This window comes from Trifolium pratense, linkage group LG2, assembly GCF_020283565.1.
Source record: "Trifolium pratense cultivar HEN17-A07 linkage group LG2, ARS_RC_1.1, whole genome shotgun sequence".
Taxonomy (NCBI): Eukaryota; Viridiplantae; Streptophyta; class Magnoliopsida; order Fabales; family Fabaceae; genus Trifolium; species Trifolium pratense.
This window is the reverse complement of record NC_060060.1, coordinates 15888989-16030441: the sequence shown is the minus strand read 5'-3', so window position 1 is coordinate 16030441 and position 141453 is coordinate 15888989. Positions and strand designations below refer to the sequence as shown.

The 141453-nt window shown below is 35.0% G+C and overlaps 18 protein-coding genes and 2 long non-coding RNA genes across 28 annotated transcripts in view; 8 read left to right on the top strand and 12 right to left on the bottom strand.

Annotated features, from left to right (window-relative positions):
• Positions 1 to 27133: 27133 nt before the first annotated feature.
• LOC123907594 lies at positions 27134 to 30236 on the bottom strand. Of its 2 annotated transcripts, none has more exons than XM_045957913.1 (4): positions 30156 to 30236; positions 28909 to 29095; positions 28518 to 28808; positions 27134 to 28010 (listed from the first exon to the last, which is right to left on the bottom strand). In XM_045957913.1, the coding sequence occupies exons 2-4, from the start codon at positions 29047 to 29049 to the stop codon at positions 27366 to 27368; spliced, it is 1077 nt and encodes a 358-aa protein (XP_045813869.1). In that variant the 5' UTR covers positions 29050 to 29095; positions 30156 to 30236; the 3' UTR covers positions 27134 to 27365. The 2 variants fall into 2 exon arrangements, with proteins under 2 accessions (XP_045813869.1, XP_045813870.1); XM_045957914.1 differs by having other exon boundaries at positions 29212 to 30203.
• A 2371-nt stretch (positions 30237 to 32607) lies between these two features.
• Positions 32608 to 36367, bottom strand: LOC123907592 (replication protein A 70 kDa DNA-binding subunit E-like). Its single transcript, XM_045957910.1, has 2 exons — positions 35774 to 36367; positions 32608 to 35308 (listed from the first exon to the last, which is right to left on the bottom strand). The coding sequence occupies exons 1-2, from the start codon at positions 36043 to 36045 to the stop codon at positions 32854 to 32856; spliced, it is 2727 nt and encodes a 908-aa protein (XP_045813866.1). The 5' UTR covers positions 36046 to 36367; the 3' UTR covers positions 32608 to 32853.
• A 5019-nt stretch (positions 36368 to 41386) lies between these two features.
• LOC123907591 lies at positions 41387 to 46612 on the top strand. The gene is made up of 5 exons (XM_045957909.1): positions 41387 to 41761; positions 42619 to 42749; positions 43523 to 43648; positions 45325 to 45452; positions 45974 to 46612. The coding sequence occupies exons 1-5, from the start codon at positions 41395 to 41397 to the stop codon at positions 46287 to 46289; spliced, it is 1068 nt and encodes a 355-aa protein (XP_045813865.1). The 5' UTR covers positions 41387 to 41394; the 3' UTR covers positions 46290 to 46612.
• Positions 46613 to 48944: 2332 nt separating this feature from the next.
• LOC123907590 (protein CYCLOPS) lies at positions 48945 to 52231 on the bottom strand. Its single transcript, XM_045957907.1, has 11 exons — positions 51745 to 52231; positions 51622 to 51668; positions 51239 to 51376; positions 51096 to 51144; positions 50957 to 51009; positions 50140 to 50819; positions 49814 to 49857; positions 49652 to 49697; positions 49531 to 49579; positions 49308 to 49436; positions 48945 to 49223 (listed from the first exon to the last, which is right to left on the bottom strand). Exons 1-11 carry the CDS (start codon positions 51931 to 51933, stop codon positions 49100 to 49102), a joined length of 1548 nt encoding a protein of 515 aa, XP_045813863.1. The 5' UTR covers positions 51934 to 52231; the 3' UTR covers positions 48945 to 49099.
• Positions 52232 to 56416: 4185 nt separating this feature from the next.
• LOC123907589 (ATP-dependent Clp protease proteolytic subunit 4, chloroplastic) lies at positions 56417 to 60659 on the bottom strand. The gene is made up of 2 exons (XM_045957906.1): positions 60142 to 60659; positions 56417 to 57104 (listed from the first exon to the last, which is right to left on the bottom strand). The coding sequence occupies exons 1-2, from the start codon at positions 60597 to 60599 to the stop codon at positions 56633 to 56635; spliced, it is 930 nt and encodes a 309-aa protein (XP_045813862.1). The 5' UTR covers positions 60600 to 60659; the 3' UTR covers positions 56417 to 56632.
• A 4323-nt stretch (positions 60660 to 64982) lies between these two features.
• LOC123907588 (protein NPG1-like) lies at positions 64983 to 69775 on the top strand. The gene is made up of 6 exons (XM_045957905.1): positions 64983 to 65279; positions 65818 to 65988; positions 66616 to 66868; positions 67230 to 68440; positions 68596 to 68743; positions 69051 to 69775. Exons 2-6 carry the CDS (start codon positions 65836 to 65838, stop codon positions 69368 to 69370), a joined length of 2085 nt encoding a protein of 694 aa, XP_045813861.1. The 5' UTR covers positions 64983 to 65279; positions 65818 to 65835; the 3' UTR covers positions 69371 to 69775.
• Positions 69776 to 73804: 4029 nt separating this feature from the next.
• Positions 73805 to 75916, bottom strand: LOC123907586 (putative ankyrin repeat protein RF_0381). The gene is made up of 2 exons (XM_045957904.1): positions 75646 to 75916; positions 73805 to 74653 (listed from the first exon to the last, which is right to left on the bottom strand). The coding sequence occupies exons 1-2, from the start codon at positions 75786 to 75788 to the stop codon at positions 74020 to 74022; spliced, it is 777 nt and encodes a 258-aa protein (XP_045813860.1). The 5' UTR covers positions 75789 to 75916; the 3' UTR covers positions 73805 to 74019.
• Positions 75917 to 79206: 3290 nt separating this feature from the next.
• LOC123907585 lies at positions 79207 to 81921 on the bottom strand. Its single transcript, XM_045957903.1, has 5 exons — positions 81543 to 81921; positions 81120 to 81215; positions 80990 to 81038; positions 80285 to 80410; positions 79207 to 79427 (listed from the first exon to the last, which is right to left on the bottom strand). Exons 1-4 carry the CDS (start codon positions 81867 to 81869, stop codon positions 80322 to 80324), a joined length of 561 nt encoding a protein of 186 aa, XP_045813859.1. The 5' UTR covers positions 81870 to 81921; the 3' UTR covers positions 79207 to 79427; positions 80285 to 80321.
• A 1699-nt stretch (positions 81922 to 83620) lies between these two features.
• LOC123907584 (probable polyamine transporter At1g31830) lies at positions 83621 to 86346 on the bottom strand. Of its 2 annotated transcripts, none has more exons than XM_045957902.1 (2): positions 86111 to 86346; positions 83621 to 85584 (listed from the first exon to the last, which is right to left on the bottom strand). In XM_045957902.1, exon 2 carries the CDS (start codon positions 85527 to 85529, stop codon positions 84105 to 84107), a length of 1425 nt encoding a protein of 474 aa, XP_045813858.1. In that variant the 5' UTR covers positions 85530 to 85584; positions 86111 to 86346; the 3' UTR covers positions 83621 to 84104. The 2 variants fall into 2 exon arrangements, with proteins under 2 accessions (XP_045813858.1, XP_045813857.1); XM_045957901.1 differs by having other exon boundaries at positions 83621 to 85574.
• Positions 86347 to 95039: 8693 nt separating this feature from the next.
• On the top strand, positions 95040 to 97561 carry LOC123907583 (60S ribosomal protein L13-1-like). The gene is made up of 5 exons (XM_045957900.1): positions 95040 to 95165; positions 95379 to 95494; positions 95697 to 95830; positions 96870 to 97028; positions 97151 to 97561. The coding sequence occupies exons 2-5, from the start codon at positions 95386 to 95388 to the stop codon at positions 97370 to 97372; spliced, it is 624 nt and encodes a 207-aa protein (XP_045813856.1). The 5' UTR covers positions 95040 to 95165; positions 95379 to 95385; the 3' UTR covers positions 97373 to 97561.
• A 3323-nt stretch (positions 97562 to 100884) lies between these two features.
• Positions 100885 to 103184, top strand: LOC123907581 (acyl-CoA-binding protein). The gene is made up of 4 exons (XM_045957898.1): positions 100885 to 101041; positions 102107 to 102224; positions 102598 to 102660; positions 102979 to 103184. Exons 1-4 carry the CDS (start codon positions 101030 to 101032, stop codon positions 103056 to 103058), a joined length of 273 nt encoding a protein of 90 aa, XP_045813854.1. The 5' UTR covers positions 100885 to 101029; the 3' UTR covers positions 103059 to 103184.
• A 1664-nt stretch (positions 103185 to 104848) lies between these two features.
• On the bottom strand, positions 104849 to 105358 carry LOC123907582 (RING-H2 finger protein ATL52-like). The gene is given in 1 exon segment (XM_045957899.1): positions 104849 to 105358. A coding segment is annotated over 1 exon segment (510 nt).
• Positions 105359 to 106238: 880 nt separating this feature from the next.
• LOC123907580 (RING-H2 finger protein ATL51-like) lies at positions 106239 to 106677 on the bottom strand. Its single transcript, XM_045957896.1, has one exon. The coding sequence runs from the start codon at positions 106665 to 106667 to the stop codon at positions 106239 to 106241; it is 429 nt and encodes a 142-aa protein (XP_045813852.1). The 5' UTR covers positions 106668 to 106677.
• An 801-nt stretch (positions 106678 to 107478) lies between these two features.
• On the bottom strand, positions 107479 to 108024 carry LOC123904269 (RING-H2 finger protein ATL1-like). Its single transcript, XM_045953954.1, has one exon. It carries the CDS (start codon positions 108022 to 108024, stop codon positions 107479 to 107481), a length of 546 nt encoding a protein of 181 aa, XP_045809910.1.
• A 1445-nt stretch (positions 108025 to 109469) lies between these two features.
• On the bottom strand, positions 109470 to 110094 carry LOC123907579 (RING-H2 finger protein ATL52-like). The gene has a single exon (XM_045957895.1). It carries the CDS (start codon positions 110090 to 110092, stop codon positions 109574 to 109576), a length of 519 nt encoding a protein of 172 aa, XP_045813851.1. The 5' UTR covers positions 110093 to 110094; the 3' UTR covers positions 109470 to 109573.
• Positions 110095 to 111856: 1762 nt separating this feature from the next.
• Positions 111857 to 115623, bottom strand: LOC123907577. Of its 2 annotated transcripts, none has more exons than XM_045957893.1 (4): positions 114817 to 115623; positions 112849 to 112904; positions 112565 to 112757; positions 111857 to 112379 (listed from the first exon to the last, which is right to left on the bottom strand). In XM_045957893.1, exons 1-4 carry the CDS (start codon positions 115423 to 115425, stop codon positions 112029 to 112031), a joined length of 1209 nt encoding a protein of 402 aa, XP_045813849.1. In that variant the 5' UTR covers positions 115426 to 115623; the 3' UTR covers positions 111857 to 112028. The 2 variants fall into 2 exon arrangements, with proteins under 2 accessions (XP_045813849.1, XP_045813850.1); XM_045957894.1 differs by having other exon boundaries at positions 112565 to 112754.
• Positions 115624 to 121818: 6195 nt separating this feature from the next.
• LOC123907576 lies at positions 121819 to 123020 on the top strand. The gene is made up of 3 exons (XR_006809274.1): positions 121819 to 122465; positions 122625 to 122683; positions 122825 to 123020. It is a non-coding gene; the product is annotated as an uncharacterized LOC123907576 (long non-coding RNA).
• Positions 123021 to 125056: 2036 nt separating this feature from the next.
• LOC123907575 lies at positions 125057 to 127623 on the top strand. 4 transcript variants are annotated; one of them, XR_006809272.1, is made up of 5 exons: positions 125057 to 125211; positions 125295 to 125389; positions 125593 to 125650; positions 125748 to 125809; positions 127330 to 127623. It is a non-coding gene; the product is annotated as an uncharacterized LOC123907575 (long non-coding RNA). The 4 variants fall into 4 exon arrangements; XR_006809270.1 differs by having other exon boundaries at positions 125295 to 125380; positions 127330 to 127620; XR_006809271.1 differs by lacking the exons at positions 125593 to 125650; positions 125748 to 125809; positions 127330 to 127623 and adding an exon at positions 125454 to 125581 and having other exon boundaries at positions 125295 to 125380.
• Positions 127624 to 133850: 6227 nt separating this feature from the next.
• Positions 133851 to 135556, top strand: LOC123904268. The gene is made up of 2 exons (XM_045953953.1): positions 133851 to 133947; positions 134277 to 135556. The coding sequence occupies exons 1-2, from the start codon at positions 133851 to 133853 to the stop codon at positions 135554 to 135556; spliced, it is 1377 nt and encodes a 458-aa protein (XP_045809909.1).
• Positions 135557 to 138565: 3009 nt separating this feature from the next.
• Positions 138566 to 141453, top strand: part of LOC123907574 (transcription initiation factor TFIID subunit 1) — a 17851-nt gene continuing 14963 nt past the window's right edge. The window contains exons 1-4 of one of the 3 annotated variants that reach the window (XM_045957890.1): positions 138566 to 139268; positions 140137 to 140243; positions 141070 to 141132; positions 141328 to 141373. In XM_045957890.1, the coding sequence (XP_045813846.1) occupies positions 139223 to 139268; positions 140137 to 140243; positions 141070 to 141132; positions 141328 to 141373 (262 nt within the window). In that variant the 5' untranslated portion in view covers positions 138566 to 139222. Of the gene's footprint in view, positions 139269 to 140136; positions 140244 to 141069; positions 141133 to 141327; positions 141428 to 141453 lie in introns of those variants that run through there. The other 2 variants (XM_045957891.1, XM_045957892.1) reach the window with 2 other exon arrangements.

Genomic DNA, 141453 nt, shown 5'->3' with positions numbered 1-141453 from the left:
CCTGAAGAAGAATACATTCTATAAAGTTTTCAATCTACACAACAAGACTAACCATTAGAGTTCAATAGAAATTACTAACGACATACCAATGATAATTTATCAAATGTTTCATACTCTAAGATTTCAACTTTGATTTATTGAGTTTACAAAATTAAATTGATATGCTTACCAAATACCTATGTGTCTCTAATAACAAAAGTTTATTATTTATTCCGAAGGAGGCCGTGTTCTAGGTGGTCTGGCTCAACCTTTGCACAAGACAAATACTTGGGACATAGTACCTCTTCCGCCAGGAAAACGTGCAATTGGGTCTCGTTGGGTATACAAGATTAAAACCAAGTCTGATGGGTCAGTTGAGCGTTACAAAGCTCGTCTTGTGGCTAAGGGATTCTCTCAACAATATGGTATGGATTATGAAGAAACATTTGCTCCTGTGGCCAAAATGACCACTATTCGCACTCTTATTGTTGTTGCATCTGTTCGTCAGTGGGATATTTCTCAAATGGATGTTAAAAATGTGTTTTTAAATGGTGATCTTCAGGAGGAAGTTTATATGGTACCTCCATCAGGTGTTTCTCATAATCAGGGTGAAGTATGTAAGTTAAAAAAAGCTCTATATGGTTTGAAACAAACTCCAAGAGCTTGGTATGAGAAGTTCTCTACTGTGATTAGATCTCTTGGATTCTGCTCTAGTGATCATGATTCTGCTTTATTTGTTAGGACAACTTATCATGGTCGTATTATACTCTCTTTATATGTTGATGATATGATTATTACAGGTGATGATGTTGATGGAATTAATGAGTTGAAATTACAGTTAGCTAAAAGATTTGAGATGAAAGATTTAGGCCCTCTTCGCTACTTCTTAGGGATTGAAGTTGCCTATTCTCCTAAGGGTTATCTCTTATCTCAATCTAAGTACATTGCAAACATTCTTGAGCAAGCTCGTCTCTCTGATACTCGAGCAGTAGATAGTCCTTTAGAGTTGAATGTGAAATATGTTCCCTCTGATGGGATTCCTCTACCGGATCCTACTTTGTACCGTACTTTGGTTGGAAGCTTGGTCTACCTTACTATTACCAGACCTGATATTGCTTATGCAGTGCATGTCGTTAGTCAGTTTGTTGTTTCTCCCACTACAATACATTGGGCAGCTGTGCTTCGTATTCTCCGTTATCTTCGGGGAACTCAATTTCAGAGTCTTTTGTTTCCGTCATCCTCTTCCTTAGAGTTACGTGCTTACTCTGATGCTGATTGGGCTGGTAATCCTACTGACCGTAAGTCTACCACAGGCTTTTGTATTTTTCTTGGAGATTCTCTCATCTCTTGGAAGAGTAAGAAACAAGACATCGTTTCCCGCTCTTCTACAGAAGCTGAGTATCGTGCTATGGCATCTACCACTACTGAAATAGTTTGGTTGCGTTGGTTACTTTGTGATATGGGTGTGCCTCTTTCTGAACCAACCCCTATGTACTGTGATAACAAGAGTGCTATTCAAATTGCGCACAACTCTGTATTTCATGAACGTACCAAACACATTGAGATTGATTGTCACTTCACACGTCACCATCTTCAACATGGTACCATTACTTTGCCGTTTATTTCTTCCTCCTTGCAGATTGCTGATTTGTTCACGAAGACACATTCTACTAAGCGTTTTCGTTTCTTACTTGACAAACTCTCGATGCTTCATGTTAACACATCGTGAGTTTGAGGGGAGATGTTAGATAATAATTATATTATTATTGTAAGGGTAGTTTAGTCTTTCATAATTACTAGTTTATATACTCTATTGTATCTATTGTTCTATATGACTTTTTGGTTTATTATAATGGAAAACCCTAGCCTCCTTTTTCTCTTTGAATAGTTTAACAATGTTAGATAATAATTATATTATTATTGTAAGGGTAGTTTAGTCTTTCATAATTACTAGTTTATATACTCTATTGTATCTATTGTTCTATATGACTTTTTGGTTTATTATAATGAAAAACCCTAGCCTCCTTTTTCTTTATTTTCAATGAAACCAATTGAAATATAAGGCAAACACATTCCAATCGGTGGACGAATTCAACTTGCTCTTTAAAGGAGCAAACATACAACAAATTATAATAGCAAATTCCAATCGGTGTACAACAATCCTATGAGGCAGTACTACTACTGACCGAAGCAAACTTACGACCAACAAAAGTTCAAAACACACAAACCGAAAAAGAATAACAAATACCCAAACTTTTGAGAACTCGGCAGCTGAACAACACAAACAATTTAAGAGGATCGAAACAAGCTCTGATACCATGTTAAACTATTCAAAGAGAAAAAGGAGGCTAGGATTTTCCATTATAATAAACCAAAAAGTCATATAGAACAATAGATACAATAGAGTATATAAACTAGTAATTATGAAAGACTAAACTACCCTTACAATAATAATATAATTATTATCTAACAGAACAAAGGTAATTATCAAGAAAAGAACTAGCCTAATATAATGGATCAAGCTAATCGGTAAGATGTCAATTGATTAGAAATCTGCTCGAAAGACAAATGAATTCAGGTGGTTCAAATTCGTCGGGAGACCCAATCTTGGCAATGCCACCACTAGTCCACTAGGATTTTTCAATTGTGATTTACACGCTTCATTCTTTATCTAAATAAAGATTGACTAAAGAATCTTTTTTTTAAAAAAAAAAAAAATAGACGAAAATTAAACTGGAATTCTTTTAATTGGACAATGCGGATTCATTTAATTTTCCATATTTAATTTGAGTTAAATTATTAAAATGTTATAAACAACTTCACCATTAACAATGCCGATGTTTGCGAATAATGGCCTAAACGAGGATAAAACATAACAAGGTGCCCTTCACACAGTACTCACGTTCCTACATAAGATACTATTTGATGCATAATTAATAAATTCCTGTCCCTGACGGTGGTGCTTGTTGTCATGTTAATGCTTTGTTTCTTATTCATAATGCCATACAATAATTTATGTTATGGATTCTTTAATCATTGTGATTACAGTAAAATTAAATTCCTTTCAAGTGTTGGCGCAATCATGGGGAGGTCGAGCGAGGAACATTCACTTTTGTAACATTTTTTCTTTTGAACAACACATCTTTGTGAGAGACGTACCATTTGTCCATCCAAAACCTTAAGATGATAAGTGAGTAGGTTCTCCCACTTATAAATGTTCAAGTCACCACATACCTATCCAATGTGAAACTATTTTCACAAACTCGGACTTGCTATATTCTAAACATCAAGTGTAAAATGTACTTTTTAAGGATAAAACAATTCAAGTGTTACTACAAATAATAATATTATTACACATATATAATCATGTCTTCTTGAGGTTTGTGAGGCACGCAGATGTGGATTAATTATAGTATTTCAGCTTTACATCTTGTACTTTTTGTTTGTGTTCCTTAAAACATGATGCTTCTTACTATGTAGTATTTCAGGTTCACCCAAACATTGATGTTTATATTTTAGTTTTGTACAAGTTGATAGAAAGGGAAAAATAATACAAAACCCATATTTAAGAGTGCTCCTATGAATTTTATAATTTTTTTAAATGAATATTGAATAGTGAGACCCACTCTACCATTTCATAATTTGAGTGTATTTACCCATCAACCAATAAGAACAAGCTATATAAGAGAATTTGCATGTGATACCCACAAATAACTTGTAACAAATTTTTAGATTTTCATATGGATTTGCATATTGCTTGTTTATTATTGGTTGATGGGGTAAATACCCTTAAATTATGAAAGAGTAGATTAGAAAATACCATATTAAATACTACTGCAATAGTGGAAATGGTTATTGGTGCATTTTTTTATGGTATAATGCTTATGAATAAATTGTTTTCAGTACATTCTGTTAGAAGTCTCACATTGGCTAGAGATATGACAAAGATAATTTTTATAAGTATAGTGCAAACCTCAACTCTCAAGCTAGCTTTTGTGGTTGAGTATAGGCCTCTCAAATTCTAATATGGTATCAGAGTATATCCTAGATCCATTTGTTGTTTGTTGTGGAGACCTCCCATATTTGGGTCACCCGTTGTTGTTGATTCAACGTTCCAGCTTGTTCAGTTCTAGACATAAGGGAGATATGACAAAGATAGCTTTTATAAGTGTAGTGCAAACCTCAACTCTCAAGTTAGCTTTTGTGGTTGAGTATAGACCTCTTAAATTCTAATAAAAATAATGTTTTTTTTTAAATTTGACTTTCACTTTTTATATCACCAATTAATTCCTCGAGATCTTTTTCACTAGATTATCTCGATATTCATTCTATCTCTAAACATAAGTACATATTATCTCCATACTCATTCTATCTCTAAGTCTCTAAATATAAAGAAAAATTAATTGTAATTTAAAAATGGATTTATATTGAAGACAATTCATGTCAAATGGACAATTATATTTAGAAATGCAGAGATTAATTTCCAACAAAAAAGTATTGAGTCAATATATAAATTTCCGTGAATATTGACCAATATTATCACCACTCTATGATTGCTCAAAATTCAGATCTAGTACCAAACTTTGAAACTAGAGGTCTCTTTCTCACTCACTCACTCACACTAGAAAATGTAGAAAAACCTAATAAATTATGAATACCGCGTGAAAGATACAACTATACTAAGCTAGTGTCTAATTCATCTTTTGCCAAGTGGAGAGCAATACTTCACAAGCTTGACCAAGATTTAATTAAACAAAAATTAACTAAACAATTATTGCCATAAGAACTTTAATTTTCCTTCACTTATTAAAAGATTTTGTGATGCAACTAGAGAAGTTTTCAACTAGGAAAACTATTGGACATAAGTTTTTGAGAAGATTTTGAGTGATCCGTGTAAAACATAAGTACTAGTACTGAACAATATAATATAGGATAAACTTTAAGGTATTGAATAAATTTTGTATTGTATGATATTTGATAGACACAAAGATTATTTTGATTTAGTGCGGGATAAAAATTTTAATTTTTGGCCAGTTCCTTGATCTCAGTTTGTCCAGTCTCAAGAATAATTTTAAAATCAAACATAGGATAGTTGAAAACTTGAAGTTATCATGTTCAATCCTTTATTTTTTTTCATATCAAAATGCACCCTAAATGCGGCTATTGACTTTGTAGGACAAATATGAATTTTTTGTAAGTGTTTTTTTGAGTAAAAAGTTTTTTATTTCTTTATTTTAAATTTTTTATTATTAAAGAAAAACTTGGAAAAGTTTTTTAAATTTGGACAAAACATTGAAAGGAAAACGTCAAAAGTTATCTAGCAAAAGAATCCACCACCGACTCTATCAATATTCCGGTTATTGTGATTAATTAATTTATTCCTTGCTTCAGATATTAATTAACATCTTATTTGCTACATGTCCTTTTCTTGTACTGCTTATTAAGAGGGCCAATGGCAGATCTAAGGAAATAAATTCTGAGTTGTTTGACATGCATCCATTAAATACTAAGTACTAAATTTACTATAATACACTGTAGTGTACATATGAGAAAAATTAATTAATTAATTAAAGAAAGAGAATTTATCGGAGAAATATTGTCTCCAAAAAAGTGGCTCTGAAACGATGGTTAATGAAACAAAAAATGATACTTATTTGATCTTTATTATAAGAAAAAGTCATAATTTAGTATCGATCCTAAAATTTTGAGTGCTTTGAACGAAATAATAAAATGATTTTCTTATAAGTTTTTTTACTCAAACAATTTCATGGTTTAATTCATAATAATCAATTGAAGACAATTTAAAATACTTAGAAAAATATTACAAGGTTACTCACATTTATCAGAAAGACAGAATGGAAAATTCTATCAAAGTATTAGGTACCGTTTGGCCCGACTTTTTTATGACTTTTCTTATTACTTTAAGTAGAAGTCAGGCCAAACATTAATTGAAAGAAGTACTAAAAAAATTAAGGACTTTATTTTAGTGAAGAAAAACAATATATAAGGAGCATGAAAAAAAGTCAAAAATATCAACTTAATATCAACTTGCGCCTACTTATTTTTATAGTCCACCCATCAAATCCACTCGGCACCAGTTTTTCTATTTTATTGTTGTTTTTTTCTTATAATTTGTTTAGTGTTCATGCCATTCTCGCTTAGAAAAATTAAACCACATCTGTATTATTTGTTTTGTTATTAGATTCTGTTTTTTTTTTCTTCCATTTTTTATAATTGAAACTTTCATTCAGTTTCTATTTTTTTTGACAGATTCATTCATTTAGTTTGTATTATTTTTTATTTAATTTACATATATAAATTTGTTTACAATTTATTCAATTAAATTATATTAAGTCGGTTCTCGTAAGTTTAACTTAGTCGGTAGAAATATTGTATTTTATATTCAATAAAAAAATATGAAATAGATTATCACTTTAGTAAAAACGTCATATTTTATATACTTTTAAAAATATATATATATATGGGGAGGGATCAAATTACACCGGTGTAACATTTGAGTAATGTTACACCGCTCAATAACGCTTCAACGAATACAAATTTTACAAAATCCACCGTTGGATTGAAAGTTTATATCATTTAGATCATCCATGTTCAATTTTACAAAAATCTAAAATCGTTTGATATGTTATTGAGACCGATCAAGATTAACGTTTTATATGTTTTTATTGAATACCGTTAAGCTTGATCAATGTCAATAACATATCAAATTATTTTAGATTTTTATAAAATTGAACATGAATGATCTATATGATATAAACTTTTAATCCAACGGTGGATTTTGTAAAATTTGTATTCGTTGAAGCGTTATTGAGCGGTGTAACATTACTTAAATGTTACACCGGTGTAATTTGATCCCTCCCATATATATATATATATATATATATATATAATAGATTACCACTTAAAAGTCTTCATTAAGTTGAAAAAAATAATAAATTCCAAACAACTTTAACTTTAATAATAAAGTTCTTATTTTTAACTTTAATTATTAAGTAACTTTTAGACCATAAAAAAGTCAGGCCAAAGTACCATTTGTTTTTCACTTCTTTCACTTTTGCCTTTATCCCTTCTGAATGGCCAAATTTATTATTGGTGCGTGGGTCAAGTTATTACTTGGAGCATTATTCTTTGCATAGCTTTTTCTACTCAAATCCAACTACTCCCTCCGTCCCAAAAAGAATGACCCATTTTGAATATATGCACTATTCATATATATTGTTTTGACCATATTTTTCTACTAATAAATAAAAATAAATATTAACATATAAGATATTGTTAGATTCGTCTCGATGAGTATTTTCAAAATATCAATTTTTTATAATTTTTACTATTATACAATTAAAGATATTAGTCGCCAAAGTTATGCATTGGCATGCGTGTTTCGGTCAACTGAGTCATTCTTTTTGGGACGGAGGGAGTAATTAATTAAGGTTTCTTCTTTTGACTCCGACTTTTGACCATTACACCTAAATTGAAGTTTGAATATTCACCCTACTGGAAAATTACCAAATTATAATTAATAGTAATTTATAAATATAAGTATAATTTGAATCTCTAGCTATAATAAATATATTTTAGTTTGTATGTCAATCAAATTTTTAATATAGGAGAACATTTATATAGAGACTATGGTCTATGAAAAAAAGAGTCAAAATATATCAAAAGTACTTATATATTATATTGTTCTGGACTGGGCCAAGAGCTGGCCCAATCACTTATGCCCGACATTTGGGGCATGGCCCAATAAGGGGATACTTCCCCGACACGTCAGCCAATGACGTGTCCTGCTCGACATAACAGATTAGCTCCACGCTAATCACGTGCTCGGCTATCCGTGCACGACGACTCATTCAGCCTTAGCTTAACAGCTAAGCAGCACGTTTAACACGTGCTCCATTGACCAACCATATCCGTCACGGAGTCATCCATTACCCGCCAATAGCGGAACGACTCCAAACCAGGATAGAGGCAAATAACTGCCTTCCCCTACGATACAGGGGCTATCCTGGCAGTTGGGCCTATTGGGCCGGTTATCCAGGCCCAATAGACCAACCTTTGGCCCAGCGCTGGGGGCACTATATAAGCTCTCCTATACAGGAGAGCCAGGTATTCAAAACCATTCTACACTTTCTTTCTCTCTCTTCTTTGTATCTCTTGTCCTCTTTGCTGACTTAGGCATCGGAGCACCTGCAGGTACAAACCCCCCCTTCGGTGTGGAAGCTTGCTCAACGGACCGGCCTCAACCTTTTTGATCATCAGGTTAGATCAGTGGCGCCGTCTGTGGGGACTGAGTTCCTCCCCTTCTTTAATCTTTCATAAAGAAACAAAGATCAAAACCGATTCTCTCAACAACTTTCACCATGGCTAGTTCATCACAGCAACTCAACACCGATACCGGCGACGAGAACGTGCTCAACGTTCCACCCTCTCCGCCGCCGCAGCATAATACCGTCCTATCACCGGTGCGTGACGATACCACCGTAACACGCGGTCCAGAAACCGACTCCCGCGACGGACGGGAAACCTCACTCTCTTCCGATGAAGAAGACGTCGAGAACCTAACCGATCGTCGAATGGGCAAACGCCCGCAGTTGAAACAAGAAACTCCGGCAAACAACGCCGGACAACCCGCCACCTTGGCCAACTCCGAGATCGCAGCCTTGATCGCTGCCCTGAAACAAACAACGGAGGCTATGCAGGCCCAAGGTCGTCGACTTGACGAGCAGAGCGAAAGAATCGCCGCGCTGGAGAAAAGCCGGCGTCGCAGAAAGACCAACTCTCCCCCGCGGAGACACCAGGCTACTCCTTCCCCTCCCCGACCGGCGGCCGTCAAACATCGACGCCCCGACTTAGAGAGGGTCGAAGTTACTCCTCGGAAGAGGGATCGTACTCCTCCACATCGCGAGGGTAGGCTCTCCCCGGGCAAGAAAGGAAAACACGAAGCTTCGCGCCGCCATTCACCTCAAGGATTGGCGAACATGGCCAAGCATGGCGCGTCGGGCAGCTACCGTCCTCGCAAATCTCGCAGTCCAACGCCCATGCCCGGCGACTATTCTCCCCGGTCTTCCGAGGACCATTCTCCTAACGGGAGCGACGAGGGTGATCCCCGATGCCCCCTATCCGCAGACATTCTGAGGAAGCGTGTCCCAAAGGGCTTCGAGAGACCTCCTACGCTCCCCGCGTACGATGGTTTGACCGACCCCGACGACCACATAGCTAATGTCAACGCTAACCTGGATTTCAGGAACATTAGCGGGGCCATTAGGTGCAGACTGTTCCCAACCACGCTGAGGAAGGGAGCAATGGCATGGTACCAAAGCCTGCCCCCTCAATCCATCCATTCATGGAGGGATCTTACTGAACAGTTTTGCAGACACTTCACTGCTTCCCGCAAGCACCCAAAGACTGTGCACGCCTTGGAGGCCATATACCAAGCTGAAGACGAAACTCTCCGCAACTTCGTCGAGAGATTCAACAAAGAGGCCGTGCAGGTTGAAACGACCGACGACATGAAAAAATACTTGCTGCAGAGGGGCCTTCGCCCGGGCAGCGATTTTGCTAAAGCTGTGGGCATAGAGAAATCACCCACCTGGGATGACCTCCTCCTAAAGGCTCAAAAGTACATCGAGTACGAGGAGGTCCAGGCAGCTGATGTCGCCCGCCTTGCACGACCTGGAAGCAGCCACCCTGCCCGCGAGTCCTCCCATAGGAGCGATGATAGGGGCGGCGACAGGGGCCATGATAGAGGCGGCGATCGGGGTGGTGAGAGGGGCAGAGACAGAAGGAGGAGCGAAAGACGAGAGCCTCGTGGCCCTCCAAGCACATTCGCCACCTACACCCCCCTCGTCAAATCACGGGGAGAGATATTCGCTGAAATTCACATCTCTGAGTTTGACAGAGCAAATGTGAAGCAACCAAAGCCAACCCCCCTGAAGCCCGGCCAAGACAAAAATAGGTATTGCAGATACCACAAGAGTTATGGTCACAGGACCGACGACTGCATCCAACTGAAGGATGCTATTGAAATCATGATCAGAAGCGGACAACTAAGACAGTTCGTAAAAAGAAATAATGATCCTCGACCAGAAACCGCGGAGACTCGCGCGGTCGAGGAGGTACCTCCACAGCCAGCCGGGCAGAAAAACGCCAAGCAAATAGCTATGAGCGTATCCCGGCCAGAAGATTTTGCTATCCCCAGTGATTTTGGGGACACCTATACTGCTCCTACGCTTAGCACGTGGGAATATTTCACTGACTCATTCGTCATATCCGGCGGTCATATGGACAAGCACACCGTCGGATCGATAAAAAGAAAATTCGAGGATCTCATCAACACGTCCTCGAATATGAACGCAACACTGGACAAGGCGAAGGGGCGATCAATGCCTTTAGCCTTCTATCGAGAAGAGCTGCCCGGCGGGACAGCCAATTTCCAAATTCCCCTCCTCGTCCGGGCAGACATGGCCAACATGGACGTTCGTCGGGTCCTCATCGATCCGGGGAGCTCCTGCGACATTATGTACGCCAGTTTGTTCAGGACCTTACAGTTGGACGAGACACACCTCACCCCGTACTTGGGCTCAGACCTCACAGGATTCAATGGAGCAACTACTAGGCCTTGGGGTTATGTCGACCTGATCGTCACCTTTGGCTCCGAAGAGACTGCTAAGTCGATCAGGGTGAAATTCTTGGTCGTGGACTGCCCTTGCCTCTACCAGTGCATCATCGGCAGGACGGCCATAGCAGACCTGGTTGCTGTCCCTTCTACTGCCCACCTGAAGATGAAGTACTATACTCATAAGGGGCAGGTTGCTACTCTACACGGGGACATTGAAGCTGCAAGAAGATGCTTTGACGCAGCGTCCAAAGGCAACAATTTCATTGGCAAGGCTCCTGACCCAAAGAAGCAAAAGCCTTCCTCGGAAGCACCACCAAAGCCTTCCCCGGAAGCATCATCAAGTCTGCCCGCCCCAAATGTGAGCTCTGTTGACCTCGACAGCCGCACCTCCAAGAAAGAGCACAAGGAGGAGAAAAAGCTAAAGAAGGAGGAGAAAGAGGACGACGAGGCGAGCAAAGAACATTATCGCCCCATTCCAGATGGAGACTTCGAAATAGTCCAGCTTGGCGAGGATCCAGAAAAAGGAGTCAAGATTGGCACGGGGCTCCCCGAGTTGGCGAGGAAGCAGCTGAAAGCCTGCCTTAGAGAAAATGCTGACTTGTTCGCATGGCACGCTGCCGACATGCCCGGGCTGGATCCAAACATCGCTTGTCATCAACTCACTGTCGACCCACTTGCTAGTGCCGTAGTGCAACGTAGGCGTAGGTAGTCTCCCGAAAAAGCGGAGGCTGCTGAAAAAGCTGTAAAAGACCTCCTAGAGGCAAATTTTATTTCTGAAGCCAGATACACTACCTGGTTGTCAAACGTTGTACTAGTTAAAAAATCTAATGGAAAATGGCGCATGTGTGTTGACTATACCGATCTCAATAGGGCTTGCCCTAAAGATTCCTATCCTTTACCTTGCATTGATAAATTAGTCGATAATTCTTCTGGCTTTAAATTATTGTCTTTTATGGATGCATATTCAGGATACAACCAAATCCCAATGGTTGTGGCCGACAGGGGAAAAACAGCTTTCATGACCGAGTCGGGCAACTATTACTACAACGTAATGCCCTTCGGTCTAAAAAACGCTGGTGCTACATACCAGCGGATGATGAACAAAGTATTCCGGGCAGAAATAGGCGACATGCTCGAAGTCTACATGGACGACATGATCGTAAAATCCCACGAGGAAATCGACCATACCGCCCACCTACGTAAGGTCTTCGAGCAGGCCAGAAAACACAACATGCGATTCAACCCAGAAAAGTGCACCTTCGGGGTACGAGCAGGAAAGTTCCTCGATTTTACCTAACAGAACGAGGAATCGAAGCCAACCCCGACAAATGTCGTGCCTTTACGGAACTCCCAACTCCGAGCAACAAAAAATCCATACAAACCCTGAACGGAATGCTGACCTCATTATCTCGCTTCGTAGCAAAATCTGCTCAACACGCATTACCGCTTTTCAAATTACTAAGGAAAGAAGCTGTGTTCGAATGGACGGACGAGTGCGAGCAGGCCCTCCAACATCTTAAGAAGGCCCTGTCCGAACCCCCAGTCCTCTCGCGCCCGGATGTCGAGGAAGTGTTATACATCTACCTCTCCGTCGCATCTGAGGCCGTCAGCGCAGCCCTTGTCCGTGAAACAACGCAAGGACAAAAACCAGTGTACTTTACAAGCAAGGCTCTCCAGGGGCCCGAACTCAGATACACACAAATCGAGAAGGTGGCCCTTGCCTTGATCAACGCAGCAAGAAGACTACGTCACTACTTCCTAGCACACACAATCATAGTACGAACCGACCAACCCATCAAATCATTGCTTGGTCGACCAGACATGGCGGGCAGGATGCTCAAATGGTCCCTCGAGCTTTCCGAATTCGACATTCGTTACGAAAGCAGGAAAGCGCTAAAATCACAAGTCCTAGCAGACTTTGTGGCCGAAATGATGAGTCCAGCCTCCACGACAAGCGAGGCAGACAAATGGACAATATTCGTCGACGGAGCGTCAGGCTCCACGGGAGCAGGAGCAGGAATTATCCTGGAAAACGAAAATGGGATCATCATCGAAGTATCCCTAGCACTATCCTTCCCGACATCAAATAACCAAGCAGAATACGAAGCCTTCCTAGCAGGGCTACGGTTGGCCGAGGACATGGAGGCAAAAGAAGTAAAAATTTTCACAGATTCACAACTTGTTGCCTCACAAGTATTGGGAGAATATCAAGCCAAAAATGATAATCTCTCTGAATATCTAGCATTAGTGAAGGAAAAAATCACTAAGTTCGAATCCGTGGAGGTGCAACACGTTCCACGCGAGCACAACAAACGGGCAGATATCCTGTCCAAACTGGCGAGCACAAAAAAGAAAGGCGGAAACAAATCCGTCATTCAGGAAGTACTCCCCCGACCAAGCATCGAGAAGGCGAGCAACGTCCTCGACATAAATGTCATTGGCGACCAAAATTGCTGGATGACCCCCGTATACAACTTCCTCGCGAATGGAACCCTCCCTGACGATCAGAAAGAGGCAGCAATAATTAGACGTCGAGCATGCGCATATGTCGTCCTCGACGGAAAGTTATATAGAAGAGGATTCTCAATCCCACTCCTTAAATGTGTCGACGAGGAAACAGTCGACTACATCCTGCGCGAGGTACACGAGGGGATCAACGCCCAGCACCTGGGAGGAAGATCGCTGGCCAGAAAAGCTCTCCGAGCAGGATACTACTGGCCCACCATGCAGCAAGACGCAAAGGACCATGTGAAAAAATGCGACAAATGTCAACGACATGGTGACATGCACCTAGCTCCTCCCCACGAGCTCAAATCTATGTCGTCGCCATGGCCCTTCGCTTGGTGGGGCATGGACATACTTGGCCCCTTCACAAAGGGACTTCACCAAAATAAATTTCTAATAGTCGCTGTGGACTACTTCACCAAATGGGTAGAGGCTGAACCTCTCTCCGACATAACGTCGTTCAGAATACTCCGTTTCTTCAAACGCGATGTACTCTGCCGGTTTGGGATACCACAAGCCGTCGTCACGGACAACGGGACACAATTCACGGACAAAAGATTCCAAGACTTCCTCGTTGCCCTGGGGACTAAGCAACATTTCACTTCCGTGGAACATCCCCAAACTAACGGGCAAGCCGAGGCCGCCAACAGAGTAATCCTGCGCGGCCTAAGACGAAGATTGGACCAAAATAAAAAGAAATGGGTCGAGGAGCTCGAAAGCGTCCTTTGGGCCTATCGCACAACACCACACTCCACAACCGGGGAGACTCCATTTAGAATGGTATATGGAACAGAAGCAGTCATCCCCGTGGAGGTGGGCGAGCCATCTCGCCGAACCGAGCAACCGCTCGAAGAAGAAATGAACGACGAAGCTCTTCGCGAAGAGCTAGATCTCGTCGAGGAAATTCGCACGGGGGCATCTCTTCGAGAAGCCACCCTTAAACAAAAAATAGCTGCCCGACACGATACCAAAGTCATTAAAAGAGACTTTGAAGTAGGCAGCCTCGTCTTAAGACGAAATGCTAAGGACTCCCAGGACGGTAAATTGGCGGCCAACTGGGAAGGACCATATCGCGTCATCGACAAAACAGAAAATGGCGCGTACTATCTCGAGGACCTTCGAGGAAAGAAACTTCCTCGACCTTGGAACGCCCAAAAACTAAAACAATATTACAGCTAAGTTATTGCCAAATTAAAAAAAAACATACTCTCAAAAGAGGCTGTTCGGATCCTCAAGCAACGAGCCCGACAGCAGGACAACGGAGAGCACGCGGGCACACGTGCTCGATCCAATCATTGAAAATGAGATACTTTGGCTCAGGAAGGGCAGAGCATCTCCCCGACAAGGATGACCTTTAAGACAAGCTCCTCGTCTTTCGTGCCAAGGCTTAACGCCCAGCTCGCGATGGGAAGTTCAAGCCGCGGGGACGGGCACAACAACGTGTCGGCCTCCGTATTAGCCTCAGAAAACAACTCTAGGCGCTTAGTTAGTTCCCTAAACTTTCTAAGTTAAATCCGAGGACGACCTCCTCGACGAAACGCGCTCGCAACAAAAAACTTGCAAATATAAAAAAGGTTTTGTCGAGCAGGCATACAACAATGTCGAGCAAATATACGAATATCAAAACCAAAATTTGTTAAGTTAAAAACGAGCAAGCATAAAAGACATGCACATTCCACGCAGGCATAACTTAGCAAAACAAAAGCAAAAATAATTTAAACATACTCACGAGGAGAATAAAATAGACGAGCAGGATTAAAGAACGAGCATCAATGTTATAAATTACCGGGCATAAAAACCCATTTGTCAAATATTACATAGCCGGGCACGCCGGCCCCCCAAAAATAAATTGTCATAAAAGGAAATAAAATACAAGTCATTGGCGTGCAGGCCCAAATAAAAAAAAAAAAAAAAAACCGGGGAAGATCAGGAGTTTTCATCATGACCCTCTGGGTTGCCCTCTGGTGCCTTCTCCTCCCCGACAGCCTCCTCTCCGGCTTCCTCATCCTCCTCGTCCTCTGCATCAACCGCCTCCTCATCCAACTTCTCCTCCTCGAGCTCCATTTCCCTATACTCTTCGGGAATGATGATCTGCCCGTTCTCAACCCGTTTGAGTTTGTGAATACCTTCAGTGGTCAAGCCACGCTCGGCGTTCACAACCTTAAGTTGGGCGATCGCATTCTTCCATCCATGGATCATGCTCGCCAGCATCAGACCACGCTGCCTCTTGATTTCCTTGACTAGGTCAGCCCGACTTACCATCTTAGAAATCTCAGCACCCTCATCGGCAGCAGGAGCTAGCTTGGACTGTAGGTCAGCTATCACCTCTTCCATCTGTCTCTTCTCCTCGGCACCTAGGGTCTCCACATCCTCGAGCTTTTTCTTTGTCTCTTTCAGCTCATCCCGGGTCAACCTAACATCCTCCAGCAAATTCCCATAGTTCTCCTGCTTGCCACGGAGATCAATCAACTCCCCTTCCATCTGCACAATACGCCCTTCCAGCTTGGCATTCCGAGCAGCCAACCTCTCCGCCTCATGAGTTGGTCCCCCTTCATTTAGCACCAAGGCTGTCTCCGCCAGACGGATGACAGCAGCAACATCCTCATTAAGCTGCTTCTGTCGGGCAGATGCAGAAGCGCCCAGTATAAAAGCCTTCTCTGAAGCGGGCACCTGGAGGGGATTCTTGTCGAAGTATTTTTGGTCGCTCAAACATACGGGGAGAACAAAGCCACCGTCCCCCTCCGACAGGTCGACGATAGGCGTCATCTGCTCTTCCCTCTGTCTCTTCACCCGGCCAGACCCGGTCCCAGCTGAGCTCCCCACCGGTGAAGATTGGGTGAAGCTCCCCGACGCAGCCTGCTCGGCAACCAAAACATTAGGCTTGGATTTCCTCGCCTTCTTCTTTGACTTCTCCCCCTTTTGCTCAGCAGCTATCCTCATCAGCTCGGAAGCAAGATCAGCCATTCTACCTGCAAAGTTGGAAACGTGGTCAGAAACACGGGGAGAAACGCAAAACATCAAAAGTGCTGAATATAAAACAAGTAAAAAACGGGCAGGAATTAAAATAGATACCCAACAGAGTGTCCTCGGCAGAAACAGTTTTGCACGACAGCAACAATTTGGTATTAACAAAACGAGGCTCGATCCTCGGTTTACCATGCTTATCTAATGCAGCATCTCCTAAACTGGTTATAACCCTACAAGGCTTAAAGCCATCCACGTAAACCTTCAGCTTCTCAAAGCCTGCCATTTCCGCCGGGGTCAGGTCCTCGGCAGCAGTCAGATATTCATCGGTTCGCATTACAAAATGCTCCGACGACCACGACAGCGGGAAACGAAGGACCCACTCCGTTACCTGCTCACCCTCATCGTCCAATTGAGGAGATCCGTCCTCGTGGAATACCGGTTTGTCCATATAAAGAGAGTTTAAGGCAAACTCCGTCACCGGTTTCACCACGTAATATCTCTCCTTGAAGCCCCGGGCAGACTCCACAAACATCTTGAATATCTTGCTCGACTGGTGCTTCAAAGACACCCAACCTTGCTGGTCCCTGACTTTCTGTCGTTGAATTTTGAAGATATAGAAGAATAAAGAGACGGTGGCCTCCACCTCCAGATACCGACAAAGAATCTGGTACGCCCGGATGAACGCCAACGCGTTTGGATGAAGCTGGGAGGGAGCCACCTTTAACCGGCCAAAAATCTCGGCTTCGAGGTTGTTGAAGGGCAATCGATATCCCATCTCCTTGAACGCCATTTCGTACATGGTAAATCCACCTTCAGTGTACGGCGAACAAATCCGCTCCCCTTCAGCAGGCATATGGACTTCCCAGTTGACCGCGCCAGCCTCCTCGACGATAGTAAAAAGCCGGGGATCCTGAGCGGTAATTGTCGAAGCAATGCCCCGAGGCTCGGGCGCAACCCAGGCCAGCTCCGGATCTGTTATGGTGTCGACCAGCTTATGTTTTGACGCCGCTTGGCTCCCCGTAGCCTCCTCCGTGTCTGACATTTTGAGTACCTGAAAAGCAGCGAAAATGAAGTGAATTCGACAGTCATATCAAATCCACCCTTTCACCGCAATTCAAGTGAAAGGGCGTGAAATAGGGCGAGGACGCTGTCCCCGACCAAAAGCCCTTATCAAAATGGCAAACAAAGACAAAACAGAGGAAACGATAACAAAGCCTAAAACGGGGAGAAGGTCCCCGACACAAGCTCAAAACGTTGCTCGACGCTTAGAAGCAAACTTAGTTGTGCATAAAAACCTAAAGTTAAAAACGGGGAGAAGCTCCCCGACACAGAGTTTCTACAAACTCATTTACCTACAGAAATTTCTCAGCGAAATAACGGGGAGAAGCTCCCCGACACAGAGTTTTTACAAACTCATCTATCTACACATTTCTCAAGGAAATAACGAGGAGAAAGGTCCCCGACACAGAGTTTCAGCAAACTCATTTTCTCATAGAAAAAGCGGGGAGAAGGTCCCCGACATTCATACAATTCGCAAAGACACGCAAATATTCGCGAAGGCGAAAACGGGGAGAAGCTCCCCAACATAAGGTTCAACTAACCTAGCTTTTTGCTACAATAAACGGGGAGAAGAAACAGCATTCTCTCCCCGACAAGAAACATAGAATTCCAGAAATCTATGAAATCTATGAATATGGTTCGTCATCTTCATGGTGTTCATCACCATTTCCCAGAAATTCATTGTGTTCTTCATTTTCCCAGAAGTGAAGAGCCTTTATTCATCAAAATCAAGGCACACAACGGCGTTGGTAGGGGTTCAAACGCCACCAGACGCCAAATGCGTTAAAATAATGGGCTTTGCAAAACAGAAAGCCACCAACAAATGGTGATGGTGGGTGAATCGAAACCCATAGCATGCCAATTCAAAACCCAAAACAACATGCACAAAATGGGTATACAAGTAAACAACAAAATCAATGCTAAACGTAAACATGCTTCAAAACAAATCCAAAACAAAGACAGTTGAAGAAATTACCTTAAGTAAAGCAAAGATTGAAGCTTTAAGTAAAGGAAAGAAGCACAAAAGCCTTGGAGTTTTTCTGAACTTTCAATTGAGAAATGCAGTAGCAGCAGCAACGTATGAGAGAGGGAGAGAAAAGCCCAAATGAATCTCCCCTCTCATATTTATAGACTCTCCAAGCCTTGTACCTGCATCACAAGGAGATACGTCCTTTCCAACCTCCACCGCTGATGAAATCCAACGATCACGATCAAAAGCCAACAAACGGCTCTGATTGAATCTCATAAAAAACCAAACGACACGTTAATCCAACGGTCCCAAACTCCCCTCGTAAAACGAAGCAACCATCACGCTTCCCCAAGTCATAATTACACTTTCTAGTAAAGGTAACACGTGTCAAGATCAGACGAAACGTCTGTCTTTTCACATCCCATCGAACAGACCACGCGTCTCTCGAGGGACTCATCGTCATCACCGACGCAATTATCTCCCCGACATAACAGACAAGCGCGAATTACGGGCAAGCAAAACAAACGTAACTAAACGTGCCCGCAAAAACAGGCAGCATCAACTTGATGCAATATACGCAATATCTCCTCGACAATCAGTCGAGGAAGTAAAAAGCCAATAATTCCAAAGGGCAAAATCCTCTCCCCGTAATTTCCACCACGAACATCGTGGCACGCGTTACGAGCAAAGAGAAATTTCCCCTTTGTAAAATCCTCCTCGTCGTGCCACTGAGGAATTTACGAACAACATATAAACTCTGCTCGCGCAAACGAGCAACAAACATAATCAATGAATTATGAACTCCTCCTAGGATGTAAAATCCTCCTCGACATACGGGCATGGACCTTAAGTCATTACTCCTATACCTAGGAGCAACGACTTGGGGGGCTCCTGTTCTGGACTGGGCCAAGAGCTGGCCCAATCACTTATGCCCGACATTTGGGGCATGGCCCAATAAGGGGATACTTCCCCGACACGTCAGCCAATGACGTGTCCTGCTCGACATAACAGATTAGCTCCACGCTAATCACGTGCTCGGCTATCCGTGCACGACGACTCATTCAGCCTTAGCTTAACAGCTAAGCAGCACGTTTAACACGTGCTCCATTGACCAACCATATCCGTCACGGAGTCATCCATTACCCGCCAATAGCGGAACGACTCCAAACCAGGATAGAGGCAAATAACTGCCTTCCCCTACGATACAGGGGCTATCCTGGCAGTTAGGCCTATTGGGCCGGTTATCCAGGCCCAATAGACCAACCTTTGGCCCAGCGCTGGGGGCACTATATAAGCTCTCCTATACAGGAGAGCCAGGTATTCAAAACCATTCTACACTTTCTTTCTCTCTCTTCTTTGTATCTCTTGTCCTCTTTGCTGACTTAGGCATCGGAGCACCTGCAGGTACAAACCCCCCCTTCGGTGTGGAAGCTTGCTCAACGGACCGGCCTCAACCTTTCTGATCATCAGGTTAGATCATATATATAATACATAAGATAACTATTCCTTTTCCAAGAAAAAAATATAAGATAACTACCACACCTATACTGAGTAACTAACAAACAAAATATACTTAAAAGAGCCTTTGAGAACAAGTAAATATTATTGTAAATCGTATAAGACACATTGAATTTAAGTAATCTATGGTAGTCATGTCCTTAACTATACATTTAGGGGCCCTTTGATGGTAGGATAATATAGAGATCAATTCATGGGATATACTTTTTTAGTAACATAGTGGATAGAAATTTCACCTAAAAGTAAATAAATGAAATATTAGGATTCGAACACCGGCTCCTGCATAATATATGTGATGTTCATACTAACTGATATAAACAATATAGAAATAGAATTTATCCTACGAATATTTTCAATTTTAAAAATTAAGAAAAAATACAAAAAATTAAATATCTATAGTAAGTAATAAAAGAATTATAAATATTGAAATTATTGACCACAAAGGAATCCAGTTACATGTTGACTCTTTTTAATTAAATCACACTCCACCAAATTGATTAGAAGTTCGTAAAATCCCATATTCTTAAATGCAAAACTAACTAACTTCGATCGTGACATTTAACTTCCTGTCAAAAAAAAAAAATCATGATATTTAGCTTTAATAATTTGTTAGGATTTATATCAACAAAATGGATTAGTAAAAGATTCAATAAAGAAAAGAAACAAATTAAGTTAGCTTTTGCCTAATTCATGAGATTAATAATATCCTCTTTCAATTGTGGTTCTCATATATAATTTTCTTGATGTAATAGTATAAATAATTATTACATTTCCCACCAAAAAAAAGGTAATTATAGGAGAAAAAACTTCCCGACGAAACTTACACTTCTAAATGATAATGAAAACTTCACATCAATTATATAATAACAAAAAAAAAAGAGTGAGCTTCATTTTTTTATGCCGGCACAAATATGTGAACCGGAGAACAAAATTTCGATGAGGGTAAGCTGTGTTTATTGAATAAGTGTAAATTTTGCAAAAAAATATTGTCAATCATATTTCCTCTGAGTGAAATATAAGTAAAATTTATGTTGAAATATAACTAAATTTTTAAAGATACATATCTTTTTAAATTTGCGAAATTTAGTTGAATATCTTCAAATAAGCTAGATCTACCTTTATTTGTGACTTAGGATGAGAGTCAAAATCTACCCTTATCATCATTTAAATTTGATTTGACTTAATATGTAAACGAATATTCACATATACATATGTATTTTTTTTAGGCAAATGTTAAATAGTGCCCCAGGGGCATTTGTTAAGTATTCAAATTTAGAAAGTTTTACTTGGAAATTGTGTAGTCAATACAACAAAAGTCTATATTTTGATGTTTTTCATGCACAACTTTTATTTTATTTCTTCTTTTGGTTCCTTAACTAGTGCCCCGGAGGCACCGGTTAGCAAGACCATTTTTTTATGTCTTTGACTTAGTAAGAATTTTGATCCATTTTGAACAACTTTCATGGGCCTTTACCAATTGTTTTTTTGTATTTAAAAATGGTTATAAGGGAAATGCTTTTATTTATCTATTATTTGAGTATAATTTATGAAATAGAGAAAGATATGTCGGATATATATATATATATATATATATATATATATATATATATATATATAATCTTAAAGAGTCGGTAGAACGAATAGGACGTGAGAAAAATATGTTAATTTGTACGTATGTGTTTGGACTTTGTATGCATATGTTGGATAAATAGTGAAAAAAGAAAGGAAGACAGAGATGTCGATTTCCTCAAATTGAGCCGGATCTTTTTCTTGTTTGTACCCCATTCATACAAACACAAAACATTGTGCTTATTTTGAGTTTTTTTAAGGTAAATTTTTAGGTATCCAAATACACTATTTTGTGTAACTGGTATTTACGGAAATGTTCACATTTTAAGTTTGAGATTATTTGCGTCCAACTACATGGATTAATTTTGTATTGGATAATACCATGATATTGAGCTGCAAAAAGCTTCATGAGCTGAGTTGATAATTATTAAGAATGTTATTGGAGGGGTTATGGTTTGTGTCAAATAACTAATTATCTCAAAAACTTAAGTTATTAGGATAAAACCACATATGATTTTATATTATTTCTAACACGCCCCCTTACGTAAGCGTGGATAATGCACAGGCCCACCTACCATATGCTTAAATTCCACTTTTTAATTTGAAAGTGAAGGGAGCGAAGATCGAACTCTAGTCTAGATATATAGTCATAGAGGCTCTGATATCATGTCAAATAACCGATTATCCCAAAAGCTTAAACTATTAAGATAGAGTTACATCAATGGTTTTATATTATTTCTAACTGTTTGAACTTTAAATTTTTTATTTCTTCACACTTATAATGTGAGTCTAATCACTAGATTATTACATAAAATAATATTATCAATGCTACATGTTAGAATATTTTCTAATATTTTGTGTGTTGCAATCAATTGTGAGTTTTAGTTTTAATAAAAACGAGTTGATGTTGTTGTGATCTATTTGATGATGCTCAGGCTCAATAAGTGTACGTGATCAGTAATAACGGGTTTTGAACACTAATTCTGATTTGTGTAAAAACGAAGTGTAGACCCAACCTCTGTGGTACATGATGGGTTGTATTGACTAGGATTGTTATCTTATAAATAAATAGATAAGCTATAGGTCCCCTTTGATCAAGTTGAGAAAGACCTGGTCTAACATATCGGTGATTTCGATATCGACGATTTTAGTAAACATGATTGTTGTTTCAACAAGTCGATGTATTCTAATTTCATATAATACGTCGATCTCTAATTTTAATCTTACACTACATATTCATCAAACTCAAGACATCTGATTGATTGAGCCGGAAGAAAAAAACTCTTTTATCTTCAAGTGATTGCATTGTGTCTATTTTGTGTTTGTTCTGGACATTGATTCTACTTTTTAAACTTTCTAAGGTGGTGTTTGGTAAATAAGTTAGAACAAAGCAAAATCTCATTTTATTCATGTATTTTAATTAATTAAAAATGAATATGACAAGACCTAGTGCGGGGAAAATAGCATTATCTAACTTAACCATATCATGTCCAAAAAAAATCTTCACCATATTGATGAAAATAATAAAAAACAACAAAACACAACCGACAATGTTTGCTAGTATGTCAAACATTTCCACCAAAGAATTAAAATTAGCCCTTTCTTTTATAAAAAAGTAATTTAAAATTTAAAAGAATTGACATAGATAATAAATAATTAAATAGGTTCACATGGGTTAAGCTAATTATAGAGAGAGAGTGAGGTAACATGTTATGGGACCCAAGTAACGTGTATAGATGTAACCTTTTTTGTTGGAGATTGATGTCACAACTCTTTCATTGCTTCATTTTATTTCAATCTAAAAATTCCTAACTTTTTTTCCTTTGTTTTTATTTGGAAAAATAAAAATGGTAAGACCATTTTTGCATGTGCATGCAAACGTTATATTCACACCCATGTGACAACGAAGGATCCTAATTTTGAACCAAACAAATAACCAATAGTTTACTTACCATTTATTTTATTTCCTCAACTTTATTAGGAGTAGTACATATATTAATGAACAATCGCAATTAGTTACCAATATAGTTTTTTTTTCTTTTATAAGACCGACATAGTTAAACATGTACAACTTATATATACTGAACTCGTAATTAGAAAGAAAAAAATATCGATATTTCATGCATGAAAAAAAGAGTATGAAGGGTTCTCCAAGACTCCTAATAAAGGTATAAATTGGTAAAATCGTAAGATTAACCAAACTTTTTTTTATGTGAAATTGATTCGTAATTAAATTCAACTGATAGGTTTATACAAAGTGTTACCTTGAATTAAAATTAGCAAAGAATCAAACCTAGAAACTTAGATGAAAATATATATATCAAAACCATCTCTATTTGTTAATTGATGAATTGTAACGGGTGGATTGAGATTGTGTTTGTTGTACTTTTTGATTGGTTAAAGTGTTTTCATTGAATTATTATGTTATCTTGTGAAAACTTTGAAGTTAAGTTTATTAGGAGATAAGTGAATTTGGTTGCTCATACGCTGAATAGGGCGGTCAATTCTTGGGCTGATTTCCATAGATTTGAGATTATTCCTTCTTGTATTGAACTTTTGGTGATTAATGAAATGCATTAAGTTTGTTTCGTTAAAAAAAAGTGTTTTCATCGCTTTGCCTCTCTTTATTTGATCCGACAATACCTTATACTTCTTGTTTAACGAATTGTCCGTTAATAAAATTTATCCGATTAAAAAACAATCAAAATCTTTATTAAAAATTATTTTCAAGTAAGCACGGCCAAATAAACTCGATTTCATTTCCAAGTTTACTTCATTTATTTTCCATTGAGTCAGTGAAGTAGTATGTTAGATTTTTATATTGGTTCTAATTCATCTTTATAGAACCAACTTGTAAGGTGAGAGATGTCCTTTTTTTTTGTAGAAGAGAGATGTCCTTTATTATAAACTATAGTCAGACATTATCTTTAACTAATATGAGACTTGATTTTTTCAATACACCCCCACACGCTCAGTATTATTGGGCTTGGTGGGTGGCTTGAAACAATAAGCTTTGATACCATGTTAAATTTTTATATTTAACCTAACTCATTTTTATAAAACCAATTTGTAAGGTGAGAGATGCCACTTTTTTTATAAGTATATTCAGACTTTATCTTTAATCAATGCGAGAGTAATTTTAAGATGAAAAAGCTATTTAAGATCTTTTACAGCCAAAAGAACAATATGTTAGTCTAATATCCTATGAATAACGTCTCTTCAGCTCATGATCAATGTTGCAAACCGCATCTTAAAGACACGTTTGGCTGGACCACCAATACAGGTACAAAAAGCACTTCCTCTAAGTTACAATAATGATATCCATCTAATACAAAGCCTACATTCGTAGTATATAATATACAATCAAATGTGCTAATAGTATTGTTGTGTAGTAGTAGTAGTAGTGGGATCTAGATTGGGGACATGTTCACGATGATGGTTTTATTAATTTCATGTGTACTTCAACATGAAAGCCACGTCTACCTACGTTTGCACACTACAATTTATTCCATGTCTTTGCATGGACATTGAACATGATAGATTGATTTGGCTTTTTGCTTGCTTTTTCATGTTTTTCACTTTTTTACTTGAGTTCTACTCCAGCCAAAATTATAAATTAAATTTCACTTTTTAATTTATTGAATAATTCATGTCATTGATTTTTTTTTTGTTATAGATGTGCTTGATTTATACTATAGACAAAAAAACATCAATAATTCAATGAATCTGAAACGTAAAGTTTTACAATTATAACATAATTATGACAAGAGAGGGATGTGGATTCCCTGCTGTGGGAAATGCCATAGTTTACCGCAATAATGCATAATAGCCGTTAATTTGAGATCGGACGGTCTAAATCAAACATTCAAAAAACAATCTTAACTGTTGATTATGATCTGACGGACGAAAACAGTTACTATGTAATGCAGTAAATAACTGCAGCATATTTTTATTTTTTTTTACGAAACTAACTGCCGCATATTTGTTTCTATAGGAGTATATATTTTTATCAATTTATAAATATCAACAAAAAATTATTCGGTTACACACTTACAGTATTTAGTTCAGAAATAGATGATTCAAAACTAGATTTAGAGGTATGGGTGGGGACAAATTATCATGTGTGGGTGTTGGTTAGGATGACTATGAAATAGGAAAAGATGAAAGGGGACTTCATATCATATCCCTATCATCACAGCAGCAGCCACTAGCCATGAAGAAATATGCAATTCCTTGTTAGTTGTTGAATTTGGACTTGATTAGTGAAAGTGATGGGAATTCAATTTTTTTTGTCATGGCATAAACGTTATTTATTGCATGGATGTTAACATGTTGAGGCCTTGGTGGTCCACTCAATGCAGGGAGATCTATTCTATATTCCAAATATTTTAAAATTAAAAGATCTGGATATTCTAAATGTTCAAAAATTTGAAAATTTAATATCAAAAAAAAAAAAAAGATTAGAAAATTTAGAGAAAAAAAAAAAGCATTCCAAAACTTTGGATAAAATTAATTTTTCAGAAATTTGAAAAAATTATTTTGTATTCTAAAATTTTAGCTTCCGATGAATGTCATTCATCAGAAGCTAAAAAGTGTAGCTAAAGCTTCCATACAAATGCGAAAATTTCTCAACGCACCCACCCACTTTCTCCCCCACTCCCCAAAAAATTCGGAAAACGTTTTCCGAATTTTTTATAGTGTAAATTTTACACTAAAAAACAGTTCGGAACGTATTTTCCGAATTTTTTTAGGTGCGCTAGGGAGTGGGGGAGAAATGTTGAGTTGCGTTGAGAAATTTTTTACAAATGCGTCTTGGGAAGCTGAGATTTCAAGCCCGCCGCTGCTGATCCAAACAAGCAATTATTTGGCCCAATAATAAAGAACCACCCATTTTTTTCCTTTTTATGGCCACTTTTTTTGCTACCACATTGATACACATGGGAAAAAAAGTGCCTCACTTTTGCAGCCTGTAAACTCTCTTCCAAAACACACAAAAAGAACACATTTTTTTCCCGCCCGAAAGTATACTTCCACATTAATGTGTAGCATTTTTAGAAATGTGGAGGGTGGATGAAGTTGAATATGTTAACTTGTCCAGCTGCAGAGAGCAATTTTTGCTGCCACTGATTCAGGATGATGTTGAGTATCCTGTACTGCACCCATAGAAGCATGAGTACGATCTTGAGGAAGTTATGTACCCCTCCCTAAATACAAGAATGGATCCTCGATAGCAAAGTTCTCTACTACTATTTCTGTTACACCATCCTCGGTCATTGGATTAATTCGATTAATCCAATGGTTGGGATATAAAATGGAAAGAAATCTTCAGACTAAAATTTTCATTGCATCACTGTTTTTCTTTTGCTTAATTTATCGGCTTATAGTGTCGCTCATTCACAGACAAGGACAAGGATATAACCGTTTTTCTGTGCAACAATTTTATAACAGGAACTGAAGTCCGTGTTATTAAGCTTCCCAAATGTCACACTAGCTTTCACTTGTAGTGTCAAATAGAGGGTGATTTCGGTCACCCCTTTTCCATTCTTGTTACTATTTAACAGCAGATAAATCTCAATAGTTAACATCAAAATAAACAAATGGCTGCAGTTGCGACAGAATTGCAACTTTATCCGCCGTGGATCAACCACTTAGGTGATGCCATCCAGCCAGTCTCCCTTTCTGTAAACAAACAGCCACTATGGGTCGGCCGGTTGTCGGACTTCTTATGCGGGGGCCATAAAAGAAAAGAAAAAGGAAAGATAATTTGATTTTGTATTTTTATTTGTGTTTAATATCACAGTTGTTTGATTAATCCAACTAGTGAGAATGGTGCAACAGAGTGGCTGTTGAGTTGAGGATCAGGATCCTCCCAAACACAATGGGAGAAAAGGATGGACCTAGAACATGATAATTTCTCAAACATGTAATTGTAATGGAAATCGAGCACAAGGTGCTTCAATGACAGCTCCAAAATATGGATAATTTTTTCTTTTTGTAACCAAAATATGGTATATTTTGCATGCATAGTACCTGCATGTCTTGATTCCTTTGTATACATAGACAGTACATAGATTTTCTAATTTTAATAATCCATTCTCTTATCATTTCAGTTCAGATCATCAATATTATTTAAAATCAAACTTGAATTGATTTTATACGTCAATAACATGTATTGGCAGTTGAACTCGTACCAGCATCCTTTACGGGAATTGAGTTGAGAACCATTCCTTCTGCACTACAGCGACTGGTCCTAATGTCATCAAGCTGCCTGGGACTATAGATTGGGACACTGCTTGTGGTTTCTGTTACTGTCGTCACTTTTCCCATCTCAGCTATTGCTTTCATTCGGATACGCTCAGCTCTCGAGCCAATAACCTGCCCGAGGATAGAAGCTGCGATGGTCAATACCATTGCTGCTTTAGGCATCAGTACTGATTTTCGAAGCATGGCGATAAAGGGTACAGCAGCATGCACAGCTGCAAACCAAGACAACGAGAATTTCTTGGTATGTTCCTTCCACATACCCAAAGGTACATTAAGAGCCATTCCCAACGCTGCAATAGCAAGCATTTTTGCAGGAAGTGGCTGAGGTCGCAAGTTTTTAACAAAGGCTGTACGTGCAAGGGCAGCCCTTGCCGCAACAACTGCTGCTGGGCATTTAAATTTCATGGCAGTTGGTGGCTTCAAAGCTGTCGCAACAAGGGGAAGAACACGGCCTACAGCTCTATATGACTTGGCGATTGGGCAGTTTCCCTTTGTCAACCATTCATTTCCAAGTGCTTCATGCTTTGATATATCTCCTTTCTGAAATTGAAGCATGATAGAGAAAGGGAAACAAAATCATTAGAAGCCATGTCTCAAAAGGTTTAAAATAATTTTTAGACAACAGAAAACAAACCTTTAGGCATATTGAAACCTACCCCGTGATCCACAACATTGGCAGTAAAATTATTGCTATTCATTCGGGTGTAAATCAAAATGAAGACTATAAAAAATACTGTACATGCTCTAAAGCCCATGACATTACATGTTTCCTACCAGGAATTAATTTCATACAGCCATGTTAAATTTCACAATGGATTTTTCTTTTGCCAGCGTTATCAGCCACGTTGTAGAAAATAACAGTTTGTTTAAATTTTTCGCTACGCAAGAGTGCTATAGCGCCACTATTTGACAAAATTTTGTACTAAATAACATATCATGGAACAATTGTGATTTGTTCAAACACCTACATTCTATAGCACTGCTATATTACAACATTGTATGTTTATCAAAAAATGGAAAAGCCAGAATCAAGACACTGATTTTTACCTGAGATGATGGTTCCTTTTTGTTTGATGATTCAGACTTCTTTGGTTTCTTCCATTTCTCGGAAAAATCTCCAAAATTAAATGGGCCACCTAGTCCAAAGGGTGATAGACTAATGGTAGCAGCTTTTCCAGCCAAAGGGTTAAAAATAGGCATAGAATCAGCTTCCTTGTTGGCACTATGAAAGTCAGATCTCTCAGAGAGAGGAACGACACCATCTTTCCCGTGAAATAGCTTAAAAGCCATATCAAAACTCGGACCATCTTCAAATATGGGACCCGTGGCTCCCCGCACCTGAGCAATGAGAATGAAGACAATTAGCTCAATATTTACCCGAATTCGAATTACCAAGATAGACTATAGGTGGAAAGGGAACAAAGATCAATTAACTTACGGGAATGGAGATTTTCGTCGGAGAGAAAGAGAAGTTTGTAGGTTCAGCGATATTTCTCAAAAACGGGCACCTCTGGATATCTCTCACATCAAAGGGGCAATCAGATTCATCTCTATTCATTCCCTTGAAAAAGAAGTCCATTTCCTCCTTTTGTTGAAACAATTTCTTCTAGCAACAATGAAAAAATCTACAAATCACACGAAACCAATCATATTACATAACATCTACGCTCTTTTGCAAGAAACAAACTTTACATTAATCAATAATACACGATGAAATAAAAGACGAAGATAAATAAAGCACCTAAAAGTGAATGAAGTTGAACAACAACATAATTAGCATCAACAAAGGTAGTAAAAGCTTCAAGGGGAAGAGAATGAGATAACAATAAAACATTATTTTTTCCATCCTCTTAATCACAGTGTTCTAAATTAAACAAAAAATTATAATCATCACCATCAGTCACCAGCTTGGCCAGTGTTAGAACTCTAAGGGAGAGTTTGCCACCCATTTGGGTCCCACAAGGCTCGAGGGATTAGTCACTGCAGTTGCGCGCAGAGGATACCCGATTTACACAAAAAAAAAAAAAAAGTCACCAGCTTGGCGAATCAAAATGAAGCAGTTTTTTGCTATGCAACACAAACACCGCTTGGATTAGGCATGTCCCGGTGTTGGACATGTGTTGGTGTCCAGCACGACAATACCACATATTATTACATTGAATTATCTAATTTTCTCGAGTGTCGCCATTTCTCAGTGACCGGTGTCTGCATAATTGTTTTATCCACAAAGAAGCTATAAGCTTAGAAAAAATTAACAATATAGACTTGTTAGAGGAACTTAAAAACAATAAACATTATTTACAAATTGTTTCATTTTCACATCAAATTATTACATATACAATGTCAAGGATTGGAAGCTTCTAGAGCTACAAATACACATGAATTAGTATAATAGATAATGATGATTTAATGAATAATTAAAATGAATAAGGGTAATTAATCCAGTAGCTACCAACGAATGAATATACTAAATAATTGAAAGAATCGGAAAAATCCAGAAAATGTGAGGTATGAATGTATGAATAGAAAAACCTAACGAAAAATGAATCGATTTTCTTCATTGAATAGAAAACAAATACGATTGAATTGGGAAAAGAAAATCATGCTATTGAAAAATGAAAATCGAAAGCAGAGAGAGAGAGAGAGAGAGAGAGAGAGAGAGAGAGAGAGAGAGAGAGAGAGTACCTGGAGAAGAGAATAGAAGAACTGCGAAGACGTGTGGTTGCCACATGCACGTGTGTCGGGAACGCACAGGTTTAAAGAGATGAATCAACCGCACGTGCCTCTATTTTTTGTGAGTGCCTCTATTTTATTTTTATTTTTATTTTTTTATTAAAAAAAAATTACGGTGAGGGAAAATGTCTCAATCCTATATAGGAAGACTTTGAGGTTCAAGGAATGGTTACAAAATATTTACATTACCTCTTTCTAAATGCACCAGGAACAAACATGCTTCTATTGTTTATCTATTCTTTTACATATAAAATTACTTTAAATTTTTGTATTTATTATCTTCGTGACCATAGTTTAGTTTTTTTTGACTGAGTGACCATAGTTTAGTTGATATAAACATTATATGTAAAATAAAGGAATTAAAGTTTGAATCCAATAAAGACAGAAAAAAAAATTGAATCTAATAAACTCATTCATTCATCTTAAAGGTAAAATTCTAATCAACAGTCATTAGACTACTAGACCAAATGTAACCCAAAAAAAAAGACTACTAGACCAAAAATTATTGTATTTATTATTTCATTTAATATATTTTCTATGTATTAAATATTTCCTCAAAATAATATTGTTTTTGAAATATAGCTTCAATTTATTAAGGGTATCTTTGTTTAAAATTATTTTGTAGATTTTTTGCGATAAAATGATAGAAAATTTAAGGTGTGTTTGATCTGTTAAAAGATAAGAGATTAGACAACACAACTATTGTGTTGATTTTTTTTTTATAAAGAAAAAAGTGGAAAAATAATTCCGATGTAAAAAGAAACTCACCCACTCTAATTTGGAAAAAACATTCACCTCCACTTGGTTTAACTTCGTTAACCATCATTAACATTTTCTCACCACTGCTTGGAATATGAAACTCCACCCCCCCACCCCACCCCACCCCCACCCCCCAAACCCTACACCCATATTTGTTGCTTCTTTCTTTCACATACGATATTCATTTGATGATGTACTTTTTGGGGTTTAAATTTGCTCCATATATTATTCCTTCATTTGTTGTCCATTTAGGAGAGAAATAAATACAAGTAAATTAGTGTGACTCACTTTTAATAGGCCCCACTAGATTCAATAGCAAAGACGACTGACTTTGTTTGGAAGCAGAACAAGAACCCATTTCTAGCAAATGATGCAAACTTAAATTCTATTCTTTCTCATTGACCAACAAAACCATCGATGGATTCGATACATTTGTCAATGAACTCTAGCATCTTAGTTGCCCTCCTAGATTCAGAAGTGTTTGAAATTGTCATTGTTGGATGACACTAGACAAAAAAAAAAAGTAGATTGTCATTGTTGGGAAGAGAAGATATGATTATTAGGTGTAGAGAGTGCATGTTAATATCATAGACCTTTCAATAAATTCAACCACATAAAGTAGGGGGCTTTAAAATTGCAAAATTATATAAAATAAAAAAATTGCACAATTATAAAACTTGAGGGACTAAAATTGCTCAAAAGAAATTTGGGGGACTAAAATTGCATTTAAGCCGATTGCATAGAATAGAATGTCAATAAACATGAATAATAAAGGACAGAGGCTCTAAAACGAAATAAAAACATCAGAGGCTCCAAGGACTTTAAATTTTATAGTGAACTTTGGAGAGATGAATGACACATGATGAAGGAAAACTGAAAATGGGTGAATCAGATCAAGGACCCATGATTAATCAACTATTATGCAAGAAAAGCCCAGAAATTGTGAATGAAGATGAACAAGAGACTTTGTTGCGAATGTATTGTTCCGTGAAGTAACATACGTTAGAATCAAAGGGAGGAAAGTGCTTAATCATGGAACAATTAGACTACAGAGAATCCCTAATAAGTCATCAAACAGAAGCTAACCCATATTTCTGGATGTGGAGCTCATACGTATCTGATCGAATTCTGAAATGGACATACCAATCAGTGCAAAGTGTTGTCCTCGCCACATGTGTGAATGAACTTCACATGCCAATCCCAAGAAGCCACAGTTTTGATTCTACGAACCAGCTAGTAGACTAGTCCCCTTTGCTTCGAATTAACATTCAATTAAGTTAAAACATGGTAGTCACTCAGCTAAAGCCTGCTTTGTAACCTTCCTGCAAACCTCAATTCTCAACACTCAAAATATCACACTTGTGACTTGTGTGTTTAAAGAAAGAAAAAAAAACAGCACCCACTTATCAAGCTTGCATACAAAAAATCTTCACTAAAGAAATACAGTATTTACAATCTTTTAATTTCATATTTTTATTTTTACAAAAAATATTATGAGTTTCATTTTGTTTGTATTATTCAGGTAAATATTATAAGTTCAAAATGTCTATATTGTAAAAGACCAAATAAGTACCCTTTTTTTTATCGGGAGCCAATTTTGGTGCTTACACTTAATGGTTTGAACTGATGATGAACATGCAAGCAGTTAAAATATGCATCTCTATTTAGATTAATCGTAGGAGTATCAGTTAAAAGACACAGCTGAAAATAAAAGACGCAGGTGGCATTTTGCAAAACGTCAGCATAAGAAATGCCGCATCAACACCACATAATTAAGTCATCTATATCTACATAGTTAATAGTAAAGACAACTTCTAAGACATGACTTGAAAGAAGAAAAAAAATGAAAATGAACACAAACTTGATTCAAAAAGTAGTGTTCTGCCAAATTTCAATATCGTCCTCCATACTGCTGATTTTGAGCAGTACCATATCTTCCTTGCCCTGCATTACTGTTTCCATAAGATTGAGGTGCTGCACCGTTACCAGGACAATCTCTCGCCCAATGACCAGGTTGTTGGCATTTATAGCAATCACCAGAACCACCACCTGATCCAGCAGTTGGGCGCTGCAAATACTGATCCGAAGGTGCTGCAGCGATACCAGGACAATCTCTTGCAAAATGTCCAGGTTGTTGGCATTTATAACAATTACCAGAAGCACCGCCTGATCCAGCAGATACCCTGTTAGCAAAGGCCCCTCCTCCAGCAGACTGTCCAGATTGATTTCTAATATTTAGGCATTGTGCAGAGCTATGCCCAGTGCCTCCACATGTGCTACATGACATGTACGAACCAGGAGCCCCTGACGAAGCAAAAGAACTGTTATATTGGTTTCCATACTGACCCACTTGGTTTGCTGGGGTCCCATAATCTCTACCCGTATTAGTGTTGCTCTTTATAGGATTATATATGGGTGGCATAACTTGTCCAGTTTCAAAGTTCCCCAGTCCAGTTTTATTGATCACAGAGTTAATAGTGGTACCTTCTGCTTTCTCGGACATAAGTTTATCAATCAAATCCAGACAAGATCGAGAATCAGATGCAAAGTTTACCTTCTCTGCTTTTACAATTGTTGACTTAACACGTGATTCGTCATTAAATGTCTCCTCCTTTACTTTTAACTTGAACACATATTTAGCGAAGAGAGCCTTGCGGAAGATTGTTGCTGATGCTACATCATCTGATTCTTCGTATTTCAGTAAATACAAATCGTTTGCAGGCATACCAATGATCTCCTCACCACCCTCCTGGAAAGCAGTAACCCATGTTATAGCGGTGTGATCCTGTATCTGCAGTTGCAGTAAGTACCTATAATCACAGTCATCAAAAGACTGATCACATCTGTCACAGCGCCATTTCCCATCTCCATTGTTGGTAACCTTTTTGTTACATTGCCTATCTCCTATCTTGATAGGACAAGCTGTGTAGCAAAAAGGTTCACCTTTAATGAATGCAATATTTGCACAGATAGATATCCAGTCAGGCTTCTCTTTAGTCCCTAAATTTTCATCCTTAATTTGATTTACAGTCTTCCGCACTTCACTTTGACCAAAACTAGATGATTCTCTGGAAATAGATTGACTTGGGACATTCCTCCCTTCCTTATCAAACCATTCTTTCAGTGTAAGAGCCTCTGGGAAATCAGGTTCTACAATTAATTGGCTGGTGGTTATGGTCCCAACAGACTTCCCATTGAAATCATTTACTCTGGCAGACTTTACAGACAAAATTGGAAATTCCCCCGAGTCACAAATATTTTGCAGCCTTTGTCCTTCGCTATTGCAAAAATTTCCCCATAAAGTTAATTCAACACTTCGGCCAGACATGTCTTTCAACTGGAGAGATCTCTTCTGTGTTTCAGTGCCATTTTTTCTAATGATTGAAGCTGTGGGACTGATAGAAGTAACCACAGCAATCAAATCCACAATGCTGTTGTTTTCCATACTTTCAACGTCACCAATGGAACGAAAATTAAATATCTGTTTTGGAATTGAGTTATCATCTTCAAGGCATGGCTGTATAACTGATGTCATATCAAGCGTTATCTCATATTCATTAGGAAGGGGATTAAAATTCTTCTGAGCTGGCTTCACACTTCCCCTGGAAACAAGATAGACTTTACCGACTTCAATTTCATTATAGAACTTATCTGCCACAGCATTAAAGCAAGTTGCCCGTATTACTCCACCATAAGAATCCAAAAGATCAAAAGAAAATACTTTTCCATCACCTCGGGTATTGCTATAGTGCCTAAGTTCTCCTTTAGTCGTTACTCTGGCTTTAATTGTCCAGTTATTCTGATATGGATTCAATGCAGATATTTGAAGTATCCTTGGAGGAGCATCATTTCTTCCTGTAGGGCCTCTGTTGGTGTACATTGGAGATGGCTGTCGATTCATAGGCTGAGGAGGGCGAGCAAAAGAATTTTGCACTGGATTTGAAGCCTGGTATTGTGGACTGCGGAAACTTGTATTCTGTTCACCATAAGACGCATTGACTGGTGCTGATCTATTCAAACTGACTCCAGGCTCAGGTTTAGCATAAGATGGAGGAGCATTAGATGCACCATATCTTGCAGGTTCAGAACTGTTAGAATAAACACTGCTGGCAGAAGGATTCACGTTCGAACGATCTATAGATGGCACAGCCACGTTTGGTCTAACATTAACGCCACCTGCATGGGAATTACTGTTTGAATACTGTGAATTTCCAGCATTGTTTCCTAATTGACCAGCAGCTGGTTGTACATTTCCTGCTTGACCAGCAGCATTGTTTACCGAAACAGGAGTCCCAATCAACTCACATTTTTCCAGCATAACCTCAAGATCAACAATAATAATAATCCTGTTCGTAAATTGAAAAACCACATCATCAGCTAATCACTACCACAGACACTATAAACCATTTAGCTATAACGAAAAAGTAAAACTTTCTCCTGTTATTAAATAAAACACTCAACTAGTTCAACATTATCAAAACTCAAAGAACCACCATGAAACTCAACTATTATACAATAGCCACCTCCACCAACACCAAAAATCTCCTAAAGTGTTCAAATTCAAAGTCTTAAAATGAAAAAAATATCGGGTTGGGGTGGTTAATCTTAATATCAGACCTTCGATTACTATGAAAAATTATATCAAATAATCAACTTCAATTTCAATGTAAATAAACCATTCATAATCAGCCCTACACAGATAAATTACATGGTAAAGCAACAACATTTAACAAACCATCATGCACCATCTAATGTGAAAATTAAAAAAAAAATTAAAAAATAAAAAGGGAAAATGCGAAGATGAAACTTACTTGCGATTCTGAACATCGTTACAAACGTACTGAGTGAGTCTAACAACGGAACCTTTCTGCAATATTTGATCTTGAACCAGTTTATTCTTCTGAGTAGCGAGCATTCCTTGTTGATAAAACGAACCATCAGATAGAACTAATCGGTACCTTTCAGTAGTACTATTCTGCTGCGCTTGAACAAGCTTCAAATCGATAACTTGTAAAACCGGTTGCAATTCCTCCGAAGTGAAACACATCGTCTTAATCGCACCTGGTGTCAGATTCACAGCCATTTTCGGTTTTTTTTTCTGGCGAATTTGATGAAGAAAATGATGAAAATGAACGAATGAGAAACCCTAATTGGTTTCGATTGAAGTGGTTGTGGTTTTTGTGAGTGTGATGTGATTGATTGATGAGTGAATTTGAAACCCTAAAATGATTATAAAGAAGGCGCCATAATTGGCGTTGTTTCGAGAAGAGAGGGAAGTTGAAATTTTTTGAGGAAAGGGTATTGAGATTTGGGGAAATACCGAATGTGTCCTTGGTTTGTGAAAGGCTTCTCAAGGAAGCTATACATGAGTTTCGGGATTTTCAAAAAGGTAAATGCGATCGTGCGTTGTGGAAGTTGAATGATTGGATTTATAATGCAAGACATTTATTTATTTATTGGATAAAATATGTAGTCTGTAACAAATTAAATAACATAAAATCACAATTAATTGAAGAAAACTGATTCATTAGTGAAAATTTTCAAAAAAAAAAAATTATGGTAATTAAGAAATTTAGTTAACTTAAATTAAGTTTCTTTTTTTTTTTTGGTAGATTTAAATTAATTTTCTAAAATTTTATGTAAAACACAGTTTAAATTTTTATGATTCACAAAAAAAAAATTATATACTAGTCTAGTGACTATAAATTCCACCTAATAAGTGGAGTGTTCAGGGTTCAAACTCTTACTTTAGCAAAAAAAAATAGTTAAATTTTATTAATTATTTTTTGTTGATGTTTAATAGAAAACTCTATAATTTTTCATTATTCTCAACTTTACTGTGTCATTCATTTTTTGTGGTTTGAATAAGGGGATTTTAGGCTCTATTTTTTAAGGATTTTTTGTTCTTTAAATTTCTTTTTTTTTGGTAAAATCGAGGGCTGAAGCCTAAAATATATGACATAATCATTAATCTAGGGCCGTATTTGTCCCTCCAGCATCAACAACAAATAAATTTTAAACTTGGATTAGACAAGACTCGTAAAAAAAAAAAAAAATGTTAACATGTGCATATATGGCACATGTTAAGGTAGTAAAAATAGAAATTATGTTTTAGAATTTGTGCATTTTAACTTTTCAAGCATTAAATGTCTTGTATCATTAAATGTTAAATTTCTATATTAAGATATCTTATCATGTACCTTATATGTACATGTTAACAAGACCCAAAAAAAAACCAAGGGTCCGTTTGGTAAAAATAAGCTATAAGCTAGCTGATAGCTGATAAGCTAGCTGATAGCTGAAAAGCTAGCTTATAGCTGATAGCTGAAAAGCTAGCTTATTGAAATTAAAGTGTTTGGTAAAATTAGCTTTTAAAGTGGTTATTAAATATAAAATTACATAATTGATAGTGGGTAGTTTATTTTTTAGAGTGGGTAGTTATTAAATTAAAGGGTAAAAATGGAATAAAGTGTAAAAAGCTATAAGCTATAAGCTCAAATGCTACTTGAAATAGCATCTGAAAAAAAGCTATAAGCTAGTACAAAAAGCTTGTTACCAAACACCTCTAATTTTTTGAAACAAGCTTATAAGCTCATATAATAAGCTATAAGCTAGCTTATTTGTGTTACCAAACAGAGCCCAAATCACATCATATACGTGTTAAAGCATCATCTACACATAAATTATCTTCATCTTCGTGTATAAAGTTCATCTTGCTAAGTGTACTACCTCTGCCTCTTTAGTTAACATGTTCACTACCACCTCTAAGTCAAAAATTTACGTTGCAGAATCTCAATCTCCACGCATAACTTAAGCCTTCCAAAAGTACAGGGTGTGTTTGGTAATACAAATAAATTAGCTTATAGTTTATTATATGAGCTTATAAGCTTGTTTTAAAAAATTAGAGGTGTTTGGTAACAAGCTTTTTAAACTAGCTTATAGCTTTTTTTCAGATGCTATTTCAAGTAGCGTTTGAGCTTATAGCTTATAGCTTTTTACACTTTATTCTATTTTTACCCTTCAATTTAATAACTACCCATTCTAAAAAAAAAAACTACCCACTATCAATTATGTAATTTTATATTTAATAACCATTTTAAAAGCTAATTTTACCAAACACTTTAATTTCAATAAGCTAGTTTTTCAGCTATCAGCTATAAGCTAGCTTTTCAGCTATCAGCTAGCTTATAGCTTATTTTTACCAAACAAACCCGTTATCTTAACTGAGTGGAGAATAATTTTTCAGGACTAAAGTTTAATAAGAATTACGTAATGACTAAACTCAGAAGGTTATCATCACCAAAAAGTCAAAAACATATTTAACCCAATATACATTAAGTATAATGTTCTACCCTACATTGTATTTTTTTATTTTATTTTTTGTGTTTATCCTCCAATTTTTAAGGGAGAGAGAACCTAATAAGAGTTTGATCGCCATATAATTAAAATTTGACTAAAAAATTGTTTCACAAAAAAATTGAACTTAAATTCTTTTGAATGATCTTCATTAACCCAATATTTTGGTTCACATAAAAAAAAAAGTTAAATAACATAGTATTTTGGTTTAAGCATTCCATTTAAAAAAAATTATTCAAAATATTAAATATTACAATTTTCAATACGTTGACTTTATGCATTCCGGTAAAAATTCTATAAAAAAAAAAGTTACTATTTAAGGGATTAAAGAGTGCTCCGGGACATTCGTTAGCATTTGCCTAAATAAAATTATAAAATAGTGTAACCCACTTGGGGTTGGTCTAGTCGTATTGACTTGGGTCATTGGAATATGTTCCTCTCAAGGTCTCGGGTTCGATTCTCCCTGATGCCAATTTTGGTGGGTTAAATTCATACAGAGAAAAACAAAAAAGAAATTTTTTTTTTCTACCCCAACAATCTTCACTTTACCCCAACATTTTTCTAAAAATACCCAATATACCCTATTAAAAATTAATATATTTTAAAAAAACAATTTTTGTCGTATTATACTGTTCCGGTAGAATTTTCATCCCTCACGAAAAACTGTTCCGGTAAGTATTTATCCTTACCGGTAAGTTAACTTTACCGGTACACTTTTTAAAAAGTGTTCCGGTATGTTAATATTACCGGTACACTTTTTATAACGTTTCCGGTATGTTTATGTTACCGGTACACTTTTTAAAAAGTGTTCGGGTATGTTAATGTTACCGGTACACTTTTTAAAAAGTGTACCGGTATGTTATTATATTTCGTTTATCATTATACATACCGGTACACTTTTTTAAAGTGTTCCTGTAGTTAATGTGTTCCGGTATGTAATAAGTGTACCGGTATGTTATTCTTAATTTTTTTAATTTTAATTTGTTTTTTTATTTTTAAACAGATATGGCTTATCTCGGCGATACAAGTCAAATGTTGGTAGATACTACGAATGTTTTTACAACTCATCAAAAATTTGCTACCCCAGATGATGTTGTCAAATGGGCTCGAGATGTTGGAGATGCCAATAAAGTCGGTATTATCATTACTCGGTCGGATAAAAAGAACGGAATAAGAGGAAGAAATGACAAGTTGATTTTGGGTTGTGACAAAGGTGGAAAGTATGACTCTTCAGAAAGTTTCACGACAACTGCATCGAAAAAGTGTAACTGTCCATTTAAAATTAGAGCTGCACCTTCAACAGATGGTTCAGGATGGAAAATTTAGGTTATTCATGGAGTTCACAACCACGAGCTACCTGACCAATATCATGGTCATCCTCGCAAGGCACGTTTAACCGCTGATGAAAACAAACGTGTTCAAGATTTGACAAAGCGTAAAGTAGCACCAAGAAACATTGTTTTAGATTTGAAAGATCAAAATCCAGAGTCTGTTGTTGATGCCACACTTGTATATAGGAAAAGACACATGATGCAAATACAAGAAAGAGGCTCCAGAACAGAGCTGCAACACTTGCTGCAGTTGTTAGATGATGCAAAATATGTCAGCTGGAATAGAAGAAAAGATGATGGCTCCGATGTTTTGAGTGATATTTTTGGGGCGCATCCAGATTCAATCAAGTTGTTGAACTTGTTTCCCATTGTTTTGGTTATGGACTGCACATACAAAACTAATAAATATAGACAGCCACTGCTTGAAATTACTGGCATAACGTCAACTAACATGACATTTGCTGTTGGATTTGCTTACATGGAATCTGAGAAGACGGACAATTATCATTGGGCGTTAGGTAAGCTGAAGCAATTGATTACTAAGCAAGATATATTTCCTAGAGTAATTTTGATTGATAGGGAGTTTGCTTTGATGAATGCAATTAAAGATATATTTCCACATACTACTAATATGCTTTGTATGTGGCACATAATCAAAAATGTGAATGCGAGATGCACCGTGCAAATACCTAAGGATATGCGACAAAAGGTGAAAAATTTGTGGAGAGATGTTGTTGAAAGTCCGGATGAGGTGGAGTATCAGCAGTGGTTGAATGCGTTTCAGCAAGCATATGTTAATTCAAGCAATTTTGTCGAATATGTCAATAACACCTGGTTGGCCCCTCACAAAGAACAATTTGTTGAAGCATTGACCAATCGAGTGATGCATTTAGGAAACACAACGACTAATAGGTATAATTTTTTTTATTTTAAAATTGAAATTATATTTTTCTTTTTTTGCCGTTTAATTGACTATTGTTTGCAATTTGATATTTAGAGTTGAGTCTGCACATTGGAGACTGAAGCAAATGTTGGAACAGAGCAAATGAGACTTATGCAAGTGTTTGGAATGCATGAATGACAACATAAGACTAGAAATTGACAAAATTAAGAAGTCTTTTCAAAAGAGTTTTTACTATGGAGAGAAGACACACAATAGTCCATTTTTTCAATATTTGAGAAACTTTGTCTCCAGAGCCGCTATGACACTAATTTCTGATGAGATGAAGAGAATTGACATTGTTGGAACAAATAAAAACTTGTGTGGTTGCAAACTTAGGTCAACATGTGAGTTGCCTTGTGCTTGTGAATTGAGTGGATATACAACCAGTGGTGTACCGGTATGCATATTCATACTGGTACACTTGAAAAAAAGTGTACCGGTATGAATATGCATACCGGTATACTTTTTTTCAAGTGTACCGGTGAAGAAATCAAACCGGAACACTTCGAAAAAGTGTACCGGTATGTAAAATTACACTTACTCTCTCAATTTCGGCAAACTCACACCGGAACACTTTTTTTGATTAGGGTAAATAATGATTTTTTTTTTCCGTTTTACATTATATATGAGGGTATATTTGTCATTTCAAATAGGATTGTTGGGGTAAAGTGAAGATTGTTGGGGTAGGAAAAAAAATTTTCAACAAAAAAACTCTGATCTTAAATGGGACCTCGCAAGTAGGCGGTTTGATTCATCCCCTTAATTGAGTTGAATTTTATATTTTGTTTGACCATATGACCAGATGGCGAACCAAACCCGGTTTTCTACAACCACAAACAAACATAATCATAAACCCCATTTCTCTTTCATTTCCTCATTTTCAACACCACTCCGATCACCGGATTCCGGTGACCGGCAACAATTCATAAACCCTTCCTTCATGGACTCTCACTCCCAATCCCAATCTCAATCCCAGGACCCCCTTCCCCCTAAGAACAAAACTGGAATAATCGCTTTCGTCGTTCTCCGATGGTTTATCGCAATTCTATTACCCTTCGTTTTCTTGTTCTCTGTTCCTTTTATTTTGGGTTTATTGCTTCTCATCCTCGCTGATTTCTCTGTCCCTAATCCCATTTCTCTTCCATCTCACTGCAAAATCGTCTCCACCGGTTAGTTTTCTTTTCTTGCTCAAATCAGTTAACACACTTGAATTTTTTTTTGGGAATTTGAAATTTTTAGTGCAATTGTGTTTTTATTTTTACTTGTAATTATAGTTACTTTTAGCTTGGATTAATTCATTTGAGCTTATCTACGGACATAAGACTGTAAAAAACAGCTTATTGCATTTTATATCATAAGCTTTTTTCAGCTTATTTCCATTAGTTTTCCAAGATAGTTTATACATAAGCACTTATCATGATACACACTTGTGCTATAAAGGGCCTTAGTTATTATAGTTAAAAAGTAACATACAAGTTTGATTTTGTTCAATAATCACTAGTAATTCAGTTTAGATTTAGTAAAGTAAGTTATCTCAATAGTTGATGTGGTTTTATAGGGTGAATTGCTCACTTTAGAGAAGTCGGTTAATAAATCAATATGAAATTACTTACTTTAGTTTCTAGGGTGAATTGCTAGAGAAGTCGGTTAAGTTTCTGGGAGAAAAAATCTCAAAATATATATATGATAATAATCAGAATTTTCTTTTCATTATCTAGAGAAACTATTTTGAGTGTTTTATGAAAAAAAAATGGTGCAGTGTTTTTTAATTCTTTAATCTTCATAGCAAAAAATGTGTTCATGTATTGTTTTGTTGAATTAATTTGTGAGAAAAGGAAGTAAATTATCCATGAAATTCATATCTTTCATGAGCTAATGATTGGTGTGGTTTTATAGTTTTTCAGTATGATATTCATTTGATTAGTAATAATCATTTACTTTGAAGTTGAGAACTTTTGAGAAGAATTGGAGGCATTATTGTTTGTTATAATTCGTTCTAAATTGCTCGGTATAATTTTTCTTACAGGTGTTGATATTAGATCATCTAAGATTTGTGAACTTGGATTGTTAGATTATAAAGCAAAGGATGTTTTTCGTCATTTTGAAAGAAGCAAATTTCGCTGTCGTTATGATTACTACTGGGCATCAGTATTCAAGGTTATTATATCTTCTTGACAACTTAGGTATTGTTTATTCTTATATAAAAGAAAATATATTGCTTGCTAGAAGAAAAACAAGGCACAAAGGAAGATAAGATTTCTCTATAACAATGACTATGAAAAGGAAAATAATATTAATAAACAAGTTTATTATAAAGGAGATTTCCTTAAATAAACCATTGTCAGATCACCTGATAAGGACAAAGAAACCTTGAAAATACAAGCATTGGTCTCCATGACTTGTGGTCTTATACTTTTCCCTACTTGCTCCTTACACGTTCTCTGAAACTAGTCAATGAGAACTGCTCTAGAATCAAAACATACATCCGAATTTTTTCAATAATTCTGCATAGCTTATTCCAATCAAAAGTGGTTGCAGAACAATTGGAAGAGAAGTAGACTGTAGCTTACCGATAGTATTAATCCTTTTACACATCTCTGTCTAAACCAAAACTTGACTGTTTAGGTGTTGGTTATTGTCACTGAATAATATCCTTCATGATCTTTCTTGCTCTGGATGCTTGTCCCATTTGGTTGAGAATCACACAGTTTTCTGGTCTTGTCCATGTAACATATATCAACCTATACAAAAACATGCTCACATATATCACATATGATAACTAATCTCCTCAGAAAACGAAGACGACCAATTAATTGTACATGTTTGTCCAGTTAGTTTATATATGGTTTAAACTCTGTTGGTTATGATAACTATACATCTTGGTAACTCTTTTGGGTTGTTGAAAATAGTTTATGTTAACATTGTTTCAGGTGGAATACAAAGATCACTTTTCAGGTCAGAGACAAGTTGCGTTTGCTGAGGCTCCGAGTGAAGCCCTTCCTCTTTATTGCAGGCCTAATTTTGGGGCTGCATGGTTGACACAGTACAAATTTAAGGTGGGGCCTTCAACTCGTGGTCTTTGATAGTTATTAGCATATGTGACAACCTTTTATAACAACATGATATTATTATCTTGGCATATTTTAGATTATTGATAAGATTTTTTTTGAACAAGAGATTATTGATAAGATTGGTTTCTTATCTTGGAGTATCTTAGATTATCCCTTAAGATTAGGTTTTGTTTAGAGTCCCACATCGGATGAGATAAGGATTTAACATAAGTTTATAAGTGGGGACAATCCTCACCTTACAAACTGGTTTTATAAGGATGAGTTAGTCCCTAATATAAAACTCTTAATAGGTTTCATATTTCTTAGTTATCATGATTTGTTTCCCTTTTTGATTGGGATTTGAACCCTTGTATATTATTATAATTAAGGGTTAATGCTTTGTCTTTTCTATATTAAATCATACTCATCAATCATATCAAACCTTACTCATATACCTAGGTATTTATTCATTATTTTTCTCTTTATCCAATACCAATTTTAACATGGTGCCATCCTCCATGATCTTTTCTATCACTATTCTGTTGCCAAGTTCCATAATGATTGAGAAACTACTATAATTTTATTCGAAATCCTTTTCTAACCATCGTTGTCGCTCTCCGCTCTCCGACCCTCAGGTTTTTGTTCTTATTGGTGCATGAGGTGCACACGCCACATTTGCCATGCTGTTGGTAAAGGTTTGTGCATTGTCCCTTTACGGTTCTATTGAGACCACATTCATCTTGGGTGACACTTCCACGTGATCTTCTCAGATCTATATCTGTTTCTTCGATCCAATCTACTATCGAATGTGTTTATTTGGAAACACTGATTTTGTCTTAGTTGCAGCTTGACAGTGTTGTCTCATATATGGTTTGGCACTATTTTGTATCAGTTGTGATTTGAGCCACTTGACAATTGTTTTGGCACTGTTGCTGTTTTGCACGCATTACATCAGTTGTGGTTTGGTCTCAAGTCTCAACTGTTGTTTGTTATTGTTGTTTTCCTCAGTTTGTGGTTTGATGCTGGTTTTTGTCCCAGGTGGGGATTACCCCTAGCTTTTGTTTTAGTTGCAATTCGGTCACAACTCTTGCTCCAGATGTGATCTGGCCCTACCGATTTTCAATATCAAATTATATTGTTTGGTGTTTCTTTCTTTCTTTCTTTCTTTCTTTCTTTCTTTCTTTCTTTCTTTCTTTCTTTCTTTCTTTTGAAGGGCATATTTGTAACAAACTTCAAGCGTAGTAAGTTTTAGCTCGAGGGGGAAGTGTTAAAAGATATGAAAATTTCTTATAATACGTTGATGTTATCTCAGAGTATCCTAGGTTCTCTTATAGGATTAGTTTCTTATCTTAGACCACTTGAAATCAGTTTTCATATTTCTTAGTTATTATCATGACTTATTTCCCTATATAATTAGGATTTGAAGCCTTGTACTATTATAGGTAAGGGTTTGTGCTTGGGCTTTTTTATATCAAATCATAATCATCAATCATATAAAAGCATATTAAGAATTCAAAGTCTTTATTATTCTCTCTACTCTTTTTTAAAACCCTATAACTTCAATAATGTTATCATACTAAACCTTATTCGTTATGTACAAACATCATAGATTCATAGTGAAGTTAACAATGCTTACCTTATTCGTTATGTAATTTTTATTTTCTCTTCCTCCTTTATATTAGGTCAATGAGACTTATGATTGCTGGTACACATCTGGCATTTCCAAAGTTCATTTATATCAAGAAAATCTCTTTGGTTGCCATGCTGACGAGCAGTCTGCTATTGAGAAAATTATACAATATTTTACCCAGTGAGTACTTACACTATCTGTCCAACCTACTTAATATTTGATTGGGTATTTGCTGCAATATCATAGTTTAGATTACTCAACTAAAATAGGATTGTAGTGTGAGAATTTCATTTATTCGGCTACATTACATGCTATATAAAAAGCTGGATAGTTTGCTATTTATTTTCTGTCTTGTATAAAGCAAGCAAAATTTGAGCTATATCCAAATTCTATAAATAAACTTTATTGGAAAAAAGGTTTGTTTGAATTGTTAATTTGATGTACAACATAAAAAAGAGTTCACTCCCAAGCCCCCTCATCCTGAAGATGCTGGTGCTGTTTTACAATTATGAATTATTTTCATGACTGTTGAGTATTGAAAATGTCTAAGTCCTCCAAATTTATAAATAGTTCAGTGGTTTTTGTGTCAAAATAATTATGTTGACCAGCTTGCATAGAGATCTACGTATTTATTTTTTTTTGGGAAAAATTCAATACTTTTATAATCTTATTATTTAAATTATGCATGTATCTCGTATCAGGGCCATGGAAACAATAAATTATTCGTTTTCCGATAAGGGAAGGAGGGCCAAGTATTGGAGGTGGGAAATATTAGTCGGTGTCATCTCCGGAATTGCAACATCTTTGATCACCGTAACCTTTATTATGTTCCTCAAGCTACTGCTATCTTCATTACGTCGACCTTTTGCAGCATGGATACTTTCTTGGCGTGTCAATGCTGTTCTCATCAGGCGCACTTGTTTTCTTGTTGCATACATATCTTTTGTGGCTTGGTTAGCTATTGAATATGGAAAGAAGCTTGGTCTCATGGATATTTTCAGATTCCCAAGATCATAACACTTATTTTGGTGAAGTGCCATGTCCTTTGGGAGGTTGAATCCCCATGTAATATTACAATTGGAGCAGATGACATTCTTGACCCATCTGCACCAATAAGGAAGGAAGTCATGTATAGTTCGAGCGAGAATTAAAAGTGTAATAGTTTAATTAAACAGACTAAGTATCTGTTATTACCTCAGAAAGAAAGAAAAATCAAGTTTAGTTAAAATAGTATGTTCAGCAAAAGTAGTTTACAGATTGTCTTACATCAATTGAAAATGTTGTAAAAGCCTGTTGGCGTTTGGATTGATGGAGTAATTTTAATGGAAATGTGTGGTCAATCAGAGTCTAATTAAGCTCATGTTTACTTCTACGGTTGCCCACCTCTCATCACGTGGCGGTAGATAATCTTTCTAAGGTGTAGCTTTGTGATGACGGCGCGCTGCCACCGCAGAAATGTTTATGAATGCAGATAGCTTAGATGCGATAAACTCACACTAAATTTTGCTTTAGGGGGTTTATTTTTTCTTAGTGTGTTGCGTTATAAAGAAATTGCCATCTTTCCACACACATTCTCAAAGATAGTATCTTTTCATGGTATTGAGCATTCATTAAACAATTATTAATTTTTTTTTTAGAATAAACAATTAAGTTCTTAAGACGTCTTACTCCCTCCATTTCATAAAAATAAAGTCTCATTTATAACGGAGTTATGAAATTCATTTTATCATTAAAATCAATACAATTAATCATTTTTTTAAGAACAACACACAACTCAAATGAGATAAATTTCATTTCAATGTCTTTTCTGCTCCTCTACATAATGTTTTCTCTCATTTTACTATTTTAGTTTTTCTCTCATTTATATCCTTCTCTATCCTCCTTTCCTAGTGTCCTCTAAATGCAAAAGAAGGTAGAGAACCTAAGAACCCTTATGTATAATCTCACCATCATTCTCTTCATCCTGTGCAACATTCTTCTCATCTCTATGCCAATTGATTCATCAGCATAGATGCACTTTATAGGTCTGGTGCCTCATCATGAAGGAAAAAAAAATCAAAGATTCTCTTTCCCTATCCTATACACGAGTTTGAGGAACATGATTTATCTTGCAGTGAACTTGGCAGCCATTTTATTCTCAGTTAGGTTAACTTGTCCATTTTCAGTTTATATTTGTCGAACACACCTTCAATATAAAGTGTCGTTGCTACACAGGCAATAATTAAAAAGTATAGCTAAGCAAAGCTAATATGTTGGTACAAGAGGGTATTGATTAATAGTAAGTGGTTAACAATTATGTGAACTGAGTCACTGCTTCTCATTTCCTCTTGCTCCTACATTTTGGCTTTGCTTCACTTTCTGCTAAGGGGACTCTCCCAATAAGAACTCCCTTTTGTTAAGTTTTCTACTTTTTGTTTATGCAATATGAAATAAAGGACAACTGAAAAATTGAAAAATTAGCTTCTGGTTAGATGGTGTGATTTATATAAAAATTTAGTAACTACTGCAAGTTATCTCGTTAGGCTAGAGCTATAACCTCAGTTTAAAGAATGCTATAATTCTTTTATTATTTCTGAATTATACAAAATACATTCACTTTATTTTTCTTATTTGTTACCTCTCCTGTGATAAAATGTGCGTTTCAATCTGTTTTCCCTACCTTCAAGTCCTAACAGCCTTTTTTTAGTATCTCACTCGCCTCGGAGCATAAGCTTTTAGAATGATTGATTTTGATTGAAATAACACTGAATTTTCATATGACATGCCTATAACATAATAACATGCCATTTTGTTTGCAATTCACAGGTTGGACCTATAACATGCCATCTGTGATGTCCACATGCAAATTGCTCAGGTGCATCACACTAGGTCCTTGAGGGCGGCCGGTGCAAATATTTCCTCCACAAGCAACCTGTGTCCTCAACTTCATGTCGTAATTCCTGAACTTGTTTGTCAAATTGGTTAAGGAATGTAAGACTATGGTTAATTTGTCAATATGGTTTTGGCGGCTAATCTCCCGCCTGGTGTGCCAATTTAGTTTGCCTAATTGCTTATAGAACTAGTGTGCCAACATGTATGGTAAGCTAAAAAACCAACCAGAACTCTAACATTACTAATGGCTTGATGGTTTTAAATTTGACCCAAAACTTCTAAGCCAGAAACCAAACTTTATTTATTAACGGGACAAACATGAGGCATATGCGTTGGACTTGGATTCTCTACAATCGCCTTTATGGTGCAGTTGGCAGTTGGACGTAGTGTATCCATTTTGATAGACGTTTGAGCAAACTAGCTATAAACTACAACTTCTCATGTAAACACAATTGAGATACTACAACTTCTCACATAAACACAATTGAGATGTGACAATGATAAAACTCACACCCAAGCAAACATATGCTATGATGATTCATCTAAGGATTCATTTATCGCGGTACTGGTTTGAAAATTAAAATAAATCAAGCTCCCTGGTTATCGTTGTTATCGATGATGATATGCTTAAGAATTAGCCTAATAGTCTACTAGCATTTGGACATTTTTTACAGTAAGATATTGAAGTTGGTAAGTACACCGAACGATGTTTAAATTTACCAGATTCTTTTTTATGGCTCCACCCATCATTGATGCTTCTCAAATTTTGAATAACAGTAAGATTTTAGCAGATATACAATGTCATACTAATAACTGAAAGATTCCATGCATTTATATTTTGCCATTAGTCTCTATAGGTTCATTGTTTCATCCACAAGTTACCTGTGATAAGATTTTTGGCTTGTCTAAGAACTGTTTTTTTTAGGAGTATAAGGATATAATAGGGAAATAAAACATTAAATCTTTCCAGATTCTGCTAGAATTCTTTCAATCTCTTCGAGGAGGCGCTCCTTTTCATCTGTCAAGTCTTCATTCTGCTTCTGAAGGTCCTCTATCTGCTTTGTTTGTTCAGAATCCTTCCTGAAAAATCATATTGTATGTTTATTTTACTTTCAAAAGTTTAACAGCTAAAAGATCGAAACAGATTAAGCTTATAATGATTACCTATTCATGAAGGACAGATTAAGCTTTAGTGATCGAACTTCCTTCTCAAGGTTTTCACATCGCTTCAAGACAGCTTGCATATCTGAAGGGATTGTTGGTGTCAAATTTCTTTCCTTTGCCTCAGCCATTCTGCATTTCAAGGTTATTAATTTAGAAACATGCATTCAATACAATATTAGATATGAAGAGACTTTCTTAATCTGTTTCTGATAATTTTACGTACTTTCTTGAGCGCTCCACCCTTCGCTTTTTTGTAGGGTCTAACTTGTCATCTGCATAATCATTGGTTAGAGAGGAACAAAAGATAATTTACGTCAAATTTTGTGCAATGGATACATGGCTACCTGAAACAGCTGATGTTATAGATCCATATCTTTCAAGACTTCTCTTCTGCAGAATTTAGCAAGATTAACCCCCCGAAAAGTTAATAAAAAATAGTTCAAAATTTCTAGGTAAAACAATAGTTCTAGATAATATATGTTACTATAAAAGTAGGTTGATTATACCTTTCTGTCATCTTTCAGATTATCGATTATTTGTTCTCTGACACCTGCATTTTCATAAAACCACAATTACAGTCTAGTAAATATGAATGAACATTGTTTGAAAGTTAAAATAATGAAGAAACATTTCCGTTCTCATATAAAGAGATACTACTTCATTCTTATTAGTTGTCATTGTCGGTGTAAAATTAGTTTACACTGGCAGTGCATGTCTTCTTTTCACTAAATAAAATTACCAGAAGTAATGAACATGATCCACGATTCAAAATGTACAATGAACAATAATTTAGGTAAACTAATATAAGTCCATAATCATGTATTAGTTGTACCTTTGGCTCTATTTTGAGTGCTTTCGCCCGCTTGTTTCCACGAGCTATCACAAAGTGTTTGATTCGAGTTGCTAGGACCTTCACAGGCATCTAAACCAGATGACAGTACTGGTGCAGCAGCAGATGATTCACTTTGAGAAGGTTCTCCGGAAGCTGTTCCTCCGTGTATTTGGTTCATTTGATTTGCAAAACCATCTAAGACAAAGTTTGTGGTTCCTTCAAGTGTTTGCATGACTCCAGAATCCTTAACTTGATCAGTAAAATCTCCTTGAACATTTACTAGATTTTGTTGACTCCAATTTTCATGTCCTTCGTTAAAATCAGATTCGAATAGAGGTTCTCGAATACAAAAAATTTCATTTAAGCCCTCTTCTGCAGCTTTTTCGACATGGCATTCGAGTCTCTTTCGCTGCAATGTACCTTTTAGCATACTTACACAAGATGAAACTTTATCTACATCGACCAATTGATGTGTGTTGAAGGTAGATGAAGACGAGTTTGATTGAGACATGAATGAGCCCTTTTGGTTTTGGCTTGGTAACTCACACATAGATAGGTAATCGAAACCATTGAAAGTTGCAAGTTCTTCTTTTATAGTGTTAGTATCGTGCTTAGGAGCGATGAACATCGAATCCAATCCTTGTGGGACTTGAGTATTTTGCATTTCGGTATACCTTCGCCTGCAAAAAGCCTTAGAAATTAATCCTTGTTTGGATAAACAACTTAATTAAGCGCGCTTATAGCATAAGCACTACTCATATAAGCGCTTTTTGTGAACATGATTTTGAAAAAGATATACAAGGTGCGATGATAATACCGCAATTCAGAAGACCGGCTTCTTGTCATCCTTTGATCGGTAAGAAACCAGGCCTGCATTGATAATAAAACATCTAATGAAAACGAAGATTCATTGAACTAAGGCTTCATCAAATAAAATAGTTTGATTTTTAACAAACCTTGGCTAGAAACAAGTTACTAGATTGCAATTCTCTATCAACAGGATCTCTGATGAAAATTGACAGAAAACTAAGTTACAATATTGAACAACTTTCTCAATTAAATAAATCATACTATATTTGTGAAAGACTGTATCGTTTACCGGATTGGAAAATTGAAATCATCTGAAACATCATTTGCCAAAAAGTTATTTTGTATGCATGATTTATCATTGTTTCTTCCGTCTGAAGCGACACCAACATGTTGCTGATTAGACATATTAACTATTTCAGTGGATATTCTGCAGTTACAATATAATAATGGTCAAGAATCAAGACCTACGCATCAGAAAAAACATTAAATCTTCACAAGAAAATTGAAAAAAATCGCCACATCGTGATTAATACTTAATGATGGAAACCTTATGATTAATACTTTAGATTGTGCATATATCACTTAACTACCATGGAAACCTTATGATTAATACTTTAGATTGTGCATATATCACTTAAAGAAATTGCATTTTTCATTAACATATATACTCACCTTTTCGATAATCGACTGTTAAGTCCCATGCTTGTTGAATTATATCCCTGATCATAGTCAACAAATTATTAGAGACATAAAGTTGAAGAATTTTCTGATCATATGATATCTATAGAAACTTGCCTCTTGATCAGTTGTTAGCCAGCGTTTGAAAAGCTCCTCGCTATCTGCGCGAAAGCTTTGTGAAACAGTCTTGAAGCCTATCATATCCATGGTAGGTACCGGCATACCGATAGGACTCTCCATCACTGTCTTCAAAAACAACTCTTCACTTGAATTCTTGAATAAACCAGAAAACCCTCTACCTTCCATTTCAACACTTGAAAAATTTCAGCTGAATTCCTTATCATACATAAAAATTCTCTTCTCAAAAAACAAGAGAATGAATGAATACTCTAAAAAATTTCAACTCAAACCAATTCTTCAAATTATGTCAAGAATAGGAAATAAAGAAAGACTTAACCACTATGAGTTTATGAACTGTTTTATCACAAAAACATAGAAACTACTAATTAACATGCAACAATTATGGAAACATGTCCCTACAAAAAAACTAATTACTGTGTATGACAGATTCAATAGTAAATATTTTTTCTGATTTTTTTGTCATAAGAGTTAATAAATAAATATTATAGAGTAGTGGCATCTAAGAGTGAAAAAAATACTTCAAAGATTCCATGTACTATTCATTTGTCTTTTGTGTATAATGAAAGAGAAAAAACTTGAAGTGGTAAAATGTAGTCTTCAAAGGTTAATGGGGAGGTTTAAAATTGAGAAAAGTTTGTAGCTTTTGAAATAAGTTAAGTGAATTATTTTGATTAATTTAATGAAAATTTGGTCACCTTTAGACATTAAATAAATTAAGGTGATGTAATTGGATAATGATGTTGAGGAACATTGATTGGTTGTTTTTTGTTTTTAAATAGGAAGCTGTTAAGTTGGCACTTTCATTGTTAGTTCATCTCACGTCCATTGATTTCTTTGTAGGACCATCAAAAATTGATTCTACATAAAACTTACTATGTTTGGTTTATTTTGTTATTTTAGACAATATATGTAGAGGACAAAAAATTGTCTCGTAATTCAGTGGGGGACAAGAGTTTAGGTTTTTGTCCAGTCCCAGGAATAGTTTTGAAATCAAATACATTACAACTGAAGTTGCCCCGTCCAGTTCTTTATTTTTTAGCAGATTAAATTCACTTAGTGTGATTACACATTACCTAAAGGATCCTCTGAAATCTCAATACCTAAAATAGTTAAATGCATATCATATCATATATATACCTAAAATTTGGATAGAATAAAATAGAGCACAATGACGTTCTTATAAACATACATGTACCCACACACAGTTGAACAATTAGTTATTAATAATTTATTATATGAATTGAGAAATTGTGATGTATCATTTGTGGAATTAAACATTAAACATATTAAAACAAGTAGCTAGATATAACAGCGTTACAACTACATTTTTGGTTGGGACAAAAAGAAGAGGACGTAATTTAGCACGTCTCCTAATCATATATGCAACTTGGTCTTGATAGGCAAATGAAAAATAATTAGATCTCTTATATATGCATATGGTCATGTATTAGATCTCTTTCTTTTTTTGTCAAGGGTCATGTATTAGATCTCTAGTTAATGCATATAAAAAAAAATATTGTTAGTTGGTCCAGTGGTAATTGTCATTGGACTTGGTAGGGAAGATCACAGTTCGATCCTCCGCAACTGCGATCGGGAGGAAGTCAAAACCATTTGATGTCATGACTGACCCTCAAACCATATTAGACGGTCCATTAGACCGGATACTGGTGGTGAAAACTCAAAAAAATATTAATGTTTTAAATAGATCTCAATATTTTTTTTTGTGTTTTTCGTATTTGCGGAATTTGGTGGGATATATTTTTGTGAGATACGGAGAAGAAAGTAGATTTTTACATGGAGAATACTCTCATGTTTCTATTTTTCTTTCTCAAATAGATCTCGATATTTTGAAAGATTAGTTTTTAACTTTTAGATTGAAAATACGTACGAAATATTTTAGAAGATAAAAATAAATAAACCTTATTAGTTGCATCTCCAATAGCAATTGCAATAGAGATTTTTTTTTGCCACTATGTCAATTTTCTCATGCGTCCTAAAAAATTACCAAAATACTCTATGTCTGCTACATAAGTAGTGGTCTTTATAAAAATGAAAAATTTGAGAAAAAAAAATACCATTCTTTACGCAACCACTACTTAAATATCGGAAAAGTAAAATATGATGCAAGAAGGTGATAGGTGGAAAAAAAAACTCTCATTGCAATAAGCTAGCTTTTAAATAAGTAATACTAAGATTTTAGGTATGTGGCTTGGCTGGCTTCTTGTTTAACCAACAGCTAAAACAAATCTTGTCATTGTCACATTGTTTAATTAAGGTAGTTTACTAGTTCCCAGTTTTTAACTACTTTGATGCTCTATTTTATTTTATTTTTGTTGATAAATTTTAACTGCTGCTCTTTGAGGTAGAGGAAAGTATTGTAAAAAAACAACTAATCTCCCAATAATTAAATATCTTTATGAATGTTTTTCGCATAAATCAAATTTAATCGTATCTTTTGAATTTTTTAATTATTTTTCTTTTAATCTCTCCGAAAATATATAGAATATTTCTCGATGTCAGGTCTCGAACCGAGTATCTCAAAGTTAAAGAGTAAATTCTTAACTAAGTGACCTCTCGGAAAATATGCAAAATATATAGAACCTTTTTTATAAATAAAAAATATTTTTTTTAATTAAAAATCTCATAAATCAAATGCTAGTCTACTCTAAACTCAAGCTTAATTTATTTAAGCTACTTATCATTTATAATTGTAAATAATTTTTTTAAAATGATTTAATAATAACTAGTAATAGACTAGCATCATTGCATTTGCAGGCATAATTAGTACAAGAAATCGTCAGACTTTGATTTATAAAAAAAATATTAATATTAGTTTGGACTTTTGAATTTGAATACTCCTCCTACGTCCTACCCAGAGTCAAAATATGAAATGGCACTATCATTCAAAGGAATATTCGGTTCATCCGGCAATAGTTTCCCAAATTTTCAATAAAAAAGACACGGCTGCACTTTTTAGCTTTTGTCACTGTGTGACATTCCCTCATAGTTGAGTTTTTGTAGTTTTATTTGAAAAGGATATTTCTATCTGCGCGATTATAAACTGTTGAAATTAATTTCTCGAATTAGATAATTATTTGTAGAGTTAGATTCGAACTTATGACTTCTGATTAAATTGAAATAGATTTTTTACATCTTTATATCACATCCAAGCATTTTTTTTTTGGTAAATTATATATTTGTTGCGCGCAAGTGCAGAGACTAATTTCTAAAATCGTGTGAGATTTAAATGAACATCAAGTTAAAGATCAAACTCATAATCTTAGTTAAGCTAAGAGAGACTCGCGTTATCTCCTCCAAACGCTCTCAGTCAAACATTTTGTATTTTGTATAGAGTAGAAAAATTAATAAGTCTACTGTTTAATTAATCACTAATTAGTAATTATGCCTTTGTTGATTCTGTCAAAAAAAAAGGCTCCTTCGTTGATGAGTCGGCAGCATTTTGTTTCCATGGTGACAAAGGTTGACCTACAAAACAGTATCTATCATTATTGACATTTTCTGTTAACAATAGTATTATTTTATTTTATTTTCGGAAAAAAAAGGATATTTTGTTTTTATAATTTGTTTCTGTTTTATGTTTTTTAGTAGATGCTATAATTTATGTTTTGCTTGGTAATTATTTTTACTTCAATTTAGTGTTATTTTACTATGCTAAATTAGGTAATTAACCCCCAGGAGTTAATTAGTACATAAAATTTTGTCATCAAAAGAGTATAGGTAGAAGATTAATTACTATCCACTAACAGTATTCATTTAAATCACATTAAGTGCTATTTTTATAAATTTGTTGTTAAAAAATATAAAAAATTTTATTGGTTGTTGTTTATTACTTTATTAAGAAAAGGGGGAGAGAGAGAAAAAATTAAATGCAATTTGCATTTAATTTTATGAGATTAAGAAAAAAAATATTCTTGAAAATGGTTTTTCGTGGGACAAAAAAAAAAGGTTTTTCCCCTTATAAATTGGGACGGAGGGAGTATATAATCATTATTTACAACAATTTTTGTGGTGTGTATTATTTTCAACAATTTTAATCTAATTTAAGCTTCGAATTAATTATTATTTATTTTCATAAACAATTAATCATCTTTAAGGTTCTTCAATTATCAAAATCTTTAAGGTTATTTAGAACTTGCCTTTTCAAGAATGGAAACTCTATTTTTAAAAAAGGAATCATGTGTTGTATTCAAGAAGATCTCAGAAAATTTGTTACCTGCTACAGTGCACTGAGTGACAATGAACTAAAACTCAAGCTATGTTATCTCATTGTGCTAAGAGCATTTTCAATGGTGCAACTAAATTTGAGCGCAACTCCCCAATAGGCGCTACACATCATATCACGTCAAAATGGTGCAACTAAATTTGAGCGTAACTCCTCAATAGGCGCTACACATCATATCACGCCAAACTTAACATCTATAACAACTTTTCAATCCATCAATCCAAACATATTCTAAGACAATTTTTAGGTAACAAGAGTGAGCAGATTGGCAAAATTCCAATGCTTGTGTATAGATTCCCATGACTCTACTCGGATTAGTCGAGGTCTAAATTGTCTTACTGTTGTCAAAGGTCTAAAAAACAACCTTTGTAACTTGAAATAAGAGATAATAAAGGAACAATAGAATTACAAATAACAATAATCAACAAATTTCTCCATAACTCGATCACAACCGAAAGACAGATAAATTGTCACAGCATCCTACACACAATAAGCCTGAAACTTTCAGAGTTTGTTACAACATAATATTTTGCCTAAAAAGTTGTATACTGCTGCTATCCTCGCAAGGGGATGAATTTTAAGTATTCAATGATATACCGAACCATTATCAATCATTTAAAGCTAGTATATCTCATCATCTGGGATAGTTGGGGATAGGAAATCCGGATCAAAGATGTTTAGTGTTGCTTCACCCACTTTTTCTGGCACTGGCAAAAGAGGAAGAATCTTATCTCCGTCAATTACCCCGTCAATATATCCATATTCAACCGCTTCAATCGGAGACAGATATTTATCCCTGTCAATATCTTTCAGAACTTGTTCAATAGAACGACCGGTGAAGGACGATATAATTCTCGACACACTGTCCTTGTTGTTCATGACTTCTCTCGCTTGAATATCTACATCTATGGCTTGTCCACTAACACCTCCTAGGGGTTGAGTGATCATGATTCGCGTATTGGGCATAGCAAAACGCTTACCTTTTGTGCCACCACCGAGGATAATTGAGGATGTTGATGCTGCAATGCCCATTGCAATTGTGGAAACATCAGCTCTCACAAGCTGTACCGCGTCATAGATGCCCAATGTAGCACTAAAGAAATAATAGCATGCAAAATAAGTCAGGAGCGAAAAAGAATGCAACGGATCAAACAGAATAAACACTTGCAATGAAAAACAAAGACCTAGCTGTCAGACAGATCTAGCTGCCTAACAGCATAGAGGATCACTATGTCAATGCTAACTTAAACAACACAAAGGAGAACATATCTATCGACGTTGGATCAGCATCAATAAACAAGTCCAAAAGACCGTACATTGGACACTAGCTCTAAGTGAAATTAAGGCAATTAAACAGATATATGGCCCTTCTGATATGGCCTTGGTTAACTAAAATGGAGAAAGAACAGAGTACAGACAAAATAACGGCTAAAGAAAAAAGTTTTTCATCTAAGTGAAGGTTTCCAGTCTTTTAATTATATATACATCAAAGGCACTGCTTCGGATTAATCATTATTAGATGAGGATGATGAAGATGTTAAGACAACCGTTTTATCCCATAAAAGATGACACTGCAAGTAGCTGTCCTTGAAAATTCGAGCATTCCTCCCCAACTACAGACACCAAATAATAAATAACAGCAAACAGCACACGACCAAAAGGGTTTTAATGTCCTAAATCTCCTAAACTGAAATTGAAGAGTGGCCAGTGATCTCTTGAAAGGGACTGTTGATTGAGATATTGTTATTGATTGTAATTAGATTTGTTATCCTTTCCTTACTATTAGCTTTTTATATTTGATTTGATTCCACAATTATAGGATAATGATATAATTAGTCCTATAACTCCTATTTAGATTATTCCTCTCATCTACATAAATACTTGTACAAACTTTGTTATTAATAAGAAAGAAATATTCAGCCTAGTACCAATCTTGGGACTCCTAGTCTTTGGAATCGGCCGCATTCAGGGCTAACTCTAATATCATTTCCGTTTAGACTCTAAACTGATTTATAAGCCATGTCTGTTCCAAAATATCAAGTTCCAGCATTATCCAACTTCGACTCTGCTACCTCAATCCCAAGAAAGTAACATAGATTACATAAGATTTAGTGGACAAGGATTTGAATCTTACAAATAATTCGGAGAAATTTAGGGGCATGTTGTTTACTATCGGGGACTGATTATGTGTCGATTAGATTACAAAAAGACAGGACAAAGAATGGTCGTCTGGTGCTAATGAATATACCACCGCAGCGGGGGAGAACTACACCTTTAATTCAAACCATTAAAGCAATAATTACTAGCATTGGCGACTAGACGGATTTGAAACAAATGAAAGATAGTAAAATGGTTTTGGCAAGTTAAGGTAAGAAGCATAAAAATGGTACTGGACATGAACGCAACATAGACACACAGTACAGAATCAGGGCAGTATCTAATGTACTAACAATTCGAGCAAATGACACAGCATAAACAATTGAAGAGATGAATGTGTGCACGGTGCACGCACATGTGAAAACCAATACTATATAACAGATGGAAAAAAAATCAAGATTATTACATTAGTATAAAATGCCAAGGAGCAACATCAAGTCTCGACTTCCGAATTTTATCTTGACTCCTTGATCATTTATCCATAAAATTGGTTCTCACTACTCACAATAACCACTCCATATGTGTGTGCGCGTACAAATAACCAAGGAGCAAGAACAACAACAACAACTTTTCCTATAATATCCCTTGATCTCCCTCTACCTCTAACTATGAACCTATCTTCCAAGTACACCATAAGACATACTATTAGGTCCTGCTCCATACATGCTCAAACCACCTAAAAAGACATATTCCTACCTCTATAATGGACGCTAGCCCAAATTTTTCTCTATAATATTTGTATTTCTAATCCTATCTTTAATTAAGCTCAGTATATCATAAGCCGTGTTTATGCAGAGGGAAAAAACCAAGAGCAAATAGATCCACTCTTATATAACTTTAAGTCAATGTGCCATTCTTTTAAAGAAGATCATGTGACAAGGTTTTCGTGTTTTCATGCTCGTGTGTGTCTTTGAATAGAAGAGGAAAACAATGATAGAATATAAAAGTTCTTAGTAAGGGGGCAAAATATCCTCCGACAAAAAACCTCAAAAGAAAAAATTGTAAACTGAACAAAATACTTCAAAAGAAAAGACTCTGCATTTCCCAAATTAAACTAGAGGGAAAATCCCATCAACATGCAAAGACCATCGCATTGTATAAATATAATAGCATAAAATGCTGGCATGTAAACAAGAGGAATTCTAATTTCCATCGCTAACACTCTGCTCTGTTGAATGGTTAATATGCACCTAGTGTTGTCAAATAGTGGCATAAAAGCACTATAGTGTAACGGAATATGAACAAATTGCTATTGTTCCGCGACACGCGCTACTAACTACACAGTATTGCCAAATAGAGGCTATATCAGACACTGAGCATGGCGGAATTTCAGCCAACCACTATTTTCCGCTATTAGCGATTGACAACATTGCATGGACCAAAATATCCAATCATAATCAATACAAAACAGACACATTAATCATCGAAATTAAACACATATTAAACCAAACCACCAAAAATATCTCACATTTATCCTAATTATTAGCCCAGTGGCTAGAAATTCCATCCTTAGAGGTGAATAAGGGGAGTCTTTGGGGTTCAAACCCCGACTCCTCCATATAAAATGCGATGTCCCTACCAATTGAGCTAAACTCACGGGACTAATCATTTTCTTACTTTCCCCAAAAAAATTAATAACAAAAGGTCCCTTTTTTCTATTTCATTTCCAACCCTTTAACCTTATCTTCTCAATCCACCTTAACATATACAATTGCACCAACTCGCATAAACCCTTATCCACTTCCAAGACATACACTTTAACCATTCAAAATCAACATAAACAATGAAACCAAACAAAAGAAAATCCCTTTTTTTTTTTATTTCATTTCCAACCCTTTAATCTTATCTTCCAAATCCACCTTATCAGATACAATTACAGCAATTCTCATAAACACTTATCCAATTCCAAAGCACATATCATAAACATTAAAAATCTACATAAACAATGAAACAAAACAAAAAATTCATCTAACCTGAGAGAACCACCAGGAGAATTGATAAAAAGCTTAATATCTTTATTAGGATCTTGAGCATCCAAAAGCAACAACTGACTCACAATAGCATCAGCAACAAAATCATCAATTTCATTACCCAAGAACACAATCCTCTCCCTCAACAACAACCCCATGGTATCAGATTCAGCACCTCTCATGGCCCGTTCCGGCGTCTGAGGCGAAGATAGTCGAAAAGTGATTCTGGGTTTTTGATGTTGGGATTCAAAGTTTGAATTTTTGGAGGTTTTTGAAGATGGGGTTGTGGAAACGCAATTGATTGAAGTTCTGCGAAATTGGGAAAATGGTGAAGGAGTAAAGGTTTTAGGGTTGAAAGAAGAAATGGGTGGTTTTGAAAAAGGGGTAGGAATGCGTGAGAGTGATGAAGGAGATGGAAGGAAAGTTGAAGGGTTTGGATGAGAGGTTGTGAGGAATTCCATTGTTGCGTGGTGATGTTTCTGAAACTGACACTGAGAAATGAATTGTGATATGCTTTTTTTTTATTTTTTTTCTTTAGCTACCAATTTAATCTGGTTCAGAAGACAGTTCTAGCACAGTTCTAGCATCAAGTGATTTTGGTCCCCTCCCAATCGCAGTTACGAGGAATCGAACTGTGGTCCGCCCACAAAGTTCAGCGTCAATCACCGAATTAAGTAACGATTGGTTGAATTGTGATATGCTTAACCTCACTATATTTTTATTTATTTTATAAGAAAAATTAATGTAAGTTGAAATTAATTTCTTTTTAAGATTTTTTTTGAAAAAACTAAAATGAGATATATTACCACATCAGCATTCCCAGCACAAGACGTGTCAAGATAGACTACAAAAGTTTACAAAGAGTCATAGAAACATAATCATAAACCAATCATACAAAGCCCAAACAAATCATAGGACTAGACCACCAGCTATGGTAGTTATAAGATAACGTAACACTCGTCGTCTTCAACCACCTAAAAGAGAAAAGCTTGATCTTGTCCAACAAAATATGGGGTGTATCTGCTCATCCTGTGAACAATCGATGGTTTCGCTCCGTCCATACAACCCAAACGCAAGCAAGCCAAATGAGCTGTAAAAATGAACGACGCGCGCGAGAGCCACCTGCTGAAGATACAAACTGAACAAAATGGTCACGCAAAGTAGTAAAACCCACCAAAGGAATACCAATCCACGAACGCACTAAATCCCAAAGAGAACCAATAGTACTGCAAGAGATGAATAAGTGATGGGCTGACTCGGTCTCTCCACATCCAAAAATGCATGAGTGAGCTGTAGAAGATAAAACACCTCGAGTAACCAGGTTTACTTTCGTAGGCAACCTGTCACGCAATAAACGCCAAGCTAAGATGGAAACCTTCAAAGGAACCTGAGAATGCCAAATGAGGTTATCCGCGTCATCCATAGTAACCGAAATATGTGAGGTGAGAAGCTGATATGCTCCTCTAACAGAGTAACCCGTGTCCGGATCAGGGCGCCACTGCCACCTATCAGTAGAATGAGCCTGCAATAAAATGTTAAGAAGTAAAGACTGACACTCCCTCAGCATCTCCTCCTCCCATGCCCTCAGCTGCCGCCGCCACACCCACGCCTCGCCTCCCTCACCCCACCCTAAAGCAAACATCTCTGCCACCGTACGCAGTTTGGTCTCAGCCAACTCAAACAGGCGCCCAAACCGCTGACACAAAGGAATCTCATCCACCCAGGGATCGGTCCAGAAAAAAGTGTCTGGCCCGTCCCCCACCCTCTTCACAACCTGCTCCTGAAACCACCTGCCCCCTATCTCACTCCCTCCATCCCTAATACGCGATATCTCCCTCCACCACGACGACCCTCTCCTGCCTCCATCTCGAAGTCTACCTCCCTCAATCCCATAACGAGCTGCCAACACTCTAAACCACAACCCCTCTCTGTCCACTAACATCCTCCAACACCATTTACCTAAAAGAGACTGGTTAAACTCCCTCAACCGCCTAACCCCCAAACCTCCACTCTCCTTACTTAAGAAAATAGATTTCCAATCAACCCAAGAAATTTTCCTAGAATCCTCACAACCCCCCCCCCCCCCCCCCCAAAAAAGAATTTAATAAAAATAGATTCAATAGAGGAAATAGTACCTGAGGGAGCTTTGAAGAAGGAAAGAGTGTAGACAGGTAGAGAGGTCAAGACAGACTTTAGCAGAACCAGACGACCACCAAAAGACAAGAAACGACTCTTCCACCCAGATAATCTATTCTTTATACGAAACAACATCGGTTCCCAAAAACTCAAACGTCTCGGATCACCCCCAATCTGAAGACCCAGATAAAGGAAAGGAATCTTTCCCACTCTACAACACAGAGCAGACGCAGCTTCGCCTAACCAGGAATCAGGAATATTAACCCCAACCAACATGCTTTTATGAAAGTTAACTTTCAAGCCCGACATAGTCTCAAAAAGCACAAGGACAGCTCGCAAAGCCCTAACATTAGCCCAACTTTTAACCCCCAGCAAAAGAGTGTCATCTGCAAACTGAAGGTGTGAAACCGTCATCGATCCCTGCTCACCAACACTGTATCCCGTAAACAAATTATTCGCTATCATCGCCTCCATAAGCACATTCAGTCCCTCAGCAGCCAGTAAAAATAGAAAAGGGGATAGCGGATCACCTTGCCTAAGCCCACGCTGAAGAGGGAATTCATCAGTCGGGCTACCGTTGACTAACACAGACGCCAAAGCCGTACAAACACACTCTCGAATCCACTTCCTCCACAGGACTGGAAAAGACATTCTCCCCATTACATCATCCAGATAGCCCAAGTCCACAGAATCATAAGCCTTCTCAAAATCTACCTTAAACAACATTAGATCCTTCTTAAACTTCCGCGCCTCATCCACCACCTCATTTGCAATAAGTATGCCATCGAGGATTTGTCTATCCTTCACAAACGCCGACTGAGATTCAGAAATGACACTACCTATCACTATGCGCAACCTATTCGCTAAAACCTTCGCCAGAATTTTATACAAGCTTCCGACAAGCGAAATAGGTCGAAAGTCGTTTAACCCTTGGGGACTATCAATTTTAGGGATCAAAGCAATGAAAGTAGAATTTACACCCTTAGTCAGCTTGCCATTACGCTGAAAATCAGCAAGAAATCGCATAATGTCACCCCGAAGTTCAGCCCAGAAATCTTTAATAAACCCAAAATTAAGAGAATTTTATGATTGTAAGTAATTTGGATGTTGTGAAGAGCAAGGTGACCAAGCTTTTGCAAACTCGCATTATATATCATATATAGGAAAACCCTTGTTGCTCTATAGAAGTGTTGAATTTAGTCACAATGAAGTGTTATATTGAATTCCTAACACTCTTTTGCCTTTACATTACATAAGATCTCAATTATTTTGTTCGTCATGCCAAGCAATGCACATCATGCTCATCATCATAAGTTTGATTGTTTGATCAATTTCGCGACAACACTAGTATAATTTCAATATACATATTGAAGTACAATTTTAATGTTTATTACATTTTATCACTCAATTGTGACCAATTGCAACCTTTTCGTGACAATATTTTTTTCATTTTATGGCGAGATTATTCTCAACATAGACTAATACGTAACTTTTCAACATTAACTTAATATCATCAACGTGCACACACCGATTTAATCAATTATATAACCGACATAATAAAGAATCCTTGCGCCGCTTTACAAATGTGTAAAACCCTCTCCTTTAGGATTTTAGCGCCATTTGACATTGTTTGTCTCTTGTTGTTGCCATTGTGGTCATTTCGTTTATGTAATGATGATTTCCTTGTTTGTTTCTTGCTTGCCCCTCCACCAATTTTCTCGATTCGATGTCACCACCACCCGTTTTAATCTCTCTTGATAGCGGTTTCTAGTGGCATATGTGATCTTGCTTGTGTTGCCTTAGCTCAAAATTTCATTGTCGCACGCTATAGTTGTTGATGGTGGATAATAGAAAAAACAACATCCTCTACTTAGAATTTAAACCTAGAAAAATCGTGCCGTTACAAATCTTGCTCTGAATAGATCGTCATCCTCTTCATCAACTGCCTCTATATTTTACTGTTATGGGTTCCATCTCAATTGTTGAAACAACCTTCGAGCACCACCCTCGAAAGACGCCATGGCAACATCGTGTTTTGACTACTCCATCTTTATGCAAGTCAAGATCCAACAACTTTGTTAGTGTTTATATGGTTTTCTTGCTATGCTTCTTTTTTCGTGTTTTGTTATTTTTAGTTTGTTTCAAGTTTACACCCTCGTGCATTTGTTGATATGCTTAAGATAGTGACTCAAATCTATACTATTCTTCAAGAGCTGTATTAATTCAACACAGTTTTCAAAACACATATTTGACATCATAGACAAATTGAGTCTATGACATGTACTGAAACAGATTAAAAAATTGTAAAATGGTATATTTGTCAGCATTGTATTTAAAATTTGTGTTTATATAACATTTGGCAAATGACGTCTATTAAAAGTATAAGTTAATTTATCATTTTATTTTCTACAACTAAAATAATAACTTAATTAATATCAGTTCAATAAAAATAAGAGAAAAACAAATATGCATGTCGTATTAAACCAGTTATCTATTTATTCCTAAATGGCTAAATCAAATAAAAAAAATTCAATATATAACTGGATTTTAATTTATATGCACCGTCAGTCTAAAGTTATTTTGCACATGCGTCCAATAATGTACCGACACATAATGTATGATAATTAAAAACACGTGATGTGTCACATTCATTAAATGATGTGTTAACACGTCATTAAATGTATGTGTAAAAGAAAATTACACAACTCATATAACTGCCGATAAATCCATTTTTTTGCCTTATTTTTATTTGTTAAATAGTACTTTCGCATTCCATTTTTGCAGATTCTCACTAGATTCTGCGTTTGTGCTGTGATAGCGGTTGACCTCAAACCCCCACCACTCTTATGTTTCTGTTCTTTCCTATTCGTCTTCTGTGCTCAAACAAGACAAAAACAAACATAAACACAGACAACAAAATAGGGTAACTTCATTAGATGCAAATGCTGATCAAAACCAAGGGTCCCCTAGATCTTGTTTGATTTCACTCTCTCACCATTGCTTTGGTCAGTCGTTAAATCATGTTTTGTTCTTTTTCTCTTCTCGTTCTTCACATTTTCAAACCTTGTTTCTCGGATCTGCAAATTTTTTATACCCAATGATTTTTTGTTTACAATTTTGAATTTTGTTTCCAAAGTTTGATTCTTTTTGCATTATTATGGAACCCCCATTATATTATATGAATAATGAGTTTTGTTGGATAGTTGAAATCTTATTAGGCATTGTTTGGATCCATTACCGTGGAAAATGGGGTAACTTTTTTGTTTTTGTGATTATGAAACTTCTAAGTGTATGTTTGGTTATGCAGCTAGAAAAATTGATTTTGACAGAATTGATTTTGTAAAATTGATTCCGACAGAATCCAAACACGTGCTAGCTTTTTTGGACAGAATCGCGATGACACAATGTGATTATGCCAAACACATTGTGAATCCAAACATGTGCTAGCTTTTTTGAAATGTGAATGATGAATTTGAATGCCATTGAAGGGTTAAAGTGATAAAGAAAGTGTGAAACTAATGTGAAAAGTGTGGTTGTGTGCAGGTAGTGGGGAGATGAAACATGGAGTCTAGTGAGAATGAGAGGTTGTCGGTTAGAGAGGTTCATGCAAATGGAAGCCGTATGATTGCAACAGAAGTTGAGGCTAAGCTTGATGAAGGAAATATTCAAGAGGCAGAATCTGCATTGCGAGAAGGGTTGTCACTCAATTTTGAGGTTAGTTTGATAACGATCACATAATTTCCTAGCTTGTGCCTACCATGTTTTTTGTCGCAAAGTTCCTTGTTTTCTTTTATTCTTTTGTTTCCCTTTTATGGATTGGATACTTCAATGTTTGTGGTATAGTAAGAAGTAAAAACTAAGGACCAATCTGATATTTAGATTTAATGGAGGAAGCTCAGCTCAGCTCAAGCTACTCTTTGTTGCCAAATGGCTGCAACCATCATTGCTTAACTTCTGAAACATTTTTTTTCACCTTATAGGCATGTGGTTGCTATTATTCATTTTTGCAAATTATTTAAGATTCATTGAAGTAACAATTATGGTCATTTTTACAACTCCTGAACGGGATTTAAAGAGTCTGTTGCTTGAGATTAAAAGGTTAAACTCTTACTATTGAGTTGAGACCTTGTTTAAACAAGTGGCAAGGTTATCACTTATCAATCATGTTAACGATGAATTTTTGGAGATTTGGAGGACATGAGACTTTTCTGATTTTGTAGGATATAATTTGATCTTTACTTTAGTTTTAGAGCAAATTTGAAGGTCTTTTGGTGTCCTTCATTATTTCATTTGAGGTGTAGTAGCAAATTTGAAAGTTTTAACTTTTAAAACTTTTAACAGGAAGCAAGGGCTCTTCTTGGGAAGTTGGAGTATCAGAGAGGTAATGTAGAAGGTGCTCTCCGTGTCTTTGATGGGATCGATCTCCATGCTGCTATACAGCGGTTGCAATCCTCCTTTGCTGAAAAATCACCCGCCAAAAAAGGTCGTACTCGCACAGAATCACCTTCTTCAGTCTCTCAGCATGCTGCTAGTTTGGTGCTTGAAGCCATCTACTTAAAAGCCAAGTCTCAACAAAAACTCGGGAAATTTGCGGGTATTTTTTTTTACTTTCTAAAAAGGCTGTTAGTATTATATACAGTTTTATTCTTAACTGTTGGAAGTTGTTCTCCACCTGTTGTTTACTTTCTTAATTTTGCTTTCTCTTCTGAAATGATTCCTCCTATAGTAGTAATCTATGCAGCACCAACAATTCAGATTGAAAGTGTGTCCAGTGTCTGACATGTGTGAGCGTCTGACATCGACACAACGCTAATCACTTTTATTTTCTCAAATTATTATCTTTGTTTATGTCTCAGTGTAGTATCGTGTTCAGTGTCCATCACACCGCTTCATAGGTAGTAATACTATATTTGATATTTCTGAATCAGATCTAAATTGCAAATACTTCTTTGTAGATGCTGCTGATGACTGTAAACGTATTCTTGATGCTGTTGAGAAGATATTTTATCAGGGTATACCTAATTTTCAAGTGGACAATAAATTGCAAGAGATAATCAGCCATTCAGTAGAGCTCCTTCCAGAGCTTTGGAAGCAAGGTGGTTGCTATGACGAGGCAATCTCGGCTTATAGGCGTGCCCTTCTCAGTCAATGGAACCTCGACAATGATTGTTGTTCAAGAATTCAGAAATCATTTGCTGTTTTTCTTCTGTACAGTGGTGTGGAGGCAAGTCCGCCTAGTTTATCAGTTCAGATTGACGGTTCTTATGTTCCTAAAAATAATCTCGAAGAGGCGATTCTGCTTCTAATGATTCTTATAAGAAAGTTTTCTGCTGGTAAGATAAAATGGGACCCTTCAATTATGGAACACCTAACTTTTGCACTTTCTGTATGTAGCCAAACTTCTGTTTTAGCAAAGGAATTTGAAGACTTGATGCCTGGGGTATACCATCGTATCGATCGTTGGAATACTTTAGCTTTATGTCATTGTGCAACCGGACAAAATGTCAGTGCTTTGAATCTGCTAAGGAAGTCATTGCACAAACATGAACGACCAGATGACCTTACATTGTTATTATTAGCTGCTAAGATCTGCAGTGAAGATCCTTATCTTGCTGGCGAGGGAGTCGGCCATGCACAGAGAGCAATCAGTAATGCACATGGTCCAAATGAGCATTTAAAAGGTGTTGCTCTACGGATGTTGGGACTTTGTCTCGGAAAGCAAGCTAAGGTTGCTTCCTCTGACATTGAGAGGTCTCGCCTTCAATCCAAAGCTTTGGAGTCGTTAGAGGAGGCAACTAGATTGGAGAAAAACAATTCTGGTCTGATTTTTGAGTTGGCGGTTCAATATGCCGAGCATCGAAATTTGACCGCTGCTTTGCGTTCCGCGCGGCATTTCTTCAATGAAACTGGTGGCTCTATAGTGAAAGCTTGGATATTGCTTGCTCTGATTTTGTCTGCACAACAAAGATTTGCGGAAGCTGAAGTGGTGACAGATGCTGCTTTAGAGCAGATTGTGAGATGGGAGCAGGGGCCTCTGCTTAAGCTTAAAGCAAAGCTGAAAATCTCCCAATCAAAAGCCATGGATGCTATTGAAACTTATCGCTACCTTCTTGCATTGGTTCAAGCCCAGAAGAAATCCTTTGGGTCTTTCCGAGTTAGTTCGAAGGTAAGATTCTGCCGTCAAGTTATCTTCTTTGACGAATATTTTTATTTAATATTCTCTCATAGTAATTTCAAGGATGTAATTAAAGAAAAGTCGAGATATTTGTTGATTACTGATTGCAAAATCAATCTTACTTTCATTTTGTTAACTGTTTCTAGGTTGAAGATGATAAAGTTAATGAATTCGATATTTGGCATGGTCTCGCAAATTTATATGCCAGCCTTTCTCATTGGAAGGATGCTGAAATCTGTTTGCAAAAGGCCAGGGAGTTGAAGCGGTACTCTGCAGCTATTTTGCGCACTGAAAGTAAGACTAAATCCTTTGTGCTATTTAAGTTTTTCATTCTAGAATGTTGAATTTATACTCCTTACCCTCTTGTCAATCAATCTAATTTGAGACTAAGGCAGGACTATTTATTCAATTACGTATTTTTAAAACTCCTGTCCATACCGGGAAAGTGCTTATGACTGATCATATCTAAGGCTTTTCAGGCCTAACTCAACCCTTAAAATATCGGTTTGTAGAGTGAGAGATGTCTCCCACATATAAAGTCATTTTCAGGCCTTAACTCATAATGTGAAACTCTTAATACTTTTATATTCTTCTATATCAGGTATTTTGTTTGAAGGACGCGGACAAAACCAAGAAGCTCTCAATACTACTATTAATGCTATACTACTTGAACCAAACCATGTTCCAAGCAAAATCTTAATGAGTGCTTTGATTCAGAAAATGGGTTCAAAGGCTTTGGCTGCTGCAAGAAGCATGCTATCTGATGCGCTTAGAATAGAACCGACCAACCGGATGGCTTGGTATTCCTTGGGATTGGTTCACAAGAATGATGGCCGAATGCTTGACGCTGCGGACTGCTTCCAGGCAGCTTCCATGCTGGAAGAGTTTGATCCCATCGAAAGTTTCAGCACTGTACTTTGAATATTTCGATTTTGGAATGGTTAACTCTGCAGCCTTCAGTGAGATTGATACCGTTATGATTTTTGGTTATGCATCATTTGGGTTCAATGGGACAAAATAGAAACAGATTTAGGAATTGTTTTGCTTTTTTTGGAAACAAAAAAATTTGTCATCACAAACTATAGACTCAAAGAAAAAGAATTGAAAACATTATTTACGAAATAAGGTGAGATTGAATGAGTTGTAAATTTGTAATGAACTTCGACCGGAAGAGATTTTGATGTAGTTCAATAGCTGTTCAGCTTTGTAAAAATGTATGTCGCTTAATGCGGTATCTATGTTGCAAGGAAAAATGTATTTGAGGTGAGTTGAATTATAATGTAAGATGTGGTGCTGTTATTGTAAATTCATGTTATTTGTCTTGAACTTTGATGTTTTTGCCTATGTATTTGTGTCAAGTAATCACAGAAAAAGCACGATAAAATGGGCGTCTATATAATGAAGAAACCTTAGTAGTTGAAGCATTTGTTAATCTGGAGATTATAGAAAAACCTTCATCACCTGCACTTGCACAGAACATTGAAGTTTCCTTTGGTGATTCATAAGACAATTAAGACGATGAAACTTTATCTGAACATCATTTTCTATTATCCCAAATAATTCTACTCTCTTTAGTTAATTAGTCTGTTGTTGGAATTGAAATTAGAGACTTACCCCCTAATTACTAGACCAACCCGCTGTAATAATACCATAAACACCTAACGAATATATATGACAAACAAATACTCCTTGTGCTACATCATAGGCACATTGGGCGTAGATAATCGTAACCATATACATATAAAATAACATCAATCGAATGCCAATCCCCAGGTTTTATTTGTAAAGTCTCTATTCCTTGGTAATCGAAACCCAAAGATTTATGAATTATTCCGTGTTTGACTAGCCAAGCAGACAAATTACCCTACATTTTTTTACCTGTCTAGCGTATTTTTATAAGTTTGGTATTTGGTATAAGTATTTACCATTTATTTACATTACAATAAAAAATTTGAAAATTAATTTGCTATTTATTATTACTATTATGTACAAAAGGATCCTGTTTAATTCACTTTTTCGTTCGTCGGAGGATACTTAACATTTTTATATTTGAAAAATATGTCAGAGGTTATCTCTGAAATAGACGATGGTTTGATAGAATAATCCTTGATTATAATTGCCGGTATGAATGTTGCGTTCAACATTAAATTTGTGGTTGGTAGTAAAACACATATTCTCTCGTTCCCTCCTTGTCCACAACCGGCTAAAAGGGGAAGGACCATGGGGTAAGAAAATTTATTATGATCGGCCAGTGGAAGTAAAGCTATGGAACTTAGGTATCGGTATTTTGTCGAAAAGTGTATATTTAATAGATTAAAATATGTTCCTAAATAAGGGTTGTTGTTAGTGAACTTAGTTTTATAGGTTGTTAATGAGTAGGAAATATTGTCAATAATAATAATAACAACTCAGTCGGTAACAACATGTAGAAGTTCGGGTACACTCCACTTATTATGGAATTTTTGCCACTATGCTAACTACAAAAAATATTGAATAGTAACTTATTATTATGATTATGACACTTAGCCATGTTATCACCGTAAAACGTTAGAATAGAAATTTTAGGGAAATAATAAGTTCTTAGTGACAAGTTAGTAATATTCTAGTTACGGATATCAATGGGGGAGAGAATGTGCGGAGGATGTTCCCCGCTCTCTGACTGCTCCTAAATTTGTTATGTCTCCATCTTGTACCCTGTCATGGGAGAGTGTTCTTCCTCATCTTTATCCTCGTAGATTCCACGGTACTCACGGAGATCCACAAACATAAAAAATTAACAAAACATTATATTTTTTTTTTAATCAAAGTTTGACACAAATAACTTGTTATTATTTCTTCCTTTTTTTCCTAAAAAGATACATATTTTTTATCATCAATTCAAATGAAACATGTATTTTCATCCGATGTTTGGACCGATAGAGATCGAAGAAACATACCAGTGGAATTTCAACCGCTAAACCGTCGTCTAGCGCATCATGATTTGCCACCGAAGGTAAGCATTTTAAACACAAATTTTCACAATCGATTGTGTGGCTCACATTTTATTAAAAATCTCTAAGTTTTCTAATATCAGAAAAAAGAAAACTGTTCTTTTGTATATTTTTTTAATTGATTAATAATTAATAAAAGATAAAGTAGTAAGGGCCCGTTTGCAATAGCTTATTTTTGAGCTTATGTAAACAACTTATGCAATATAAATTAGGTTTTATGCTATTTTATAAGTTTACACCGGTGAATGTTGTATTTTTATAAAGTATTTTATCACAAACTGCCTTGACAAACTTATAATAATACATATAAATTCATAAGTTGTTTGCATAAGCTCAAAAACAATTTAATTCAAACAGACTCTAAATATTTTTTTGTTGAATTTTATATTTTACAAGTACTTATTATTTCTTTTATTTTAAATTTGTTTATCACTAACTTATGAGTTTTATTAACCGAGTCATTCGATTTACCTGGTTTAGTAATGTGGTTCAACCAATGACTTTGTGACGGTGGTTCGACCAATAAACCGATGACTTTGTCAGTTTGACGACCAGCCCGATTTTTAAAACATTACGTCAACGATACTTATATCTTGATGAGATGATTTTAACTCGATCTCTACTTTGTATAAATTGTTGATTTAAAAAATTATTGATTTGAGTTTTTCATATAAAAAAAAGCTGGGGAGGGGAGATGCATTCATATTGATGTTAAATGTGGGGTTTTTGTTTTTCGGATTTTTTTTTATTTTTTATAAGCTTTTGTTTTTCGGATTTAAAATTTTATTCTTTTTTTTTCCTGGTTTGAGGTTGAAGTTGAAAAATATTAACTCTACATTGTAAGTTTTTTTTTTCCTTCTTTCTTTTCTTAATCTAATTTTACTTTTAACTTTTTATTACGATAGAACATTTATTTATGCTTACAATATTGATACTACTTTTTAACTTTCTTTTCTCTCTCTTTTCTTAACCTAATTTTATTTAATACTTACATAGTTTGATGATAACATTTTTTTTTTGTTTTAGTACTAGAAAAATATTTGTGCACTTGCACAAGTATATTGTATTTTATGTATGTAGTCAAAAAATAAGAAATAAAAATAGGAAAATACAAAAAAAAAAAAAAAAAACTCAAAAGAAATGAAAGACTAAAAAACTAATTAATGTTGATGATGTTTCTCATATAAGTTTATGTGGTAATTGATTATTATAAAAATAAAAAATAAGAAAAGTGGTAATTGGTTGGATCTTTTATTTGTCAAAAAATTAATAGAACATTATAAAATTTCATGAGTTTTTTTTTTTACAATCACTTTGTAGCTCTAAATTATATAATACTCATTATCACTTAACATTCATGATTCTAAGAGTAATATTTAATGCATGAAGAATGAGAGAGAACGAATCCATTTAATAAATATATCGGTGGTGTCATACATGTAGTTGGTGGTATTTTTAAGGATTGAAATGCATGATTACAGAAGTTATATTTATTTCAAGGGAATGATGAAGAATCAATTAGGTGTGATTTTATCATTTCTATTTTTTTTACAACTAATAAAAAATATTATGATGCAAATATAAACTAATTCATTATTATGATGTAAAAATAATATCAATTGCTAACACATTTTTAATATTCCTACCAACTTTTTAATTTCTGCAGTTCTACTATATATTTAGGGCACCAGTGTATGCAATAAAGTTAGTACATGGAAATTGTGCTACAGAAGAAAGAGTTCAGACCCGCTCTAATTTTCTATCTTCAAGTTTCCCAATTTTTTTGCTTAGATGCGTGACATGATGAGGAAAAAAAACATTTTCAATGGTTGAGATTAAACAAAGTAAAGTCAACTTTTTCCAACAAAACAATACCATTCTCTCTTCTTCGTCCAGGTTTCAACAACTAACACATAACTTCTCTCTGACGCTCACCCCAACCACGCAACGATACTTCTGATGACAATCGCTCTTCTCGCTTTGCCGCAATCGACTCCTCCACTGTGCCATTCTCCACCCTCACAACCTCAGCATAAAACTGGGAAAAGAGTGACAATGATGGCACTGAGATGGTGGGAAGGACAGAGAGGGGTGACAGCTGCAATGGGAGGAAGAGCAAGCACTGCTGCATCGGTCAAGGAAGAGGAGCGGTGAATGTTGTATAAGAGGGAGCATTTACTTTTTTTATATATATAATAATTATCAAACAACTTTTTCAATTTTAATCTTAACCATTGAATTCTTTTTTGCATTTGTGCAATGGACAGGACTAAATGGAGGATAATAAAATGGAGCAGATCTGAACTCCTAACATATTTAATCGTGATCACTGATTAATTGCATAGAGAGAAAAGAGGAAGTTAACTTCGAGAGCAAAACACACACTCAGGTTTCTGCTTAAAAGAAACTCAACAAAACTGATATATTGTCAAGATGATGAAATTGAGTTGATTCAGAAAGAAAGAGGGTCATTAAACAGTCAATAGATGGTCAATATCCCAAACCAACAGAGTGATTATAAATCAAATACTATTACAGACTATGATAACCAAATTTCAATTCTACTATGCCTCTACCAGCCTACAGGTTTTCTTCTTCTTGGGCATCATCTGAACTTTGGAGATGGCTTAACTTAACTTTCGCCTTTTTCCGTTGTGATGAGTCTTCTCTTGCATCATCTTCAGTACTCTTCCTCTTCTCTCTCTCACTTTTTTCTTCATCAACAGCAGCTGCAGGAGGCTCACTACTCAAATTACCATCAGATCCCAAAGAGGATGATGCCTTTGGATCAGATTCTTCATTTTCTTTTGGATCAGATCCTTCGGCTTTATCGTCGATTCTCGACTCTTCATTCTTATCTGATTTTTTAAATCCCTCCAGAAAAGTGCGGACTTCATCATTGGTAGCAAGATCCAAAGGGGTCTTTCCCGCCTTTGTCTTGATAGTGAGACTTGCCCCTTTCTTGGCCAAGTACTTGACAAGTTCCAAATGGGAACCTTGAGCAGCAAAGTGTAATGGAGTCACTCCTTTACGAGTAGAGGATTTGAAAGAGGCACCAGCTGAAACCAGAGCCCTAACAACTTCTAAATGTCCCTTCTGTGCCGCAAAGTGTATCGCAGCCATGTCATCGATAGCAGAAGCACCAACATCAGCCTTGTTCTTGCAGAGGTAACTGACTACCTCTGTTTGCCCAGAAAATGCTGCTAAATGTAGTCTATGGTGCAAAGTTGCTTGTTAAGGATACAACGTGGCAATACTAGAATTACAAAGAAAAACTCGGTTATGTCACCTCAGATAAAATTATCTTCCTTATTTCCTTTCTCCCTAGAGTACAATAATTTGAAATGCAATCTATGGTCCAAAGTGGATTGTTTAAGAAACAAAATGGCAATCTATGCTAGAATTCTCAAGGAAAACCCGGTTACTATTTACTACTTTCCAAGTAAAGTTTTCTTCCTTATTCCCAATCCCCCTCCCCCCCAAATAAAACACAATCATGCAAAATGTAGTTTGTGGTCCAAAGTTGCTTGTTGAAGAATCAACATGACAATGCTAGAATTCCAAATAAAAACCCAGATAGTTACTTAACCCAGTCCCACATAATTTTTTTTTGCTTATTTCCATATCTCCCTAGAACACAACCATGTATTAACTGAATAAATAATGAAGGACACCACACTTCAAATTCCAATTCTCAGGATCTTGTAATCAAATAAAAATTAGTCCCTAAAGCATACTATGATATTATGGACTAAATCGACAGATTTCATATACTCTACGAACTAATTATTATTTTTGTATACCTTAGAGACTAAATTGATGGGGCTTTTTTTTGGTCAAGTAGTCTAGTGGCTAGAAATTTCAACCTTAAAAGGTGAATAAGTGGGACTGGGATATCCAGGGTTCTAACGCTGGCTACTGCATATATAATGCAATGTCCCTATCAACTGAGCTAAGCTCACTCACTCACGAGGACACTAAATTGATGAGTTTCTTCAATAGATAAAAAACATTTCAGCACAGACACAAAATACAATAACAAAATTGAGTGTGATAACCATGTAATGATATCATAAAATATATGGTTCAAGCACAAACAAGTAAAATACACAGTGTATACAAAAAGGAAAGACATAAAACTAATGAAAAAAAAAAAGAGCTAGGGTTCATAATTGAAATATAAGAGATAGAGAGGAATGAGGATACGGTGTTCTGGAATGCTTATCTCTGGAATTAACAGACAAAGGATTTGAAAACAAAATTGACTGAACGGCTATGAGATCACCGGACCTTGCAGCTGTATGAAGGTCGCCGCCGGGGCCTGATTTCTGTGGATTACCTTTACCCATCTGATTTTCTTCTTCTTCTTCACTCTTTGTTGTCAACTCGGTACAAAACCCTGCTTCTGCTTATTGATTAATTCCTTTTTCCCCTTCTCTTCCAGCGGTTTTGCCAAATGTTGTGCTAAAAATCTGAAGTGGTCTTTCTTTTATTTTATTTTTTGAAAAAAGAATAATTCTAGAATATTTTGTGTAAAATACAAATTTTACAAAATTTAAAACTTACTTTTTTATTTTTAACCAAACTGTTACTATAAAAGTAATTAGAAAACACTAAATTATTCTAAAGTAATACTATGAGATGCATGTCAATATTAATTTACATTAATGTTGAAATATCTATTTTTTTAATAGCAAATTGTTAGTTGAAATATCTAAGATCTCAACTTAAAATAGTATTGTAAATTATCAATGTAAATGTCAACTTATTAGTAAATGTGAGAATTATATATATATATATATATATATATATATATATATATATATATATATATATATATATATATATATATATAAAAGAGAAATAATAAGTGATTTTTAGTAAATGTGAATTATTTTAATCATAACTTTAGTAGTATAAATACCACTGATACCAGGTCCGAATAAAATTATTTTACACATGCATTCAGTACTATGTTGTTACATCATTTATTGAATGTGACACATCATGTGTTTTAAAACACATTACACCGATGTGTCAATATATTATTTGATGCATGTGTAAAATAACTTTACACTGACAATATATGTAAATTAAATTCTTATTTAATAGTTTGTCGGACTTTCTAAAATATACTATTTGATTCAAAATTTTGACAAAATATATCAACTTTTGTTGACTCAATTTTTTCGAACCCATGTAGTATTTTTCAACATCTCTCTTTGATAAACTTGGCTAAACTTGACTATAATCAATCCTAACTATGATTTGCAGAGTTTATGGAATGCTAGACAAGTTTTTTTTTGTCTAGCTATTTAGTGGCTAGAAATTTCACTCTTGAGATGGATAGTGGGGTGTCCAGGATTTGAAACCCGGCCCTACATATAAAATGCAAGTTCCCTTGTTAATTGAGCAAAGCTCATGAGGATGGAATGCTAGACAAGTTTTTACTTGTAAGTGGGTTATTGGAGATGGGAGTAAAATAAGTGTGATGAAGGATCCGTGGATTCGTAACAATGAAGTGAGGTGGCTGCATTCACCTCAAGTTTCAGGTGTGTATTCAATGCATGTTAACAGTTTGATGGTGGAGGGGGGGAAGGTGTGCGATACTAATCGAGTTAATGCTCTTTTTACGGATGAAGCGGTGAAATCTATCTTTGCGGCTCCTTTATTCGATCAGGTGCAAGAAGACATGTAATATGGGAGGGAGACAAAAATGGTATTTACATTGTCAGATCCATAAAACAAGCTATTAATGCAGGAAATGCGCCCAGCTTTGGGTTCTGGTGTAATGCTGAACTGGTCCAGTTTGTGGCGGATTCGTGCACCTCCTCTGTGACTATTATGAGAAGAAGAACCTGAAGACGATATGCACACGTTTGTAAGGTATTGTAAAGTTCGAGATAGCTAGGTTGTGGCAGGTTTGAACCATGTTATCAGTTCTCGTCTGCAGCGCTTGTTTCGTTATCGGATTTGTTGCTCGATGTGTGTGTAGTAAGGAGGAGGTTAATATAGCAGGCCGAGTTGCAGTACATATTTGGTCCCTTTGGCAAAATAGAAATGATAAGGTGTGGAATGCTAATAGTTCAAGTGTTGTGCATATAGGATAACAATCGTTTAGTGCTTGGCAAGCCTGGTGTGAGGTTCAATCAAGTCGTAATAACAGTCACAGTGACGCGTTGATTCATTCCGGAATGGTACGGGAAAGGACTATGTTGGGGTGGATTAAGTGTGATGTTGATGCTGGATTTTTTCAAGAGACAAATACCACTTCTGCAGCCTGTTGTTTCAGGAACTGTGATGGTCAGTTTGTTCTTGCGCTATCTCTTGGAAGAAATCAGTTCTGACAGTCATTGAGGGGGAAGGTGTGGCACTGTCTGAAGCAATTAAATTGGCCATTCTAAAGGGGTATAATCATGTGGTATTTGAGAGTGATTCTCAAACCTTAGTGAATGCTATTTATGCCGGTAGTCATGGTTTGTTTGAATTTAGTTCAATCATTTCTAGTATTAGGAGCTATGTTAGCTTTGTGTCCAAACTTTGAGGTTAAGTTTGTTAGGAGACAAGCGAATTTGGTTGTTCATATGCTTGCAAGGGCGACCAATTCTAGGACTAGTCACTGTATCTTTGAGATTATTCCACCTTTGATTGAACTTTTGTTGATTTATAATGAGTCAAGTGTTTTTGTCCAAAAACAAAATACTTACTTTGATTTATAATGAGTTAAGTGTTTTTGTCCAAAAAAAAAAAACTTTCTTTGATTGATTAAATTAGAATCAAAACATTTTATTGCAAACTTTGAGATTACTATTAATTTTGAATACTCTATTATTAATAGACTTTGTTAAAAGGTGTATGTAAAGACTCAATTTGGTGGAGAGATGTGGTGGGGGTGGGCTGTCGTTTGATGAGTATTGGTTTCTCTCGAATGTCAGTTGTATTTTGGCCTTTTGGGAAACGGTAGATGCATCGGCTTTTGGAAGGAGAAATGGTTTTAGAGAACTTTTTCGGAATTTATTCACTAAGGATATTCATTAACAACATCGGTAGCGGACAAGTGGTGCAGCACTGTCATGGTTTGAGATGGCATTGGGTGTGGTCCGAGGAGCTTACTGGGACTGAAGTGCAGAATGTTTTCGAACCAGATCAATTGTAGTTTGGTTTAAAATTGAGTTTGGACAAGGAGGATAAATGGCGTCGGTTGCCAGAAGCTAGAGTTTTTTGTCTATTAAATCATGTTATTTTTCTTTGCTGCAGAACTGTAATACTGTTGAGTTGAATCTGGACGGGTTAGCAGTTGAATCTGGGGGGGGGGGGGGGGGGGGTGTGTGTGTGTGTTAAGTTGGCGGTTATTATTGGAGAATTTATCTACTCAATTAGCTCTCGCTTCCAAAGGTACGGAGTATTATATAAAACACTCATGATCTTGTTAATTTGTGCATTTTGTTTCGGTGAGACGGAGGACTATCATCATCTTTATTTCAGCTGCCATCGTGTTCAATTTGTGCGGATGAACATATTTAGATGGCTGGGTATTGACATTAACTTGGTGGAGGAGTTACCATATAAACTAGTCTTTCAACTTGTAGACAAGTATGCTCTTTCAAAAAAATTGAAATCCAATGGTTATGGACAATATTTCAACAAAAAAGCAACATTTGATAGAATGGCATATTTTCTCCCTGGGTGAAGGACTTTCATTTCTATAGCTCATCCATACTCACTATAAAATATACCCGGCTTGCGGTTGCGGCCATAAACTATATATGCATCAAGACCACAATCATCAACAAACTAATAATTGACAGTACTAAAAGTGAGCTGAGTATTTCCTAATTTTCGTTTCTCTTACATATTCTCATATGCAGCGTATATATATGAGAATAACAAAACGATGATGAAAAACTGAAACCAACTGGATAATAAGTCTTTCTTGTTTTAATCCACCTTTATCTCCCTCCAGAATCCAAGCTCTATTTTTACCTCTCCTGAACATCAAAATTTGTAACTTTAGATAGCATTAATCAAGTTAAATTTTTTATTTTAGATTGTACTATGCAGAAATGCATCACCCAAAACTAAGTATGTGTTTGGTTTTGCGGTGGACAGAATTGATTTTGACAGAATTGAGTTTGACATAATTGATTTTAATAGAATTGAGTTTGATAGAATTGATTTATGTTTGGATATATTCATACAAAAGTGAGTTGAACAAAGAATTTGAGTGTAAAAATCAATTCTAGAATGAGAAGCTACAATTTCTAGCTTCAAGTAGAATCCATTCTGGAGGCAGAATCAATTCTACTTTTGAGGAACCAAACAAGTCAGAATTCATTCTACATGTCCAGAATCAATTCTGGCTACTCCAGAATTGAAACCAAACATACACTAATACCGAAATAAAAATCACAAATTTCTATAAGCTAAAAATAGTTGGAAGGCACAAACAAACAAACAAATCAATTTTGCTCCCTATGTGAATGCTGACACCTTTGCCATAGCTGCATTTTTCTCACCTACTTAATGAAAAAAATTGTTTTGGTATGGTTTATACTGTTTACACATACAGTTTTGGTTTTACTAAAAAATCTCACTTACAGAAATACGAATGCAATAAATAGTCTAAAATAGAGAGTAAATGATGATTGTGAAGTTTTATCATATAATCTCAAATTTAGTAAAATTAGTCTTAAAAGTATTTGTGATGCTTGGTAGCCCTGTGAATATTTCAACAGAACATGCATGCAATCATTCAAGGAATCAAGAATTGAAAAACAGAACGGCTGGATGAATAGAGACAAAGTAATCCCATAAACCATGAAATATACCAAGAATAGATACTTACCATGAAACAATCACTACACACCCACCAAATGAGATAGCTAATTTGATGAAATCCCATGACGGTCTCGAAGAGAATCAATAGTCTTCTCATACTTCTGTGAAAGCTCGGCTATAGAAGTTTTGCATGCTGAAATATTTGAATGAAAATTAGTACCATCCACCAAATGAATGCAGGCAGTATTTGTGTGCATGTAGACTGAAATTCACAATTAAGAGATATGACATCTCAATACACATATATTGAACATTGAGCAGGTAATGAACTACATCTACCAGAAAAATAAAACTATTTTCCATCCTTTGAAGAAGGTAAATCAGGCATAATGATTCATGCTTATCAGTAAAAACATTATAATACAAATATCATTCAAATGCTACCTGAATAACCTAACCGACTTTTAAACCTATAGCGCCCGACATTTCATGTTATTATCAATATCGAAGCGTCAATATCCGTGTCCGTCAGTCAGTGTATGTTTCAGTGATTCATAACTTTTAAATCACTCCTTCCATTTCATTTATAGTTTATTCATCTCATGATATAACTTCCACAATAGAATAGGAATGCTTATTTCTACAACTCATCATTACTCTTTCATTCAAAACAATTGGTACAAAACAATCATATTGTATAACATAATACTATAACCAGTATAAAATGACAGCCATAAATTGGATCGTTTGAAATTGATTCTACTTCGCTTACCACGAGCTGCGGTGGCCTGTGCCTCAACCATAAACTCTTCATAAGAAGCCTGGAAAAAGAATAAAGAACCATTAACATCAACATTATACTCTAAATCAAGTTTTTGAAATGATAATGAACGAGGAATCACCTTCATCGCTTCTTGGCTTTCCGTAATCCTTTCAGACAACTTCTTGAAATCCTTCTCCGCTTCATCCATTGCTTGCTGACATCCTTGACTCTGCATCTAAACTTTCAAATTTCCAAATTAGAAACATCACAGTTATAGATCAACGATTAATCTTAATTAAGATCTATCTCAATTAAAACAAATTCCGTAATGTTAATTTGATCTGTTAACTAAATAAACATGCATCACATACACTAATCTACTTATCTAATTACGTTCTCTCTGTTTTCTCCTAAACTAGATCTGAAACTATATGCGAACATTCAATTCAAAACAATTTTAGAAAAGCGATTAAACAATTTCGGATCAGAATTAACGATTTATGAAGAACAAATCAATTTTAGAAAAGCTATTAACAATTTATGAGAAAGCACGAGAAGAAACCTTGAAACGTTTATGAAGACGCGAATGAGAAGCTTCGAGATCCTTGAGAATCTCAGAGTGAGATCGATCGATCCGGCGTTTGAGTTCATCGATACTTGAAGACGCGAGGCTTTTGAGATCGGAGATGTTGTTCGGAGCTTTGTGAGTAGTGCGAGGTGGAGAAGTGGTGGTGGTAAGAGCGGCGGCTACTCTCTTGACGCCTTTGGAAGTGGAAGCTGTTCTCGTGAAGATCGGCGATTTGGGAGAACTTTCCGCCGGAGAAGATAACGGCGACGGTGTTTTCAGAATGGATTTTCTTCCCCTTTTCTTCATCGCTTTTTTTTCCATTTCAAAAATTCAAATTGTATTGGAATTGGAAAGTTGGATTTGGCGGTTAACATCGCGGGTATTTATATGGTGGCGAGTTTTATTTTATTTTTTCAGAAAATAAATAATAATCTTAAATTGCGAGTTCTGAAATTGTGTTAGTTTAGTAAAAAAAAAAAAACTGTGTTAGAAAGGTGACAAAGAAAATAGAAGTACTATTACCAAAAATAAAATGAAATAAAATAGAAGAACTAAGAAAAAAAATCAGTTAAATTTGTAAGAGTTTGATTCTTAATGACAGTAATATTTTAATAGTGTGTAAATTATTTACACTGAACTGTTTATATAAATTGATTTAGATATAATTGAAGAATAATTAATTTAATATAGTTTGTCTAAAGAATGTGAATAGGTAACCAAGATATTGGACTTAAATAGTTAATGAATTTCTCTTAAGATGAAGCGTTCATGAGAACTCAAATTCGGTTTTTTGTGGAAACAATTGTTAATCAAATTTTACTTCAAGAGAATGATTACAGATTCTGATTATCGGCAAATACGGTGAAGATGCAAATAAAATTTCCATTGTATGAAAATTTATCCAAATTTATGGTTAATGTTACTCCAATTTTTCATATACATTTTAATCGGACATGTGCGTGCACGGGTCGGAAGTTCTAGTTAGACTCATATTAGTCTGTTCAAATAATTAGAATAGGTTTTTTTTTTTAACAAGCAGAATAGGTTAAGCCGATCGAAAGAAGTCTACGACCTAAGTTAGTATCAGGTTATGCCAAATCTTTAATCGAATCATACAAAGTTAACTTATAATACATCATGTTAAATATAAAAATGAAAAATAATTCCATTGATTTGTCATTTTTTATCAAATTTAACTTATAATATATCATGTTAAATATAAAAATGAAAAATAATTCCATTGATTTGTCATTTTTTATCAAATTCCATTGATTTGCCTATTAGTTTGTTAATCTATTTAAAAAAATTAGAGAGCTTCTGAAAAGTTTTTTTTCCCGAAAGACAAATGAATCAGTACAAAGTCTAGCTAGCGTCAATCACCGTTGAATCAACGATTAATATAAAAGTTTTACATGTATTGCAGAATTTCCCAAAAAATTAGTAATATAAAATAGACTTTTGTAGATTGACATGTCACATACTTAAATATTTTGATCAACCCTAACTTAGATATTGTAAAGTTTAACTCAGGTGCAGCGGAGCCTACTAACTATGACTCCTACTTGTGACTTGTGGGTTACATGCAGTTGGTGGTTAAATGCCTAATTACGTGGGTTTTCTAACTAAAAAAAGAAAAAGTCTCAAACCGTGATAGTACTAGTTTGTTTTTTCACACAAAAATTGGTTAATAGATACACCAATTAGCTCATTAACAACTTAATTATCCACAATTGTATACACTGTTAGCTACTGATACACAAATCTATTATAGAAGTTGATGATGAATGAAAGTTGTATCTAATGGTGTAAATATTTTTGAACATAAAAGACTAATATTTTGGTTACAATACTCTACATCAACACAAAAGCATGATAAAGGGTCTCAATACAATTTTTGGCAATTTTTTGTATAACCGTGTTCAGACTCGGTTGTGCATCATGGGAAAATCTTCCACTTTCTCATGTTAAAAGTCACTTTGGAATCTTAAGTAAGGAAACAATAGAACAGTTTGTATTGGGGAGCTAAAAAATTACTAGACTATTGAAAACATTATACATGACGGCATATGAAATAAGTTTCTAAACATCATTTTATTATTGTTCAAAGTAAATAAGTTTGTACAAAACATATTTGATGCAAAGAAGCAAACAAAATTGAAAACAGACAAAATTGAAGACATTCTAAATATTAGTTTCCAGGTTTCTAATTGAGATCTCATCTATTACAAAACTACAGAGATAGGTAAATAGCTAAAGTGCCAAAAGCATGAAATACAAAGCTGCCTTTTGATGGTGTGGTTGTGTCGGAGAAGGTGAAAAGCGCAACTATTATGGATAAAAGACCATAGAGTACCTCTCCACATTATTATCAAAACAAATTGAAACAGTAGAAATCTATGAAGCACGTACACTACTCCAATTAGGCATGACCCAGTGTCAGACATGCATTAGTGTCTGACACCGACACATATGATTCCATTAAATTTTTCTCAAATTATTACCGGTGCCGTCGACGTGTTGGTGTCTGTGTTGTTTCCATGCTTCATAGGTACAAATTTATTGCACCAAAGATTCAGTGTCCGCCGCTCTGTTGACAATATCAAGTAGCTCGGGACTATGTGAGAACTTCATCCATCTCTTTTTCTCCATAAATTTGAGACAAGGCTGCAACACAAGACCAATCGCCATAGCAACGAGGCTTACAAGAAATACTTTGAGGGAGGAGAAAGCTAATACCACACAGATCAATATTGTTGGAGGGATGCACATAATAATTGCTCCAGCTGTTCCCCCTGGTACTTTGTAAGGCCGAGGTGCATTTGGGTGTCTGATCTTCAACAATATGAATGCAATAAACTCCAGAATCATCCCAATACAGTACAAGAAATTCTCTGCAGCTACAATTTCTTGGAAACTAAGCCATGATAGCAGAATTACACCAGAGGCTGAAAAAAGAATCCCTATAAGAGGCGTTCCGTGGCGAGACCTCTTGGTGAAAAACTCTGGCAACATTCCCCTCTCTGCCATTCCAAGAAGCTGAAAAGAGTCACTGCTCATTTCAGCAACGAACATTCCCATGTTTGACATTGCAGCTGCAGCCTGAAGCCACCATCTCAACCACACTCCTCCAATGATCATTGCAATATCAGCGAAGTACCCGTCAGTCCACAACTCGCGCTGAACCGGAACAGCACCAGTACCAATCAGAAGAGGAAAGAAGTATGCCACAACAACCAGGATTAAAGCATAAAACAAACCTTTGGGAAGGTTTTTCTTCGGATTCTCAACTTCACCAGCAAGAGTGCTTATGGAGTCCCAATAATTGAGATTCCAAAATAGAGTATTCAAATACAAATTCCAATCAACCTCATTTAGATTAGTAGTCTCCAACCATCTTGCAGGTTTCATATCTGGAATGGACAACAACCCCATGAAAACAAATGGGAGAAGCGAGAAAATCCCTAAACAAACAGCAACAAGTCCAACAATAGTTAAACCCCTATAGTTCAAATAAGTAAGAACTATAGTCAAACCCCATGTTGCAAATACTCTAGTTAAACCACCACCAACAGCCGGAATTGCTGACTTAAGATAATCAAGAAACAGAACTGGATACAAAGCATTATCGATCACGCCACTAAGCCATTTCATCCAACCTTGCTGAAACCCCCAAAAAGGACCCAAAGCAGACGACACCCACACAACGTAACCACTATTTTCAGGGAACATGGTACCCATTTCGGCAGTAATCAAAGCTTCCGGGACACTCCATATAAACGGAAAAACCAAAAATCCAAGTAAAGCTAACAAAGGACCAGCTGCTTTCACAGTATCCTCAACGCCAAAAGGTCCTCCTGATACCTCATAGAAGATAAGAAACACAAGCGGTAGAACTGAAACTTTCCTCATGTGATTTGTTCTCGGGGAAGACGATTCACCTACAGCCACATACTCACTACCGCTACCCGTGAACTCCCCCATTTCAATAGAAACTTGTTGTCTATTATAAGCTGCAGTCCTCAATTTCTGCAACCAACTAAAAAAGTATTTTACTATTCTTTTCTAAGAATCATATCATAATCATAACATCAAATCAAACTACACCCTTCAGTCACTGTTATAAGCAATAAGGACTTTTTTGGTTCATTGAATAAATGATGTATCGTCTATATTATGGATCAGATACATCAATTATAGGCTACATTCATACATAACACAACAAAACAAAAATATCAAGTGAATTAGAAACTCAATCTATTGAATTATAATCAGAAAACATGACATGCTATTGTTAGCTTTGCAAATTTGAGTTTCAATCTATTGAATTTGAGTGGATTTTATCTCATTCAAAACCCTTTCATTCATTCATTAATTAATTAACAAAAAACACACAATAAATGAAGTTATAATAAACAGATCTTGTACACCAATTTGAAACAAACAACAGTAAATAAAAGAACAAAACCTCCACTGCTAAATTAGGGTTTGAAAAAGTAAAGTAAAGCAATGTTTGACTTTTGACCCCAAATTGGAAGAGAATTAAATTGATAAATTGAACAAACCATGAAAAATCGAAAGAGTGTCAGGATCGAGGAGAGAACAATTTCGGCGGTGGAATCTGATGTTGAAGGAAAACTGCCATGGTTGTACACTCGCGACGCAGAATTGAAGAGGAAGAATAAAGAGGTTAAACGAAGAAAGGGTTAAGGCTCTGTTTGGATTGAATTGATTGAAGTGGAAGTTAAGTGGCGATGAAATAAAATGATTTTTTCTGCTGATATATATACGCTTATGAAGCTTGTGAATAGCTAGCTGTACAGTTTACTGTAACTACCAGTTACATTTGTCACAAATAAATAAATAATAACACGTGCCATTAAAAAAATACTAGTATCTCTCAAGTTGAGAGTTTTTGTTTTTTTGAAGAAAAATTAAAATATTTTTTTATAATAAAATTAAAGAAAATGAAGATTTATGATATAGGAGTATATATTATAAAAAAAAAATGTTTAATCATATATCTGCCAAATTGCATAATAATACCAAATTTATTTGTGTTTAATAATTTAAATTTATTGCGTCAAAATAACTAAATAAATTTGACTAAACCACAAATTCTCCTATTCCATGGGGTTGAGATTCACTCCAGTCCTATATGCTCCGTTGCACTTCAAGGGTGTGGTTATGGTGCATAAACTTCTTCCTTATGCATCATGCATAAACAATGAAAATTACTCAACGCACCTCTCATTTACTCCACGCACTCTCATATGCCACCCCATTACTCACGCGCCCCCTATTTACTCTGCGCGCCCCCCATATGCTTCCTCATTGCTCGCGCGCCCCCATTTACTCGCGAGCCCCCCATTTGCTTAGCGCACCCACCAATTCTTTTTCTTTTTTCTCCCCTAGATTTCTTATGAGCACCCCAGTTTTTTTTTCCTCTCCCAGATTTCTAGCGCACCCCGCAGTTTTTTTTCCTCCTCCAGGTTTCTAGCGCGTCACCCAAATTTCTAACGCGCCCCTCATTTCCAATTAAATAATAACTTTTGTTCTTTTGAAGTACATATTATAAGATTCTATTTTCAATTAATTGTGTTGGATGATTATATAGTCATATTTAAAACATGTACTGTAATTATGGTTTAATTTATTACAATTAACATAAATCATTAGACGAAACCATTGATTTTTTGTTTTATTACAAAACCATTAGACAATTATTTTGGTTTCACATAGAAAACTTTCAAAACCATTAAACCATACTTATGGTTTCATTAATAATCAGTATTTAAATCATTAAACCATTTAGTGTAAAATCATTTTACAATACAAATGGTTTCAGTGTATAACTATCTGAAACTATTTAACCAGCATAATGATTTCTGGGATTTTTAAAACCATAAAAACACAATATTGGTTTCAGTAAACACATAAAACCATTTTACAATACAAATGGTTTCACTGTTTATCACTCTGAAACCATTTAACCAGCATAATGGTTTCCAGAATAATATTGCATAATATTAGTATTTATATAAAACCATTTAACAATACTAATGATTTCAGTGTATAATATCTTGAAACCATTTAACATACCAAATATGATGAGATTCCGAAAATACCAAATAGGATTAATATTAGTTTGTCTAGCTTTATCGTTCGATTATTCGAGGGATGAGCGGAAGTAAACCCGTCGGTCCCCTTTTTAATCCAATTTTATTTATTAATTTTATTTGCGGAAGACAAAAAACCGATAGACAAAGCGCATGATCAGCGTTCGGTCATTCGAGGGATGAGCGGAAACCCGCCGGTCCTCTTTTAATCCACATTTTATTTATTACAATTTATTTTTTAAGTTTTTATTATTTTATACTTTTTGGTTTAAATTAAACAAATTAAATAAATTATATGAATAAATAAAATAAAAAATAAAAAATAACATCGCATGGGTGCAGAAAGTAATCAGGAGGGGTGCAGCTAGCAGTGAAAGAATACAGGCCGACCCACATCGAAGGGGTGCAGAAAGTAAGAAAGCGGGGTGCAGCTAGCAGGAGAGGCGCAACAACAAACAAAAATCAGGGGATGATATGGGCCGTCTGATTGATCAGACAGTCTTGATGAGATCAGGATGCTGCAGAATCTTGGCCGTCTGATGAAAAACAACGGGCTGTAACAAGAGTTCTGCAGTATGCGCGCGCGCACTGGATTCGCATCTATTTAATTTAATTTTTTTTTGGCTTATGCACAATGCATAAGGAAACGTCTTATGCATCATAACTTTTGCCGCACTTCAACATCTCACCATGAGAGTTCATATCCACTCCGGTGAAAAACTTTCTCACTGTTGTTGTTGGTTGTCGTTTTGGCTGCATCTCTCTACCACTCTTTGTCTCTCTGTTATCAAAATCAATTTTTGACATGGTCGCTTTCTTTCACTGCATTTGATTAAATTTGATTGAATGGATTGGAGTTCGTTTGTTGTGTTTTGCAATCAATCAAAAAGAAAATATTTAAAAGATTTAACAAAAATAAAAACGTCTCATGATGCATTATTTGTCTCTACATTTAAAAAAATAAATATTAGACGACCACATATTCAACTCAAAACAAAAAAATTTCTTACGTGTCTTCAACCACCACCAAGATAAAATTTTCACCTCGTCGAACAACACTTCATCAACTGTACTTATTTGTGCAAGTATCTTGTAAGTTCTCTCTTTTCAAAGAGATCAACAACATGCTAACCATATTGTCTGAACACCAGAATGAATCTCATTACCAGATAAATATGCACTACAAAATTGCAACACATGATCACATTTGATAAAGGACAACACACACTTAACTAATTTAAAATTTCACACCAAATAACATTGGCGGCAACACAACCAACCACCAAGTAGTCGCTATTTTCATCAATTTCGTAACTACCTAAGCAAGTCACTGAGTCTGTCAGAATCATATGTTAGGTGTGTGTTGAAGACGACACAACCAAGCAAAAAGGGACACCATCAACGAAACTATTAAATACACTAATTTAATTAATTGTCTTGTGAAGTTTTGAACAAATTTGAGAACAAATTATTTGCCGTTTTGAAGTCTGTTTAGTGGAGCTCATTCCCTCACAAGACCACGTGATAACTACCAGAAGTAGTAACAAACTCTCAACTTCCGTTCATTTACCCTCTCTTCTTCATTTTTGTCTTCATTCTCACTCTTCACTCTCCAGATGCAAATGAACTTTTAGAACCTTCATATTCTCTCTTCACCTTCAAATACCAATTCTTTCTTCAATTGCCTCTTATATTGTAGCAACAAGAACAAGATAACATCAACCAGCGACAATTGTAAGCATCTCAACAATTACTCTCTATTTTTCATGCATTTTACACATTTCCACTAATCTTGGTGTTTATCATTTGATTTTGCTTATGAAACTATAATGTATTACTTCACGATTGTGTTTGACCTACAAATTTTGTTAGTGTACTAATGTTTGAACTCCTAAACTAAGGAATTGTTGTTAGTTGTTATAAAGGATGAATATTTGGTCATGCACATAGAAAAGTAAGGATTTCAGTATTAAATTTTAGGATTTGTGGTTAAGTAGGATAAATTAGAGGAAAATCTCCAATTATACTCTCTTTAGTTAATTAGTATGCTGTTGGAATTGAAATTAGAGACTTATGTTCCTAAACAAGGGTTGTTGTTAGTGAACTTAGTTTTATATAGGTTGTTAATAATGAGTAGGAAATATAAAGAGTTGTGTTTTTTAGATAACACACTCATCTGATTATTTCTCTGCATAACAACCAGTAAATATACAACTTGTTTTCCTAAAATTGTGCTAACAAATCCCTATGATTAGTCCTACAATAAAACTGCCAGCTATGCTAATTAATTGAATACAATCAGATCAAAATATTCTCATTACCCCCCCTCAAGTTGGAGCATGCAGGTTGCAAATGCCCAACTTGTCAAGCAACAAAATGAACTGAGCAGGACCAAGTGCTTTAGTAAATGTATCAGCTAATTGGACAGTAGTAGGAACATACACAGGGCCAATGTTTCCTTTTAAAATTTCATCGCGAATGAGATGACAATCCACTTCGATATGTTTAGTACGTTCATGGAACACCGGGTTCTTTGCAATATGGAGGGCGGATTGGCTATCACAATGGAGACGCATAGGTTGAGTATGTGAAACACAAAGGTCAGCAAGAATATCTTTTAACCACTTCAATTCACATACGGTGGCTGCCATGGAACGATACTCCGCCTCAGCAGAGGAACGAGAGACTGTCTGCTGCTTCTTTGTCTTCCACGAAATAGGAGAACCGCCTAGATGAATAATCCAACCTGTGAGAGACTTGCGGGAAAGAGGACAACTTGCCCAATCTGAATCACACCAACCGGTCAGTTTCAAATCACAATTTCTATTTAAGAGAATGCCCTGTCCGGGTTTCCCTTTCAAGTAGCGAACAACCCGCAATGCTGCTTCCCAATGTTCTTGTCTAGGTTGGTGCATAAATTGAGATAGTATATGAACAGAATATGTCAATTCTGGCCTTGTAAAGCAAAGATAAATCAGACGACCAACCAATCGTCTAAACTGATCGGGATGAGACAACTCCGGACCTTCTGCAAGAGCCAATCGATGACCTTGTTCCATGGGAGTACTTGCTGGTTTTGATCCTAAGAAACCTGTCTCTTTTATAATGTCCAACGCATATTTCCGTTGACAGAGAAAAATTCCGCTGTTTGAGCGAGCCACTTCAACACCTAAAAAATATTTGAGTTTGCCAAGATCTTTCATGTGAAAACATGAGTGCAAATAATCCTTGAAGCTATTAATAGTTGCATGATCATTTCCACCAATAATAAGGTCATCTACGTACACCAAGACTACAACATGTACCTTATGTTTTTGTAAAACAAAGAGAGAGTAGTCTGATCGTGATTGTACGAATCCAAATTGTTTAAGTGCAGCGGACAACTTGGCAAACCAGCACCTAGGAGCCTGCTTGAGCCCATAGAGAGACTTCTTGAGTTTGCACACCATATTAGGAATGTGAATGCCGAAACCGGGTGGTGGTTTCATAAACACTTCCTCTTCTAACTCTCCGTGTAGGAATGCATTATGAACATCCATCTGATGCAATTCCCAGTCCTTTGCAGCTGCTACTGCTAACACGGTACGAATGGTAACCATTTTGACAACAGGAGCAAACGTCTCCGTGTAGTCAATCCCCTCCACCTGGCGATTTCCAAGAACTACCAGTCGTGCCTTAAATCTTTCTATACTCCCATCAGATTTGTGCTTTATTTTGTAGATCCACTTACATCCCAATGCTTTCTTTCCAGGAGGCAAATCCTCTATCGTCCAAGTTTCATTATTTTGAAGTGCTTTTATCTCATCTTTCATAGCATTTCTCCACCTATGATCTTTCACCGCTTCAGCATAGGTGAACGGTTCTTTATCCTGTGAAATAGAAGCAAGAAACACACGGTGGCCTAGAGAAAATTTATTAGAATTCAAATAATGAGTTATGGAATAAGGATCACCTGAGCATACTGTTGAAGAGGGCGAAGGCTTGGATGGGCTTATTCTTGTAGTAGTGTTAGTTACAAATCCTTGTAGACGCACAGATGGTTGTTTAACTCGTTGTCCTTTCCCCAATAAAGGTTCATCTGATGTAGCTAAAGAACTTAATGACTCATTTGTTGTGTCAGCAGCCATTTGTACAGCGGTGTGTTCTTCATTCGATGAAATCAATGGACTTGGTGATTCATTTACCGTGTCACTAGGAAATGGGACAATGCTGAGTTCTTCACTTGTTGTACCCCCTGTTTCATTCTTGGTGTTCTCAATCTCAACGTGACTTTCATGTGATTCATCATGTATCTCCTCTTCTACTATTTCCTCAAAAACCTCATTACTTTGATTGGCATGATTTGTGGATGTATGATTATTTTCAACAAAGGGATACACAGACTCAATAAACTTAACATCTCGAGACACAAAAATTTCTCGTGTCTCTAAATCAAGTAACTTCCATCCCTTTTTACCATAAGGATATCCGATGAAAGCACACTTTTTGCTTCGGCTAGCAAACTTATCTCCCTTTCTTCTTTGATTATGCGCATAACACAGTGATCCGAATACCCTTAAGTGTTCATAGAGAGGTGCTTTTCCATGTAACAACTCATAGGGAGACTTTCCATTTAGCAATGGGGAGGGAGTTCGGTTAATAAGATACCCGGCCGTCAAAATACACTCTCCCCAAAAATCAATAGGGAGATTTCCTTGGAATCTCAACGCTCGCGCCACATTAAGTATATGTCGATGTTTTCGTTCCACTCTCCCATTTTGTTGCGGCGTTGCCGTACACGATGTTTGAAAAATAATTCCATGTTCAAGAAAATATTTTTTCATGCATGTGAACTCAGTCCCGTTATCACTTCTAAATATTTTTACTTGCTTGTTAAACTGTCTTTCAACTAAAGAAAAATAATCTTTAAGATTTTGTGACACTTCTCTTTTATCCATCAACAAATATATCCACACGGCACGAGAGTAATCATCAACAATTGTTAAAAAATAATAAGCACCACAAGTTGAAGGAGTTCTATATGGTCCCCACAAATCACAATGAATTATTTCAAAAACACTACTAGCATTGTGTTCACTCAAAGGAAATTTCTCCCTAGTTTGTTTTGCTCTAAAACAAATATCACATGCTTTATTAAAGTCCATACCACTTCTATGTCTATTAATTCCAGGAATCAATTGAGTAATCTTCATGGAGGGGTGTCCCATTCTTTTGTGCCACAATTCCACTATGTTCACCCCATCAGCCTTGCAAGCCTTCTCCTTTCGGATCCCTTGAAAGTAATAAAGCCCATCCTTGCGTTTACCCGCTCCAATCAGCATCCTCGAAGTGAGGTCCTGCATAACACATAATTTATTAGTGAACTGAACAGTGCAGTTTAATTCGTCTAATAATTGAGAGATTGATATCAAACTGCAATTCAATCTAGGAACATAAAGAACATTGGTGATTTTCAAGCCTCCATCCAGTACAACACTTCCTTCTTTTGTTGACAGTGCGTGTTGTCCATTTGGAAGCCCCACCGAGCAACTTTCAATACTATGCACATCATGCATAACATTTAAGTTCCCTGTCATGTGGTTAGAGGCCCCGGTGTCAATAATCCACTCGCCCATCATCTTTTCGTTGGGAGTATTACTCTGATTGTTCAACAAATTTCGCAGCATCAACCATTCCTCATTTGATAGACCACTCAACCCTGAATTATCTCCTTCAAAGACGGTCGATCCATGTCTTGTTCCGCCACTTTGGACAACATTTGTACGTGTTATTCCACATCTACTTCCTTGACTCGAAGAGACTTTCTCTTCCTTGTTTCTTTTGTCTGTCGGATCCGAGTGAATCTCAGAATCTGACATTTTTTTTTTTTTTCAACCTTCACTCTGGTGGTCAGAGCTCTGGTACCATAAAGAGTTGTGTTTTTTAGATAACACACTCATCTGATTATTTCTCTGCATAACAACCAGTAAATATACAACTTGTTTTCCTAAAATTGTGCTAACAAATCCCTATGATTAGTCCTACAATAAAACTGCCAGCTATGCTAATTAATTGAATACAATCAGATCAAAATATTCTCATTAAAATACTACTGTCAATAATAATAATAATAATAATAATAATAATAATAAAATAATAATATCCGTCAAATAATAATAATAAGGTAGTTCAGGTAATAAGAATTTTACATTAAAACGGTGCGTTTGTTTCAAGGTTGTTAATTTTACTCTCAGGAATCATATTCCCAGAAAATAATAATGGGAACTTTATTCCCAGGTATTTTAAAAAAAACATGTTTGGTTCATATTAACTACATTCCTAGGAATTATTGATAAAAGTGGGTCAAAGAGAAGTTATTGGAAGTTATTTAAAATGTATTCCCATTTTCATGGGAACTTTTCTTTCCCACCAATTTCCTTGGGAATAAAATCATGGGAATAAGAGAAGTTATTGAAAATTTTATTCTAAGGAAACTTCATATCCAGGAATAATTTCATGTCAACCTTGTAACAAACATGAGTATATTTATTCCAACCCATATATTCACAGGAATATTATTCCTAACCTTGAAACAAACACCTCCTTATTATGGTTTGGGTACACTTCGCTTATTATGGAATTTTAACCACTAGATTAATTATAAAAAAAAATAATGAACAAAACTTATTATGATTATGACATTTAGCCATGTTATCATTAAAAAAATCATTGCAACCTTTGAAATAGGAATTTCAGGGAAATAACGAAAACGACAAGATATTGTGTCAATTCAAAACTCAAAAGAAAATTGATTTTAGTTTTTGAAAATTTAAAAACACAAAATCATCTCCGAATAGTACCTTAACTAAAACTTTAATGATTTTTTTTATATCTTCGATGAAAATTTTATGGCTACAATTTATCAGAAATTGCTATGCTTAGGCACAAAAATTATTAAGAAAATGTTAAACATTATCTTGAGACATTTGTTAAGCATATTAGTAATAAAAAAAAACTTTATCTTAGAACTTGTGTCTTTAATACCTAAAAAAATGCAAGGAGTTACCTTTTCAACATAAATTTTATCATTGAAATCACTTGAGTTGGTATTTGACTTGAGAGTGTACTCATCCTTAAGATTTTAGGTTCGATTATCTTTAGTGTCAATTTGAGTGGACTAATTTAGTTTTTTTATAAAAATATTTATGATTGATTTTTTTTCTTGGCATACTTAACAAGTGTCTCGGGACACTGTTTAACGTAACACATACTATTATTATCAATTTATCATCATCATTTTTTATTTTTTTTACTAAAAATATAATATTTGTTCGTGACACATTTTGTAGGAAGTAATTTTTTCGTAGTTTTTTGGACAGGCCCAAAAGAAGAAAAACACGAGCTCCAATCTATATATAACCCATTCGCCCAACTTTGAGCCCAACAATATAAGACTCAATAAACCCTAACCCTAACTCCATTTCTGCCACCATCATTGTTCAGCTTCGCAAACCAGCCTCAGGTACCTCTCGGTTTTCGCCTCTCAATCTCTCACCTTCTCCTTACACGTTCTTATGCTTTTCTCAGATCTCAACTTATCCACTATTTTCACTGTTAATTTTCCAATACACTGCATATATCAATTTTTGTTCTTAATTTTAAGTAAGAATTTCGATATGTTTATGAATAACATGGTTTATGCTAGGTTTTGATTATCTGATTTTGATATTTGTAGGTAAGCAATGGTGAAGCATAACAATGTTATCCCAAATGCCCACTTCCGTAAGCATTGGCAAAACTATGTCAAGACATGGTTCAATCAACCAGCTAGGAAGACAAGAAGACGCTTAGGTAATTATTAAGTAATTATTGTTTTTGTTTCATTCAATTTTATTGAGTATTGAAAAATAAAAATGTTAGTAGCTTATTGATAATTTGAGTATTGAAAAAGTAAAAATGTTACAGCTTATTGATAATTGAGAATTGAAAGACAAAAATGATAGTAGCTTATTGATGTTTACATATTATTTACTGTTGATGTTGCATTTGTCAGCTCGTCAAAAGAAGGCGGTTAAGATTTTCCCTAGGCCTACTGCTGGACCACTTAGGCCAATTGTTCATGGACAAACTCAGAAATACAACATGAAACTTAGGGCTGGTAAAGGATTTTCTCTTGAGGAGTTGAAGGTAAAATGGATATGAGTATTAACTCGTCTTTAACTTAATTTTTATTAAGTATGAAAATGTCTCGAGTTATAGGATTAGGATCTGACCTGATGATATGGTATTATAATTTCTAAGATTTGGTGTTGTTTGTTACAGATTATAAAAAATAAGTGATTGCAATATCCAATTATTTGGATATTCTTTTTTTTTTAAAAAAAAAAGTGGAAGCTGTTGTGTTTGATTTTGATATCCCATTGATTTTCTGGAGAAGCTGCTAATTTTTTTTTAACAAGTTTTTAGATTTTTGGATTATGAATTTTTTGAATCTCTACATACAGATGGAGATTTCTAATAGTGATTATTTACTTTTGAAAATTTGATGTTTTTTCAAGAAAAAAAGATGTAACAAATAGGCTCATAAGCTAATCTTGTTGGAAAATCTTTATGTGTGTATCTAAGACTTTACTAGTTTACTTTATCTTATTAGAAATATCGTTACATAGTTTGTGTTCTTTTGTTTTTGCTTTAAATTTCACTGCCTTTAGAATGAATTGACATTGTCATAGTATTTTCTGTTTGCTGTACATCTGTGTCTGGGATCTATATCTATCTATATGTAAAATTGTATTTGCAACGTCCTCTATTAATTCCAGTACAAAACCTATGTTCAGTTGATCAACCTGTCTACATGCAGTGGTTTTGCCCATATGATGGACTATCCAATTAGTTGAGTTTGTTTTTAAGGCCTAACTCGTATGACATTGTGGAAACCTTGACCATCATGGGCTATATCTGGCATCATCCATGATTTATTTGCTTGCAATCCACTGAACACATTGAGACACTAGTTATTTCTAAGATGGTTCAAAATATTGGAATATCATTATTTGTGACCTCTTTCATATTCAATTCTGTCTAATTTTTAACTAAGATGATGAAAGACCTTGGAAGTTTGATTGCATGTAGCATTGAATAAAACTATGTATTGTAACTTTGATGTTCTGCTTTTACTTTATCATTTTGTTTCTTTATTTTTTTAATCTTATGTTTTGCATTGTAGGCTGCTGGCATTCCCAAAAAGCTTGCACCCACTATTGGCATCTCTGTTGATCATCGCCGCAAGAACCGATCCTTAGAAGGTCTGCAAGCCAACGTGCAGAGGCTGAAAACATACAAGGCCAAGTTGGTTGTCTTCCCAAGACGTGCACGCAAGGTCAAGGTAATGCAAATTCCAGTTACATTCTTTTATTATATGTTCCTTTTTCTTAAATTTCAATACCAGCATTGCGGAGACATGAGAGAGAGATGTTTATTATTCTAATTGCCCCTTTATATTTGCAGGCCGGTGACTCTACTCCAGAGGAACTTGCAAATGCTACACAGGTTCAAGGATCATACTTGCCAATTGTGAGGGAGAAACCAGCTGTAGAGTTTGTTAAGATTACAGATGAAATGAAGGCTTTTAAAGCTTATTACAAGCTTCGCCTTGAACGAACAAACAAACGTCATTTGGGTGCCAGATTAAAGAGGGCTGCTGAGGCAGAGAAGGAAGACAAGAAGTGAAAACATCAGAAAGTCTGAGTCTCCCATCCCCATCCATATGATAGTTATTGCAAGACAATTTTTGTTTGAGATTTTCTTTGTTAAGAAATTGCTTATTCTAAAACATGCATCACCATTGCTGTTGTTATTTTTGTTGGAAGACAATTTTTGTTTGAGATTTTCTTTATTAAGAAATTGTTTTAGCTAAAACATGGATCAACTTGCTGTTGTTATTTTGTTAACTTTGGTTTTTTAAGGTTGTTGGTTTAGCTAGTACTCTGGTCTGATTAGCATTTGTTTTATTTTTCATGGGATAATTAAATTTCTTTGAAGAGCACATCTTTTTTTTGCTTCATGTATCTCTGGTGTTTTGTTTTTTTGTCCTAACCCTTCTTTTGTATCTTTGAATCTGAACACAATTTCTGAGGTTATTTATGATAAAATTAATTTCAGGTTGTATTTTTACTTTTCTTCAATACAAGTTTTGGGAGGGCCAATTAATTTTCCTCAATTTTTCTTAAGATCTCAGCTGTCAATCTCATTTCTTCTTTTCAATTCATATTGTTTGAAAGCTTTCATCTATGTTCATTGTTTTTCAAGGATATCCAAATTTGAATCAATCTTACTTTTCCTCTATGATCATTTTTTTTTTGTTAAGTAGTCTAGTAGTTTGAAATTTCACCTTCAGGTTAATAAGTGGGGTATTCCTATCAACTGAGTTAAGTTGGATGAGTGAGATGATCGGGGTTCGAACCCCGGTCTCATGCATATATAATACAATATGTCATTGGATTGAGATTTTATGAGATAATTTTGGCAAAAAATTCTTGATTATTTTATGAGATTTTTTTGGACTATATTGATTTTGTAAGATTTTAAAGACTTTTTTACAATCAATATTTTTAACACATGGTTTGAATGAATTTTGAGAGATTTTTTCCAAAAGACTTTTTACAATCAAGATTTCATAATACTTTGTATATTAAGAAACTTTTGTATATTAGAAATTTTTTAAAAGAATCAATAAATTTTAATAAAATAAATTATATTTTTTTGGAATCCAAATATTTTTTTAAAAAAACCTTACTATAGAAAAACTCTGTGTTCCTTATTTTTTAGGTATATGTTCCTAATCAGTATTTTTTTGAATTTTTCTTTTGAAAAAGTTGCAGAATTATGTTAATAGGATTTTATATGAAAAACAAGTCTAGATCATTGTAAAAAACAAATTACAGACACAAAATAAATCTAGATCATTCCCAATTATATCAAGAACACAACCCTAGATCTGAATCAAATTTGCAGTGAAAACCGTTGATTTTGATCACTCCTATGCTGCAAAATCGAAACTTTGCAATTGACAAACATGGTGGAAAGAAAATAAGCAAAAAGAAGTTTTGCAGACTTTGAAAAAATCTCAAGGTTTTTGGTGAGATTGTTGAAAGAGTCTGATATGTATATTTTTAGAGATATCAACGGGGCAAGGAGTGCGGGGGAAGCTTCCCCGTTCCCCGCCCCAAAGTGCATGCGGGGGAGATTTTGCCTCCATCCCCGTCCCCACAGGGGAATATTTGTCCCCATCCCCACAGATCGCAACGGTTCCCGCAAAGATCCGCGGATATCAAATATTAACAAAATTTCTATATTTTTCGATCAAATTATGACAGTAGTATGACGTTATTTTTTCTGTCTTATTTTAAAAAATAAATATTTTGCATCTTTCTTTTTTAACAAATAAAAACAACACATATTCATAACCAAAAAACATTGAAAAAACATTTGGCTACTAATAATCATACAAAACCTAACAGTCAAAATATTTCATAACAAAGTATGCATAATCAGAATACAAAAAAATAAAGTATGCATAATCATATAAAAGTTCATAACCAAAATATCTCAAAATTGTTGATAATTGGTAAATATCCAACCAAATTAGATAAATAAAATTACTTCTAGGGTCTAGGAAAAAGTAGTCACTTTTCTAGGGTTGAGAGTTGGAACTTGGAAAACATAAATATGCAATGAACGCTTGAAATTAGCGAACAATCAGTGGAGAAAATAATGGATGACTCTTCAAGTTACTTCTTTCTTCTTCTTTTTTTTTTTTAAAAAAAAATCAACATTTAATATATATATTAATAATAATAATATATAGTGTATACATGGACGGATTCAGGGAATCCGCGGGGACGGATGCTTCGTCCCCATTCTCCGCCCCGATGTGCATGCGGGGGGATTTTTGCCTCCATCCCCATCCCCACGGGGATAAAATTCTTGTTTTCGGAGCTCCGAATGGGGCAATCCCCACGGGGATCCGCTCCACCAGATGCAAATTGACAACTTTTTAAATGAAAAGTCTAACGAAATCCATTCCACAAAAGAATCCATCGAAATCTGTGGATTTTTGATACCAAGAGACATTTTATAAGTACAGAGAAATCTCAATTGAATACCAACGGAGTTGGTTGCCTTAAAAAAACAAATATTGATTTTCTCAATTGAATGCCATAAGATTCATCTATATTTCATAAAAATCTTGATTGAATACCACAAGATTTTTTAATCATAAAATAGTCTTTTAAAATTCATCCAAATCCCAATTCAATACACCCTAAGCTCGCTTGACAAAAAAAATTTATGGACCAAAACATATTTAATTTTTCTTTCTTTGTTCCTAATAAAAAAATAAAACAAACAATAATCCATTTAAATTTGATGTTGTTATTATTTCACAATTCAAACCAATCCACCTATCTCTATCTAACCGTAATCAACCGAAAACTAATGCCATTTTAGGGAGTGGGGTTCCTTTCCTTGTTAATTGTTAGTTGTTACTTGTTAGTTAAACAAACCCATACCTACAAAATTTTAGGGAGTGGGGTTCTATCTAGCACGAACTCCGATACAGATACCGCGACACTGTTAATGTAAAAAATATGGGACACCGACATATATACATATAAATTGAGATTGAAAATATATACATGCAAATTTAATTTGAGCAAGTTATTTTTTTTAAAAAGTTTTAAAACAAGATAGGATAGTATTTTACCTTTATTTATCCATCTACGATAAAAAACTAAAAATATTGTAATCAAAATGTAATGTTTTCAATCCCTTATTATTCAAAATTGTTGTTTCTACACATCTTTAACTCTTGTAGATATGTCTGATATGTGCCTAAGGAGAGTATAAACAAAGAAAAAATAATTATTTTTGGGACACTTGTCCGACACATGTCATACGAGTGTCTTACAGGTGTCGGACACCGATCAAAGGAGTGTCAAACTAAAGGAAAAATTGAATTTTTTCCGACACCGATATGAGTTATCCGACACGTGTCGGACGAGTGTCATACGAGTATCGGACACCAACACGTGTCGGATACCGCGACACGCCTAATCATAAAAGTGTCGGTGCTTCCTAGGGTTCTATTCAAAATTTTCTTTTTTTGTTTTCCTTTTTTAAAAACGGTGAGACGAATATAATCCATGAATATGCTCGCGTTAGTTATACGCGCGTGAGTGCGATCGTGGGGAATTTGTTCTCATCCCACGGCCCACAATTTCGTATACGTTTATAAGTATCATGCTTCGAGTGTAACGCTAAACACAACATAAACATATTCAACAACATCATTCTTTGTTTCAATCTCCCAACCAAAACACACAAATCATGGGTTTGAAGGTTTATCCTTAATCTATATCTATTGTTTTTTATATTCTTTCTAATGTTTCAATTTCAATCATGTCTATAGTGTTTTTTTTTTCTTCTTTTTTCTGTGATGATATTTGAGATCCGTGACACTGTTTATTGTTGTTGTTTTTTTAATGGGGTGATGAATTTATGGTAAAAAAACAATCTTTTCATTGTTTTGATTGGCGAGTGTTTGGTTGAAATTTAGTTGTTGCATCAGAGAAATTGTTGTTCTTTGATTTATTGTTGGGAATTTGAATTGTGAATTTCAAATTCAATCCTTTACACCTTTAGCTTATTAGATTAGATGGCCATGTCTTGATTTTGAATTAAGGAAACTTACAGTTTATTGGAATTTCACTATGCATTTAGGTGATCACTAGGACCGACACTTCTGAGTAAAGGCGTGTCCGATTGACACTGCTGCCACTAAAATTATTTTCAATTAGCTGGTTTTCTCAAATTATAACTGGTGTCGATGTGTCAGTGTCATGTTTGTGTTAGTGAATTTCACTGTGCATTTGAATGCTCATTAGCATGGACACTTCTGAGTAAAGGCCTGTCTGACTAATGATCCTGACACTAATTATTTTCAATTATTTTGTTTTCTCTAATTATAATTGATGTCGCCGTGTCAGTGTCAAGTCTGTGTTAGTGTTGCATAGCTTGATTGTTGTTGTGTGGATTATTGATTGAAGGAAGGATCACACGCTTTATAATTTGTAATGGGAAATTTTGATTTCGTTATATTCAAAATACAATGTTTTTTACAATGCTTTTAGCATCTATTTGACTAAGTTATTATGAAAGAACCCCTTTGTACAAACGATGTAATTCAAAACTACTTACTGAATCTTATGTAGGAATGTTAAATTTGATCTCTGCAGTGAGAATAGAATGGTTCTCATAGAAACATAGTTAGTATTAAAATTTTCTATGTGATTATGTTCTCAATTTGAACTAGTTATTATATACTTACATGCTTGATATTGTGCTTATAAGTAAAAGCAAAATGATACTTAAAGCCTTACACACTTGTTGGTTAATGTGATGCAGGAGGATTTTGAGGAGCATGCTGCAAAAGTCAAGACTCTTAAAGAGAGTCCATCAAATGAAGACTTGCTTATCCTTTATGGATTGTATAAGCAATCCACTGTTGGACCTGTCGACACCAGTAAGCGGTCTTCTATTTAAGAAATATTTTTCAATTCGATATTTTTGAGTTTTGAGTTCACTCTGTCACCTTCGCACAATAAGGGGTTTGGGATTAGGGCTGACCCAAGCTTAAAGTGAAACATGCCCTTGCTTTAGCCTTTAGGTTACGGTCCTCAAGCTACGCGACTCAGCTTTCCACATATACGTATGACGCCTCCTCATATATTTGTTCATTGTTAGACCTCACCCATCATAAAGCCTCACCTTGCCTTGGGCCGGCCGAGGGTTTTTTTATAGGCCTCTTTGATTGACTTAATTGAGCTTATCTAGTACTGAGTACTGACACTAAGCACTTCTGTGAGACTGCTCATGAAATTGTGTATGATTTACAGGTCGTCCAGGAATGTTCAACATGAGGGAAAGAGCTAAATGGGATGCATGGAAGGCTGTTGAAGGTAAAAACAATTAAACTTCAGTTTCAAGTGTTATGTAAAGCAATTTAGATCAGTTTCTATTTCCTTATGGTGCTTTTGTGCTATGAAGAACTGACATAGACACCAGTTCAATATTGACACAAACACATAAACTGGCAGAGTCTAAACACTCCTTATAGTGCTTTTGTGCTATGAAGAACTTGTCATAGACACTGGTTCAATATTGTCACAAACACGTACACACCTATTATAATTTATGAAGAACCGACATAGACGCCGGTTCAATCTGAATATAATTTGTGTTCTCAGAGATATTAAAACTATTATTTTTTTCTGCAGCGAAATCCAAGGAGGAAGCAATGAGCGATTACATCACTAAGGTGAAACAGCTGCTGGAAGCAGCTGGCGTTGCTATTTGACAACATCGTCATGTCTTGCTTTCTAATTCTATGTTAAATGTTTAAGTGTTTGGAAAATAAAACACTGTCAGTGTTTGGTGTTTGATCTAAAACTTTGATATATAATCTTAATTTTTCATTATTGAATTAGATGTGTTACAATGAATGAGTTCAGTTATCTTTATCATTACTCCTGAAAATTATGTATATGTAATGGGCCAGAAACTTGAAATTTCCTATGTAGTTTATTTTAAACTATTTCTGTTTCAATCTTAATTGCTTGATCTTGCGCTCACACTGATTTTAATTTTAATTTCATCAGAACCCTCAAAACCAGACAAAGGAGAAAATATTAGCCTAACAACTAATTACTAACATTAGTCGTTTTAAAAAAAAATATATACATTGTTGGCCAAGGGGCAGTACTTGCACGACAAGTGAGGCAGCTTAAATTCGAATGGAGCCACATGTCAATACATAGTACATGAAAATATTTCAAGCACTTGGCATAGTTCTCAACTCCTCGCCCCTCCTCAAAATTTTCCAAACACACGGCACACATGCCACTTTCATCGTCTGAAACAACATCAATTTTATTCCATTTGTGTTACTTGTGTGTTGGAATTAAGTTTGCTACTGATGTGAATGTGCTTTTTGTTGAGGCTTGGTGTCGCGGCATGCTACCGTGAGTTTTGGTTTGTGGGGTGGTTCTCTCTTTCTTGGCAGCAAAACCAAATGGCTATGGCATGGTACATCGAGACAACAACAAGTACAGGTACAACCAAGATAATAACATTTGATTGGTACTTTGCTTAGATCAGATCCGGTATTGTTGTTTAAATACAAGGACAAAGAGTAGTTGGCAAAGCCAGGCTCCTACTAGTACAAAGAAGATGCGATACTGACATGCACATGAATTTTTCATAGAACCATCCAACATCACATGGCTTTACTTGATGATATGTTGATAACAATAACTTCCTTCTCTCAATTGCCACATGCAATGCTGGTATATACTCTTTGTTGTCTTAATTATTACTCCCTCCGTCCCAAATCTTTAGTCTTTTTACCTTTTTAGTTTTGTCCCAAAACTTTAGTCATTTTAAGAAATCAATGTACTTTACCGTTTGTACCTTTACTAAAGTTAAAACATTAATTAAATATATTTTCTCTTTTTTAATAAAGTAAGGATAAAAATGACTTTACTTGTCATTTCTTAATCTCCGTGCAAAACTCCAAAAGGACTAAAGTTTTAGGACAGAGGGAGTATAAGAGTGAAGATCCATTTTAATTGTTGATAAATTTCTGACGGGACAATTCAGTCATTGATAAAAATAAAATCCAAATTAAATTAGTGTTTGAAATTTTTATATTGAGGACAAATTAGTCCCCGATTTATTATAACAAAATGAAAATGTCAAAGACTAATTTAAGTTTTATTTTGATTAGGAACTAAATTGTTCTGTCAGAAATTTGAGATTTATGAAGGACTATAATGGCTCTTCACACTTATATTAAAGACCTATAGTTAAGAAACATCAAAAGGGTTCAAAATATCATGCATAATAATGTCGTGTTTCCTAAGTCTATAAATGTAGTTTTTCGAATAATTAGTTTTACCGTCCAAAACAATTTAGCGGCACAGTTTATTACCTATCTATCTTTCATTCAAAGAGTTTTAAACATAATTCAATTCAGAAAACTAACATAATTACTAACTCACTATTTTTTGTTCATGAAAAAATAATCTTCAATATCTAAAAACAAAAACATGGCTAACATTCTCATAAGAAAACAAGGCTAACAATTTCTCACCATTGTACCAATCAACTTTACACGATAGCAATTGGAGCCGTATGTCTCATATCAATCATGTGTTGATGTTCAATATTCATTGCGGGCGAAGGGGCGGCACTAGCGCGACAAATGGGACAACTCGTATGCGAATGGAGCCACATGTCAATACAAGGTACATGAAAAGAATGCAAGCACTCAGGCATAGTTCTCAACTCCTCGCCCTCCTCAAAATCTCCCAAACACACAGCACATGTGCCACCTTCGTCATCTGAAGCCACACCGACTTTATTTCTCTTGTGATACTTGTGTGCTGGAATTAGGTCAGCTATTGATATGGATGTGCTTCCGTTGAGGCTCGCGGCACCGTGCTGCGGTGAGTTTTGATTTGTGGTGGTTCTTTCTTGGTGGCAAAACCAAATGGCTATGACATGGTACACTGAAACAACAGTTAATGCTCCTGTAGCAATGGCAATAAGTAGGACAATAACTTTGACATAAAAAGGATCATCACCATCATGTGCCATAATTCAATGATGATCATTTGATGCTACAAAGAAATGAAGAAATGCTAACAGTGATTTTAATCCAGCCTTATAAGAAAAAGGTTCATTGTTTTCTTTTTCTTTTTTGACCGGTCAAGGCTCAATAATGTTTTTGCACTGTATGATTATTTGGTCAAAATAAATAGAAATAAAAATATTATTAGTGATTGATTAGTTAATTATTAATTAAATTACAATTAAAAGAAAAGGATAATTCATGATACTATTAGTTTTTTTCTCTAATAGTTTTTTTTATTTTTATTTTTTTTATGAACAACTAACATATTTTATTCTAATACATGTGTATACCTTAGGTGTTTATGACCAATTAATCTACTGCTCAAATTAGTGTTGGAAAAATTATACATAAAATTGTCTCAAATAGTAAATTAAAGAGAAATATTATAAATAAATGACATATAATCAAATAAGATAGATCAATTTTTCATATTAAAGTTGTCTCAGGCGTGCAAATGCATTGTGTTTAAGTGCATTTGTCACCACATATTAATACCCGCTAAAATTGGTCTCATAGTTAATCCGTCATAATATAACAGTCACTTCTTAATTATATTACATCACTTATTTTTCTCTCATCTCCCTATAACCTTCAACACTATTTTTTTCTCTTCTGATATAACCTTCAGCACTCTATTGTGACCTTGTATAACTATATCCTTATCCTTATATAAATAAAATTCCTATAGGATACCAATTTGGAAACTAACATAATTACGAACTCACTAATTTGTATATAGAAAAATAATCTCCTAATCCTATATCTAAAAACAAAAGCAAGGCTAACATCCTCATAAGAAAACAAAAAAAAATAAGGCTAACAATTTCAGCGTACCAATCAACTTTACATGATAGCAATTGGAGCCATATGTCTCATATCAATCATGTGTTGATGTTCAATATTCATTGCCGGCGAAGGGGCGGCACTAGCGCGACAAATGGGGCAACTCGAATGCGAATTAAGCCACATGTCAATACACGGTACATGAAAAGAATGCAAGCACTCAGGCATACTTTTCAACTCTTCACCCTCCTCAAAATCTCCCAAACACACGGCACACGTGCCACCTTCATCATCTGAAACTTGGTCAACTTTACCTCTGTTGTGATACTTATGTGTTGGAATTAAGTCTGCCACTGATACGGACGTGCTTTCGTCGAGCCTCGCAGCACCGTGCCGCGGTGAATTTTGAATTGTGGTGGTTGTTCTTTGATGGCAAAACCAAATGGCTATGACATGATAGATTGAGACAACAAATGCTGCTGAACCCATGGCAATAAGCAGGATAACAACTTTGTCGGAAAATGGATTATCACCATCATGTGCCATAAGTCAATGGTGTGATGCTACAAAGAAATAATGAAATGCTAACAGTGAACTTAATCTAACCTAATTATAAGAGTGACAAAAAACCGGCCAAAGACTGCTCATTGTTTTTCATTTTTTTATTTTAACCGGTCAAGGCTCCTTCTTTTACTTTTTGCACACTGTTTGGTTATGTGCTCAAAATAAAAAATACAAATACTGTAAAAATATCATTAGTGATTAATTACTTACTAATATATTTCTAATTTACCTAATTTTCCTCTCCTCTCCTCTTATAGGGGAGAGAAAAAACATATGTTGATATGTCACTTGTCGTAAAATTTCCTATTTGTCTAATTAGTGCTGAGAAAATTAATCTTACGGTTTCAATTATGTACAAGTAAAACATGTGTGGCGCCGCGACGTGTTTCAATGAACTCTTTTATGTGATTCTGCCATGAGAACATACATTGTTCAAACAAATCAATCATCTTTAGAATGGCCACTAAACTGTTACATGTATCAATTCTAATTTCATTTCTATTCCTAATTCGGTATTAATGTCACATTTTAGTTTTGGTCACACTTCACTTAATAGGCTAGTGGCCTTAAATAAAGTGAATCTTGAAATTACATTTCATATAATAAATGAAATTTGTGAATTGTAATATTTGTCATTTTGCAAAATATAAGAAATTTTCGTTTAATGTCAACTCGATCAAACTAGTTTTTGAGTTGCTAGTTGCCTCGATATATTGCATATGGACTTCGAGGGTCCTTATATATATACAATATCTACTCTCCGTGGACATATTTCATTTTGCACGATAGCAAGTGGGACCATATTCCTCGTATCTACGACGCAATGATGTTTGTGCACCACCGGCAAAGGGGCGGCACTAGCGCGACAAATAGGGCAACTCAAATGTGAATGGAGCCACATGTCAATACACAGTACATGAAAAGAGTGCAAGCACTCAGGCATAGTCCTCAATTCCTCCCCCTCCTCAAAATCTCCCAAACACACGGCACACGTACCACTATCATCATCCGAAACCATGTCAACTTTATTTCTCCTGTGGTACTTGTGTGTTGGAATTTCATGTACAACTGATGAGGATGTTCTTTCATTGAGGGTCAGCGACGCGGCATACCACGTTGGTTGTGGTGGGTTTTGGTGCGTGGTGGTTCGTTCTTGGTGACGAAAACAAACGGCTATGAAACGGTAGCATGTTCTAACAATAAATATAACTGCAGCCAAAAAAACAAGTTCAATAATAACATTGCTGTAATCAAAAATAGGATCACCATCATCATTTGCCATAAATCAGTGATCATGTGATACTAGAAAGAAAGAAAGAAATGGTAATAGTTGTGTTAATTAAACCTTATAAGAAGTGACAAAGCCGGCCAAATAAGTATATAATGATAAAAATGGCTTAATTAACTATATGGTGGCGATGAATTTGAATGAAAGAAGAGCATGTTATTAACGTTTTTACCCCGTTTTCTTGATTTGATCATAGTACAAACAAAAATGTGATTATACCGATTGGTTAATTAATTAATCACAATACAAACAAACATACAAACAAAAGCAGAGAAGCAATAAGGATAAGGATAAATAGTATTTTCTCTAAAAGTTGCTCGTTAGATACATCAAATGTTCAATGAATAGTGTTTTCGAAGGACAAGAGTTATATATTCTCTTGCCCTTATTCCGAAGATCTGGAAATACTATTTAGTTAGATTTTACTTACCACCTACAAATCTTCGGATTATCATTGCCCTTACTCTTGAGAACCGGAGAGTAGACGCAAAAAAATAATATTTTCACCTTCTCAGTGTTTTTTTATTTTTTATTTTATCAAATAGTCTAATGATTAGAAATTCACATAAATGGAAAATTTTCGATTTCAAATCTCGACCATTTCATATATAATATGATGTTCCTACCAATTAAGTTATGTTTACTATGTATGTTTTTACTTCAACAAAAGTAGCAATGAAGTGTATAAATTAAGTTATTGAATGTGAAATTAAAGAAGAAAATTAATTGTTACTACTTGTTAAGACCAAAGTAATATCCCTTCATTATCAAGTAGTAAGAGTCATTGGCTGCTTAAGCAAGTGGCCAGGGATTGATTCTTTGCTTGTGTATGAAAAAAATTCAGTTGGAGAGAAAAACTTACCTTATGTATATGACAGTGAAAAATTCGTATCTATACCATGGTGATATTAATCCAATATATATCATTGAAATTACTTATGAGCGCCTAAGAAATTCCTTTTCATCTTTTTCTTATAAAATTGAAATGTTATAAGACAAACATAAGGAGACACAAACAAGTGAAAATGGAAGAAGAAACAATCAAAAGACACACGTACACATATCGTCATTTCCGTTAGTTTTGTCACTAACACCGTTTGAACTATACACGTGTCAGTCCACATATGCGAATTGACTGCCACATGTGACAAAATTGACGGAAATGACTAAATTGAAACCTAATGGAAACGTAATGGACCAAATTGATACTTTTTAAACGTAAGGGACCAAATTGAAACTTAAAATAAACGTAAGGGACCAAATGTGTAGTTAAGCCATTTTTTTTATATATAGTAAAGCAATGTTTATATAAAAGATTGATCAAAATTAATTAATCATATAAAATCTAAATATTTCAAGTAATTAAACTAGTAATTTACAAAGGATATTATGATTGCTAAAAAGTATGTACACACTAAAAAATCAGCACTTAAGGAGCAACTATAGTATAGACAAAAATTGAATTGCAATAATCATATTTTGGTATTGCTAAATTAGTTGTGTGTGTACTCCTCAAAATCAGCAGAACCAAAACCTCACCATCTCACCATAATCCCCTTTGCATGATAGCAACTGGAACCAGATTATGGCTCATATCTATCCTGTGCTGTTGTTCATTCACTGCCGGGGAAGGGGCGGCACTGGCACTGGCACGACAAATGGGGCAGCTAGAATGCGAATTGAGCCACTTGTCAATACACGGTACATGAAAGGAGTGCAAGCACTCAGGCATAGTTTTCAACTCCTCACCCTCCTCAAAATCTCCCAAACACACGGCACATGTGTCACCGTCATCATCTGCAACAACGTCGGGTTTATTTCTCTTGCGGTACTTGTGTGTTGGAATTAGGTGTACTACTGATGAGGATGTGCTTTCGCCGAGGTTGGCAAACCGCGGTGGTGGTTGTGGGAGGTTTTGATCTGTGGTGGTGCTTTGTTGGTTACAAAACCAAATGGCGATAACACGGTAAATTGAGCAAACAACAAATGCAGCTGAACCCACAACAATAAGTAGGACAATGATGTTGTTGTAAATAGGATGATCATCATCATCATTTGCCATAAATCAATGATAGTGTGATGCTAGAAAGAAAGAAATTGTAATAGTGATGTTAATTAAACCTTATATGAAGTGACAAAGCCGGCCAAAGACGGTGAATGTTAGTGCAAGTTGAGCATTCATTATCAACGTTTTTGCACAGTTTTCTTGATTTGATTTTATTTGATGACAATAGAAACAACAATGTGATTATACTGATTGATTAATTAACTATAGTTGGTTAGAAATTCATGACATTGAATGACAATACAAACAAACATACAAACAAAAATAGATACGACTACACAATAAGGTTAATACTTAATACTAATATGATAATAGTGCCAATGAAGTGTACGTATAAATTAAGTTATTGGTTATTTATATTTATATTACTTGCACCAAAAGTTTCCCTTCTTGACTTAATTAAGTGAATGAAAATTCTACTTGTGAACTTTTAAGTTGCACCAAACACATGACGAGATAATATAATGTTATCCTATTTTTTATCCGGTGTGTTCCAAACACATGACATGATATATGTTTATCCTGTCACTATCCTATCATTTCCTTATCCAGCTTCTTATCATATCCTATCTCTATCCTATCCTGCGCACCAAACGGGCCCTTAGTGGTATGTAAAAGGAAGTTTTTTTTTTTTTTGGTTACAAAAGAGGGGCTGTAAAAGGAAGTCTTTATCAATCTAAGTGATTGATACCAAGTGATTAATTGGCTACTCTAGGAGGAATCGTTCGAAAAAATCCGAGTTTGATTTTTAATGAAAACAATTATGTATCATATTTTATTTACCCCACAGTTAAACTCTATTATCGAGACATTCATCCCCTAGAAAGCAAAGAATTACACACACACGAGTACTAATAAATAAACATCTTTTGAATTATTTTATGTCCTTGTTATAAAACTCTTTTCAAATGTTCAAATACATTAATTATTTACCAACATACTCTTATTTATGTTACACATTTTTCCTCAAATGTGTAATAAATTTTGCAATGAAAAGATTAACTAATTAACCAAAGAATTAGACCCAAGTGGTTAATGAATTCCACCAAAAACTAATCATTTGGGTGTATATAAAATATAAGGACATCATTGTAACTAAGAACTAAAACAACAAGCTAAAGCTTTGAAGTAGCTACTATAAAAACTTGCAGTCATATACAAATAGTGTCCTCGGGTTTAATTTAACCTTATAAAAGATGTAAAAATAACAGTAGTAATAGTAATTAATTTCACAAGCAATGAAATCTCAGCTTCGATTTGATGGGGAACTACCTTCAGTTGCATAGTTTTCAACTAACTTCTTCATGGAATTTGAATGTGGAATTAAAGAAGAAAATTAATTGTTAGTTCGTTACTAGTACTTGTTAAGACCAAAGTAAAATCCCTTCATCATCATCTTCCTTCATATAAATTTTATTAGCACTTATGAAAACAAGAGGATGCTCCAGATATTAATCATATATAAAATTTACTAATGAGCGTATTCTAAGCCGATCCTCTTAATCGATTTTATAAAGACTGAAATGTCACAAGACAAACGTATGCAGACAAGTGAAAATGGAAGAACATAAAAAAGACAAGACAGAGAACAAACGAGGAAAATAGAAATGGATATGAGGATATGTGTACGTGTGTTTGTGTGTTTTCTTTTGTGATTTGGTATGTGAAGAATCTTCACCATCATGAATGTTTGTTTGCAGTTACATTTATTATACGGTTTCATCTGCAAATGGACAAATGCATTTAAGATGGATGTGCTCATGAGGTGTGAAGAAGAGCATATATTTAAGATGCCAATATTAGCAAATGTGGTGTGGTTACATTTCACATGGATATTCCAACTACCACTTTTTATGTACTTCAACAATTTACATACCAAAAGAGCTAACTTGTTAGGTTGAGAAGTGAGGCTTCTTCCTACTAGGCACAGATTCTATTGAACAAAAGGATATCTAGAAATGTAATATTCTCTTACACGAGATGCACCGTCCCTTGCCAGAATCCCCTCGAGATCACCGATGATTCTGGCCAACCATATCTCCAGATTTCGCTGAAGTTCTCTGAAGTTATTCCGAATTGAGTCCAAAGATCGTCTTGTGGTTAGTGTGGTCTCGCCTCTTAACTCATCCCTGTAATGGGTCTTCCCGACTTCGGTATGCAATGCCATTAGTTTTTGTGCAGTTTCAGATGCATCCTGTTGAAGCCGGAATGCTTCAAGTAAAAACTCTGTTTGAGTCTGGGTTCGAAATTCTGAACCAAGGGAGGGATCGCAGGGATCACTAGCCTGCTCAAAGAGACGAAATGTCAGGCCCAAAAAATTGCCAATGGTGCCCCATGACGGGGGACATGTGGCAGGTTTAAGCGAAACAATAAAAGATAATATCAATATAAGCATTGTTTGTAATGTGGCCATTGTTTTGCGTGATAACAAAGACTACAAACAAAAACAATAAGAAATGAGTTACTTACTATTCGCCTGCATAAATCATCAATTTTTTCTGAAAGCGATTGATATCTCTTTGCCTGCTTCTTAATTGAGGATGACACCTTGGACGGAAAATCCTTGCCAACTTTGTCCAGATTTATTAATTCCTGTTCAAGTAATTTAAGTTTAGAGGAAATTCCAGCTGAATCACCATCTACCTTCCAGGGGGACTCCCTTCTGCGGGGAAACACAATTTACCCTTCATTTAGTTGGAGATTAATACCAAATGCAACAAAAGTTATCTGAATCTAGTTTATCAAATATGTACCTTGCAACAAATTGTTTTGTTGTATACGTTGATTCAAGGGATTCATACTGTACATCCTACAAGCATAATAAACATTTACGATCAGAGACCAGCACCAACTTTTAGTTGACAATTAGTTGCTATTTGAAAGAGAGAAAACCCAACAACAATTTAGTTCGTATTTCAGGTGGAATAAGTACTGTTTTGCTGAGTCAAATGACCATAATGCTACTTTGTTGAAGGTGACCATAGGTCATAATGTTACTTTGTTGAAGGTGACCATAGGTCATAATGTTACTTTGTTGAAGGTTCAATGACATTTATGTTTTTAGGCAGAAAAGCTCTTGGCCACCTTCCAAAATTAAGTGCAGTGTCATATACTTGAAAGGTGATCAATGGATTTTGGTAAATGTCTTTTGCTCTGGTTCTTCTCATCAAAGCCATTTTTCACAAACAGTGTTCTAGACAACATTTCACCGATTATAAAATCCTATAACTAATCCTACAATCTCGATTTTAACCACCTTGTTTCCAAGGACACATTTAAACAGCGGGAACAAGTAGTGAAGAAACATAATTAGTTAATTACTCATTGTTTTGCACTAGAGCCTTTGCGGAGTAAAACCAAGTTGAACATAGAATACAATTACATCACGATTATCCAAGAGCTGTAAAAAGATGAGACTGTTGACTGATGCTGCTATAAGATTATTCTTGTTCTTTACTGTAAGTTTTCTTAGTTTATTTAACCACTCTTGAAACAGAAACATGTAGAATATTCCAACCACATGCCCTTAGCAGTAGCAAACAGGAAAACAATGCAAGACCAGTGTTAGCAAAGGGGAAGATATTTCTCTATCTCAATAATACACAACAATATCAGTACTTTATCAATTTGCAATCATGTCCCCAGCATGGATACCCTAGATTTCAGCACCAGATAAGCACAGTGACTAATGCCTGCTGAAAATCAAAGTGGACCAGGAAACAATGCAATAAGGGACACACTGCTACTAGAGAAGTTGCAAAAACAGACAAATAACAAATGAATGGTGAAGGCTCCACCACTGAAGACTTGAAAGGTAAAGAGAACTAAAAATGGTCTCTCAAGGACCCCAATTGCCATGTACAAGAAAGAAAAAGTCATGTACAATTCAACCCTACCCAAGGAAAGGAATCTCCTAAAGTCTCCAACCTTGAAAATTCAGTAAAAAGCTGTGCGGTAAAAGAACAGGAAAAAAAAAGGTTACCACTGAGGCAAGTACCATGTGCACTTCGGATTAAAGACGAATATGGCGTCCAACATGTGTCGCAGTCAACTTTTGACGCATTCACGTATTCAGTGCATATATGACCGTTAAATTGAGATCCGATGGTCTATATTTGAAGTTGTATACTTTCTATGTTTTAAAAAAATTAAATCAATATTAAAATCTAATCAATCCAACTACCATGGATGCACCGAATGCATGAATGCTGCAGCGGGGAAACGATTTTGTCTACATATCATTATCATGTCAACCTATCTAACAACAACACCTCCAATTGAAAGTGTGTCTGGTGTTTGACACATGTCAGTATCATGTAATTCATGTCATCTATCTATGTAACAACAACACCTCCACTTGAAAGTGTGTCCGGTGTCTAACCCATGTCAGAATTACAACGACGAAGTAGTTACATTCAATCGCTTTTATTTTCTTAAACTATAACCGGTGTCTACTCTTGTCAATGTCAAGTCAAGTGTATTTGTATGTGAGATTAAACTTCATAGCATGTGGTAGTCACCATCATGATCATAATAATATTTTATTCATATAAATTTGTCATTTATAAACTACCTTTAGATCTTATAAAAAATAATTGCAACTAACACTTTCTAAAGTTTCTATTATAATAATTAAACTAATAAACTTACAATGATTGAACAAAAAAGAGAATCAAAGGGTAAATATGGTAATTTAGAAACATGATTGTGATTTAACAAACCTGCCATAATGAAGCTTTTTCAGCCCAAAACTTAGAACCAGAAGAAGCAATAAACTCAGAATCAAATCCATTATTATTAACATGCTGACTATGTTGTTGATAGATAACATCAACTTCTTCATTAGTGGTCCCCACCATTTCATCCCACTCACCACCGCTATTCTTCTCCCCACCATAACCTCCCCTACTCCCGCACCCACCATATCCCTCCTCTTGAAACCGCCTCGAAATAAACGCAATCATCTCATCTCTTTCAACAACCTCACGCTCTAAATCTTCCACACGCGCTTTGGAATCTTCAACCACCGCTCTTAATCTCGCGATTTCATCCGACGCGGCGTCGATTCGCCGTAAAAGACGTTTCTCCTCGTCACGCCATGAGTTTCGGTGAGAAGCGAAGATCTCAGCGACTCTTGCGTTTGCTTTGTAATCTTCTTGCCGGCGAGATTTTATCTGACGTAGCTCTTCTTCTGCACGGAAAGCTCTGAGAGAATGTTCTCGAAGATTTTTTGGAAGAAGTGCTATGAAGACGGAGAAGCTTATACCTATGTATGAAGAAAATAGCTTGTTCATTTGTTCGTGTTCGTTTTGTTCTTCTTTTTCTGCCATTGGAGTGAGGGGGGGTTTGTTTTTTTAGTAGTGGGGGTGTGAAGAGTGAAAAGAGAAAAGAGAGAGGGAAAGGGAAAAGGAGAGTTTGTTTTTGCTTTATTTGAGTTTGGAGAAAGAGAAGTTTGAGGAAACAGAAAAGGGAACAGTGGGTTTTGTCGTTTGGTTTTGTGAGTAGTTGAGGACGACGTTAAATGGGTTTTGTGGGGTGATTAATTAAAAAAAAAATGGGTTTGGATCTCATGATTTTTATACTATTTCAACAAGAAAATCTACACTTCAATTTTTTAATTGGACTTGTCATCCTGATATTTTTATAGAATTTCAAATTTTGATAACTGATGGCTTCACCGATTGTCAGGATAAAATATAAAATACGATGTTAGGTAAGTTTAACTCAGTTAACAGAAATATTATACTATTTATGTAAAGGGTTGAAGTTCGAACTATTATAATGGATTTATTCTTGGATTGGTATCTCCAAGAGTAGGTGATGTTGCACTGAACTGGGTTAACAAACGATCTGTGTTATTTACTCTACGGTTGTTTATCGTTTTATTATATTCCGCGTTTATATTGCTACAACAGTTGTTGTAGCATCTTGCGTAACATCTGTTTACTGCGTGCTGGATTTCAATTGGCATCAGAGCAGGCACCCTGTTCTGGTTTTAGGGTGAAGTTCGAATTTCGATCATCTCATGCATCTATTTTAAGGGTAGAATTTTTAGGCATTAAACTACTTGACAAACGACAAGTAAATTAACAATTAAGCGAGATTCATATTACTCAACTATAAAAGAGAGGAAATTATATATATTGTCTTATTATCATTACATTACAATTGTGTTGTTTATATACAACCTGAGCACTAATGATACTACTAATGATACATAAAGAAATTGCTAGAAATAAGAGATTGCTATTGATTTCTAATAGACAACTCATGCTGACAGTAAGCTAATAATTATATACAATGATGTGCCATAATCACAATTATTCTCCTAATTAAACCATAGTTGACTTATCCTTAATATCAACAATAACATTAAAGTTTGGTTCACCCCAATGGGAGAGTGAGAGATTTATGGTGTTGGAATTGGACTTCGTAGAGTCGCACCTCCAACTTCTTTTAATTGTTAGTTCAACTAGTTCAACCCGTTGAGATATTTATTTCACACTCGTAGAGTCTCTCACTTGAAGTGAAGATATTGTGTTATGTAAATGTAAATTAAATTCTCAATTAAATAGAAACGTTGAGGAACATATACGAGAGATGACGTATAAACTTTTTTTTTTTTTGACAATAACAAAATGATATTCATTCATTCAAATTGATAGATTACATCAAATACAACCACAAAATCAACATCGCTAAAAACATAAAGGATGAATCTGCGAACAAAACTCACAGCATCCGAGTTAATAGCATACAACGGCAAAATGCCTACAACAAATAATATGATAAAGTTAAAGTCACCGAAGTATCCATGCCTCCGGATCTGCAGCGTTGAAGCCCAAATCATTGGTTGAATCTGTAATTGACTGAAGCCGATCTTTTCAATAGAAATCAAATGAACACCGCAACAATACGGGACAACAAAAACGTCGCACAAGACGACGAACAACACAACGCCGCACTCAGACGGTGAAATCACAAAAAAGAAAACACAAAAGAAAAACTTGATCAATGTGAAGATCACTTATTTAAATAAAAAGAAAAGGAAAAACAATTATGAGGGGTGATTTTGGGTCAAAAATTGACCCTAAAACCACCCCTCCTTGGTAGATCAAGAAAAAAAAACTAGGTTAAGGTGGAGGTGGCGGCTATGAAGAAAAGGAGAACTCAGATGACGTATAAACTTAACAATAGTATTATAATATGTTGAATGAAGATGTGATTTTTGTTGGAACAAAATTGATTTAAAAATGTTTGCCCCTAAATCTATTAAGGTTTTGATGATAACAAAGTATTAATAAACAATTGGAAGGACTAAAAATTTAATTTAAGTGTGCAGGACTTAGATTCAATTAAGCTCTGATCAATGATCAGAAGATAAGGACTTCAGAAGTTTGTAAGCGATCAGAAGATTGTGAGACTCAGAAGTTGTAATCTTCAGACGATGAAGTCTTCAGAACTTCTTAAGGTCTTAACTTCATCAAGCTCTGATGATCTTCTTGAAGTTTGTAAAGATTCTCTTTTGCAAGTCAACTCTTCTACCAATGAAGAAAAGGACCTTTCAAGCCCGATCAGAACAGCTAATCTCCTTTTGTCTGTCCTCTTTTGAGAACGTGGGTCATCAGTGGTGTTAGCTGAATAAGGAAAGTCTTCTCTGCAGTAGTCAAAGTACCTGAAACTCTTTCTTAGTTTTGGATACAACCAAACTGCATCAAGACAGGCTGCTTGAAAACAAAAGATTATCTACTTCAACGGTCTTCTTTGCAACGACTCTTTTCTAGTCGTATATATTCTAAAGGAATCAGTTGTAACATTAACATCAAGGATTATTAACACGCACGAAAAAACTCTGAATTCCTCATACAAAGCTCTGAACCTCTGAACTGTGTTGTTGCACTTTAAGTTCAAATATTTAGTATTTGTTCTTCTAGGTTCTGACTAAGAGCTGTTGTATACTTTCCATTACTTTATTATATCTTGTACTTGAGATAACTTAAGCTTGTGTGCTTAAGTGTGAAGTCTTAAGCTTGTGTGCTTGAGCAGTGTTGAGAAGTCTCTTGCTTGTGTGCTTGAGCAGTTGTAATCTTGTGTGATTATAGTGAAATCCCTTGGAAGTGCAAGGGGACTGGACTACTCTCGTTTTGTGAGAGGAACCAGTATAAATTGCTTGTGTGATCTCTCTCTCTCTCTTAACTTGTTTTATTGTGTTATTTATCCGCTGCTGTTGTAGTTAAGTTAAGAACTTGAAAAAGTTTTAAACTTGACTAAAACACAATTCAACCCCCCCCCTTCTTGTGTTTTTTCACCTTCAATTTTCACACTTTCGAATACTGATACATGTATCGAATGCTTATGTGAAAAAGTTGATCAAGTCACTTGTATTATTGTTTTAAACTCAATGTGTTGATTCAACCTAATGAATTTTTCTCTCATGGTCCAACGAAAAAATAAATATTTTTTAAAATAATCTAGTAATTAGACTCGCACCTTATGATTTTACAATTATTGTTTGAACATCCAAACACTTTCATTGTATTGTTTTTTTTATAGAGAGATTGTATATATTTATCTCTATCTATCTCTTACTTTTTACTTTGTACTCTTTACATATATTTTTAAAACATACACAAGAAATACATTTGACATCATGTTTGAAATCAAATTATTCATGTAGAAATATCTTTTTTTTAGAATGGTATAAGTAATAGATCTTTTAATTTTTTTAACCATGTTGTTTGATGTTCAATCTATTATCGATGTTTAAGAAAAAACATATATTGCCTTAAAGTCACACTCTTAAATAAATTTCAACTAACCTTAGGTCATTAGTTTTATCCGTTGTTGCTTATAAAAAACAGACATAATTTTTTAGACATTAGCTGATTATATTAATTAATTTATTATTGTATCAAAAAATGTTATTATTATTATTAGTTAGAAAATCATGTCCTGGATATCAAAAAAATTGTGTCCTAGTATAAAAAAGAAAGTACTTCACAATAAAAGAGAGAATCCACGCCTATAACACAAAATCATAATAAATCATACACACGAGCACAGCATCATTGTGGTTTTATTAAAGCTAAAAATAAAAGTTTGGAATCCTTATTTTGAAGCATTGGGATTCTGACAAAAAGAAGAGGATGAGTTTACGTGGTTGCTATGTACAGTAAAGTTGTATATGTTCACCAAAATGACCGTGTGTGAGATTGAATGATTGGTTAACCCCACTAATAACTACTACGTCGTTTTTGTACCAGAATTGTACATTCAAAAGCTTTTTCATTTCTGTAGAAACCAGATGAAAAAGCTAAACAAGATAGATATAAGGTTTAATCAGTCTTGGTCCCTTAAAGATATTTTAGGTTTCACAATGGTCCCTTAAAGAAAAAAAGGCTCAGATTGATCCCTTAAAGAAAAAAATGCACAGGTTGGTCCCTTAAAGACATATATGTTTGCCATATTGGTCCTTTTCCGTTAAATTTTAACTCCAAATATAACAAAAAATTCCAATGATTAAAATTTTAAAAATTAATAAGGTTTTTGGTAGACCACTTACATTTAATGGTATCCACAATCCAGTCAATTAAAACTAACGTTTTTTGTAAAAAATTGACTGAAAGGACCAATTGAGAAACGAATGTGTCTTTAAGGGACCAATTCGGACCTTTTTTTCTTTAAGGGACCATTGTGAAACCTAAAATGTCTTTAAGGGACCAAAAGACTAATTAAACCTAGATATAACAAAAAAAGCAGAAAGAGAGATGTGATTATTATAGATAGATGACAAATTCACAGCCATACATATTATGACACACATTTTGTAAACATAGCTTGATTGGTCATATCATAGGCCCTCTACCCCATTCCACTTTTCAACCCCCTACAATGCAAATAGTTGAATTGGTATAAAATTAACAGTTGAATTAGCAAATAAACTACCTGATTGAATTTATAGTATTTGGTAAAATTAACAGCTGAACTAGCTTATAAGTATAAAATGACCTAAAAAATATGTTGAATTAGTATTTAATTTTTTCAATTAAAAAATTATTACCAAACTAGCTTGGAAGAAAAAATTAGAAGCTATAAGTTTATAGGCTACTTGAGATAGCACTTGAAAAATGAGTTATTTAAGCTAGTAAGATAAGTTATACAATCTTTTTGAAAAATTGTTACCAAATAGAATCTTTTTAGTCAAATGAGCTTATAAATAAGTTATAGCCGGTGTGTCTTCCCAAACTGAATCACTATAAAAAAAAAAAATTTCGTTTTATCATTATAATATTAAATTTCTTTCATATTAGTCTCTCGTTTGAACATGTCACTCAAAAATGTTGATGTAACCATAATTTGCTGACTAGACCACCGTCACGCGTATAAGGAACGCTTACTTGACATATGTTTTTGTGTGACTTATAATGGAAAAAAATAAAAATAATGTGAAAAGACGTAGTGCCCATGGACTATTTTTTTTTTTTAACAAAAAACGTAATGTCCATGGACTAATTTTAAAACACATAAATCTCAAAAACCTTTTATCTATAATCTATAATCTATAATATGTAAAAAGCCAGACTTATTTCTCTTTCTCTCTCCTCTCCTCATTCAACCTCATTCCTCACATTTAATATAATTATGAATTTTAATGGTCATTGTTTAATTGGAAATTGATTCGGAATACTTTTCGGCCTAAAATTTTGCATCCCAAGTCAATTTTTCTCCTAGAGGCAATTGAAATTCCTCATCTCTCTCACTCTTTTTTATCATCTCCCTCCTCGCACCGTCACAGTGCCGTCGTCGTCCTCACGCCGCTCCACCTTCTCCTCACGTCGCAGGGTGGTTGTCCTCTTCACGTTGTAGCATCGCCCTCCCCAGCATGTCTTCTTACATCACTCCCTGTCATTGTCTTCCTTGCGCGGTCTTAGTCCTCAAATCACCACAGTCCCAATGTGTCGTCTTCGTTCGCTTTGTCATACGGTACAAACAAGTGAATATGTTTTCGTTTTCATTTTGATATTTTGTTCGCTCTGTGTTTTTGTTTTCAGAAGTATGGAATCATAAGAATCTCGACTTTGGTTATTGATTTGTTTGATTTCTACAATTGTTTTTTTCTCTCCTTCAATCGGGGTGCTTTTTGTTCTGTAATTTTAACTATTCCCGTCATATAAATTGACTTAAAGGTTACATATTTGTGTTCACCATTGCTATGAAGAAAAAGATTTTGAAAGGTGTGTTTGCACTTTGCATCAAATCAATTGTATTTGTCTTCAATATCTGATTATTTGTTTCTTCGTTCCAATTTTAACGCATGTCTTTTTTTTCCCTTCCATCTTGCCCTTTCTAATTTTAATCATCAATTTAGACATGAAGGTAGATAGACATGAAATGGTACATAGACAATTAAGCATCGATTAAGCATGTTACCATGCTTTTCCAATCTCTGTTTAGTGGTGGTACATATACATGAATGGAATGCATCATGGTCCAGGGAATCAAGGCAAGTTTGTTTTCCCCTTCTTTTCTTTTTTTAAGGTTTATTAGAATTAGAATAAATGAATCTTATTTTTTATTTTTAATATATTGGTTTGTAATCTAATGATTACAAATGCAATTTGATTTCATCTTTTATTTTAATATTCGGGATTCTCCTTTGAAGCATAATGGTATGGCTTTGTTTATAGGATTAATCTACATATTGTGCTTTACTATTCGGCCCGGTAACATAATTTATTGATTATTGAAAGAAGAGGTCTGTGATTATAATGGTTTATTCATTCAAATTTATGTGTATCGTCATGTCTTGGTGTATTTGGACCGTTAGTCATTGGCATATGGTAGTTCTTTTATGGTTCCTATTTTTAAATACCTCACTCTCGGTGTCCATTTTAACCATTTTGTTGATACATTTCATGGTACAATGATGTTATTTGAGGAACATGGACATTTTTAATCTATACATCTAGACTATATATTGACCGACAAAACAAATAATTGTACTTTTTCACACAATTTGAAATGATGTTCGGCCACATTCACATTTAGAAGCTTACCATGTTCTACAAGTTGAGATTAATAGTATATAGTTTAATATATGATTTTAATTTTGTCTAATGCAATTTTCTTCTCAATAACTGCACTATACATTTAAAGATGTATTAGCATTAGAACTTGACCTTCTCTATCACATATTGAACTGAACGAATTTCTTATTTATATATAGAAATTCACGTGACAGTGTGTCATGCTAGATGAAGGGACTAAAAAACATGTGCGCAGTGCTATCACAAGTGGAAATGGACTCTTTGTTCTATTGAGACTGTAAAAACCACACCAAATATTGTGTGCAGTTGTCGGACCCAAAGAGGTAAAATTTTTACAGGTGCAACCAAAATTTTTAATCGCCAAGTATTTGGTAATATTCAGTACCATTAAAAAAATTATTTGAGGACAAAATTTCAAAAGTATGCGCATATTGGGAATTCGGCCGTGATAAGATTTTGTAACTTTTGAATTTTTGTTTCAGGACAAACTACCAAGCTTGATGAAGAATTCATTTTTGGTCTACCATTGAATCTGGATGTTGTATGTTATCTAATTACTTTCTATCATAAGAGTGAATGCAATTTGATTATGAACTATATAGCAAGTAAATTATAGAAATATCAATTGCAAAACTTTAAATAAGTCTAATTCTTTATAATCATTCACTTATTTTTTATTAAGGTCTTCATTTCTATATGAAGTGTAGGCTCTACTTTCAGATTGATAAGTGAATGATTTGGAAAATGCATAACTTGAAACCAAATGCCTTCTTCCCAAACGAAATTGGCCAAAGTTGGTAAAGGAGAAATAGTTGTTACAGCGCATCAATTGCGTTGAAGATGTACAAGCTAAAACATACTGGTAGCTTTTATAATTTAGTCCTTTTACATTGGTAGAAAATGTTTGAATTTCTGGAATTTGCAGCATATCATTTATGTCCAGCAATTTCTGTAGTAATTATAAATTGCTATAATTTTCAGGTGGGGTGCAACTTATGGGTCCAGCTATAGACACAGTCCTTGCATTAATGTAATATTTTCTTCAAATTGGCCAAGTGGTAATACAACTATAAACTTCATGTTTGTGATTGTATCTTTATAAATTATAGCACAATTATATATCCATTAGGAAGTTAAATTAGATTTAGCATATATACTTTCATCAACTACCATTTATTTTATTTTTTTTCCGTATGTCAACCAAAAGTTAACGAGATAACTTGAATACCTAATCAAAGATCACGACAAAACAAAACATACTCATAGATTTTAATCAATTAATTTATATATAAATGCAGTGCATTGTTTTTGTCATTGTTAATTCAATTCAAACACATTAAAAGAGTTTAAGGGCCTATTTTTGTAAGGATGCCTTCTTTGACATTCCAAGCACATGATAAGTGTTTAAAGGGGGCCTATTTTTGTTGGTATACTTTTCTTTTAAAGAACAATTCAGTTTCATGTTACTGAGATTCGAAAGTTTAGATCCCTTGGGATAGGTTGCAGGATAGGTATATTTGTGATTTATCATTTCTCTAAGTACTACATATTGAATTTACTTAAATTATCCCCTACCATGCCGAGTTGCTTAAAAACCGCTAACATCTCTCAGTTGTAGAGCTTATGATAATTGTGGTTGGCTTACTTTCTTTCCCATTATTTGTATCATTAATGATACATTTTATTGTGTTGCGGGCATATATTCATTAGTTTTGCATCCATTATTGATGTTGCCTTTTTTTTTGTACAACATTCTTGACGTGGCTTTATCATATATATATTTTTGAAGTTTGCATTATGCTACATTTAGAGTTGGCCTTCCTAATACATTTAGTTAACCTTATTCAGCATTGGGTGTGCATCTGTAGCCGGTCTTGGTTGGGGAGTATTTGAAAGGGATTAGAGTTTACGATTGGACCAATAATGCCACAGTGATCTTATTTGAAATCTATCTATTTATATATTATTTGAGAACTTTTTTTCAAGTTTTATTGTACACGTGGCACTCTCAGATGAATCCTCTTATAATATTGTTTTGGCATTAATGTCTCATAATCAAATCTATAATCAAATCAAAATCACCGAAAAAGCCAGTCTCCGCCACCACCACGAAAAATTTCTCTATCTCCTTCTCCCTTTTGTCTCTCACTCTCTTCTCCATGCGACAGAAAGGTACAATTTGTTAAAAAATCTATAATTTTTCTAGGTTTTAGTTTTCTGGAAAATTTTGATTTTGGAAATTTTGATTTGTTTATTTGATTGATTGATCGAATAAATATAGATAATAGATATACTCAATCCTTCTTATTGTGTTGTCATGTTGAGTTAGAAATTTTTTGACGTTGTTAGGTTAGAGTTAGAAAAATTTTCTCTGCATAATGTTGTTTAGTTTCTCTTTAACATGTTTTTCCTAATTTCTGGACAGAACACTTATACAATAATTAATTCATAATTAGTCTCTTCGCTCTAAGTATAATTAAGATGTGTATGCGTGTTTTTAATCAAATTGCGTGTTAATATTGATAAAATGGTTGGATAATTATTTGTTATGCTCTTAATGCTTGTGCTGTATCCGAGCTTGCATATCGGCTCAGTTTATTTCTTTCTTTGTTTAGTTTAATAATTTATTTGAATAGTTGTTACAAGAAACTCACTCGCAGTTCGGTAATTATGACGTCTTTGATAATGTTTATTGCAACCAGGGAAAACTGTAACAATGTTTATTTTACTTTTTATTACTAAGTAGCCGTTTTAAACTCATAAACTGTAGAATTGATTCTCTTAATTAATTTGTGCAAGTCAATAATATGGTTTTAAATGTGTTGTTTTTCATTATTCCAATTTCCCCACAGATTGACCAAATGCACAGTTTCAAAGGCTTTGAAATATTTCATATTATTGGGCCTTTGCTTAGCAACACAATCAGTGTGATATGTTTTTGTTCTGTAAAAAACAAGTAATGGCAACAAACCATTCGTTCCTCAATCCATCGTCAGCGGCATCACTCCTTCAACCTACACAGTAACTTGAACATGATCGAAGGAATGTGCAGCTTCAGCCTATCCTTGGGTATTTAGCACATCTTACAATGTTTTTTTTCCCTTCTATTTGGCTGTGTTGACATGCATCATTTTGATTTATTGGTTGTTCAGGAAATAAACCTAAATTGAAAGAGCATATGCAATAATGTGTTGGTCATGCTGAGGAGATTAAAAAGCTTGCTAAAGTTCACACTCAGGTTTTTGAAGTAAAATAATTTATGGTTTTTTATCATCATTTCCTCTTTCCTGATGTTTTATTTTTCATCATAGGAAGTCACTGATAACTTGATTTTGAAGTTGATAGAGGACTTAATAATATGATAATATCATTAGAGTGAAAAATCTAGCTGCGTCCTTCTCTCATAATATGATGATATTTGCCCTTCTCTGGACTATGTCCACTTTGCAGCATCTCTGTCTTCAAGTCATTAATTTTTCAAGTTTCATGGTCCTCGCCCTGTCAGACGGTACAAACGAGGGACAATCTTTTTGTTTTCATTTTGCTTTTACTGCAACTTTTTTGCTTGCTTCTTGCCACTGTAATTTTGATTTATCTTTTTTTAGGAATCGAGTTAAAGCGTATTTATATAGTTTACCATTGCTACGAAGGAAAAGAGTATGAAAAGGTATGTTTGCATCATATTCTTTTGTCCCAGTTTTTTTGGATTGCAATACACACCATTTGCAAAAATAATTATTGGTATGTATTTGCGGATAAATGATTTGGTTATGATTGGCATATCTCTGAAAATCACAACATATTGACATGGTCATTAGTATAGGTTTGTCGGTAATATATTTAGTAGGATTACACCACATTTTTTTATGAAATACAAATGGAAAATAGGATTCCATCTGACAAATGGGAATACTAGCCTCTATTATTTTTCATTTCTTTCATACTTTAAGTTTTATCTTTTGTGGCAGATTTGGCTTCATTTATCAAGTATAAAAGATATATGAGTAAATATTCGTTGAATTCATTATTGCATGATCCCCGTAGGATCTACCTTTGATGACTTGAGAGTGTTGACCACATGGTAAATAGTAGTTTCTTCCTCTTTTTTATTTACTATGTTTTATGGTTCTATAAATGGAATGTTAATTTGATTGTGAATGAGGAAGCCACAAACAATGATCTTTGTTTAGTTTTATATTGGATATACTCTTCAATTTTTCTTTTTTACCTTTTGTTTTGATTTCAAGTATTTTTTTATTCTGCATTCTGTTTTGATGTTATTATATTTGCATTTATGGTTCTTTATTACTTTTTGATCAAATTATATGCATATGCTTCATAAATTAAGACTACAGTAGGTGTTGTTTTTTTCTCTCAATATGAAATCAATTGGTTGATTGCACGATAGTGTAATGACATAAGAAGTTACAAACTTGATATGGAAGACTCTGAAGTCTGCAAAAGGAAGAGTCACCAACTTAGTCACCTTAGATAAGAATCTAGAAAAAATTTCTGTTAGAATATGAGTCATTGTTTTATGTCTGTTATCTTAAAGAAACATTTATATCATCTCATGTACACCATATGAAAAATGGAATGAAGGGGTAAAATGTTGAAGAAATTAGTTAATGCTAGGACAAATCTTTAGTCTTTCAAGTTTCAACCACTATTTTTATGTGTCTAAGCTCAATTCTCAAGTTCTCTTTTTTTTTTAAACATATTAAGTTCTCATTATATGCTTTGATGTTGTTGTTTCATGGTGAGGATATCCAACGAGTGTTAGTATATAGATTGATTACTATGATTGGATCTGGTCAGTTTTCTCTCTTGCAAAGTTCAAGTGATGCACTCTCTTTCACTCATTAATTATTCCAATTAATATTTGCATAAGGATCTCTACACAATTTAAAGAAATTACATCTGAAATATAATCTTATTAATTTATAGGATATGCCCCTGCTGTGTTGATAAAAATCCATTTTTTTTCTTCTTTCTTTTATCCACTATGGACTTGCAAACTTGAAGGTGGTGTATTTGAGTACCATTACTTTATCTTTTTCTTTCTTTTTTCTTTCCTTTTTCCAGTTTAATTATGCTTAAAAGACCATTAACTCTATTGAGTACCATTACTTTACCTTTTTTTTTATATCTCATTCTTTATTCATTTTAATATTCGTTATTTTACAGGACTTTCGGAACATATTTTTTCTGCAGTGATGTTGCTATTCAACCAACAACCACGATAAAAAAGGGCAATAACCATTCGGACCATGGATTCAAATTGCGGTCCACGTCCGCAATTGTGCCGCAATATTGCTTATGGTAGCCTTTACAGTTGCATCACACTGCAATTGCAGCGTGATTTTCAATCCCGTGTGCGGCCACATCAAGAATTGCATCAGACGATTTCAACTATATTTGTTCAAATTTTCTCACAAAAATTTAAATTTTAGTACTCAAATTTCAATCAACTTTAGATCTAATGAAAAAATTTACATTTGACGGTTTCTCAACTTTGTATTTCAACCACCTTTCAATTAGTATTTACGAAGTAAACTAAAATTGTGCTATATATGTGAGGAAATAGTGTATTGTCATAGTGGTGCTACCAGAGTAATTTGTGGAAATATAAAATTATTTCCTATCTGCCATGCGCATCACAACAACGACAATGACCACAATTGTAACTACTACATCCGCAACTTCATTTTAAAACCATAATTTTAATTATATAGTATTTTCATTGAATATATATCAAGTGTATTTATATTTAGTTTGAATAAGCATTCTTCTTATATAGTAATACTATTTTATAACTGATCAATATTTTTAGACCAGAGAAGAAAATATTATCTTGCAGTGATTAATCATCGATCATGTAGTATTATTTTTAGAGCATATATATTATTAACAAGATATCTTGAATAATTGATAATTAATTAATATACATATCATGGAAGTCCGTATCTAAAAATAATTTTTATTTTTATAGAGATAAAAAAATTCTTTAACTCTTTTATAAATATATTTTTACCCGTGCTTGGCACGGGTCCGGATACTAGTTATCTTTAAGAAAGAAAATAATTCAAAGTTCAAACCCAACAATTTCCATCTTTTCATGGTAAACCAAATAAGTTTCAACATAAAATTAAACCTTCAACCTAAAAAATCATTAAGGTCTGTTTGTTTGAAGAGAAATAAGGAAGAGAGAAATAGAGAAGAGATGGTGATTTTCTCCTGTTTGGAATGCAGAGAAATAGAGAAGAGATGGTTTTCTCCTGTTTGGAATAAATGAATTATGGATCCAGTGTTGGTGATGACGATAAATAAGATGTTTCAAAAAGATTTATCAAGCAAAGAATGGTGATGGCATGGGGAAGAGAGTAGTCTGGGAAGATAATTGGATTTTGGAGAAACTCTTAGTTAGGCACACACCCAACACATCATTTTTGGGCACAATCAATAACAACCTTCCACATCATTAAAATCAAATAAAAAAAACTAATTTGTAAAACAATAAAGTAACCAGCACGTGACTAACCACACACTTCTTTCATTGCCATTGTTTTCAACTACCCCATCCACATTCCACACTGCACACAACTGTTCTCCACCTTTTCACCGCTTGTTTACCTCCACTGCGACGACAACACCTTCTCCATCCTCTCAGCCACGGTCCATAAAAAAAATGGTGCACCTACTTTTGGGTCTCTACCGAGAGCACCGTGAAAGTTAATGACTTCAAGAATATACCACGATTCCTCCTCCCATCGCACCAACTGAAAAGGATTTCAAATATTGACATTTTATTCATTATATCAGTTTTTGTTCTTCGGTGGATTCTGTAACGACCCGATTTTTAGTAAATCGATATTTTATATATTTGCATATATTTTGGGTTAGTGTTAAATATTTATTTACGCGACGTATAATTATTTATCGCGAACATAAGTTTGTGAGCGAAACCTTTGCCATGTTAGTGGGCTTGGGCGTGTGATAGAGCTTAGTGGGCTTAGGCAAGTTGGGCTTGAACCAAGAGAATTAGGGAGAGGTATATATAGAAAACCTTAGTGCAAATATCTTTCATTATGTCATTTTCTTCCTAAGAAGAACAAGAGCAAAAACCCTAGGAGAGCAAGAAGAAGAACACGAACAAGGAGAAGAGATTTAGAGGCCAGGAATCATCATTCAATCCAAGGTGAGAGTGGTTAAGCATAAGCTTGGGTGATCCAAGAGAGGGGAGGTGTCTAGCCTCCATTCCCAAACTCTCTCACCCAATTTCTTTGGGGTTTGGGTGAAATTTCTTTATCATAAACATGTTATTTTCATCTTAGTATGCTTAATGAACAACTAGGAGGGAATATGTATATGTTTGATGATGGTTTTGCATGTTTATGCAACTTTGCTTATTTTGCAAGAAATTGACATGATTTTGATTGTTTGATGTATTTGGATGTTTGGAAGAGATGATTAATGTTCCTTGATATCATATATGCTTGGAATTGTTGTTTATAAGAATTTATAACATGTTTGAATGGATTTTTGAGTGGATTCAATGTTAAACCGCCTTAGAAAACTCAAGAACAGATATTTTTCTGGTGTGGTTCGCTACCTGCTCGCTACAGCGAACATGTTCGCTACAAGCTCGCTACCTGTTCGCCATGTACCTGTAATCCTCTGATGTAGTTCGCTACGGGTTCGCTACGGCTTCGCTTAGCGAACAGCACTGTGACAGCAACTTTTTGATAATTGTTTTAAGTGCAATTAGGCACTTGTAACATGGTTTAAGGGTATCCTTACATGATTGTTGATACCTGTTGATGCTGTTAATGCTTATTGTTAATCGTTATGTGATTCGCACGCGTATGCAATTAGTTGTAGTGCAAAGTGAGTATATCCATGTATTTGGTTTTGTTTTGGTTTTGAATTATTATATGTTTAATAATTGTGTTGTGTGATGGCATTTATATAAAATGTCAAAGAAGTATATGTATTTTTGTATATCGGGTTGTCCGATAAAGAAGAATATCAGATTGTCTGATAAAGAAGTTTAATGGATTATGTTATCCATGTAGTGAGCAGTAGCTTCGTGCTAAGTGATTATCATATGTTTGGTAAATGCATGACATTCATAAATTAATGCATTATTTAGGGATATCAGACTTGTCTGATAAAGAAGGATATTGGACTTGTCCAATAAAGAAGAATATCAATGGTAAGTTCCTTGATAAAGAAGATGGTACCACATGCATTAGTCGTGTCTAGGTTGGCATGACATTGAATGTTTGGCATTAGTCGCATTTGAGTAAATGTGCAATTATGTGTTATGTGTTATGTGAGTTCTTTGTGTTGTCCGAAACGACGTGAAACTATCTGGTTGTGTATTTGTGAGTATGTGTTATCTGGTGTATTACATATTGAGGCATGTGTGTGACTTAGTATACGTGATAGGTTGAATATAGGTGCGTTTCTATATTCGTATGTATGTGATTATGTTTACTAACTCTCTACCTAATTGTTATGTGCTGGACCTTTGGGGGTTCAGGTATTCAGGTCGAGGTTTCGACGAGCTTTAGTTGCAGATCGTTTTGGTGTGGAGCACTTTTGGTGAGGAGCTAGTGTAGGATACCTTTGTATAGTTTTGTTAAGTTTAGTTTGGTTGTGATGTATATTAGTGCTCTAGTATTTGTAACATCGAGTCGGGGATCGTTTGTATTCCGTCGTATATCGATGCGAACATCTTAACTTATGTATTATGTAAATGAATTATCTTTGGAACTATTTTGTTCATTGCTTTGAAAATCCTTTATTTAATGTTTTCCGCTGCGACGTTTCGTGTCATGTGCACGATCGTTTTATAAAATGAATTCCGTAGCGCTCTGGCTACTTATCTTTAAAAAGTTTTTAAGATCACGTTTTTACGGGTAGTTAGTTCGGGGTGTTACAGATTCTATTGCCAATTTTCGAATCAGTGTTTTCTTTATAAGGGAACTTGACTGTGAAAAAGGATTGGATCTAGTTCAATTGTGCTCTTTTTTTCTATTATTTTGTTCAAAGTTAACTTTGTTTTGTCAATTTTGACAGTGAAACCATATGCAGTATGCAGTACAGAGAAGAAGAGAGAAGAAAGAGAATTATTTCTTTTTCCAATTCATAATTTATTTGATTTTAATGATGTGGAGAACTTTTATTGGTTGTGCCCAACAATGAGGTGTTGGGTGTGTGCCTAGGTAAGAGTTTCTCTGGATTTTGATTTGTTTGTTTCTTTATTATTTCCTTACTTCTTTTTTTTTTTTTTTGCGTTTTGTTCTTATTAAAAAATATGTTCCAGGTTCACCAAAAAACCAAATGTTCTAATTATTTAATTAAAATTAAAAAAATAATTAATTAAATTTGAATAATAATCTTCATCAAATTAAATTGAAAATGAAATTATTTAATAAATTAATTTTAATTGAAGGTTTTAAATCAGGGGTATTTTGGTACTTCCAAAAATAACCAACACTTTTTTCTTCTCTATCTCTTCTATCTTTCTCTTATGCCAAACAATATCTCAAATCTACCCTATTTCTCACTTATTTCTCTCTTCTCACTTTCTCTCCACAACCAAACAAACCATAAAGAAATCAAACAAAACCAAACATACTTCACAAGAATGGGTGCCAAAGCTATCCAAGAAAATTAGCCTCCGTCTAAACTTAAAAACCTCCACAAAATCTAAAATATTTCATTACCAACTCTCCACACACCAACCAAACAATCTTTAGTTGATTTTTTTTCCGATAACTGGATAATTTCTCCCTCCCTGTAAATCGTCGCCGACAACCTCTTAAGCCCTGCCACCACCGCATACATCCTTCATCCGTCTGCCATTGTTTCCCCTATATCTCTAACAACGCGATCTTAACCTCTATTTCTCTCTCGCGGGACCTTTGCTCTTCTCCCTCCTTGTCATGTAACCACTGTCCTCTCCATCCAACACCACGTTCTCCGTTTTTTCACTAGTCCAGTTCGGCTTCATGTTGAAAGTTGCAAAACAAAAATCATATGAATCATAAAAATTCATATTTTACCTTTTGTTTGAGTCCCTCTAAAGAAAATTAAAAACATAAAAAATGATAGTTCATAAAATAGATGTCAAGTCAATGTTAAAATTCTATGTGATAGTGGTCTAGTCAGCATATCTAGTGACATGTCAACTTTTTTGTGTGATGTATCAAAATGTGAAACTAAAACGATAGAATTATGATGTTATAGGGCAAATTGTAAGAGTTTCTCTTTTTTTCAAGAACGAAAATCCAAATTCGGTTATATTACATGAAAAAAAACACATTTTGGCCATGAAAAATTTACAAAAGTGGTAAGCTGCACTTATTTTGTCCTCTTTCTAAACCAATAAGATAACTTATGTATCAATTAGACCATCTCAAACTATCTAATTAAAAACGTTGAGAACAATCAAAAGAATGTTAGGATAAACACGAAGGGGGTCTGCGAATAGCAGCTGGCTGGAAAACGGGGAAGTGGGAAAAGCGATGTCCAATTCAGAAACATGCTGCAGCAGATATAAGAGGGTGCAAGTATCAATCCAGCCCAAATAGAAACAATATTAGTAGAAAATAAAGGGTGCATAAATTAGAATGACAGCAGATTTATTAATATAAAATAAAAATGAATATTTACAAAAACACAATACCATAGCTAAATACTAATGATCTTATTTGAAGCAAGATCTATTGAGTTCAAACTAGATGCTTCCATATTAATTCATAGTACCTATGGTTATTGTTTTATAACTAGTAGATCTTAGATATATGAAATTAAACTAACTCAGCTCATATACACATACACATAAAAACTAACGTTTATTTATACATATAATAACTATCATGTTTTATATTTCAATAAACTATCATGTTTTATATTTTTAAATAAAACGAATGAAAAATAATATAAAAATAAATATGTAGTAGCTTAAATAAAATAAAAATCCATGTCATTTATTTAATAAACAAAGCTCAATTAAGAGATAAAATAACTATTATTTTTCTTATAAATAATTATTCCTTTTTAAACCCTTTAAAATTTAAATGAAGAAACTTTCAAAACCAAAATATATATTAAACACGACAAAAACGACCAAGTTATAAAGAAATAAAATATCAAAATTTTATGTAAAATAAAATATATCGATGTACGAAAATCAGGATGTTACAAAGATGAAGAAGAATGAGTGGAAGAAGAAATGAAGAATTTTTTTTTGTCATTTTAGTCCCTGCCGTATCAGTCCACTTTTTCCAAAAATGTGTCAACTCGGCGTGCCATGTGTCACACAAAAATGGCACATGATTTTTTTTTGGAGAATGTTAACTTGTGCCCTTAAGGCACATGTTAAGGAAGCAAAAATAGAAATTATTAAATGTTAATTTGTGCATTTTGACTTTTGAAACATTAAATTTCTTCTATCATTAAATGTTGAATTTCTATTTTGGTATATCTTAACATGTGCCCTTAGGGCACATGTTAACAAGACCCTTTTTTTGTAGAGTTAACAAACATTTTTAACGTCAGAGATCAAACTGACTAACGGATTGCAGAGTCAGAAACTATTTTGTTTTTTTTCTTGAATCACGGCTAGAATGACAGCGAATTGCACATTCAGGGACCAAAATTACTGTTTTCCCTTATTTTGATGAGTTCAAAAAGTCATGCCTAGTAATGTGATGTTTTCTAAGTCTCAAGATGTAGTATTCAAAATGATAGATTTTGCCATCCAGAAAAGGTTAGCGGCACAACTTGTTGCCTGTTTGTCTTTCATTCAAGTGTAATTATGTTACATATATTAATTTGTGGATATCCACAAAAAAAAATAGTTACGTTGCATTTAAAAAAATTCATTTAGAAACGAGAGAACAAACGAAAAGAAAAATCTATTTAGAAACGAGAGAACAAACAAAAAGAGAGAATATATATATATTTTCCAAAGTGTGACTTTCTACATGCAAAACCATGTCAGAATATGAGTTATACCTGGCGCAACATCCAAAAAGCTGGGTGGATTCTTAAGAAAGGTGGACTCTAGACTGTTGGGAATGGTAAAAGTATAAATATTTGGAAAGATAATTGGTTGCCAGATCAAGCGGGACACAAAATCTGGTCTACAAAAATCAATGGAAAAAGTCAGGAATATGTGGAAGAATTAATTCTTCCCCTATCAAAATCTTGGAATAAAAACCTGGTATCTAGTTTGTTCTACCCTTTTGAAGCTCAACAAATTTTCAACATTCCTATCACTGACACTGATTACCCTGATACTTTCTGTTGGCCTAAAACAAAGGATGGTGAGTACACTGTGAAATCAGGTTATCAGGTTGTGCAAAAATGGCAGAGAAAGGAGCAGGCACCAACTACAAGCAACCCCATGGAAGAGAACCCTATATGGAAAACTCTATGGCAGCAGAAGATCCCTCCTAAATATCAGCACCTTATCTGGAGACTTCTTCACAATGCCCTACCAGTTACTGATAATTTACAGAAGAAAGGAATCATGTGCAATCCCTTATGTCCTAGATGCAATGCTAAAATAAAGGATATTAATCATGTTTTTAAAGATTGTATTTGGGCTCAACAAGTGTGGTTTGCATCCGCCCTAAACATTAATTTTGAAAAGCTCAGGACTAGCTTTATTGATTGGATTCATGACTCTTTCTCTCAGAATCAATCAGACACTGTTGAATTAATTAGCTCAATCTGCTATCATATTTGGAAAGCCAGAAATCTTCTAGTTTTTCAACAGAAGAACATACCTGTCTTAGAGATCCTTGAACAAGCGTGTGCAAATTTGCGTGAGTACAAGCAACTTCAGCAGAAGGATTCAACAAAAGCTCGACCAAAAACTCGTCAAAGCAGTAACGATCTAAACTGGAGTCCCCCTCCTGCAAACACACTAAAAATCAATGTGGATGCTCACTTTCATAGTGATGGCCATTGGGGTTTAGGGTGGATTGTACGGAAGAGGGATGGAAGTTGCCTCGGAGCTGCTACGCGAGTTGTTAGAGCTCGAACACCCATCGAAGCTGAAGCGTTGGGTCTCATCGGCGTCATGCAGTACATCGACAATCTTCAGAACCAACATCAGGATATGGCGATTATTGTAGAGATGGACGTAAAGATGGTGGTGGACGCGGTGAAGACGAAGCACTATCCTAGGGTTTATTGGGGAAAAATTGCTCAAAAAGGAGGGGAATGGTTATCAAACCATCCAAATGTTTCTGTTAATTGGATTGGACGTGTAGGAAATAGGGTTGCCCACAACTTGGCTAAATGGGCTTTAGTTGAACCAAATAAAAACTGGTTATCTAATGTACCCCCTCAAATAGCCCTCTTTATCCAAAACGATATAAGACCTGGTTGAGGTTTTTTCTCTTTTATAATAGTATTTGTTTCAAAAAAAATAATATATATATATATATTAGTTTTGCTAACGTACACCCGCTTATTTTTAAGAAGGTGTGTGTTAGCAAGTTATAACTAAAAAGTAGTTAAATACACCCTAAGGTGCATGTTGCTAAAGCACACCTTATAAAAAATAAGTGGTTGTACGTTAGCAACTCCTATAGGCATTTGCTATAATACACCTACTTAATTTTTAGAAGGTGTGTGTTAGCAAATGATAACTAAAAAGTAGTTAAATACACCTTAAGGTGTATGTTGCTAATGCACACCTTCATAAAAAACAGTGGGTGTGCATTAGCAAATCCCTATATATATATAGGGGGCTGCTAATTTAGACCCAGTTGGGTCTAAATTAGCAAGGTGCACCTTTTGAGTTGGACAAAAATACCCATTTTTTAATTTTTTGGAAGAATAGAGCAACAGGGGCATTTCTGTAATTTTATGCAACAGTACACGCGCCCCCACTTCTTTTTCCCCCCCCCAGGACACGTGGCAGCTTCTCATTTGACAAAAATCACGCGCGTGCATGACACGCGCCGACAGGTGCGCGTGGTGGACAGGATTCCGCGGAGAGAGAAACCTTTTTGAAAAAGGCAGACACGTGTCACGCTATTATTGGGTCTGCGTGATTTTTTTCATTTTATACTTTAAACTCGATTATTTCGTCGTAAATTAATTTTTTATTTTTTAATTTTTATACCAAAATTCATAATTTTTTTTTCTCTACAAATAGAGACTTGGTTCGTTTGATTTGGACACCGAAAAAAAAACGCGATTTTTCACTACTTTAAACTCGATTATTTCGTCGTAAATTAATTTTTTATTTTTTATTTTTTATACCAAAATTCATAATTTTTTTTTCTCTACAAATAGAGACTTGGTTCGTTTGATTTGGACACAGAAAAAAAAACCCAATTTTTCACTACCTTAATCTCATCAAATAACTAATAATCAACTTACTGAAACCATTCTACCAGCAAAATGGTTTCAGATTACAACTCTCTGAAACCATTGTACCAGATAAATGGTTTCAGAAGCAAACACAATTAATAAATTACTCACTGAAACCATTCTACCAGTAAAATGGTTTCAGAATACAACTATGTGCAACCATTCTACAAGCTAAATGGTTTCAGAAGCAAATAACTAATAATCAACTTACTGAAACCATTCTACCAGCAAAATGGTTTCAGATTACAACTCTGAAACCATTGTACCAGATAAATGGTTTCAGAAGCAAACACAATTAATAAATTACTCACTGAAACCATTCTACCAGTAAAATGGTTTCAGAATACAACTATGTGCAACCATTCTACAAGCTAAATGGTTTCAGAAGCAAATAACTAATAATCAACTTACTGAAACCATTCTACCAGCAAAATGGTTTCAGATTACAACTCTCTGAAACCATTCTACCAGATAAATGGTTTCAGAAGCAAACACAATTAATAAATTACTCACTGAAACCATTCTACCAGTAAAATGGTTTCAGAATACAACTATGTGCAACCATTCTACAAGCTAAATGGTTTCAGAAGCAAATAACTAGTAATCAACTTACTGAAACCATTCTACCAGCAAAATGGTTTCAGATTACAACTCTCTGAAACCATTCTACCATATAAATGGTTTCAGAAGGATTTCGGTGTCCAAATCAAACGAACCAAGTCTCTATTTGTAGGAAAAAAAAAATTATGAATTTTGGTATAAAAAATAAAAAATAAAAAATTAATTTACGACGAAATAATCGAGTTTAAAGTAGTGAAAAATCGCGTTTTTTTTTCGGTGTCCAAATCAAACGAACCAAGTCTCTATTTGTAGAGAAAAAAAAATTATGAATTTTGGTATAAAAAATAAAAAATAAAAAATTAATTTACGACGAAATAATCGAGTTTAAAGTAGTGAAAAATCGCGTTTTTTTTTCGGTGTCCAAATCAAACGAACCAAGTCTCTATTTGTAGAGAAAAAAAAATTATGAATTTTGGTATAAAAATTAAAAAATAAAAAATTAATTTACGACGAAATAATCGAGTTTAAAGCATAAAATGGAAAAAAATCAGGCAGACCCAGTCATATGCTGACACGTGGCTGCCTTTTTCAAAAGTAAAATTTTCTCTCTCCAGCTTATAATCTAGTGTGGCGCAGACATGATGGTAGGATGATCTGGGCTGTCTGATCAATCAGACAGCCTTAATGAGATCACATCTTGGCTGTCTGATGGAAATCAACGGTCTGTAACCATGGTCCTTCCGTACGCGCGCGACACTGGATCCACGTCTATTAATTTTTAAGAAGGTGGGGGCGCGTGTCTTTATTTTTTTTTTTATGTAAAATTACAGAAATGCCCCTGTTGCTCTATTCTTTCAAAAATTAAAAGAATGGGTATTTTGGTCCAACTCAAAAGGTGCACCTTGCTAACTTAGACCTAACTAGGGTCTAAGTTAGAAAACCCCATATATATATATATATATATATATAGCACAAACAAAAAGAGAGAATATATATATATATATATATATATATATATATATATATATATATATATATTTTATTTCCCCTCTCTTATTATTTTCTTCTTGTAACCAATCGCACTACAAGGGAATGATATAAAATGGACACTCACCCCTCTAGTCATAAAATCAAAATCACTTCAACAACTTCAATGAAGATAGACGAACATAATATGCAATATTGTTCTAAATGTTTTATATAAAAAATATGAATAAATTCATTTATGGTACAATTTTTTTTTATCAAACATTGTGGTACTTGTATTGTTTTATAGATGTTAAAAAATCCATTTTATTATTGTAAGAAAAAATTACATTTTATTTTAATCATCAAAATTGAAATATTTTTTTAGCAAAAAAAACCTAAATTTTCAGTATTAAATAATGTACTAAAATAGATATTTTCCTTATAAAAATAAATAAATAAATAGATATATTTTAAAATAATTTTTCTTGTTCCTCTCGTTTTTCCGTCTATAAATACCCATCAAGGGAATCACAAAAAAAAACCAAGATTTTACAACAGCACTTCACCGTAGAAAGAATGATACATCATCATCAATATTCAAATAAATAACTACAGAGCTCCGATCAACAATAACCGCCGCTGTTCCTTCCGATCACGGTCCGTTCTCTTTTCCGACGAATCAATTCACAATATAGCCTCAAAGCTACGCAAAATCGGAGGGTTTTGAATTTTGATTTTAATTCCGCACAACATCTTTACATTCCGTGCCCTAATTGATCGACGAGAGGCGAAGGCGAATTGAGAAACTCTGAACAAATTTCGTTAGGGTTTGTCGCCGGCGGTGAACGGAGAAAACCAAATCTTTGAACTTCTCGATTTTTTCTTTTTTATAATTTTATCTTTCTCTGGAACGAAGAGGAAGTTCTAGGGTGAAATTGCGTTAGTGAAGTTCGAATTTGAGGGTTTTTGAAGTCTCTGTTATTGATCGTGCGAAACAGAAAACAGAAAGAACCGGCATAGAAGGTGGGAGAAGAAGAAAGTTTCGGAATTGATTTGTTCTGGAATCGTGCGTTGTAACTGTTGCTTAATGAGATAGATTTCGGCGTTGAAATTGTGCTATAGGTTTGTTTGTTTGTTCAACAACATGGGATATGACTCGGATAGCGCCTCGCAAGACGGGAGAGATGAAGGTAACTTTGTTTACTGAAAAATTTAGAATAGCTGTATCGGAAGTTAAAGGAACAAGGAGAAAGTGGAGGTGTATGAATGTTTGATAGCACAATTAGAGTCTTTTCAGCTTTTTCTTCAAAGTGGGAGTATTTTAGAATAGCTTGAATATGCTTTTTCTTCAAAGTGGGAGTATTTTAGAATAGCTTGAATATGTTTTTTCTTCAAGTAGCACCACTAGAAGTTAGAAATGTAATGAAACCCTGTTTTATTCCAATAAATAAATCTGTGCAATGGAATGAACATTCACTCCTAAAATTTGTGAAAATTATCATTGATTTATCACCGAGAATGTATGTCGTTTTTCTTTTGCCTGTACCTACTGTTTATGAAATTTAAGCTCTCTAGTTGTATTGGCAATTTAATAATAGGTTTAAGGGCTGTTTCGATTGACTTATTGAGCTTAGCTACTGCCATAAGTTTTGTGAGACTGTCTGGGAAAACTTATGAGAGCAACTTATGACTAAGTTTGTTTCAACTTATTTCATAAGTTCTCCAATATAGCTTATGAAAACAGCTCGTAGCATATATAAAAACGATTTATCCTTATTTTATCTTTTGCTATAAAAATAGCTTATGTAAGCTTATACATAAATGCTTATCGGTTATCATGATAAACACTTGTGCTATAAGCTGCAAACAAGTTGTTTATCCAAATAGGCTCTTAGTGTTTAAAGTAGGACTGAGTTGATGGGTTATTGTTTATGACTATGTCCTGAAATCTGTAAAGCATTTGTCTGTGAGTTTGAAGTGGTGTTCATTTATTTAGCTTAGTATTTTTGTTTGATGAAGTTCATTAACTCAATATGTTTGATAAATTCATATTGATAGATGATGAAGAAGAATATGAGGAGTCTGACAAGGGTAATCGTTTTCTGGGGTTCATGTTTGGAAATGTTGATAATTCTGGTGATCTCGATGTTGATTATCTTGATGAGGTAATTTAATGCAGCCTTTGATGTCTTTTTTGAACTTGGTTGTTGAAATGTTTAGAGAACCAAGATTGAGCTGAGGCATGCAGTTGTATTGTGATTAAATTGCTTGCTAGTTTTTAATTGTTTGTTATTTTCCATAATGCCGCATGTACCTCCCAAGTAGTTTCCTGAAATTTCTAAGCTACTGTAGCATCATCATGATTGGTAGTGGAGGGTTTTGAAGTTGCTAAACTTTTATATTAGAAGATTTAAATCCATTTTTACTTTTTTGAGATATATTCTTTTTGGAAGGACATGTTTTTACAGTAGACCTGCAGTGTAACTTTTCTAAAAACAAAAAAGGAGGCAGTGTGGACCTATTGGTGCAGTATGGTTGTCTAAACTAAGAAATTATATGCGATTCAACTTTGGAGGATTTGAGTTAGTGTGCATAGATTCTTATTTGCTACAATGGTTATGCTCGAGTGGTTACTTTACAAGTAAAGTTGATCTTTATTAAGCAGGTTTAAGACTTTAAACATCAGAATTTACAGCTGAGTTTAGAGTTCGATAAAAGTTGCCTTACGTTTGTGTACAATAAGATTGATGTTTATAAACTATACTATTAACTACTTTTTATGATATGATGTTGGAATTGGGCATTCCTAATTATCAATTATCCATTGTAGGATCTGTTGGAGGTTTTAGGATAATTGCGTCTTTTAGAATTGTAATTATTGTGGGGTGCCCATTTTCTTGTCATGGATTGTTTATGCTTCTTGATTTGTTTATGATAATGCGTTTTGGTCAAAAACATTAAAATTGGTGCTAAAAGCATATTTTCTTTTAGGATGCAAAGGAGCATCTTTCTGCATTGGCTGACAAGCTGGGTCCATCGCTGACAGATATAGCTGTAAGGATATCAAAATATAATTTTTTGTTCTTTTTTAAAAGTGTATATCAAAATATCATTATCAGGCTGTAGTGCTGAATCTAGAAATCAAAATGCTATCTGTTGATTTGGTAAACTATTGTTTAATTGTCAATTTTTCCTTGCTGTTTCTGCATCTTCTATTCTGATGATGATAAGAATATGTGCTGTTTGCAGTTGTCAGGAAAATCACCACGAACACGACTTGGCATTGTTGAACAAGGTGAAGTTGTCTGCCAGGAAAAAACTATATCATGCAGTTTTTGATATTCTGTTGGTATCTTTTTGTTCCTTCATTGAGAG

What these genes read in the sequence shown, in the direction of transcription:
- LOC123907594 (XM_045957913.1), bottom strand. Translation starts at nt 29,049, where the DNA reads ATGGACTTCTTTTTCAAGGGAATGAATAGAGATGAATCTGATTGCCCC. An exon ending in CGACGAAAATCTCCATTCCC is followed by an intron (nt 28,809 to 28,908) that starts GTAAGTTAATTG and finishes CTCATTGCTCAG; the next exon opens with GTGCGGGGAGCCACGGGTCC. An exon ending in AAAAGGAACCATCATCTCAG is followed by an intron (nt 28,011 to 28,517) that starts GTAAAAATCAGT and finishes CTTCAATTTCAG; the next exon opens with AAAGGAGATATATCAAAGCA.
- LOC123907592 (XM_045957910.1), bottom strand. Translation starts at nt 36,045, where the DNA reads ATGGCTGTGAATCTGACACCAGGTGCGATTAAGACGATGTGTTTCACT. An exon ending in AACGATGTTCAGAATCGCAA is followed by an intron (nt 35,309 to 35,773) that starts GTAAGTTTCATC and finishes ATTTACGAACAG; the next exon opens with GATTATTATTATTGTTGATC.
- LOC123907591 (XM_045957909.1), top strand. Translation starts at nt 41,395, where the DNA reads ATGGCGAACCAAACCCGGTTTTCTACAACCACAAACAAACATAATCAT. An exon ending in CTGCAAAATCGTCTCCACCG is followed by an intron (nt 41,762 to 42,618) that starts GTTAGTTTTCTT and finishes TTTTTCTTACAG; the next exon opens with GTGTTGATATTAGATCATCT. An exon ending in TGACACAGTACAAATTTAAG is followed by an intron (nt 43,649 to 45,324) that starts GTGGGGCCTTCA and finishes CCTTTATATTAG; the next exon opens with GTCAATGAGACTTATGATTG.
- LOC123907590 (XM_045957907.1), bottom strand. Translation starts at nt 51,933, where the DNA reads ATGGAAGGTAGAGGGTTTTCTGGTTTATTCAAGAATTCAAGTGAAGAG. An exon ending in GGCTAACAACTGATCAAGAG is followed by an intron (nt 51,669 to 51,744) that starts GCAAGTTTCTAT and finishes GACTATGATCAG; the next exon opens with GGATATAATTCAACAAGCAT. An exon ending in GATTTCAATTTTCCAATCCG is followed by an intron (nt 51,145 to 51,238) that starts GTAAACGATACA and finishes AATTTTCATCAG; the next exon opens with AGATCCTGTTGATAGAGAAT.
- LOC123907589 (XM_045957906.1), bottom strand. Translation starts at nt 60,599, where the DNA reads ATGGAATTCCTCACAACCTCTCATCCAAACCCTTCAACTTTCCTTCCA. An exon ending in TCTCCTGGTGGTTCTCTCAG is followed by an intron (nt 57,105 to 60,141) that starts GTTAGATGAATT and finishes TTATTTCTTTAG; the next exon opens with TGCTACATTGGGCATCTATG.
- LOC123907588 (XM_045957905.1), top strand. Translation starts at nt 65,836, where the DNA reads ATGGAGTCTAGTGAGAATGAGAGGTTGTCGGTTAGAGAGGTTCATGCA. An exon ending in GGTTGTCACTCAATTTTGAG is followed by an intron (nt 65,989 to 66,615) that starts GTTAGTTTGATA and finishes AACTTTTAACAG; the next exon opens with GAAGCAAGGGCTCTTCTTGG. An exon ending in CTTTCCGAGTTAGTTCGAAG is followed by an intron (nt 68,441 to 68,595) that starts GTAAGATTCTGC and finishes AACTGTTTCTAG; the next exon opens with GTTGAAGATGATAAAGTTAA.
- LOC123907586 (XM_045957904.1), bottom strand. Translation starts at nt 75,788, where the DNA reads ATGGGTAAAGGTAATCCACAGAAATCAGGCCCCGGCGGCGACCTTCAT. An exon ending in GATAAGCATTCCAGAACACC is followed by an intron (nt 74,654 to 75,645) that starts GTATCCTCATTC and finishes TTTGCACCATAG; the next exon opens with ACTACATTTAGCAGCATTTT.
- LOC123907585 (XM_045957903.1), bottom strand. Translation starts at nt 81,869, where the DNA reads ATGGAAAAAAAAGCGATGAAGAAAAGGGGAAGAAAATCCATTCTGAAA. An exon ending in GTCTTCATAAACGTTTCAAG is followed by an intron (nt 81,216 to 81,542) that starts GTTTCTTCTCGT and finishes TTGAAAGTTTAG; the next exon opens with ATGCAGAGTCAAGGATGTCA. An exon ending in AAAGCCAAGAAGCGATGAAG is followed by an intron (nt 81,039 to 81,119) that starts GTGATTCCTCGT and finishes TTCTTTTTCCAG; the next exon opens with GCTTCTTATGAAGAGTTTAT.
- LOC123907583 (XM_045957900.1), top strand. Translation starts at nt 95,386, where the DNA reads ATGGTGAAGCATAACAATGTTATCCCAAATGCCCACTTCCGTAAGCAT. An exon ending in TTTCTCTTGAGGAGTTGAAG is followed by an intron (nt 95,831 to 96,869) that starts GTAAAATGGATA and finishes TTTGCATTGTAG; the next exon opens with GCTGCTGGCATTCCCAAAAA. An exon ending in GACGTGCACGCAAGGTCAAG is followed by an intron (nt 97,029 to 97,150) that starts GTAATGCAAATT and finishes TTATATTTGCAG; the next exon opens with GCCGGTGACTCTACTCCAGA.
- LOC123907581 (XM_045957898.1), top strand. An exon ending in TGTTGGACCTGTCGACACCA is followed by an intron (nt 102,225 to 102,597) that starts GTAAGCGGTCTT and finishes TATGATTTACAG; the next exon opens with GTCGTCCAGGAATGTTCAAC. An exon ending in TGCATGGAAGGCTGTTGAAG is followed by an intron (nt 102,661 to 102,978) that starts GTAAAAACAATT and finishes TTTTTTCTGCAG; the next exon opens with CGAAATCCAAGGAGGAAGCA.
- LOC123907580 (XM_045957896.1), bottom strand. Translation starts at nt 106,667, where the DNA reads ATGGGTTCAGCAGCATTTGTTGTCTCAATCTATCATGTCATAGCCATT.
- LOC123904269 (XM_045953954.1), bottom strand. Translation starts at nt 108,024, where the DNA reads ATGGCAAATGATGATGGTGATCCTATTTTTGATTACAGCAATGTTATT.
- LOC123907579 (XM_045957895.1), bottom strand. Translation starts at nt 110,092, where the DNA reads ATGGCAAATGATGATGATGATCATCCTATTTACAACAACATCATTGTC.
- LOC123907577 (XM_045957893.1), bottom strand. Translation starts at nt 115,425, where the DNA reads ATGGCAGAAAAAGAAGAACAAAACGAACACGAACAAATGAACAAGCTA. An exon ending in AAAAAGCTTCATTATGGCAG is followed by an intron (nt 112,905 to 114,816) that starts GTTTGTTAAATC and finishes TTATGCTTGTAG; the next exon opens with GATGTACAGTATGAATCCCT. An exon ending in ACAAAACAATTTGTTGCAAG is followed by an intron (nt 112,758 to 112,848) that starts GTACATATTTGA and finishes GTTTCCCCGCAG; the next exon opens with AAGGGAGTCCCCCTGGAAGG.
- LOC123904268 (XM_045953953.1), top strand. Translation starts at nt 133,851, where the DNA reads ATGCCTAGTAATGTGATGTTTTCTAAGTCTCAAGATGTAGTATTCAAA. An exon ending in AGCGGCACAACTTGTTGCCT is followed by an intron (nt 133,948 to 134,276) that starts GTTTGTCTTTCA and finishes ATTGGTTGCCAG; the next exon opens with ATCAAGCGGGACACAAAATC.